The sequence below is a fragment of the Aythya fuligula genome, chromosome 10, assembly GCF_009819795.1.
Source record: "Aythya fuligula isolate bAytFul2 chromosome 10, bAytFul2.pri, whole genome shotgun sequence".
In the NCBI taxonomy this organism is placed as follows: domain Eukaryota; kingdom Metazoa; phylum Chordata; class Aves; order Anseriformes; family Anatidae; genus Aythya; species Aythya fuligula.
The window spans coordinates 3,418,479-3,562,657 of NC_045568.1; the positions used below are offsets into that span (position 1 = coordinate 3,418,479).

The 144,179-nt window shown below is 42.5% G+C and overlaps 1 protein-coding gene across 5 annotated transcripts; it reads right to left on the minus strand.

Moving 5' to 3' along the window:
• Positions 1–8,858: 8,858 nt before the first annotated feature.
• Positions 8,859–114,404, minus strand: FBLN2 (fibulin 2). Of its 5 annotated transcripts, none has more exons than XM_032194087.1 (17): positions 114,275–114,404; positions 85,472–86,939; positions 46,059–46,170; positions 41,405–41,534; positions 37,468–37,654; positions 35,739–35,945; positions 32,681–32,797; positions 32,131–32,232; positions 24,581–24,715; positions 22,589–22,726; positions 22,128–22,271; positions 19,186–19,314; positions 18,542–18,667; positions 17,025–17,141; positions 16,050–16,178; positions 11,868–11,991; positions 8,859–10,811 (listed from the first exon to the last, which is right to left on the minus strand). In XM_032194087.1, exons 2-17 carry the CDS (start codon positions 86,850–86,852, stop codon positions 10,454–10,456), a joined length of 3,636 nt encoding a protein of 1,211 aa, XP_032049978.1. In that variant the 5' UTR covers positions 86,853–86,939; positions 114,275–114,404; the 3' UTR covers positions 8,859–10,453. The 5 variants fall into 5 exon arrangements, with proteins under 5 accessions (XP_032049978.1, XP_032049977.1, XP_032049975.1 ...); XM_032194086.1 differs by lacking the exon at positions 114,275–114,404 and adding an exon at positions 113,302–113,348; XM_032194084.1 differs by lacking the exon at positions 114,275–114,404 and adding an exon at positions 102,371–102,471.
• Positions 114,405–144,179: the final 29,775 nt, after the last annotated feature.

Sequence of the window (144,179 nt, forward strand, 5' to 3'; positions counted from 1 at the left end):
ACAAAGCCAAAATAGCTCTCTTGGGTAAAGTCCCACCACGATTTTACAAAGGGCAGGAGGGAGGAAAAGCCTTTGTCTAACAAAGCCTCATTTACACTCAAACCAGTTTGCATCATTTTGCCAGGGTAAAGTGGTCTTACAGTGAATACAGACACAATTTGTATCCACTGAAAGTAATTTACACACTGCTGAGATGCTGCATGGTGGCCTCAACATCAAAGAAAATGAAGCCCAAGAATTCAATTGTCACGTTCTGGGCTAGTCTCCATCTCAGCAGCATACAGGTAGTGCCACCATCCAAGTACAAGGGGACAAGGTCACAGGTAAGTTAAACTACTCCTGCGTCTCCAGGAAAGATCATTATCTTTCTCCTAGGTACAGATGGAAAATACACAGTCTCTTGGCCACAGCTGCTACCTGGGGCAGCCCAATCTTTAGCAGCCCACTTGCACTGTGCACTCATATTACAAATGCCAACCACGCTTACGTAGTTCAGAGCGCCAGCAAGAAATCCACCCACTCTTCTGGCTCCTTTCTTCAACATTATGTCAGTCTGCTATAAACCAGCAAAGCCAACTAGCTCCTCGCTCAAAGCCCTGCACTCATGATCTAAAATATTCCTCCCTTCTGTTCCTGCCAGCTTTCAGCAAGGGGGACTTTTGCTTTGCTGCATTTTTTTTAAGCCAGCCACATGCCACACTGTGATGACTTCATGGAAGTCTACACGCTAATCTTGCCAAGAACCCAGAACTGAACTGCATCCACTGAACCATGGCAAACCTCAGCACTTACAGTTTGATGGATGCAGTTCCCTGCAGTGATGTCCCCAAACGGTGCTTTCCAATTCTACATAGTGGAAAGTCTCCAAAAATGTGCCTGTCCCAGCTTTCAGTCTCCGATCTTCACACGGCAGCATGTTGAGCCAAGGCTCACCATGCAGGGGACAGATCAGCCATAGCTTTGTTATTGCGTGTTCCTCCTCTCCATAAGATGGCCACAGCAGAACAAATGGAACAGCCAGGAGGTGGGCTACTTCCCCAAATGTCTCTAATTAAAAGTAGGTTATGAACCATACAGTTTATTGTTTTGGGGTCCTTAAAATTTTACGCTGTTAAGGCTAGTTTTAAACATTTATTGTGCCTATTAGCTGATCATTAGCTAACAACATGACTGGGATAACTGCAACTAGCTCAGTCAGTGCTTTTACCAACTGTGCTTAAAAGAAAGACTTAATTTTGTGGAATTGTTTTATTTATTTATTTTTGTGGACAACCCTGTATTTGTTTTCTTTGTATGTGGCTTTTCAGTTTACTCCTTTACTATGGTTCTCTCTGGCAAGCTGATAAAGTGTCATCCTTAATCAGTAATATACTATTTCTATGCCACCTTCTTTTCCAGTGAATATATGCTACTCCTCTCGGACGTTCTATGCTTTTTGTTCCATGTTGAGTAGCTGTTCATTGTGTATAAGATGGCCCTTCAGAACAAGAAGGGAGGACAGTAGTTTCCCCAGGGAACTCAAAAATCCTCTTTTAGCCTGTCTTTTTAGGAACACAATTCCAAGAAACAATGAAGAAATCAGAGCATCTCCAACATTTCCAGGAGTCTTTACATGTATTTCACATCTTGAGATGCCATACAAGAAAACAGAGAGATTTCTACCAAAAAATTAAGCCTTGTTTGAGGTAGAAAATTATCTTTCATCACAACATCAAATTAAAATGTGAGGATTATCAAAGTTGCCAGCATTTCGGTGAAAATTGCTGTTTATGAACTGACAAGGAAGAAAATAATCCAAACTACATGTAAACTATCCAACACCTTCAGTCAGAGGCTATACTTCTGAACTAATCATCCCTGCCCAAATTTTCTCCGGGAACTTCAAACCTCCAAGTGATTGCGGTGAGCTCCTGGACCTTTGCCACACAACGCGGGATATTCTTGGCAAGAGCAGTAAGTGCACTTGTTCCAAATAAGGAGAAATCTAGAAACTGGTTTGTCTCGGCACTCTTGGAGCCAAGCAAACCCGCCAAAACTCACGAAGACAGACACAGGAGGGGAAGAAAGAAAAAACAAAAAAAACAACAACAAAAAAACACCAACAAAAACCACAAAGGCCCAAATGAAGCAAGAGTGAACTTATGACTGTCTGTCTAGCCAGTACCAGCAAATCTCATTATAGAGCTACAATGATGAAATACATGGAGAGCAAGTGTAACAGATTTGATGAAAGATCATGAAATGTTTATGCACAAAGTTTCAGTTTCATGTTCCATACAACATTTTCAAACAAGGACAGGGCCAGAAAACAAAGAAGAATGATCTTAAGCTTTAATCTTAAAGAAAAAGAATAAATAAATAAATAAAACCCAAACTCTGCTCCCAAGTATTTCATTACAATCTGAGTAGTTTGCAGGACAGGTTAGCTTTTTGATTTTACTACTCATTATTTATAATACAGTTGGAAGAAATGGTTCAACTTGTTTGCAAGGGAAACCTGAGTTAGAGCTACATGCTTTGTCAGATTGCAGCGAGGTCAAAACTTTGATTTAGATCTTGGAGAAACAGCACAGTCCATGGATTACTTGGTAGAAGGCAGCACAGCTGCACAAGCTGATGTGTCACAGCCTTGTTTTACACCATGGAGAAATACCCTACTACCTTCACAGTTACTACACAGGTATTTACCAACATGACAACCATGTACAGAGAATGAATAATCTAGCATTTTGAAAACAAACAACAACAAAACAAACTCTAGTGCAGTGTCTATTCCAGACATCTATTATTTAGTCTGACTGCCCCTAACCTAGTTCCTCCACTTTGATCACCTAATGGTCCAAGAAAAGCAATTACCAGCAGAATAAAAATATATTCCTGCTATTTTTGAACTGCTGTGGCAAGTCTAAATGCATTATTTTCTATGAGAACATAGAAAATATTTCTTCAGTGGCTAAGATGAGAAATGAGGAGAAAAAAGGTAGGAGGAGGTAGAGGGAAAAACTATTATTTTATTAATTAATTAGATCAGTGTTAGAATAAAATTAGCCTGGCTGCAAATCTTTACATTATTGATTTTGAAGAGAAAGCTGTAGTACAATGGAGATAATGAAGCATCTTGATTTGCATTTGAAAATGGCTAGCTCTACCTGGACAAGGAACTATAGCAATTCACAAGATATTCTAGTTAGTGCAATGAGAAAAATCATTGTCAACTGAAAGGTTTGGGAAAATTGTGATTTCAGGTAACAGCTGGTCTTGGACTTCATTTTTCAGTCTTTTTTTTACCATTGTCATACAGGGTAAAAACTGATGGAAGGAAAGTGGAGGTCTTGCATTGTCTGACTAGTAGTAGCTATCAGTTTCTTAGCACCCTTCTGAACTCAAGGTCTGGCCTTTCTCCTCTTCTGACCACTCAATTTACAAAGCAAAGGATATTACTTAAAGAATAGTAGAGGCACCTTTATAGAATAACCATATTCTTAAACAGACTTCATCACTGTATACGTCAGAATCATCCAGACGTGGTTCACGCAAAATGACTAGCGTGTCATATGAGTGTCTGTCTTCCTCTCCCCAGACAGAAAATTAAGTCATCATTAAAGCTGTGTCTTCACTTAACATAGCCCTTTTACTTCAGTGGAGCTCTGCATCAACAGCTGTTGAGAACCTAATTCACTGTAAATTTTTTTTTAAAGGATTTTTCTTAGGAAATTATTACTTTCAAGGTTGAGTTTGGTGGGTTTGATTTTTTTTTTTTTTTTTATTCATGATGGTGAATTAGCAGAAGATGCCTAGTGGTACATGGCACAGCCCACAACAACACTTTGCTTTCACTACCCAAGAACCCAATTGGTTTCACACCCTCTACCTACCAGCACCATCTCTGGCATCTAGTATGCAAGACAACTGTGGGATGAGGAACAAGCATTCAGCAGGATTTATTCCAGTCTCTAACCCTGTAACAACAGATATATGACCACAAAGCACCCATCTGATACTACTTTTATAGAATGAAAGAGAGTTTACTTTGTAACAACAAAATTACACATGTAACATCAAATGCAAAGACTTGAAAAGGTTGTAATGACATATATTGATTTGCACCCAGTTACCCATCTGGACAGAGCCCATAACAGACTCTAGGATTTCCAAGTCCCAGCTGAGTACTCAGTACTCATTAACTCCCAGTTAGTGGGATCATCAGTAACTTCTACTTTTGTACAAATGCAGACTCTTGCTCACGTAAGCTGTAGTTCATAAGAGCATTGTTTAATATATGGAAAAATAGAGGAGAGTGTCTGCTATGGAAAAGTTTACAAATATCTGCAAGTCCATTTATAGACTCCCCTGAACTGCAAATGCAATTCAAGTGTTATGCTGCCTGGCTCGTGACTAAGCTCCATGCTTGTGCCCTCCCAACTGCAGTGATACCAAGCATTGGTCATTACAAGACTACATTTCACTCTCAACCACACCACCATGAAGAACCTTCATATTCACTTGCGTTAAGTTAGGCGTTAAAATGTATTGGTAAAATATTGCATATTTGGCCTACATATAAACTATAAAAATATCTACAATGTATAGTTTATATGACATGTAGCCCATGATCATACAAATGGCTAGGCACAGTCCTCTCCCTGCTCCTACTAGGTATTCTAGACTAAACTATATGGTTACTCCACAATTATACACTTATGACAGTCAGACTTAAGCGCTGTCTGAAATATTCCTGGTCAGTGTGAAAGTTATTTCTCCAAGGTGCAACTGAAAGATAATAGGATTAATTATAATAGACCTCTGCAACAGCTTAAATTAACTGGGATTACTCTTTTATAACCCTACTGTGAATAATGTCTGTAAAAGAAAAAAAAAATAATGTTACACTTCAATGTCTGCAGCAGTACAACGCTCCATCTTAACTACAGGACACAAAGTTTCCCATACATCCAAGGAAAGACATATTCTCCTCTACCCTTAAATGAGTTTGAGAGTAGAGCTTGACTGTCCCAACACCATGAAGTCAGCAAGCACCTCCTTCACTTTCAAGGTGTAGCAAGCTGCATCCATTTGCTATTCCAGCCAGTCAGATGTGGCCTGCCCAGTCTCCAAGTCACAACAAGGACCTTTCAGTACTATGATCTTTATCCTTTGATTAGATCGTTTGCTCTGTTAGCACTAACAAAAGTAAACTTCTTGTCATGGTACATTGCCTTTAAAAGATGTGTTTGTCAACCCTGTATCGCTGTTTAATCATTCAAACTCCAAAAGCAGCAATGCTCCTCTTCAAACGTACCTCATTCTATGATTGTGTTTGTTCCATACTGAAAGTATTCCATGTTCTTCTTCCCTCTGACCCCAGCCGTTGATACTGGGGAGAGTCCACCTTCTTCTGTGGCATATCTGGCAGCAACTATTCCGTAATCACAATGAGCCAAAAGCCCTCTCTGGAATGTAGTCTGGTAAAACTTATGATAAGTCACCCTCATTAAGGCATAGAAAGGCATCTCCACACTCCCATTCTTCAAAGGTGTTTACATCTCTATTTTGGATGTATTTTCCTTAATTTAGGTGGAGTCAGTTATTGTTACTAACATGTTCCATAATTGCTTTCTAGAAATGGTGGCACATAGAAGAGTTTGTCACTCCACATGTCTTGCCATTAATCCAAAGTAAAATGATTTTTTTTTTAAACTCTTCCAGGCCTCCGTTATCATCACCCCACCCCAAGCTCCAAGCAGTTAAAACATCCTGCTGGGGATTTATGTGGTTGACAGTTCTTGGCTACCACTCAGAAGACTTGTTATACAAAGGATCTCCTCCTATCCCTCCCTTCCCAGGATATAGGGCACCACATTGGCATCTTATCCCTCCCCAGTCCCAGCTAAAAAAGGAAAATCCACAACACATGTTAACAGATTTTATATATATATATATATATATATTTAACACTCCTACAGCAGGAGCCTTGGCTTATGGGAAGCCAATGTCACCATCTTTCCAAGAAAGCCCCCTGGGTCAAGGAAGACCCTGCTCTGGAAGAAGCTGTTCTTCCCATACTGCAAACAGCAATGAGAAGAGCCCACAGAGCAGCTCCAGGATGAGGTCTGACACCAGGCTGGCCCGCTGCTGCCAACCAGCATCTCAGGCAGCACATGCCAGGGTACATTGAGCAGGACCCCTTGAAGGGTGAAGGCTATCTAAAGAGCTCCTAAGTTCTGGAATGGTCCTACCCATAAACTACAACTCAGAGAGCAAATGCAAAAAAAAAAAAATAAATAAATAAAAAATAAAAGAGTTTTAGAAGACAGAAAGCTCAAGTTTGTGACTTCAGTTTCACATCACTGGAACAGGATATAATTAAATCCTAGTTTTCAATAGCCACTTCAAAATGAATGTCTCCATCACGCAGAGAACACTGAAATTGGGAAGATATTTTTTATTTAACCTCAAAATCTATTTTTACCCCAGAATTCTAATTCTCCCCAGCTGGAACTTTCTCTTCCTCATAGCCTGGGTGGGAACAATGTAAAGATGAAAAAAATGAAAATAAAATTAGCTATAGAGAATAAAGGGGGAGACAAAGAATCTGCAACAGATTCCACAGATCCTCCAAGCTAGATGAAATCAAATTCTCACCCTGCAAAGTTCTGAGGGAAAAAAGAAAACTTACCCACACATAAAGGACATCAGTTTTAATCACATACACAAACCTTTACTTAGGACCACATAGAAAATGAACTTTATTACCCTTTTTATCACTGTACCAAAGAGCTGTAAAAACATACCTTTTTTTTAAAAAAAAAAAAAAAAAAAACTTGCTCCTTTTGCTTTTCCTCTTGTGCATGCAGTTTTCAGCTTTTTCTTAGTTCTGGCTGAATTGTGAAAAACATTTTTCAGAGCACTACAGCCCCTGATACCATACACCAGAAAAAGAATGCAAGCACAACCAGTGCCGCAGTGGGCACAGAATGGAAATGGCCCTCACCTGTGGCCATCTCCACCCAAAAGCCAATTGCTGGCAGATGGTCAGTATCAGCAAAAGCCTAACGGCTGTGACACAGGAGACAATTTGCTAGCTTCATAATGACACACAGGCTCCCAGAGCTGAGACAAGCATGCGGAGGCAGCCTATAGAAGAACAGAAGCACCATGTACTTCCCATCACTAGGAGGCTCTTGAACTTCTGTCCTGCCTCCTCCAGTGAAGTGTGTGCACAAAGGAGCTGCCTCCCTGACCAAATCCTCCTCACAGCAGAATAATCAGAAGGAAGCTCTGTTTTTTCCCCTGCTCTCTGGAATACCTACACTTGTGCTGCTACAGGTGTTTCAAAGGGACATTTGCGCAGGAGACTCTCATGCTCTGATGTTAAAACTTATTGCAGTTTATTCTCTTTTACAGCTTTAGCCTCAAAGAATGATCCAAACCATAAAATCCAAAAGTCTGAAATATGTTTCTGTCCTAAATCATTATTAAGGAATAACAGATATAAAGGAGGAGAGAAATAAAGGTGAATAAAGTTCTGTTTGTGGGATCTTAGAGCTAATCGTAGAAGCTTGGACCATTGAAGTCTACAGCTTGCTCTCCGTGATGGACAGCCATACTCCTGTCTTCCACTGCGAGGACAACAAGCAGGGCACAAGCTGAGCATTTTGTTGCCTCTTCTCTGTAACAGGCTCACAGAAGAAAGCTAGCCCCAACTAGTCAGCACCTATAGTAATCCACATATATGTATTTTTCACACACACAGAGATAGGAAAATAGTTCCTCCCTGGTGCAAAAAGGAAATAATTCCAAATACTAGCTACAAATATCTTTCTCACACATCTACTGCTATTTATAGCATTTCAACAACTTGTTAACTATATTCCAGTCAAAAGAAAACCTCATGTGTCAATCTGTAATTGACCCACTCAAGCCTCCAGGACACACACGGGTTTTCATTTCTTCTTCCTTCCAGTGGTACTTTTGAAATTCCACAGTCTCTGGAATCATTGGATCTCCCAAGATATACTAATGACAAGTACAAAGAGGTCAGATTTCAAAGAGATAGGGAATAAATAACCTGAAAAATTAAACAGAACGTGCATTGTTCAGAAAGGTCACATAAAGCACATTTCCAATTTTGGGAACACGTGCAATTATCTACCACAAGCCTTTCCTTTGCTTTGACCCATTGCACTAAGCAACCATTTATACCCATATTGAATGCCTGCTGCACACAGTGCTGATGAAGACTTTTTTTTTTTTTAAACAACATAGCATTTCTCTTATAATCGTATGCAAAGCCTTTCCTAAAACTTTCTTCATCAACTACCTGTCTAGAAAATGAAAAGTCTGTGCTACAAACTGCCAGATCTTTAATATGATTGACTATGGTTGTTTTTAGTCAGCAGAAGGTCTCCAAGTAACAAATGGCTTGTCCATTTGTTCTCTGAGAAGAAAGACTGTCAAGGCTTGAATATCATTTACAGTCTATCAAATACTAATGCTGATGGAAAACTCTGGGTTTCAGTGACTCTTGATGTGCCCCACTGGGGCATGGAGAAATGTTTCACCACTTAACATGTATACTGTGTAATGAATCTGGAAGGCTCTCCTACTCCTTCTTGCAGTCACCTTTTCATCTTGCCAGGCCTGTAGCTGTAAGATATGTATTAATTGAGATGACAAATTGCATAAATATGTTTCTCTGTTGGCACTTCCCTGCTAAAAGCTTATGAAACTGTTAAGTATGGAAAACAAAAGATAGATGGAAGAACACTATTACAAAATTATTTTTATAGGAAAAAAAAAAAGAGAAAAGCTTGATGTATGCAAACTTACAGACATCCCATATTTTACAACTGGTGAATAGGAATGATTTTTCTCTAGTAATGGGTTTTTGTGATGTTAGATACAGAAAGATTTCTGCTTTATTATTGATGAGGGAGGCCAAATTAAAGAAGTAACTTACTGGAAGTGCTAGAAGTTGGCCTTGGGATATAATGAATACAGTACATCTTTCCTCTCAGCCTACAGGTAGTGATCACAAGATTTTAAGATGCACTTCAAACAAATATTTTACAAAAATAATAAAAGTGTTGATCATGGCATAAAAAGCCAGAAGAATAGATTTTTTTTTTTAAATGGGCATGCTGCTCAAAACAAGATTGACTGTAGAAAATAATAGATTATTAAACCGCAGTGTAGTAAACATCATTATATTGTAGCTATGTTTTTCCGTTAAAACATTTTACAGAGTAATTATAGCTGGAACAAAGGAAGCTCAGTAAATTTTAACACTGGAGCTTTTTTTCTTCTTTGGAAAAAAAAGAGAAGGTCTGATGTTCATTTCTAAATTCTAACAAATACTTTGATTATACTAAGCTTTACCACATCTGGCCTTGAGAGCTTTGGACTTCATCCAGTTTCCTGTGGAACTAGAGGAAATCCAGCTCAAAACTTAAGTTGTGCTATTTCTAAATGGCATAATACATTCTGCCAATTTATCTACCATTTTCCTCTGTGTGATTTGGTAACACAACTGAAGTAATTTTCCTGAAGAACAGAAGCAACTCCCCTTTTGTTTATTTAAAACTGCAAATAATTCCTCAGTGGTACACCCAAGATTTAAAATAAGGGACAGTAGTTGATTATTTTATTATTTCTTTGTTTTCTCTTGGAAAACATTCCTTTAAGAATTACAGTGCATCTAATCTACACCTATAGTAACCTAAATAGAATGGGTTTGTGTGGAGAGGAATTCAAGAACCTATGACAACTACTAGCAATGGCAAAGCAAGCTTTTACCCTAAAGCATGATACACTCTGAAGGCCGTGGTCTTGCAAAAACTTAGCACATGAATAGTCCTACTAAAGCAAGGCTCAGTCATAGGCTTGTTCACTCGTGGAGTTTTCTTTTATTTATATATATTTTTAGGCAACATATTATAAAAGACGGAAGGAGGAAACAAACCTGTAATATGAGGTGAGCTAACCATCAATGTACGCACATAGCTCTTGACGCAGCATCTCAACACAGAGAAACCTCAGGGGCCAAACTAAGTTTGTGTAGCAAAGAGAAATTGCTCAAGGTTTTTCAACTTAATGGCAAACAGCAATGCTCCCAAGTGAACAACTTTCCTCTCTAGTGCAATACCTTGCCGATGTGACTAAACCTAAAAATAATTTCTAAGAAAAGGTTCCAGCATTTAACATAATGTATGTACTGCCTTTCTAACCCTTTTTTCACTCATTGTCAAATGAAGATGTGAAGAATTACATAACAAACAAAAAAAAAGAAAAAAATTAACTTAATTTACACAACCAGTAAAAAAAAAAAAGTTTAAAGCAATGATAGAAAAATAATATAAAGGCTAGATACATTAAATGCCAGTTCAACAGTACTAAGCTTTGGTAGAACAGGTAAAGAGCATAGCACCAATAAATTCCAATGTCAATACATGCTTCAGTATGCATGAGCTGTGATGAAAATGTAAATTTTGGCAAGAAAAGTAGTGTATGTTCCCTGACGCCACAGTTTCATTTCAACATCTAACAAAAAGTCTTTGGGCTCTTTCACTTGTCGTTGAAGATAGACAATGCCTGTGTATGAGTTCAGCCTTCGAGTGCTGAAGTAGTTTTCTTCATTTCCTTTGTTGATAGTGAGGATTATGTTGTCTCCGGCATAGGCAGGCGATGGTCCAATACGGAAAATATGAGCTGGGACCATGATATTAGTTTGGAAGTTCAGCTGGTAGTAGGTAATGCGCACTGGGGTATTTTGGCAGTCCAGATAATTAAAGCAACTGATTCGTTCACACCTCCTAAGAGAAGCAAGATGAAAAAAAAAAAATCAGTGTCCTTGTAATAGCAGGTAAAAATATATGCATTTCAGAGAAGTGCAAAGTCAACAAAGTCTTCATCCTGTGCTAAACAAAGAGGAGCACCAAACTTCAGCTGTGTAATTACTATTTGCTTGTTCTGCTTTTACAGTGCCCATAAAGCATTGGCAAATGATATAATTGTCAGAGTACAACAGTGGAAGACAATGATCATGGGCAGGAATAGATGTGTTGGGAAGCTCCACAGCAAGAGCCAAAGTCATGCTGCAAGCAGCACAGAGCTTGTCTGTGATACATCATTGACAGCACAAGCTTGGGACAGTGCTCCAAGAAAACCAAAACAAGGGAATGGAAAGCAAGCTCCTCAAGCAAAGCTTCTAATTCTATAAGGCAGGAAAAGTATGTTTTAAGTCATAAAGCAACTGTGATTTCCTACGGTGAATATGGCTTTGCACTTTTCAAGGAAGGAGATTCTCTCCATGCTCCTCCATATTTCTGTCTTTCCTCTGGCTTTCTAAAGTGCTGGCAGCCATTGAGACAGGAAGATTTTGGGGACCCGAGACCTCTCAGTGGTTTAGGAACCCTGTGCTACTAGTTACAATGTTTCTGGAACCTGTCAAGCTTCTTATCCTGCCCCCCTTCAACATTTCAACCACCCCTGAGGAAATGCAATTTTTATATTAAACAGGGAACCCTAAAACCACTATGAAAGTGGTGCACTGAGCAGCCTAGCAGTTACTGCAATAATATAAGCAACAGGGAGTATTTTCTTAAACTTAAATGCAAACAGAGTCCTTTTAGAGATGTGGCAAGCATGGGAAAGCATGACTGAAGCTCCAGTGACTGCTGTTACAGCAGCTGGAGAGCAGAGAGGCCCTAGAGTTTGGAAGAAGAGGGAAAAATGGACAGAAACTCTGTATTTGGAAAGTCTTGTTGCTCCAACTCTAACCATGTACAACCACCCCCAAGGTAAAGCACTACGTAACAGTCCACAGCCAGGGGACAAGGCTGCTCAGTTTGCTGCACCCCGGTACTTACATGTCAGACACTTTTCTGTAGTTGGAAGGGCACTCGAAGGACAGGCAGCGGAAGCTGCCCTGGATGTTATAGCAAGACTCTGCAGCTGAACAGTTATGGGTTCCTATTGCACATTCATCGATATCTAAGAAGAAATCCAAGGGAAAAGATAGGGTAAGTAATCACAACTTGGCTGCAATATGTCTTCCGTGGAAAAAAAAAATTCCTTCCTTGACATTATCAGTTAATAGAAGTTGACGGTACCATTCAGTGTTGTATGCAATAAACAAGGGAGCCCACTCTTCTTTGTGAGCAGCATGTGATCCTTTCCATGCTTTGGGACAGAGACCTTCCCTTGCGTAGCAGAGGCCGTGGCCAGCTGCAACCACCCATGGCATGGCCAGGGCTGGCCTTCTGCCACGGGGAGGTTTGCTTCTTTACAAGTGCTTTGCAAACATTTCCACACTCCTTACAATCTAGCTATTCTTATTCCAGACACTTCTGACGCAACACAGCGTTTAACTTTCAGTGGAGAATAAGCATCAGAAGGATAAAAGTTCTTAAAACTCAAGATCCTCCTGTCTTGCAGCTTCCTTCTGCAATAAAACAAAACATTGAAGGTTCAAAACAAACACGAACATCTAGACTGAACTGTCGAACTGTCTGTGTTGTTATTTTCTCTCTTGCTCCTGATGTGTCAGAGATCTGTCATTAGGAATATTATAAGCTAGGCTGAAAGGGAACAGAATAATAACCAGATAGAGGCAGTCTGAGACAGAGGAAACCCAAACTCAGACCACCCCGCAGCTGCTGTTCACCCCCCAGCTGCTGTGTAAGATTTCCTCAGCAGTTCCGAAGGAAGATAGTTTTTAAACAGTTTCCTGAAAGTGATGGGCCAACTTTACCAGCTTCACAGGTCAGTGGTAGTCCCTGAACCACAGTTCCTTGCCTAGGGCTATGCCTTGCAAGGTGTTTCTAAACAACGCTCATATGCTGTTCAGCATGAGCACAGTGCACGTGCAGTAAGTCAGTAGCTGGGAAAGCAGCTAAGTGGTCTCACATGGCAGAGCTCTGCATGGACCTGTGCACACTGCAGGCACTGTGTGTGAGCACCAAGGACAGTCCTCAATGAAAGGGCACTGCTATAAACCCCTCACACACTGCCTAGTGTGTGTGACTGTAATGGATCCTCCTTCATGGAGGAGGTTGTAAAACACCCGCACACCCCACTCCAATGAGCATCCCCCAGGTTACCCAGCCTGCAGGAGGGGACACCCCTCCCCAAAGGGATCCCATAAAACAGACTGGGGAGGGACACCCTATGCCTGCCTACACGTTTGTCATTCACATCCTATTGTTCGGCTAAGTTATAAGTAAAAAGTTATCCCTCAGGAATAAACAAATGCCATCAGGACATAACTGACTGCTGTTAAAAGCAAACTGGGGTTTCTCACTGCCTTTTGAGAGTTGATGAAGCTGGGCTATGTCAGCAGAAGGATTTATCCATGCACGGAGGTTGCTCTGGATTGAAGTAGGGGTCAAATACAAATCAAAGTAACCACTGCTGTACAGCTACGTAATCCAGGAGACCTAAGCTCCACCAGCCTGACTATTACAAAATATGGGAACTTAAGAACAACGTTAGAACAAGAGTCACATTTATATATATATATATATATATATATATATATATATATATATATATATGTTTGTGTATAGAAATATCTCCCCATTATAAGTAAAGTTGCAGAAGGCAACGGAGAACATTTAAAGCTCAAAGACACTTAATGGGGCCTGGAGCATAAGTGTGGTTACCTAAATAACACATATGTACAAGCCCAAGCCATGGACCTTAAAATGCTGAAAACCAGATGCAATAACAAGAATCCAGCTTGAGCAGAAAATATTGGCAAAGACCTCACAGTCACATTGTGTACTCCCAAATGTCTAGACTACGCACGGAGGCTTTAAAATGAAATAAATGCTAACAGACAAACCATGTGAACTGTGCAGGACTCCACAATTCTGCCAGTTGTCACAGAGGAGACAGACTCTTTGGAGGAAAACTATAACTTCCCTCTGCCTCCATTCCCCTGGGATGAGAACTGATCTCATTCACTGCACTGACTGGTTTGAAAGTCTTGCAAAGAAAAGTATACAATAGGAAGTAAGAGAGAATCAAAGTAAATTAAATCCCTTGCTGGTTCTCAGAAGTGCCCCTAGGTGAAAAGAAAATTTCTTCCATATTGCAGTCATTGTCATGAAAACACTCACTTCACCAGTTTGGCTCTGCTGCAAAATACCATACACAGTTTCTCCAAAAAGATCCATATGTTGAGATTGTTATATGAGATTCAGCTCGTTCATCTGAAAAAGGGTACAAAGAACATACCACCCGTAACTCCTCAGAACCGGTCAGATGATGAGCAAGTGAGGCCAAATCCTCACCTGGTGGAAACCAGTATAATCTTCTTGAGTTTAGTCCAGCTGACATCAGCTCACAGACTGTTTCTCTGAGCATGTGTTCAGAAGACCTCAGTGCATAAGCCTGCCCAAACCTGTAACTACACGCTTGTAGAGCTCACAAGTCTGCACTACTGTCTGTGAGCTCTAAAAGCTCACAAGTCATGCACTGGCTTTTTTGCATGACTGCATAAGAGAGAGAGAGAGAGAAAGAAAAAAAGAGGGGGGCCACATACCCAAGGGGTTACTTCCAAGGCCTGACCAAATGCCAGCTTACCCAGCCATCCACAGAGCTGCTACACATCTGCTAAGTTTTGCAAGTAAACTTCACCCTCTAAGAAGGGTGCATGTCCCGGATGGTATAGGATCTTTGAAAAGTTTTTGCAAGCATTAACATATAACTCTTAGCAGAGCTAGTCTATACAATAGAAGCCATTTGCACAAAGGATGAGCATGCAGTGAGGATTTCACATGACAGACAATGCAATTGCAATCCCTAGGTCCATATGGCAAACATTTTTCTTTCACCTCTAGCACTTGGAGCACCCTGGGTACCTCCAGCTCAGGAGAGCTGTGCTGGCAGATTAATGCAGTGACTCACACTGTTAACTCTGGAAGACATCCTCGTCTCAAATCTCAGTGCTGGCAGAAGTGGCAACTAACCTGCCAGCACTGAAAATTAACAGAAAAAAAAAAAAAAAAAACAAAACAGGAAAGTTATAGCTGCAGGTTTTCTAAAGGTGACTTTTACATAAGGATTTAAATGCACCTGGATACATCTGAAGTTGGGTTCTGAAGGCATACTCAAAAACATATTAAAAAAAAAAAAAGCTTGGAAAGATTCTCTTTGTCATTTAGTTTAATTCTCTGCTCCAAAGGCAGGATCAAGTATGCTTATGCCATTCATGATTTACACAGCGCAAATTCACTACAGTTACCACTAAGAAGAGAAATTAAGCACAGGAGAATAGGAGATACCTAACCAAAAGTTCTGTGAAGGGTTCCTGAAAAACTAAAAGCAGGAAATGCCTGGTAGTTAGTGTAACTGACTGCAGGAATGCATGTAGAGTACATAAAGGTAATCAGATCTTCAATCATCATTACACAGTCAGTGCATCCTCTGGAAATGGGGGATTTTTACTTCAAAACCAGACAGCTGCATACCAGATGAAAAACACGAGGCACCCAGAATATGTTTCTATAATCCTGAAGAAAAGGGGTGTGTGGGAGGAGGATACATGTCATTTACACTAACATCTCCAAATACCAACGTATTTAAGCCTATGTGGCAGACTCCTGAATGTTCCAATCCCCATTACAGCTCCTGCATTCTCTTTCCTAGTTTTCTGGGGCAGGAAACTGCAACTTTTAATGAAGCCACAGATTTGAACATCTGGCACCTCTAAATAAACAGATCTGATGAGCCAAGGTGCACATACTGCCTGTGCAAGCAATCAGATGCCCCTGTTTGGATGATGAAGGGAGCTCCCTTAGGAATGCACTTAACCAGCTCACATCTATAGCTGCCTCACTACTTGTTTATAGCACGGGAAAAAAAAAAAAAAAAAAAAAAAAAGACATTGTAGATACCAATATCTGTCAATTTTGTCAAATACTGGCTTTTTAACAATGACTAATATCCAAAATGGAGATTTGATTGAGTAATTGTAATGTCTTAGATCATTCCAAGGATTAAACCTTCATGACATAATGCTTTCAGTTCATCAAGCTCCTCATTACCTCGACAGGTTCTTCCATTTGCTGCCATGGTATATCCCTGCTCAGGACAAGCACACTGATAACTACCAGGAACATTCACACAGCGGAAAGTACAAAGAATGCCTGCACTTTGCGTGCACTCATCAATATCTGGAAAACAAACAAACAAACAACAACAACAAAAAACACCAAAATTACAAACACATTAAAAAAAAAAAAAAAAAAAAAAAAAAAGAAAGAACAGTCACCTCAAAAGTGTGGCTGTAGAACACCAGGAAGTTCTTATATGGCAAATTTATAAAATAAACTTAAACATTTATAAAATATTCTTAAAAAATGCAACCATGAAGGTTTGATATTGGTCTTGGACAGCTGATTGTGCTTTCTGAAATGTTGAACATGAGTGCTTCATGGACTCACGGAAGAGCACAGTAAGTCTTGGCACATCTGGGTATGAAAATCTCATCGCGGTACCTCTGAAATTCTTCCTGTAGGATTGCTTGGGGAGCTGCCTTGTGCTTGGAAGAACATGGGTTTCTTCAGCATTTCTTGAACAGAGACTCTCCAAAGCATGTGTCAGTATTGGTAGCTTTAAGAGGAAAAGGTGAAACCCTTCCTGCCTCCATTCTGATCACTCTGCAACCCACCACCAGCAGAGCAAGCCCTCACCCAGCCTCGGCAAAATGTTTTAGCCTGTGCAGTATAAATAAATATCTCTTCCCTCCTAACTTTTTCAGTCATTAGCTGTAGCCCATGAATCAGTAGTGTCACTGGTTATATGGTCACACAGACATCTTCCAGCCCCAAGTAGGCATGAAAATGAACTGAATTTTCCAATAGCTGGAGTTCTCTTTTGCTTTCTCTGCAGCGGGGTGTAACTCACAATCATCCTCAGGCATCACCTGTGCAGCACTAGATGTTGTGGAAATTTGGACAGCACTTGCTGTTAAAGAGTGTGCACGTACTTAATTTGGCCTGACCAAGCAGCAGCCTTACCTTTACAAGAATGACCATCTTCTGCTAGCTGGAAACCTTGCCTGCAGTAACACTGGTAGGAACCATAAACATTGGCACACTCCTGGCTGCAGGGACTTGCTTCGCATTCATTCACATCTGTATCCAAAAACAAAGGTACAGAAATTGCTACAACAGTTCAGAACAGAATCTTTCACTATTTCTTGCCCCTAAGATCAGCTATTAGATCCTTCTGGACGTTGTGGATAAGGATGTCCCCCAAATTTGAATTTGTCCCCCAAAGATGTGTCTGCTCCCTAGACAGGATGCCAAGAAGCATAAGGATGTGAATTCCACCTAAATTTCATTTCTATATATGCCAATGTAAACATATATATGCATATAAACATTTGTTTCAGACTTTATCCGTTAGAGTTAATTAAAAATCTGTAACCATTGCCTAAGAAATCATGGAAAGCTTCAGAAAATTCCATTCAATTCAAAATCTACTTTTTCTTTCAAGTTTTGTCACTACTAAGATTCATTTTTAATAAAATTTGAATGAAAAGTCTCCTATTTCAACTGTATTATATTCTTTTTCTCTCATCTGGAAGGAAAGGAAAAAGTATACGAGTGAAAGGAAGAAAGTGGAGAAGCAAAAGATGAAATAATGAAAGCTTCGTTCTAGATGAAATATTTTAAATTAAATCCAAAAGCTCCTAGAGAATTTTTGGGTGTTTAAATCACAGCAAAAGTGACTGCAGAAGAAAATATGTGCCACTATAATATTTTGATTGCTGCACACTCTATATATTTTAAAAACAATAATTTACATCAGCTTCAAAATTTTGATAAAAGAAAATAAAGTAAGACTAAGAGAGATTTTCATTGCAGTGAGAGCTGATTAATTTGTAAACATTGTAAACATCCAAACCACATATATTGGAAGGCTTCTCATAGGAGATGCTCTTTAACTCCAGAAGAGTGTCTCAGCATTCACTAAAACCACAATGCCTTCTGCTCTTTATACTTCAGTACTTTCCAAAGTCCAATTACCTAAACAAACCATCTGACATAGCTTCTAAATGGTGACTGTGCTGGGGAAGGCACAAAAGCAGAGGTCGAACATTAACAGCCAATCATTTAGCCATTTTATTGAGAAAACATGGAAGCTAGAGACTACTGCTATAAATAAGTCGACAGTAAAAAGAAAACAGGGAGAAAGAAACAGTGCCCAGAATGAATCTTTGTGTCTTAAACTTGTAATAATGTACCAACACTTAATCAGCTATGTGGACCCAGCAGCTTTGCCCACCACTTGGGGCACACACACTGCTTGCGTGGGAGCAATGGGGAAGCCTTTCAGGTGCATTGCTGACTGGGTGAGTGCAAGGCACTAGGATCTGACAACTCTTATCTAACAGTCTGAATGTTTAATTCAGCACCTACAAATTTCAGCACGCATACATCACAGGCTTACTTTATTTGCATTTCACCTCAACTTCTCTAGAGTTCCTTAGTTTACAGCACAAATACTTCATGGAAAACATGTCTTGTACCTTCACAGTGCTTCCCATCGTAAGACAGGCGGAAACCAGAAGAACAAGTGCAATGGTAGGACCCAGGGGTGTTCTCACATGTGTGCTGACACAGTCGTCCAGGGTAATTCCAGCACTCATTTATATCTGCCAGGATAACAAACGAATCACCTTATAAACAAAAGCATCAAAGGAGATGCAGGAGGGTGTTTTTAAAAAGTGTCAGAGATTGATTTGCAGAGCATGAAAAGCTGCAACCCCAGGTTTTATGCTGTCTGCCTTTGTGCTCTAATTGGTGTACAGTAGTGATAAAATACAAAATGCTGTATCATGGTCTCTTATGAAGAAAGTTGTTAAGACTTCAGAAAGATAAATTTACACAGCAGGAGAAACGTAACCTATAGGAAAATATTTTGCAGTCGACTTTAATCGATAACCTGCAGCCAAACTAAACCCAAGGACACTTGGTCCATACCCATAGCACAGAGTGGCAGAGCTCTAAGTGGCTGGTTGACTGAACAACAGCTTTTTGGAGGTGATTCCATTATCTTCTGAGACACTGCATTGCAGAACTAATAACTGCACACTACAATAGTGCTAAATACTGCCTTGAGGTCCAAGGCTCAATCAATCAGTTGTTTCATCTGGTCTTGTGCCTTACATACCAACGCAGGTTCTGCTGAATGCATCATACTGATAGCCCATCTTGCAGTCACAGCGATAAGCCCCAGGAAGATTATGACAAATCTGTCCTTCACCACAACGGTGCACACCAGTTTGACATTCGTCCACATCTGCAGAACCAGAGGGAGCAATTAGTTTAAATGCTGTTTTCAAAAATAAATAAATAACTCAGTAACAGGAACAGAAACTGTTAGGGTCGTCCATTGGACAAAGCAGACAGAATATCAGTTTTTCTCACTCTGCTATTCTGAGTCAGCTTTACATATCTCTGAGTTAAACTTCTGAAAAGCAATAAATTATTTTAAAGTCAAAATGACAACTTGAAATGCAGTGGAGCTTTCCAGCATATTCTGCATTTCAATGTAAACACATTTTGATTCTGATCAAACCATGACATTTAAACATCCTATTCTGATGTTCTGCCATTGTGTGAGTCACTTCAAGCCTTTTAAAGCAAAACAAGAACTAGCCAGAAATTCTGCTCATCCCTTGAACTAAAGCAATTGCTATTTTCATCTCCAGCTGCCCTTTCAATGCTGCTTCTGCTGTCTACCTTTTGCTCTTTCCCACTGTTGATCTTTTTTCTTTTCTCAATCAACTCACATTTTTATATTCCTCATGGTCTCTCATCTGAAATGCAATACAAACAAATTAGTTGCTCCTCCACTCACATGCACCACTTCCAACCTCATTTTACAAATCCTCAGATAAAGATGAGAGCTTTCAATACAGGCTGATTTACAGGACTTGCAATATGACTAAATAGCTCATCAGTATTTAACAAATCCCTGTTACCATCTGTGACAAGCATCAAAAAATCTGATTAACCCACAGAAACTGGTATTTCTTCGAGCCCTGAGTGCTGCCATTTCCTAAGCCACCAGATCCTGCTTCCTTCCAATTATAGACATCTTCAACTACTTTGACAATCCAAGCCCCTGTTCATGTCCAATTAATTAGGATGGCAGTCTAAAGCTGGGGGGTTCTCCTTTCAGCAGTGCTTTCAGTCGCTGCCCTGTTTGAAGCCATAAATTCAAATTCTATTTCATTTCAAAGGGTTCCTGGGTGGCTCCACATCAAGCAACAGCCTTGGAGAATGCTCAGGAAAGCAGTCATATGCTGAGTAAATGGCAGAGAAATGGAAACAAGTTACTTATCACAGACACTTGGATTTGGGGAAGTGAGGACTATCAACCCTGGTGAGAGGCGCAGACAAATATTTTCTTCCATACTTTGGCTGAAATTCCTACCAATGCGGTCCCTGCTGGCACTGGGGTTAGCGATGGCAGGGATACCACTCGCCCAGCAAGGGATTCCTGACAGGCTCACAGATTTCTGCTGACACACTGTCCTCTCATTTTTTTCTAAGAGCAAAGGTAGCATCGGACCAAGGAAGTTTTAAAATGCAAATAAACATCTGTAAATTGTTTTATTTGCAATTAATTCATACTGCAACCATTTCATGAGTTTGTCCAAAATTATGTATTCCATTGCTTTCAGCCTTTAATTAGTTCTCAGATATTATCTCATCAGGATTACACTAAATTACACTGGATGCTGGAATGGTGGTAACCCTAAAAACTTCAGGCTCACCAGGCTTAGTGGTGCAAATTTACCTTGTCCTTTTGATTTTGCTGAAACAGGCCTGATTAAAGTCAGCTTAAGAAATGTCTCTATACAACAGCTGAGACAGACACGTATTTTGGACCTTCCTTTTGTAACAGCCATAATATTTCAGGCTGCTATATAAGACAGCAAATGAGACTGCACTACTATGTCCTAAGTTTAGGAAACAACCCCCTGGAACTATATTAGGAAGGTTTCTCAATTTCTTCAGCTACATGCGAACTGTCCCTGTCTTCTGCTGCTTCCAAATCTTCCTCACTTTCTCACTGGCAAAGGATAGCCTGGAGAGCCCTGGGAGAAAAATCATGATGGGCAGCAAAGAGCAAAAAGCAGAAAGTGGAAGCTTTTTTGACTGGAGTCTTCTGTCTACACCACTAGTTTTGTCTGCAGGTCAATAGCTGTGATCAAATTAATAGACAGCCTCAAACATAGCTTCTTCCACCATCACAAAAGCATATTTTTTATTTTCTACCCTTCCTTTTATTCAATGGGAACTTAAATAAAAATCTTTAGGATATCATCACTAGCAGAAGTGCTGATTTGCCATGTCTTTATTTTTTCAGCTCTCACTTTATGATTTCCTACCCCATGTAACACAGGACATAGGGAATTCAAAAGTACATAGCCAGCCTTACCAAGAATCAAGCTTTCAGTTCCCTTGTGCCTACTGGGCTCGTTCATGGAACAAATGTTAATAAGACATGAAATCTGCTATTTTGAGTCAGTAACTCCATATATACATTGGAACAAATACAAACCAGTATTGAGACACATGCCAGCCTATGTGACTATTTCAAGATTCTTTTCAAAAACAAATGAGAATTTATCCTAAATGTGCACAACTGGATGTGAAAGGGAAACACCATTTATAGTGCTCCAAAGAACATTCATTTATTGCTACCCCTGTGAGTCCACAAATTCAGTGTTTCCAATTTGCTGCCTCCCACAGATTCAGATCATATTGCTTACAGTGAGATACTGTACAAAACAGCAAAGGATCATGATTTTGACTGACAGCATGAGATTAAAAAGTAACTAAATTATATTCACTCCAGAAGGGAAGCCAGTAAATCCCATATGCAGTCAAAAGCAATGTCACCCAGTGTACCCAGAGGAACTCCTTGCAGCAGTGAAGCATCCTGGAGTGCAAACAAATCATTGAACTGCTTGGACAGCAAATTCCCATTCCTCAACTAACTTTATGAAGCTGGAGGTAATTCAAAACAGTTATTTTAGAACTGAAATGTACTTTTTCCTCTAGGAAGACACCCTAGCAGAGACTGAAACCTGAGTTTACCGATGCATCGTGTTCCATCCTCATTGGAGTGGTAGCCTCTGCTGCATGTCAGTGTGTTCCTTTGGCAGGTGTAAGATCCAACAGTATTGATGCAGTTGAATCCTGGTTTACATGGCTCAGGGAGAGATGTGCATTCATTAATATCTAGTGAAAAGAAATGAATTAGAATAGTGAGAGAAGCTATTTAACCCTTCTGGTCTGTTTTCAGCTCTTGCTTCTTTTTCTTCATTTTAATCTATCATTAATCCAAAGATAAATGCTGATGAAGGTCTGCCATGGTACCAGTTTCAAATTCATTACACACATCTTTAAAAGAACAGCAATGTTTAAATTAAGTTTGCAGCAGGATTTAAGGAAAATTGCATGTGGTCAATGCAATTTTAGCCTTGGACTGTCTAAAAGAAACAGGTGTTGGCCAGTACTGCTGCACATATTACAAACATATTGCCGGTCACACTTACCAACACAGTTTCCCTCAGGGTCTTGTAAAAATCCATCCATGCAACGTTGCTTTGACTCACAGTAAAATGATCCTTCTGTATTCTGACAAACGAAGTTCACTTTACAACTGTGAGTTCCTCTCTCGCATTCATCAATATCTGTTAATCACATCAAAATACCAACTTGTGACTAGTTAAACTGTCACTGCCAGTAGCCATACTGACTAGTTTAGAACTTCTTTTCTCAGAAACAAGCATCACTTAAATGAGAACCCAAAATTGCCTTTAGGAAATCTGAGGTTTGGATGTATTTTCTCTTGAGCACCCACTTCAGCACAGGCTTCAGAACGTGGCAGGTTGTCCTGCCACAAGTCTGAGCCCTCCTGCTGTGCTCACAGCATCTCCTGCAACCACAGATCCTGAAACATCTGCGGTTTTAAAATCCTAAAGGCACAAATGGAAACAAGGAATAAAGGCGCACAAAATGTATACTAGACTATTTCAAAAGCAAAATAATCTCTTGTACCTTATGTACCACAAGAATTCTAGGTATAAACTGGCCTCCTTTAAAGTTGATAATAAAAGGGAACCTCGCTTGGGCGGGGCTGGGATTTCACTTTGTGCATAGCAATACATGTATACTATATGTACTTAAGTACACAGAACAAACACTATCCAATTCAGAAAAGTATTTTTGGGGAAAAAAAAAAAAAAAAAAAAAAAAAGAATGCAAGGTAGCACTATTAGTAACAAATTTCACTTTTCTTCCTTGCACTGCAGCCAGAGCTCAAGACAGCTTTCTCATTTTTGTTATGTATATGAACTTCTGCAATCATGGTCACCAACGTAATGGCTACTACCTAGGTACACTGAACACACTTCCTTTTTTACGGAAGAGGCTTCAAACTCATAAAGCTTCTAAGTTATAAATTTAGTTTCATACTTACAAATCTATACCCAACTGATCTGTCCCGAGTAACTGCGCAGATCAGCTGCTATTGAGGCTTTGCTTCAATTTCCCAATTGAAGAAGCCCCACCTAAGATCAGACATCAGCTATGAACATGTCCAATGATATCATGAACATTTAGTCTTGTATGCCATTAATTCTAAGGCTACTTAAAAAAATATGTGAATTTTATAATCTAACTTAACTCTAAGATTAGAAAGCCATTTAGATTGCTAATAAATGTTAGAAATGCCAGAGAATCAAGCAGAAGATGACTTTCACAGACAGCCTCTTTAAGTAACCCAAGGTTTACTCATGACAGAGTAATGAGTAAATATCTGTATGGAAAGCAAGATTTCAGGTTATTTCTATTTTATAACCTTATGCTACATGTCAAGAGCTCTTTCTTCGGCATCTCTTACTCCAGGAAGCTCTTTTTAGTATAAGATTTAGCAGCAAATAGCTCTGGCTTTTGCCCTGAAAGGCAGGGCACGCGTCTGTTGCATGCACACACACTGCAGAGCAGCGTCTGCTAAGCTGCCACTGCTGGGGCTCACTCCTCTACCAGAGCCCTACACAGACCAAGGAGGGGGAGGTGACGAATAGCTTCTTAACCCCGTGACCATTCCAAATGTAAATAAATGCAGACAGACATCCTAAACACAGGAAGGACCGGTCTGAGTCAGCCCCCTGATCCATGCAGGCTGTGTTTCAGTCTCCAGCAGCATACAGGATCAGCCCCTTCAGAGGAAAGCAGAGCTGCCCAGGCCAGCATAACAGGAATTCCTCCATCAGCAAGATCTTACCCTACCCCCTTAAAAACAGGGCATATCCTAATTCACAAGGTTTCATATGTTGTCTAAATTATTTATAGTTATTTTTGGAAATTATTTCAAATAAATGAATGTACTGAAGGGGCTTATGAAGCCAAATGTTTCCACAATGTTCAGTCTTTTTTAGTTCAATCCTCATTATCACAGACCAGCAAGAATAGAATGTTTTGTAATCCCTTTCCTTTCCTTCCTGATAACAGCAATTGCATCAGCCGAAAAACACTTGTCTTACCAACACATTCTCCATCCTTAAGTTCATAACCTGGCTGACAGCTCAATTCCTGGAGACATTTAAATGATCCCATCGTGTTGACGCAGTGTTCCCTCCGCTGGCAGGTGTGCGTATCTGTTACGCATTCATTAATGTCTACAAGAAACAGTTAAACAATTCAGTGCCTCATATTTATGAAGAAGTCTGCCTCTTCTTGCTCTCTTTTGGAAGGAGTCAAAAGCTCAATTGAAACCATTTCTTCCAAAAGATATTTGATACAGACTTTGCTAGTGTTCAGATGAAAGATGTTTTATTTCAGCACCTTTTGTTAATGCCAAGTGACTCGAGAGATACAAATCACAGAGAGATTTCCTCCTCCCCCCACCCCTCCCCAAATGTGCAGTGCATGGTGCAGGACAAGGGACGGACAGAACTGATGAAATGCAGCAGTGGGCAGAGGGATGATAATCGGCTTCCCATTTACCAGATAGAAACCTCCTGGATAACTGAGTGAGAAAATGATTCATGCTCATTGCTCGTTACCAGGTTTTCCTAGCTTGGGCTACGTATCAGTCCTGCTGCTTCGTGCCAGATAGACGGGAGCCGCCGGTGTGAAACTGCTGGAAGAGATAGGTACTGAAACTGCCTGCCTCACTGCAGGTGGAGCCACGGACTATACTTATTTCCTAAGGAATAACAGCATTACAACCGGGTACGCAAGAAAATAGGGAGAGAGAAACCTTGAAGGCTCAGTCAAGTTTGTAAATTTATATTTACATCTTTTAAGAGATCTAATTTCAGCAGGAAGAGCACTGAAAAAGTTATTTAAAAAAACACACTTTAATACCAGATCATGGAATGTAGGACACAATCTGGGGAAAAAAAAAAAAAAAAAGAAAAAAAGCCATACATAGGCTCAGATAAAATCATTTCAAATTCAGATTTTGCTTAATAATGAAAGCAAGGGATGACATGATAAGCAAGTACAAACAACAAAAATAAGTAGAGCTTGGGAAGAGAAACTTTCTTTCTATTCCACACAAAATCTGACACTTCCACAGATCTGGATAAAGCTGACATGTATTTCTTGAACAAACAAAAGCCACATGTGACCATAACCACTACCAATATCTGGCTTCTCTGCACATGAAGCTGTTTTCAGATCACACAATAAAGCAAGCGTTGTTTAAATAAGATTCTTGTTTTGGCCATAGAACATAATTCCCAGATAAGCACATCAGAGATATTACTTCCCCCTGCAGAGTATGAAAACAGGAAAAGCCCCTTTAAAAGCTTTTCTTCTTCAATAATGTGTCAGCTTTTTCTCTGCCAAACAGATGAAGAAGAGCACCAAGATATTTCTGTTCCTGCTGAAGTCATCTAACTGGTGACATTCAAGGAGTTTTGTAAGGCCAGCATGCCAACTTGGTGCCCATTCACTTTTTATTTGTTGGGTTGATTTTTGGTTTTGTGTCAATTCAGTTTTTGGTTTTGTTAGCTACTGCTATTCTTCATGTGCTGGGCACTTGGTTTCCAAAGTCACCTAATCGATCCATGGCAGGGTCACTGCTGTCAGCTGGATAGCTTTCCGCCTGTCCCACAGGGTGTTTGTACACTTCCACGGAGAGGCAGGTACTGCCCCCTTCTAAAGCTTTTGCAGGGTTATGTCTTCCTAATGCGCATCCAGCCTCCCAGTTGCTACACATTAGTGTGAAGCATGGACACCAGTACTCTTCTAACTAGCCTTGGGGGGAAAAAACAAAATCAAAAAACCTCACGTGCTGGGAGAAGAATATGAGCTGCTGGGAATCTCTCTCACCTAACCAGATCTAGTTCTTAAATAAAATTGAGATACTTAAAAAAAAAAAAAAAAAAGACAAAAAATGGCTGTGAATAGCCACTTAACAGGATACAAATTAGTGCAAGTCTTTCCAATGATTTAAGAGGCTATACAACAGATCTGCAATTATTATCTTTTCTTGCAAACCACAAAGGGCCTTCTCATATAAACAAATTGTCAGCACTACACTGCATCTTATGAACTTAAGTCACTTTACTATATCAAAAAAGCCACTAGGAGGAAAGTATATTTGTCTGCAATACTTAAGTACTTAAGTACTATAGGAAGTATTCCACCTGAATAGAAAGTGCAGAGAGGTAAAAAGAGGATTAAGACTTCGCAGGAAAAAAATACATGTAATTTAAGGGTTTTGGTTGTATTTTTTATTCAATTTTCAAAATTCTAAGTACTTGAAAAAATAAGTGCAGCTGGCCAGAAAGCATTTTAGGAAATTAAAGTTATAGAAACTAGAAGATTGCATACCAGATCTTTGCTTTCAATGAAAGGTTTGTGCACAAGTGATACACTGACAATCGCTAGCACCTAATGTTTGTGACACCGGCTGAGATGCAAGGCTTGGCCCTGCCCTGCCCAATGTTAGGGCATGAACCTCCATTTCTGATATTGGACTGATCACCAGCCCACCACTGCTTCATTTTCATTAAACATACATGCCGATTTTTGGTGTTCTCCCCCTCCTCCCCTTTTTTTGAGTAGCTTCCCAAATGGTTATGCCACAAAAGGGGATCTCAGAAGAACTGCAGCACCTTTCCCATGTGTTCCTGTCAGCCCACGCTGCTGCTGTTATCATCAATGCCTATCACAAAACTGCATCCCTCAGCATCACGGTAGGAAAAGGCATCCCTGGCGATTACAGCCACAGTTTGCGCTGGGGCAGGTACACGAGCACCTGAAGTGGCTCCATTCAGCCCAGGATGCTCCTAGTGTTATTTTGCTCTACCATCATGGCACAAGATAGAGGGGAGCAAGGACAGAATACATTTTCTTAAGGCCTTTTGTCCTTCCTACTGATTACTCATAAAATCAAGAGTGTCCATAACCTGTCTGCCTTCAGTACTGGAAACCAACTCAACAAGTCAATCAGATGATGGACAGAACACTACGGAAAACAAAAAGTTATATTTCCAGTTTAAAGCAAAGTTAATACTCAACCTTGGACCAACTGCTGTCTTCACCCAACACAGTTAAAACTGAGGTAGGGTGAGATTTTATTTATAAAAACAGGAAAGAAGGAAAAATAATTTAATAATATATTAAAAACAAGTCCAAAAGTTAATTTTGGAGAAATATGAGGGCTACTTTTGTAGCAACAACATTCCATACTTTGTGTCAGTAAAAACCAGAATGAAATTTAATCACATAACACTTCATTTTTCCTGGAATTGTTGTTGCAAACATATGCATGAACCCTGAGTATATCTGTTGTATGTAGGAAACTGACATTTCTGCAAAGCAATATCAACATCTACCTAGTGCCATTTTTTCAACACATACTTCTACATACAAGTAATAGTTTTGCAATTTTTTTCCTTTTTTTTTTTTTTTTTTTTTTTTACACAAATGTGAAATGCAGACCTTTTTTGGTTCTGCATCTGTAGTTTCTCATGAATTCTCTCTTTTCAAATCACTTCATGTCAATTTATTTTATGGAATACATCTGTTTTATTTAGACCTGTCGCTATTTTGCCACCATCTATCCTGTTTCTTAGTGGCTTTGCTGATGCACAGTCCCTATGGTTCAACAATAACATGACCAGTTACTGGTCACTCTGGCAGGAGGAAAAGTTTAGATGAGAACAGCAAAGAAAATAAAACCGTAGTCTCCCATCAGCATGCACGTGGGTGGTGGTAATGACTTTGCCTGAAAGTCACCAGGAAAAACAATCCAAGTTAAAAAAGACCCAACCTGGCTCTTATCTCTGGAGAACATGAAGCTTTCAGCCCTAAAGACATTTTAATATCTGTTCACAGTTACACAAAGCTAGAGTGTGCGAGCTGTTTAAACAGCTGGTGACTCTTCATTGTGCGTGGTTGGCTTTCAGGAATTCTGGATATCTGCTCTTGGATGCACCTGGAATTATAATCTTCCACAGTTTGACTAAAGGAAATTCAACAGATAAAAGGTTATCAGCTGTTTTGTTGCTGTGCAAGGGTTGTTCCTCCCATCCCTAAAATATGCAAATAGCAACATAATTAAAACAACAATAGTTAGCAAACAAATTACCAAAGCTTTCCTTATGGTGTTTGAGATAGAACACAAAAGCAGTTAAGCTGGAAAAGGATAACTTAGGCAAATATGGCTGCAAATGAGGCAGTTGCACAAATCAGAAACCACAGTATGCTTGTGGCTTTCCCCTTCGACTAGAAACATAGCAAAAATGTCAAATACAGCAAATGTTCTTCAGGCACCATGCACAGAGCAGGGCTGTATACAAGTAGGGAGAACACAGGATGTATTCTCCCTACTATTCTAACCAACAGAAGGAGAAATATCGAAGTATTCTAGACTGTTTAAAAAGGATACCTGTTTAAAAAAATATATTAGATAAATCTAGAGCTTTATTTTTTAGTGAGGAAGAAGAGGATCTTTTGGCTTTACAAATGAGAGTTGTATCTTCCATTTTATTAGCAATGCCTTAGGTGTATCTTTCATCAATCACAATAAATCACAATATAAAAATAATGTCATGGGGTAGAGGACAGGAGAGGTAGAAAGTGAATAAAAGGAAGCACTTGGAATCTTCTACTGCACCTTCTGCCAAAGTTGCTTACAAACATGCATTAACTTAGTTTCAAAACACTGCTGAGGGATGCAGATAAGGACAGATAAATCCCTACTGCATAGTGCAGAAAAAAACAGCAAGGGATTAATGGCAAGATTTTCCAGAAGAAGAAAGCAAGGTAAGGCAGCTCCTTCAGCTGCTCACTTGCCAGACGGTATGTTCAGAAGTGTGGTACGTGCTGGGGGCTCTGTGAAAGCCATGAAAGGCACCACCCAAACTGTGGCCAAGTGTAAATACTACAGTCCATCTCACAGTCTGGTATTTTAGCTGTAGAGGCTTCCTTCCTTCCAATGTTGTTCTCTCAGCCATTTCATTTAAACTAAATAACTTCATTATTTTGCACGCTCATCAGTATCTCTGATTAAAAAATAATAATCCAATTTTGACAATTTAGGGAACACCCGGAAGACAGTAAACCAAACTTCTGCTCTAAACTATGACATTCTACAGATTTCACTATGCCCCAATGCCATACATTCTCATCACTACAATGAGATCATAGGGCTTTCAAAGACAGGAATAAAACTAAAGCTCTAATACTGCGAGATTGTGACAGTGAGAAAAATAATGTTAAAAACACCAGGAGAAGTTCAGGAATGGAAGAAGGTAAATGTGTTCACCCATGACATTATAGCCCCAGCACCACTGCTTTCATTAGCAGCTGGAGGTCTTCAGGTGCTTGGTTTTTCCAAGCATTATCACACAACACTACTGCAGCTCAAGTGCCTTCCAGACTGGCCTGTAGAAAAGTACTCCAAATAGAAACTTTTTCATAAGCTCAGGCACTAGCTGCTTAAAGCAAATGAAATCCTCACAAATACGTTTGTAAAAATAGATTAGTTTCTTACAAGAAGTTAAACAGCAGGGATGATACAGTAAAATTATGATGCATCTTTGACTTTTATACAAAGAAATTTGTGCCAGAATCAAAGGACTGATCTGAATTTTAACATTTCATTATTTTTTTAACAGATCTTTTCCACTGCCTCGACATAGGCAGATTTCTTATGAACTTTGCTGTTTTGTGATGTCTGGGGATTTGGCAGCATTGACACTGTCCAGAGAGATCAACTGCTATAATAGTCAGTTCAGTTTAACAGTCATGAGAACTGCTGTGGTCATCATACATATGAACTTTTATGACTTTCAAGCAGTTATTTGTATCTTGAGAATGTATTGCTAGGGAAAAAGCCAAATAGCATACAACTCATGATGTTAAGTGGCTGAGCAAATGGTGAACATGTGTTTTTACTAACTTGTATTGAAATGTCATATGCAAGATGGCTAGAGAACCTTTTAGTACAAATGGTTTAAATGCATTGCAGAGCATGAAGAATTACGATGCTGTGGTGAATGGCTTATACCTATCATCTTACCAACACATTTTCTATGCCTGTTGAGTATAAAGCCCTCTGCACAGATCACTCTGTGGTTGACACAGTAGAATGATCCCAATGTGTTCACACATAATTGTCCTCTGGAACAAGCGTGAGCACCTGTGAGGCACTCATCCAAATCTATATCAACATGTTGCAACCAAAAGGGAAAAATAGAATGCTATTAGAACGATTTCTGAAATGAAACAACATTTCTTTCACGCTGGAGATCTCTAAATGAAGTGTCTTGGAGCTACCACATCAGCATGTGCTACAAAAAATAGTGTTACACTGAAAATATGGCTGGGATAAACCCTCAGAGATCATCTAGTCCTTGCTCACACCCCTGCACCGTTGTCATTCCAGAAGGAGCTATTCTTAAAAATGGGCAGTGATGCAGGTGCAACACACACTCTTCCCAGGAAACCTGTCCCAGTGCATAACCACCCTTACCATCAAATAACTATTTTAACACAGATTATAAATGTATCTTGCTACAATTTAAACTCATTACTTCCAGTGACACTTCTGAATTTCTTCACCTCCTGCAGTAAAGTGAATGCCTTGAAATGCCCCTTTTGATTCCAACATTAATCAAATTAGCATCCACCACACTTGAGTAAGCATTGCACAGCGAATATTTATCTGGTGATATTAAATTCCCATTTTCTTCACAGGCTATCTGGAATCCCATCAAAATGATTTGTTATTCAATAAGTTCTGAGATTAAGAGGGATGTGGATCACTTGTGAGCAATTCTGAGCATCAGGAACTTCTATTCGCATTTCACTGCTGGCTGCTGCTCCCATACCTACAAATTTCTAAAAAAAGGTATGTCACAAGGCATTGCTTCTCACCCCCAAAATCTTTGCTGTGCAAAGATATCCTTTGTGACCAACCAAACATGTCCATTTAAAATGTATAGAATGTGAAGGATCATAAATTCAGCTTTGAAATTCGCTGTTTGTCATGGTGCAGACCTGAACTTCAGTGTCAAGTGAAACACATGGAGCCGTACCCACCCACAGTGGCACATTCTTCATACCAGTGAAACCTCACATTTTCAAGGCAGCAGAAATAAAATAATAACCCACCACCAACAAAAAACAGGTCACTGGGCAGATCTGTAGCTCTGAGATGGCTCCCCAAGGCAGCAGACAGGTCCTGCCAGCTGCTTCCGTTCTCAGGAAGAGAGGCTGCAAGTCCATAGCTGAACAGTGAGACTCTGGGAGAAGCAGCAGTGGGAGCAGATACTTAGAGGGCCGAAGAAAAGTCTGGGACATCAGAGGAAATAAGCACAAAACCGGGCTTGCCCTCACCCAGGTAATAGGTAGAATGGATAGAAGTGCTGCAGGAGTCACCTATAAAGGAGACCTGCTATTCCTTCTGCCAAAAGGTCTCAGAGGCAGCAGTTTTGTCTCTGTACTGCCATTTGCAATGCACAATACTGAAAATAAAGAACCCTTAAGAAAACACCTTGGGGTCTGCAATCAGTGAGGTCTACGTAATAATGTTTTAGTCACATCTCTGTGGTGAACCATAACCACTTACCTTCACAAGAAATCCCATCAGCCATGATAGTATATCCAGACAAACACGAGCATACAACATTTTCTTCCACAACATTGCAGATGTGCTTGCAGGGACCATTATCTATACCAAGCAAAATTGCAAAATACGTTAGCATTCACAACACAGATTAGCTGAAGTTACAAAACTCTAGGTCATCCAAATACACTCCCATCTCAGGCAATGGGGAGCGCAGTTTGTAAACAATCTGTCCAGGCAGCCCTAATCACTGCTTGCAACCCTCCAATCACACAGAAACACACCTGTGCCAATCCCACCTCTATTGGGCACTTTACACTGCACAGCTGTGCTGGTTACCTTAAACTAAATAGCAGGTGTGTAATAACCCTGAAATCAGAGTACAGCCTCAAATTACCTCCTTGGTTTTCCCCTGACAACTTCTCAGGCTCATGCCAGCAGTAACAAGTTAAGGATATGCACTGCAATCACATCGGTGAAGGGATGTGGAATTTTATTCTGACACTAAACATTCCTCACCCATTTGCATCTGCAGTTTTCCCCTCTGACATACCTTTGCACTTATCCTGCTCTTCCTGTAAGGACACGATGAGAAGAGGCTGAGCAGGAGAGGCTGCTGGAGGGGCAGTGGGTTCTACTTCCAACCTTGTCACCTGTCCTCCATCAGGGTCTGTAAGGCAGGGTGGGCAGAGATGGATTAGGGGCAGCATCACACCCACCAGGCACCCCATGGTAAGAGCCCTGGTCATAATCGTCCCATTCCATCCGGGTCTGTAGTAAGGAACATTTTGGTCATGTGAACAACTGTCTGTGCATGGAGCCGAACAGTTGGTTTTGCAAGATGCCACGTGTTTTTTGGGCCCCTCGCTACAAGAAGGACATCGAGGTGCTTGAGCGGGTGCAGAGAAGGGCGACAAAGCTGGTGAGGGGCCTGGAGAACAAGTCCTACGAGGAGCGGCTGAGGGAGCTGGGCTTGTTCAGCCTGGAGAAGAGGAGGCTCAGGGGCGACCTTATCGCTCTTTTTAGGTACCTCAAGGGAGGCTGTAGCGAGGTGGGGGTTGGCCTGTTCTCCCACGTGCCTGGTGACAGGATGAGGGGGAATGGGCTTAAGTTGAGCCAGGGGAGTTTTAGGTTAGATGTTAGGAAGAACTTCTTCACTGAAAGGGTTGTGAGGCACTGGAACAGGCTGCCCAGGGAAGTGGTGGAGTTACCATCCCTGGAAGTCTTCAAAAGACGCTTAGATGTAGAGCTTAGGGATATGGTTTAGTGGAGGGCTGTTAGCGTTAGGTTGGAGGTTGGACTCGATGACCTTGAGGTCTCTTCCAACCTAGAAAATTCTGTGATTCTGTGTTTGATGAGAACAACTGTGACAGTATGCACGCATGTACACAGAGTGCTGCAAGTTAGTGGAGATGCTCACATGTGTCATGGATAGAGTAGGGAGCTGGGTTGGAAATAGCTTCCATAGAGTAAAATATGTCAACATCTAATAAGTCAAACCAAGTGTTAATTTAAATTTTTATAATGCTGTTATATTGTAAAGACAGTGGGTGTCTTTTTTTTTTTTGGTGCACGGGAGGGAAAAAAAGCAGAACTCTAAACAAGTTCAACAAACTCATTCTGTCTATCTTATCTCAACACAGATGAAAAGCAGACGCTCACCTTTACAAGCACAGGATACTCTGGAATGACTTTTACAAAGCCAAGAGGTAAACATGACAGCTGCTGTTAAGATTTCCAACAAACAGTAACTTTAAAGGTATGTGAATAGTGTTTTGTTTGTTTGTTTTTAAAGAGAAGCTCTATTATATCAATAAGAATAATCTAGTTTCTAAATATCATTAGAATGGAAATCTAAATCCATAAGGCTAAATTCTTTCATTTATTTGAGTTCAAGCATCACCTGGAGCAAAGCATGAGACACCAAACAATGGCAACAGTAAATGACTAACTGCAATTGCTATATAGGTTTGGAGTATAGGGAAGAGTGATTTCATTTTAAATAAAACAAACCACAGACATACAGTGGACTATAACACCGGAAAGGTCAATGCAAGACTCTTTATTGTGGCATATCTAAAATGATTTCCCCAAAGAGCAGAGAAGTGAGAAGCTGATGTTTCAGCAACGTACACATTCTCCTTGCCTCACAGAGCAGCTGCAACAACATCACTTCTAAGCCTTGTGGAAAAGTGTGACACCTTTTAGAATGCAAAAGTTAAATACAAAAACATTCAGGGTTCTGCACAGAGCAGGAAATGCTCTAGGACAGGTAGAAACATAAAGTATTATGTCTAATCATAGGAGTAAGAATTACCAGCAGTGTGAGATTTAAAACTGTCTGGTGTGGGCCTCCATGCACAGAACACAGGACAGAGACGTGCATGTACGCGGAGGAAAACCAAGGAACAACAGGCTAGAATGCCACACTGCTAGGCAGAGCAGTTAGCCATGAACAGTGAGGGAAGTGCCCTGCTCCACCATCTCTCTTGTCCAGCCCATAATGTGACCTAGGACTCCAGAATGACAGTAGCAGCCCTGCTTTGCCTCACTCTTCCTATGTGCCTCAGATGCCTCAATCCAGTCTCAACCCTTGCCTCAACCGAGCTTTGTAACCCCCAACACCTCTTGGCACAGCAGCCTTGCAGGACTGCCAAGAATACTGACTACTCAGATACAAGATGTATTAACCCAAATCTGCACTTCAACAGAGTTAGTAATGGGAGAAGCAAAGCAGAGGAAAACAAAAAACACTGCTATGCTCCAGGTGAGTGATCAAGCCAAACTTTGCAGACCTAAAATAAGAACCATTTTCTTTAACACTTTTGGATTAGGCTCTTTCCCCAGAATTTTAATATAAACAGAGCATCAGCTGCTGCAGAAACAGTCAAACACATTATTGTGTACTGTAATACCATGTTGAGAAAAGTGACATAATGAATATTCATTATTTGGCTTGGGCAGGAGGTATTTGAAGTCTGAGGAATTTTGTCATGGGATGGCAATGCTTCATGTGCTTGTTAAATGATTGAAAGCACTTGTAACTAATCTAAGGTTTCAACTTTTCAGATTATCTGATCTGAAATCTTGCCATTGGAGAACTACAGACATCGATACGACTATTACACAATAGACATTCTTTTCAAGACTTCCACAACACTATGTATTTGGATTTTACATCACTGAAAGATGTTAATGATTTTACATAAAAATTGAAGTTCAGGAAGCACTACTGTGTCTGAACTGAATAAAGTTTATCTAAAGGAAAGCTAACTGCAAAATAGAAAATGACTCTAAAAAGGAAAGGTATTCCATTAACAATTTTACAAATCCTCTTCTGAAAAGTTAAAATGGCCTTGATTTGAATAAATTTAATACCCACCGTGATATCATGCTATAGATATACAAAAATTAAGCATAATCTAAGTTTCCTGAGGGGTTGTTTTCCTTTACATTATTAACCTGTCCAATTTCCAGGGAAAACATCCATGCATCATTACCCACCAAAAAACTTCACAGAAACTACAGAAAAATTGAAGAAATGCTTGATAGATCAGTAAAGGTGGCAGAAAGACACCATCAGTCATGGATTTTCTCCCTGTTTTCCTCACCTGGAGAGCAGCTGGTCCCATCTTCTTGCAAAGTGAATTCCGGGAAACAAGAGCACTTGTAGGACCCCACAGTGTTTATACACAAATGCTGACAGAGTTCCCCACCGTAGAGAAGACATTCATCCAGGTCATCTCCAGGCAGGTTATTTGACAGCTCAGCTTCATTGCTGATGGACAAAGCTTCATTGTGATCTTCCGTCTCTGAAACTAACAGAGAACAAAACATGCTGGTTCTCTAACAGGCACTTTGGCATTAGCTCTGTAAGGATGGAGCATTTGCTCACACAAACTCCAGATACAGTAAAATCTACCCAAAACAGTTACTTCAAGGACAAGAGAAAATCCATCCATCCTGAAGATAAGACCACTGTGCTGGACACATCCACTACCTCTTTCTGTAAGGCTGGATGGACAGACATTTCACAGGAGCCATGGAGGAAAAGACCTTGAGAGGTCACAAGCTCAACTTTCATGCTCACTAACACCATTGCTGTTATTTGTACCAAGGTATCACACTGAAGTTTCATCTGAAACTGTCCCCACTGCAACACCACATTCAATTTTTAAATTTCAGAAGAAAAAGTTAACCAGTTAGTTTGAAGACTCTTCAACTAACCACTATTAACTGGTTAGCTACTTCTGCAGCTAACAATATAGCAAATATTAATAGCATAACAAATATTCCAGGACCCACTCCATACTGACATGGCTATCCCGTTTACTGCTTTTGAACACTGGCAAAAGCACTATCCTTCTTTTCAGTTCTTGACCAAGTTTGACAAGATTTTCTGTGATATTAAATGAATTGTTCGGTAAGTTTCTCAGTCAGCTTTTCTTAAACACATATATGTAAACTTCCTCGGTCAGTGTAGTCTCAGCTAGGTTGAAATAAATCCTTACTCTTTTTGGCAACAGAAAATACACATTTCATTCACGAGAGGAGAATGGACAAAATCTGAACCCTAGCATATCCAGGAGGTTACCGAGCAATTCATGCGTGACAGGTGGCTACAGAATGATGCTGGAAGGAGCGTGGCCTTGGGCTGAGGGAAGCATAGCTGTCCAAGCTCCAGATTTGTCATGCTCCCTTTGTCATGCCTCTTTTACAGCAGGGATTTGACCTAGCTCTTCAGCATCACCATGTTGGAGATATGTTGGAAGATATGTTCCAACTCATATGTTGGAAGAATAAAACCTAAATTGCAATGCTCTGGGGCTTCTCCAGTGTATACTGTGGGAAAGGTCCTGCAATGTTCAGGAGTACAATAGGAAATCTAATTCCTGGAGGTTTCATTGCTAACATAAAGCATGGGCCTACTTTGTCTGGAAAAAACTCATGGCTTGTTTCACACAAAATCTTTCAGGACTGCTAAAAGAAAATCAACAGCTTCAGCTTTGCTTCTTACAAAGGGTTGTGGCTTCGTGCCCACCAGTGGTCTAAAAAGGTCTTTAAGGTTTTTGTTTGTTTGTTTAAAAAAAAAAAAAAAAAAGAAGAAGAAACTGACAGGTAGGTCTCATCTCTCATCTAGCTGGTCTTCACGGCATACTCTGCATATCATCCAGAAGCAGCAGCACTTCTGTTTGTTATCTGGCAGGTCCCTGCACTATGCAATCAAGGGAGTGGAAGAGGGGTGGGGAATGCAAACACTACAGGAAAGGTATGTTCTGGGGATCAGTGTGAGACAGAGACTGTATCTGCAATGTCTTCAAATTAAAAATGGACACTAACCCTTCTCAGGTGTCACTGTTGGCAAAGGTTCGGGATGCTTTTTTATTTCTGGCTGAATGAAGTGATCTCCCCCTTCACAGCAGGACAGCATCACATGACTGCAGGGGTAGCCCAGATTTATGTTGGCCTCACAGGTTTTCCCCTCACTCCTCAATCGCAGGCCCAGATTACAGCAATCACAGCATTGCTGCAAAAGAAAGAGACCATTAGTAACAAGAATTTCATAAAGTCTGGTTCAAGGATGAGCCCACACACACACCTGGAACTGATCTCCACTTTCCTTAGCAGTGGAACATCTGGAAAAGTGCTTAAGGTTTAGACAGTTGCAAACATCAAAGCTTTACTTGTGCTAGTTTTTGCCATTCCTGCACAAATGGGTCGATCACAATGAGGATAAGCAAAAGTCTCACTGTGACACCAACTTCAGTGGCTTCACATGGAGGGATGCAGTAGTGCTGCAGATCACCTCCCTCCAGCTCTTGCACCCAGCCACTACATTGTTTTTCGTATAAGCAAAAACAACACAGATCTGCATGTTGCTGTGTTACACAGAGCTTGAAAAAGAGCTAGTTGCTTGAAGCAACGTGAAAGGAATTGCAAATACCTTGCATATAAACAAGGATCGGCAGCAGCCCCTGAGCTGTCAGTATGCCAGTAAAGACCATTTCCTCTACGCACCACTGCCCTGCAAACCTACTGTGACCTTTAATTACCTGACTGTCCTGGACACCTGCCTAGACAGTGCCTAGAGAAAGGCCAGCTTGTATTTTGTGAGCTTTTTGCCTTCCTTTTCTTTCCTGAGTGAATCTAAGGCATCAGCTTCACTGTTAAGTCGATGCAATGGGGCAACCCTTAAAGGCAGTCTCTCATGCAGTTTCCTCTGCTGCAGGCTGCAGACAAAAACAGTCTTGTGCTTTACTCAGTCACATAAAATCTATTGCACACTTAGGCCACAAAGGTATTAGGTAAGTTATATCAAACCCCAAACACACTTCAAAAAGTCCATACTGTGTATGGACAGTGGATATCTAATCAAGCAAGGCAGCCGAGGAGTTGTGTCTACTTCAGAGACACACAGAGGTCATATGTAAATTGACAATGCCTGTCTGGATTTAAATACGAGTGTCCTGGCATCCTTAATACATACATTTAAGATGCCTTCCCTCTGACTGAAGAGTTATAAAATGCAGTCCCTTCCCCTCTGCAAGTCCTGTGCTAATCAAGACTTCCAGCTCAGCAGCACCCACTTACAGCTTGCAGAGCCTCACAGAGCCTCTCTGAACCCAGAAAAGCGATTTCAACCCATTCAGATCTTCAGTCTGTGAATGGACAGGCGTCGGATGCATAAAATGCAGGTCATAATTCAACCTGGCACCAGTTAGCTATGTCAACACAAAGTCCAAGGACCGAACAGAAGTAACATGAACTAGGCTCTCACTTCCCGAGAGAACTCTGACTTGAGGAGAGCAAACAAGAGCAGAGGTGTTGTAAGGGCTGGACGCGGTATGGAACTGTGAAAGAATCATGTTTCATAAGTAGCAATCCTAGATTGGTATTCACATTAAAACAAAGCCTGTCTCCACTAGGGAGATACGAAAACTTGTTTGCTAGCAGCCCAGGCTGCAGAAACGCTTTCGCTGAGTCACTTCCAGAGACAAACACTGTAGGTTTAGGGTTTCTTGGGCTTTTCACACATGTCCTTTGATAATAGCTCATTTTCTGTCTGTAATTTCTAATCTGAAAGGTCCCCAAACATCACAGATAGAAGTTATGCACTGTTCACATTTGCAAATATGCACGCACAAAGATTTAGCTTTTTTCCCCCCAAAACAGCCTGACATCAGCACCCAAATATGTTTGTGACCAGTCTAGAATACAGCTCCTGAAGATGCTGAATTATTTTTGATATTAAAGGGACAAAGCCATATGTTCAAACTAATTATTAAAAAAAAAAATAAAAATCTAATTATAATAAACTATGGTCATGCTAGAAATAAGAAAAATCCTGTTGTCATCCTCCCAAATCCAGAATTCCCTAATTCAATTTCATCAACTGAAAATTCTACTTTCTGTAAATATTTTTTAGTTCTGGTACAATTTTTTTCAGTTTCAATATTCAAAAAATGTTAAATATAATATGTTTTTACCAAAGTGCTGTAAAATGTTGGAATTTTTGCCACCAGAAATATGGCTTTTTTCAGTCACGGTTTTGATTCATAGTTTATCCTTTGTGCAGGCATCACAGAGGGTATTAAATCAGTCACACACTTGGGTTCACATATTTTCCAGATTAATATAAGTGTCTCATTTTCCAGGAAAAAAAAATATTCACCAAAAACTTCTTTCTAAAATGCAAAAAAACTTGAGCGGTTCTGATCTTCTGCTAGCCACCTTTTGAATTTCACCAGAATTCCATAAATCATTTAACAACAAATATGACTATTTTTACATTGACATTGAGAATCATACCTTGAAAACCACTGTTTCATTCACTGTGTTCTATGCTCCTCTCGAAAGAAATCATTCCTAGAACCCTGTACAACTGGACAGCATTTTGGTGCCTCCATGCACAAGTAAAATGTTCCTTAAGCATGTGCTTTTTGTGTTAAATAGCAGGTACAATCAGCCTAAGATTAATTTGCATTGATCACAAGATGAATACCTGGATTTTAAGAACTGGCACTGCTACGTTTACCTTGAAGCAAAAGTAAGGACCCCACCGCTGAAATGCCTGCAGAGGACATATGCACATTTGTTACCAGCAAGTAAATCCTCTGGAAAGGAAAACGTTACACTGGGACCAGCACAAGGAACCACTCCATCAGAATATTTTGCAACTTGTTTCAGCTAAGACAAGAATGATGAAGTTTTCTTTCTCCACTTCCAAGGAATGGCATGTATGACAAGATTTACTCTATGTCTCATGCTCTACGTGGCATGCCAAAGACCCTTGGTGAAAATTTAAGAACAATAATTGTGTCATACTTCAGAAATATTTTGCATTTCCAAACACAGATTCTCTTTGTATGCTAGTGGTAGACTCTAGACCCAAGTAGACAGCAGTTCTGAAAATGACAAATTGGCATAGCTAATTAAAATTTAAACTCCAGAGTAGACATCCACACACTTTGCTTTTCCAGCGAACAGTTATCCACAAGAATCGCCAATGTATAAGAACAGACAGAACTAATGAGTTTCCTGCTGAGACAACAGAAGCTGCAGTTAAGCTTAGATATAGCTATGTAAATTATTATCAGAGTGAAATGAATTCTGAAATGCACTCTTCTGGTAAAAACAATACAACAAGCAAGATGCTGAATCTTCAAACTAGTTTAAATTGGTTTGGCTCCACTGATTCTCATAAAGCAAATTTCATTTACACGAGCTGAGGCTGTGCCTTGTGATTTGTACCGCTGGTTAATGGTCTGCCGTTACTTATGAACAAAAGCTTCCATCATCATCTAAAACACTTGTTCCTCTAGTCCATCGTTTTGTTTAACTGAGGAATGAGGCTGCAATTCAATACTGTATCCAAGCAAACTGTTTGGTAGTAAATTTTCCCATTATGTCTTTGATTGAGTTTTGCCCTAGCATTTCCTAAAGTCTTCTACTGCACAGATACAAAAACTAAAATGGTCTTTTCAGCTACTTCCAAAGTGAGAAGGCAAAAGTAATACAGTGAGTTAAATCTTACAAATGGAGATGGAAATCATTCAAATCATCATTACTGTGAAGTTCTAAGAGGGGCTGCACCTCCAGGCAATTTAAACCTAAACACTAAAAGCAAAAATCTGTAACTGTGTAATTTCCTGGCCTCACTCCTGCAGCTTTATAATTTACCAAGCTCCGTAATAATGCACGAAGAAATGACTGCTAAATGCATGAAATGAAGACAACTCATATTCAGAACAAAGACTACAGAAGCATCCCAATTTACCTTATATGATGATCCTCCACAGGTATCGCTTTCCTCTGGGCCACACACATCTCCCTCCTTTGCTGCAATCATGCCAGCCAGGCAGCTGTTCTCCTTGATGGTGGAGATGCAACACTGCTTCTGAGCAATTCTGCAAAGGATCAAGGAGGTCAAGTGTTCACTGACATTCAGAGGACATCAGGATGCAATACAAAAAACCCCAAGGCTGCTGTATGTACATCCCATACATTTGAGCTCTCTTTAACGTGTCCCAATACTAATATAATACAGTTTGTACCAATGCCATTTGCAGGATAATTATTTTTTTTTTCTCATTTTTCATGAAAAGATGCACTGATAAAGGCTCAGGAAATCAAGTGTTGGGGTCACTGTCTCTCAAAGTCTGGTCAGCAATATCCCTTACAGCTCATCTATACTTGCATTAAAGTCCTTCATCCCTACACTTTGCTTCTCAGAAGCCATCAGAAGGTTTCAGAAATAGACAAACCTTTTCCCTAAAACTTGAGGAAATGAAAATGCTCTCATACACAACTTACTTCTTCCCCAGCCAAAGGCCTGATGCTCCGGACAGTACTTAAGGACAGCGTCACATCACAAAACACCTTTAAACTCTTTATAACCCCTGCAGATTGTAACCTGGAATTTAAGCTTTCATCTGACTTCGGAGAAAGGTTGACCTGATCACTATATGGAGTACTTTTGGAACATCCATTTCTTATAAATGGCTTTTTAATCAAGCATTTTAATGAGATTCACTGAAGGTTGAAATGAAACATTCAAATCATAAACAGCAAGTTCCCAAATGATATGTAATAGAAGTTTGTTGCCTACTGACTATTTTAAATTGTACAGTGGATTTTCCAACCCCCTTCAAAGAGATATCTGCTTCTTTCATTCATATACAAAAGGGAAGGCAAAATGATCTGCCAATCCCTTTGGCTTTGCTCCATGAACCTGTGCACAGATGCATGCAGCACGGAGACTAGCAACACCTTGGGGTGGGGGGACGTACATCTGGTCCCACGATAGCAAAGGACCTATGGTGGGGAAGGGTGAGGACTGAGGGTTGCATGCCACAGGGAGCCTTCTGGATGGATTATATTGAGTAGGTGAACTAGGGTTCACCTACTAAGTAGGGAATACTTCTACACTGAGGAACTTGTCAAACCTCAGCTGAAATATGTATTATGATCACAAGTAAAGACAAACTTCTGTTTGGGGAAGATTTGGTGGTGTGAAGGAATTGGGCAAAGTTGTTCTTTTCCCTAGAATAGCCTTGATGTCTAACAATCTTTTGCCGATGCAGTGTCGCAAAGCACACTGCCTTATGGGGTGCCCTCATAGTGATGAATGAAAGGTTGACGCATTTTAACAGCCAGTGCCTCATAGCAAAGCAACTCCCCTGCAAGAGAAATATTAGAAAGCACACAATTTTTGTCTATCAAATACTATTATTAATCCTACCAAACACAGTTGTCCTGGGAAACAAAAGCTTTTTATTTTCTGAAAATAAAGTATTTCCAAGTTTTCATTCTAATGTCTCAATTAAAAAAGAAAAAAAAAAAAAGAAAAAAAAGATGTCTTTTATTCTAGTAGGAAACAGCTAGTGACAGCTACCTGGCCACTTTCACAATGCAAGTGACCTGTTTCATCAGCTGTAAATTAATATTTTTATTCTGGACAGCATGAGAGAAGCCTAACCAGTAAGTGGTAGTTTGAATTTGATTACAGGAAGCGGATTACCACCATCATGTCCTTTGTTTCAAGAAAGTTACCTTTCTAATCCAGTATGAATTGCCAACTACAGAAATATATATATATATTTTTGAGCTATGAATGGTTATTACCCAAATATATTCAAGAACCAGTAACTGTTGTTGATTACATAAGACATGGAAACTTTTGTAAAAAAAAAAAAAAAAGTGATTATCATTTCTAGAATTGGGAAAATGCTGCTAGAAGTGTTTTTATATGTGCAAAGTTATTAATAAACTGAAATCTCTATACATTCACATTTTTCTGAAATGTGACATTTGTCCATGAGAAATTCCATTCCAGTATGAAATGCATAATAGAAACAGTATTACTTGGAGTATCACTGGCCGTTTTATATTTTAGTATTTTTTTAAATTGTATCAGCACAACTCAGTTTTAGCTACTGTATTACTGGTAAATGAATTGGAAATAGCATTTCTTTTTCACAAACCTATTGACAGCAGGCCATACAAACAAGTTGTATGTTCAGAGAAGATGCAGAATATTTCTGCATTAGGAAAGGGTTCATGAGTTAAGAGCAGAGCAGTGATGTCAATTTACTAAACTGATACGAGTCTCTAACTGGGATGAAGAGGCTCAGCAAAAAGCAGGATTCATACTTGTACAGCTGATGTAAGTGCCACCCAGATAAACACTGCTCTGTTTGATAAAACACATTTCAAGAGATAAAAACAACTAAACTGGGTCTGATGACATTTCACCCAGCCTAACATCCTGTCTTTGAAACAGCCAGTGGTGCATGCTCTGGGAATATTTTTACATCTGGCTATCAGTTGACTATCTAAGGATTTCCTGTAACTATCTTTATTTTAAGTTCATTCATCTAGTTGCTACAGATGAGCTCTTTCTGGTAGTCCCAGTTACAGCAAACTTCTCTGGTGTAGAAGTCATTCTGAAGTAATTTCTTCCAGCTGTACAACAGCACCGATGTGTCTGTACCGACCATGGAAATAGACAAATCACATCTAAAAAGAGGACTTCAGATAAGAAACATTTGTTTTACTGCATGGCATCTTAAGAGTCCTAGGGAAATGGGAAAGATCAGAAAATTCATACCACTGTGTGATGGGGTTTTGCATAAAACCCTTCTGCAGATCAAAAGATCATCAGTATGTCCATGGCTGAGGAAGAAATTACATTCTTCTGCTCAAAGTGGGGCATCAGATTTTACACATCACATTTTACACTGCCTGCCTGCCTGCCTCCAAGCTCTATGCTAACCTCAACCTGTATAACTATAGGCTCACCCAGACCTTGATCATTCCAATTAATACATTTCCCATCTTGTAGTTAGTGTTTTACAGAGATAGGCTAATTCAGCACATAAATAGAAAATGTCCAGAGACATCAAACTACCTCAAAAAGTAGCTTTAACATTTTTTTGCCACTTGAAGACTCAAAAATGGCAACAACAGATCCCTTAATCTGCAGCCTCTATAAGAAACCTACAGCCTCTACAAAAACAGTGGGAGCTTCAATCCTTTGCCTCAGCAGAAAAATTGATCCTTCAGGGCACTGAGGTTACCTATAAAGCCCAGGTATTGACAGTCAACTATCCTGGCAGAACAGTGACTAATTCGTGCAATTAGTATCTATCTTCTGCTTTTTAAAATCTTCAGATCCCGAGTCAAATTAGCAGCAGGTTCTCAGGAGCTTGCAGTACTTGTGGGCATTCTGGCTCACGAAATAGCGCAGTCAGCACATAGATATGTGCATGGTGACAAGCTCTGCACACTGGCACATCTCCTAATGAGAGCAGTAAGTTTTTGTCCATCCTTTCAAGTTTTTCCAAACATTTCTCAACAAGAAATGTAGCTTTACACAGAATATTTACAGGTGTTTCTTAAATCTTTAAACTGGGGACACAACTGAAATTTTGAAAGTAAAACAAGTGAACTCCAAATCTCATATTCTGTTAAATCCCAAGGGGATTCACGGGGACTGGAACATACTGGATCTGAATTTTTCATCTAAACCCAGCCTCAGATGTGCAGGTGCAACTCATTAATGTATTGGATTTGCACCTACTTAGGGTATGGCTGGAATTTTTTAATCTGTCTTTATTTCATGGACAGTTGGTATGGGTCAGCAATGTCACACCAGTTCTCAGTGGGGGATCTTAATCACCCAGTAACTTCGCAAAGGTGCAACAATACAAACTTGAATAAAGCTGATTATGTCAAGCTTCTTTAATGCTGAAAGCTTTGGAATCACTCTACTTCTGTTGCATCTTTGGAGTCTTGGATAACTTTGCCATCAGCCCTCCCTAAGGCCTGTATCAGACTCGGTGGGAGGACAGAGAGATGGGATGAATTGCAGCTAGAGCGATACATCATCCATGTCACTTTGCACCCATCCTCCTTTTCTTGATGAGTTCGAACCTGGCATCCTTGCTCAGACCAGATGCTACTGATACCAGCAGCATTATCAAGGCGTATGGTACCCTCCAGCTGAACACAGACATCAGAACCAGCAGCCATTCACATAGGACAATAAACACATCATTTAATGATACAGATAATTGCTGCATTTAGCACTTGCCAAATGGAATACAAACACACTTAGCTACTCTGCCCTTCTATTTATCTGCAACTCCACAGATGCGCATAAAACTGGGAAACAAAAATTCATGTTCTGCTCATGTGAGAGGAAGAAGAAATCTTAAAAGGCTTCTGCTTAGACTGGATTTTGAGGCAAGGGAGGGGGAGATCTTTCTTCCTATTTTGTCACGGCATATTGCCAGTCTACCAATAATTTACACAGCAAAATGAAAGAGTTCCCAGTCTCCTGGACATTCCAAAAATAGAATGATTATCTGATACATTCTAAAGGACTGTTCTCTGTGTTAATGCTAGATGCTTGGTTTTGATATACGTACCTGCAAATATCACCATCCACTCCACTTACAGGAATTTCTGTACACTCCCCATTATCGATAGCCCACTGCTGTCCAGCTCCACAGCAGCTCTCAATCAATTCCTTTGTAGAACCTGTATAAAACATACACAGCAATTATTTTGTGTAAAATCTGTTATGTGTGACTTTGTTTTCTTAATTGAAAAGATATTTAAAATAATGATAGTTCGGGATTTTTACATATTTTATTTCATTACATGCAAAATAATTTAATTTTCCAACATCAAAGAATGATACGATGTTACTGGGGGAAGGAAAGGGAGAGGGTTCTCAACAAGTGGCCCTTGGTTCATTGATTCCATTAGAATCAATAGAATTTCAGTCTTCAAGTATCAAAGCTCATATCAGACTGTACTCAGCTATGTCCTTAGATGGCCAAAATCCAGGTTATTTAAAACAGAAAAAAATTGAATACAATTTACATGGAAATGCATCTTTAACACTATTTACATTTAAATTCACTGGACAGGATTTTAATCTCTCAGTTTTACAATGGTGTGAATTTTCTAACTGCAGAAGAATAATATAGCACAGAAAAATCATTTAGCAAAGTGTCAGTACAATGACATAATTCTTAACATGCCAGAATGACTTCTATACTACTACAAGTGATATTTTAGTAGTATGCTCTGTACTTACTTATGTATCATACTTTGTAACCTCATTCTACTAGTGACATGTAGAACCACCAGTTCTCAGCTCCAGGTTACAGAAACAAAACAAATGACTGACAGAGGCAGCATTGATACCTGCAGTACCTTGACTTACATGACCACCTGGTAATGTCTTTTAGTGAGGCATTGCAGAAATAAGTTAGAGTTTTAAATAGAAAAAAAAAAAAAAAGGTATAACTGGTTTGAAAACAACCCTGTCTTTGACACCTCAGAAAAAAAAAATAAACTGAAAAATCACGTCTGGCCAGTCGATGCAGGTTAATTTAGTAAATCACTAGACTGCTGTGGCAAGGCCTTCATTATCATTAGCTCACAGTTCACAATAAATGAATTACAGCACACGGAGCATGCACAAATAGGCATATAGCATACACAAGCCTCCGCAGCTCTCTTATACTCAGTTATAATTATGGAGATCCACATACGAGTGACAACAAATGGAAACACATTCCTTATCACAGTCCCTTAAAGTTCTCAGTACTTAGCAAGCATATTTTTAGTAGGTTTGGTACATGTAGTGTTAAGAAATTGTTTCCATCAGTTAGATTAAGAAATTTCACTCCTAGGAATTGCCTAGAGAACAACATACACCTAGAGTGTCCTAGGGCTGAATTTGAGGCTTCATCTGGTTTAAACCATCAGAGAAAGGGCTTGAGAGACATAGGCCTGATTCTAACACGCTCACATACATGTGCAGGCACTAAGATGGAGTAAAAGAGATGGGCATATGAAGTCCTACACTGTTTTGTACGTTTTTCCCCATGACTATCAATTTTAGATGTAAACGTTCAGGTTGCAGTGAAAGAGTACAAACTAGAGGATTTGCAGTACACTGGGTACCTGCTGTATAGAACTGAGCCAAGCCACATCAGACTTGTCAGAAACAGTATTTTTTGGAATCTTTACAGATGTTTAACTTGTGATGGGACATCTGCCACGCTACTGGGGCGCAAACACCAACCAAACACTATCATAAGCCAACTGAACTGATGCTGAAGTGCAAGGAGTCTTCCCTACGGCCGCAGCTGGCAAGGACAGCACCATGTTGCCAGCAAGATCTCTCCCCTGACCTCTCTTGCAGCTGCTGGGCTCTGTTGCACAAAGCAGACGGCCTCCCCCTCACCAGCTAACAGGGTACAAATATGATGAAGTGATGCTTTTTAGAAGGACAGAAGATAAGTTATAAATGCTTTGGGGCTGTGATTTCACAGTAGTGCTATACATGTCAGTACACATAATAAAGACATTTCAGACTCAGAGGCAGTGGCACAGCAGTGAGGAGTTGGAGCAGTGCCTGCTCTCTTCCATTTGAAGTGCTCCACTTCCTTTTAAATTCATTTATATGGAGATAAGGAGCATTTTGTGCATTTTATTAATCCTTCCAGGCCTGTCTCTGGCATGGTTTGTTGTTACCATTATGAGAAAACCAGACAAAAGCACCTCAAAGCTTAACCTAAGGCTGAGATGTAGATGTGTGGGTGCAATGGACCTTGAGTAGCTCCACATCTGAGCACTCCCTGACCAACATCCAGCAACCCACTCTGAGTATTTTCAAGGTCATCCCTCCATGTACTTGCAAGGTTATCGCTCAGCCAGGTTTTAGGTAAATTCCTCCTATATCAGTCCTGCCTATAGTGGGAGGGGAAGACCTCTTTCTCTACAAGAGTTTTAGGAAAAATGCCACTGCTGCAGAATGGCATTGCTGAAGATGCACGGCCCTCCGATTAACTCAGCAACAAAACTAAATATGTGGAAAAACAGTCTCTACCAGACCATAGGAACGCCTTTGCAGCCATCCACTTTAAATGAGGACCCCTTCCTCCAGCACATTGACAACAGTGTTAAATGGCAGCCCCTCCAATAAGCCAGATTTCTTGAAAAAGTTAGCAGAATCCTTTCATCTGCATTTGGTATATGGTGCAAATTCATAGAATTTTTCTGTTGTTATTGTTTTGTTTTCAAAACTCTAACACTTACAGTTAAGTGAGACATTTGCAGAAATGACTACAATTCAAAACATCTGGGTATCCATGGTGCACAATTCACTAGGAACGGAGACAGCCTACATTACCAGAACATTTCTACGGTCACATACTTATAGCAGTTATTCTGTTTCAAACAATAGTAGAACCTTATATATAACCTTATCGAGCTCAGTAGTCATTAGATAGCAAGATTAAGATGTTTAAATGAAATGTAGTGCTATTTTCAATGTTAAAAAAAAAAAAAAGGCACTTTTGCAAATAATAGAAACCTCCTCAATGGAAGACTATTCCTTTGTACTTGCTGCAGTTAATTTAGGAGATAATACTACATTTTGGAAACTGTATATTCTCCTCACCAGCATGACTTGCTTTAGAAAAGCAAATAAGAAAACTAAATGCACATTCAAAATACAGTGCTCGCTATCACGACACGTCTGCTCATGAGAAAACCACACCTTAAGAAACGTTATTTAACAGAAGGAAAAAATGGGGAGAAAGAAAGAATACACATTGCATTACTGAGATCTCATGGGAGGAAAACAACCACATTTCCTTTCCTTCGTTGTGCTTTGACCCCCCCGTAGGGCTCATTTCACACATGGTATGGCTGTGCCTTAGCAGACCTGAGCGTGACAGGGCTGAGCAGCATCGTGCACTCTGGCTGCCTGTAGTAACACAGCTTGGGGATGGTCTCGCCACATGGCTGAGCCACGGTACCAAGGATGGGGAGGACAGCCCCACTTTGACCTTGGGGCTGAGCCTGAGCTGCTCGTGGAGGCGAGGGCCTTGTGCCCTGCTATCAGCAGAAATGCAGAGCTTTGCTTCCAACACTTCTGAGAGGTGTTATGGTGAGCGAATGCCTCAGAAAGATCCCATGCAAGATATGGCCAGCTGACTGTGTCCCACTACAGACAGCTTCATTTCAGCCCTCAGCCCTGAGGGGAAAAAGGGGCTGCCCTTCATGTTTCTGTAAATTTTCCTTTGTTTTTCTGAAGGCTTAGGAGAAAGACAACCCAAAACAGTTCCAATGCCATCCTCATGGCACCCTCACCCAGTGGAGCACCGCTGGGGAGGGGTTTTGATGCCTGGAACCATTTCTAACCTCCCACATCGCCATGCTCAGGCCCCCATGCAGGAGCACACAGCACCTTAACAAACTGCAACCGGACTTCAGTCTGTGCAATGGTTTCCTTTTATGCACCATATTAACATGCTGGAAAGTCTTGAAAGCTGTATTATGTGCAAGAGTTGCTTTATGACATGGAAGGGATGATATCTGCAGTTAAACTAGGCAGGAAATACAGCTGGTACCAGATAATTGCAAAATATTACTATAAAAGAGTTTTTCAACACAGTTTTAATTCAGTCTCTGGTGGAAATTCCATTCATTTTACCTAGTGCTGAAACACATCCATAGCTCTGGTATTACTAATTTTAAAACACAAGAATATGGCAGAATTTACAAATCTATATTGCAGTAATCTACATGATTTATTGTTCAAATAAAAATGAGCTACTCATTCCTCACTAAAGATTCAGTATCAGATTGCTTTACTGAAGTGCCATACTATTAAGCACTCATATTTACAAAATACACTGTCTTTTGTTACGATCTTATGAATAATTAAAGCTAGAATGCAGTTATAATAAAATGAACAAACTATTACATTTTATCTTAATCAGGAATTAGAAAAACTGAATAATTAATAACAGGTCTTGCAGTCATTAGTGTGGATTTATGAGATTTTGATTAAACATTAGCAAGAACAAATATATACAACTAGATACATGGCCAAGACTGAAGAACACATAGTTTCCATGCTGGTTGGAAACTATAAGCTCTGTGTATAACGGACTTTGAAATACTTAAGCATTCAAGCAGAGCTTTGTTCATTTGAGGCTTTCACAATATTAGCAGATTTAGATTTGCATCTCTCATGGAATGCAAAACCATTTCATTTGAGAAAAGCATAATCCTGAATATTTGCTGTAATGTGTGCATCTTTAATACTTCATAGAGCCATTTAAAAAGACACCTATTAACAGATAAATTACTCTTTATGAATTTCCTCTCTGGAAGAAAAAAGTAATTTATTTCAGACTGTACTATAATATGGCATCATGTCTCCTCACTTGTTTTCAATTTACTAACTTATCTCCTACAGTTATCATTCTACATCACTCTGAAGATATGAACTAAAGCACATTTTGGCCTAATCTCAAAACTTTGTGTATTGTTTTTTAGTGACATTTCAAATTTAATGCAAATATTTAAAGAAACATTTCTCCCTCCAGAGAATTTTAACTCATCCTTCACAGTGCCTGAAAATGTCATGCTGTCCCAGAGCACGATCCAAGCCTGATTAGCAGTGGGAAGGCCTCCTATTGACTTGGGGTCACACATCCATATACACACAGCATTTATGTGCTGCAACCCAGGACATCCATCTTTCCTCTAGAAAAATTTGGCAAGTGTGTGGTTTTTAGAAAGTTTCACTGAACCTCAAACATTACACTGAGGAAAACAAAATTAAAGGTTCCTAGATTATTTTTATCCCACACCATGAACAATAAGCTTGTAAGAACAGTAAAGTAGACAAAAGGGATTTTTGAAGGACCCTGCCTACCATCTTTTCATTCCCCAGTGTGTTTCAAGAATGGTAAAACATCAGCCAGCTGTATGACTGGTCAAGGAGGGATAGAATATTTCAGGTCTTTTTTTTTTTTTTTTGGCCAGATTTTTTTTTTTTTACATAAAATTAAAGTTTCACTGATTTAAGTTGCACCTAAATTGTCACTCAGAAAATTAATGCTGTTTAACACCTCTGATTCCATTACTTCCATTCTCACTTTAATTTTGCAGAACACTTGCAACAATGGACTAACCCCCTGTCGTGCAAACATCCATTCTTTGAGGTAACGCAAATACTAACTGGTTAAGCTTTTAGAACATTCTTATCCACCATTCTCCTCTTCATTTTTTTTTTTTTTTTTTTTTTTTTTTTGTCTACCCAGAACACAGGCAGATGAACCTCGGGACTTCAGCATTTCATCACGTGATGTGAGCAGTGACCAGTCACACTAATTCATCCAACCTTTCCACCCAAGAGCAGCAACTGACGGGTTAAATCTTGGCTATTAACTGTACTAATATCAAGATTTCATTTAGTTAAAATAAACAATGATTTCTCTTCCTACTAAAAATAACTATGTGAGCAATAACACATTAAAGAGTCTTAGGCATTTTCATCCACAGAGAGGCACAGCAGACAGTGCAAGAGGCTTCAGTATATCCATTTGATCCAAGACACATATAAATTTTAATACTAACATCATTCACAAATAAAATTACCTATTAGCCAGGGAAAACCACTGTACCACGTTCCAGCTGAAGCACAAATCAGTGGGATGAGCAGCATTTCAGAGGCAGAGTAATGTGCTGAGCCCTGACCCAAGGCTGTTTCTCCGCTACTGGCTTTAATTTATGCTGTTAATTGCTGGATTGTCACTCAGGCACTCAACATGTGAAAGAGGAAATGTTCATAGCTCCCATAACTGAGCTGAGCTCATGTTCTTATGATGAAGCACGTTATTCAGTTGCTATACCTGAGGAAAATTATCTTCCCTACAATTATAGTACTTACTCTTTTGAGGGGAAAGACAACAACAACAACAACCCTATCATAAACAATAACAGAAACAAAACAACACAGGATCTTGTAAGGAAAACAGTTTGTTCACTAAGATTAATTCTGATGCAGACCCTTCTAGAATTATGGCACTCCATTAAAACATGTCTCCATTTTGAAGGATCTCATTGCTCATCCACACAAGAAGCTGAGAGACGTGACTCTCAAGCTGTAATGTTATTTTGAAAAAGCATCTTCACAAACTGCCCAAATCCTGGGAGGATATAAATCAGCCACCCTCCAGAGCTTGGTGGAGCAGTGTCATGGCTCAACATAACCTGTACAGCAGCCTGCAACACACCAGGCTAATGAACCAGCCTCTGAGAGCAGTTAATGAGTCTTCCCACTGACACTCATGGCAGATAAAGAGTTCCTAAGTAGCAAAGCATGAAGGCTGACTCCTGAGTCACTGGAATAAGCTAGCTTTTTTTCACATTCTAAAAGAAAGCTATTATTTGGTGTAACAGCTCATCTGGTTGGATAGATTGGCATAACTTGATGCAATCATCTTCATCCACCAGAAAAGACTGAAGAAAGAACAGAAATACTACCAGAGCAGAACAGGAACAGTTTCCATCACCCTTCCATGAGCACACATGGTCAAGGAAGGGATCGAAGCAGAGCGCTGTCTAACCAATGCTCATGACTTGTTTCCCGCTCCCTTATTAAAAAAAAAAATAAATAATAAAAAAGTTAAAAAATTATATATATATACACCTTCTCTTTTAAAGGAAAGGATATCTTTAGACCTGCTGTAGACCTAGCACATACATTTCACAAGAATTATTTTCTTGCAATATAGAAATAAGGTATTGCACTTCCTTATCAAATAGCTGTCTGAGAACACAAAACCACACATTATGGCAAAGAGTGAAGAAGAACTTCAGATAATGATTAACTTGAAGTAGTTCTTCAAATAGTGAAAAATACCTGTTTCTAGTGGTATTTTATCTGCCCAATCTCTTCCTCATTCAAAGCTTTAATAAATAATGATAATAAAAATGTACTGGAGCTTTACCCCTTAGCAGGTTTTCATTTCTTATAAATAGTTTGAGAGTCTTTATTAAATTCCCTCATTGAATTTCACCCTTTGGTTATGCAGTGTAACCTGTTCTTAACTTGATTTACCTGAGACAGCTAGGAAGATGTTTTAATGACTAAAGGTAAAGTGGACAAGAACATTTACCTTGGCAAAAACAGTGGAGGGGAGGTAAGGGAGAGTGACAACAGAGCCCTGAAACCAGCTGCTTTCACTTGAAACTGAGCTATCACTTACGTCATGAGGACTGGTTAAGCTTTCCTCAGGACCTGTTCCCAGATAAATTAGTGCATGGTTTATCCTGTGCAGGTTACTGCAGGCTCCTCAAAGTGGCTCAGTGTTCAAGAGCATATTTGACCCTAAATCTTACTGAAATGAAAGTTGTGCTTGAGTGTTTCCATGATCAAATCCTCAGTTAGCTCGTTGCTGGGGAAGAGGTTTAACCCACCTGCGCTCATTAGACTTTTAGGTTCCTTTATTGGAAATAACGAATAAAGCAGATTGCAGGAGAAATATAGGCTGAGCCCAGAGTTCAACACACATCTCATGGCTTCAGTCCAGTACCTAATCTTTCTATCTTCTTTTCCATTATACTCTTCCATCGATACTGGAGTCAATTTGCCATGCCATCACCACAGTAATGTAAGTGAAGTCCATCACACTTGCAGCAACCTGCCTTCATTTTAAACTTCATACAGCAAATTGTTTTTCTGCTCTCTCCTACTTCCTCTAAAGTCACCTGTGTCTCTTTAGAAATCCATCCCACTATCCACCCATGTTCCTGTTATATTGCCTTCACTCCTTGGGAGGCATCTGCTTTCCATTTCAACCTGAAAACGCTCTGTTTCCTACATTATTCTTTTTTTCATAAATTCCTTATGCTGGCTCGCTTGGCAAAATATAAAGTGTTGTGTCTGCCCAAAGGCACAATGAAAAACTGGATAAAACAAACTGAATGTTCTCATTTTACTATGCACTGTACAATAGAGACATACATCAACATAACCTCAGCCAGGATTGTTTGGCAGAATTTGTTCGAAGTGTGAATGAATAGCAACCTTATATTCCCTCTGGCGTTAGTTCTGGATAATCCTTGTAAGTCAAAACTTGTATTACCTGTGCCAGAGGTCAGATAATTTAGACTATGTTTGGTCTTTAAAGTTTCCATGACAGCACCCTTTATTAGCTCCAGGTTGAAAAAGGGGAGGGGGACCAAAAAAACAACTAAATACATTCTTTAACCTTTTTCACCAGCTAAGAACCAAAACAATTTCTCTTTCTGCCTTTTAAACATTTGGCTCATTTGGATCAACCCTTCTGTCACTGAGTTTAAGCTGAAACAGTTCATACACAATTGTCTTTCTATTAGCTGCTATAATAACTCAACGTAGGCATAATGTTTCTTGCCCTTCAGCATAGTCTTGGCTGTATTTATCTCCTCAACTTTCCTTGCCCAGATATTGCACAGAGTATATTTATACTGTCTATTAACTTTCAAAAGAGCTGGAGCTTTGGAAAGCCTGGTTCTGATTACCCTCGCAGTTCCTGTCTAAAGAATTTTATCTTGGGGTACAGCATGCTCTTTGCATGCTGCTTTTTGTGGCTAGGTAGGCTCCTTTCTTCAAAACCCACATTTCCACCAGCCCTGTTTATACTTAAAGTTAAAATTAAGAGGTGTAGCATTGATCAGGGGATGTAGTCAGGGACTGACTGTCAAAGCACTTGAGAAGTTTAGCTAGGGTCACTGAATCTGCTGCAACTCAAGCATTTAGTAACAAAAGCACTTTCAAATGTGTTCTCAGTTACATATCAAGCTAAGGTTGTAATGGTAAATGAGTTACAGAAAAAATGTTCCTTTTAATAATAATAAAAAAAAGCAAATAAAAATAAAGCACCAAATAGATGTTTGTCTTAGGCTTTAATTTCAGTTTATGTACTCCCACTACTTGTGTGTTTATCTACACCAAAAAAAAAAAATATATATATATATACATATACAGACACAAAAAAAGTCATTTGTTTCACCACATAACTATTCAGTGTTAGCTGAATAGTTACACTGAGCTATTGCAATGTCTGCAATACTAGGGACAGCCATCCATCAAAACATGTCGCTGCTTGAAATTTTAGGAGTGAAGCAGTGAAAAAAGTCTTTGTTTTGGACTGGGAGTTGACAAGTCAAGCCATCATGCCATTTTGGAGTTCAATTACTTAACAATGCCAGGCACACCTTAATAATGAAACCCATAAAAAGACATAATTTAATCTAATACCAATCACTGCAGAAAATGTACTTTTGTTGAAAGTAACAATGGAGATTTTACATTTGTATCTGAGTTGCATCTTCACCGGGGCACAGTTACAGGCCCAGATGTCGCACGCATGCTGCCAGAGCTAACACACCACAAACTGGTTAGGAATAGCCACATGAAGCCAACAACACATTCACTATTCTTTTGGGTTGCAGGTGTAAGCTGTTAGGTATTTGAGTTTTGAAACTCCGATAGTTGGAAAAAAAAAAAACAAACAAACCAAACCAAACCAAAACAAAACACCAACAACCAAAAAAACCCACAACTAGATAGCTTTGATCTGCTTTGATCAGTACAACTGCACGCAGCACCGACTAGGAATACGCACCAAGCTGCCCTGCAGGAGAGGCTCATGAAGAAATCGCTCACAAAAAAAAATCCCTCTTGGATCATTTTGGGGAAAAGATGGCCAAGGCCAAGATTTTCTTTCTCTTCATGACCAATTCATACACAGAAGAAAAAAAAAGTGAAATTCATCAGAGAAGTCATTCACTGCAAAGTGAATGCTCATCTCTATTAAGGACATTACTGAAACAAACTGGGAAGATTGACTCACTGACTCATTCCCCAGCTGCTGGTGTCAGCTCATTTTCTCTGCTACATTTTTCAATACAGATTTCAAAATAGCTTAATAAAGTATGTTAACAGAAGTGGCAGGCCCAGCCAAGCAGTCTTGCACACCTTGAAAAGGTAAGAAAGGTGAGATTGCATGCTCCATGAGCCTGCCAGGCTGTGTTCAAATACACACCCTCCAGCTCTGCTTGGGCAAGACTGAGTGCTGCTGACCAAAACATTCTGAACATAAAAGGAAGGAAACCATTGAGTTTCTAATTAGTGTGTAGGGATGCTTAAACTGAGCAGAAGAGCTGTTGTAGGACTCCAGCCTTCCTTCTTTAGGCATTCTATACTCCTTCCTAGTCCTTGTCAGGTCTATAATTATAAATTGCATTGTTTATTTATTTTATGGTGTTCTGAAGAGCTCTCTCATTTCCTCTGGCTTTTCTTTATGAAGTTCTGCTATCAGTGTTTGTGCAAGAATTTCAGTAATAATGATTGCTGCCCAGGGCATTTCCTGGATTAATGATAGGCTGGAAGAGTTGATGGCCCATGGTTCTGCCTTGATCCATTAACCCCAAGGAGGTTTCAATTCTCCAGGAAGCACCCAGTGCCAGAGCGGTTATTGCGATGGAAATTCAGTGGGATACTTCAGTCAACAAGAACAAAACAAACTTCATTTTATCCCTCATTAATGTAGGAGGAAATATTAACTTGGATGGGAGGATAATGACGTTTGGAGTGTTTCAGGGAAATTCAGCAGCTGCTAACAGGAAGCGCAGCTGGAAATTTGTCTTTTGCCATGTAGTCTGCATCAGAACCAGATCTGGTTAGAAAAAAGATTTTAAAATTCCCTAAGTAGTAAATGATTTGGGATGAAAATGAAGAAAACTGTGTTTTCAACTACTAAATGAAGCACCTCATTTGATACTGTTACTGTGGTTTCAAGCAGAACGTACTGAGCAACTCATTTTGCTCATCTTGACCTCAGACTTTATCTCCAGCTCAAGCTACCTGCTCTCCCATGGTGTAGCTCAGTGCACCTCCACTGGAGCCTTTGGCCATCATATACCAAGAGAAATACAATGACATGAAGGGTTTAATTCCTTAATTCCTCCCTGTCAAAGATCAGCACCACTCATATCGCACAACCAAGTTGTATGTTTTGTTTCACCTCCATGTTCCTAATTAAAATGAGGAAGTTGCACTTCCACATGTTCATCAAGACAAAAGATACTATTGAATACTTGCAAGCACTGTTACTGAAATCACCTTCAGAACTGGTCACTGTTATTGCAAACTATGTCAGAAGTGCATATTTTCTTTTAACTCTCTGGATTTTGAACCTGTACGCATGATAGCCTACATGTCCAATCTGCTCCTTTACTAAAAGGAGAGCACAAAGCCCTTGGACATGTAGAATGACCACAAGCATACTTTTATTAGAGCAAGTTCATAGTTCAGTGGCATTGATGAAACTTACCCACATGCTGAAGCCCTTTGCTGACTCAAGTCCTTCATGAGGCACAGTGGGAACAAGTATGACAGTGCTTCCTACAGGAAACATTCAACAAGTAACATCTGTCTCCTACAAAGTATGAAATAATCATAAGAATGTTGTGACTTGATTAGCATTTCATTAGCTGACAGCTTGTATCTGTCTCTCCAGAAACTATTTCTTCAGCAGTCTCAGCGTTTTCTAAGCTGGAGAGATAGTCACAATACTTTTCAAGATTCTATATGTACGCTGCTTGAAATAAGCACAAACACAACTGGAAAGGAAGAGCTTGGGCATCCACTCAATATAGCACCAAGGAAATTTCTCTTTCTGATGCCAAGCAGCCGGAGGAGGACTGTGTGCCACAGCGGCACTGGGGAGGGCTCCAGCACCCCACATGCAGCACCTGAGAGAGTCGCAAGTTAAATCTCAGCTGGAATTCAATCTGCTGCAATGGGCTCTGGCTACACTTCCTACTTGGAAACTACAGACTGCAGCCAATTTTAAAGGAATTTACATTCCTGAACATATTTTACTTTGGAACCAGAGATGAAGAGAGAGAAAAGAGACTGACTTGTGAAAAGCTCTGACTGTGATTTAAATGTGTTTTGGAGCATTTGGGATAAGATGGCAAATTCTAACGAAGGGTGGAGGAGTCTTCATCTCTCCCACAAAGGCTCTTTACAGTTACTGTGAGAGACATCCGAAACAGAGAAAAGAATTCTAAAAAAGTCGGAACTTTATATATTGCTTCGGCAATACTTTTCCAAAATACAGGTTTTATTACTTGTACACAAATAAGTAAAGCTAGATAAGGGAGGAGATGATGAAGAACAGAAGTAACTGAAACCAGGGCAGGAAAGTGGGTTTTGTGCTCTGCTTAAAGATCAAATTACTGTTGAATGATCAAAGCATCAGGATGGTTCAATTTTGAAATTTCTTATCCATGTTTCTAGTTCAATTCAGCCTGTCAGTAGCTAGCAACAGGTATACAGACTTAGTACTATGCCAGAGGCTGTTAATTTAATGATCTGTACAAAGCACTTCATGGTGATAGAAACCTCTTGGGGGAGCACATAGGAAAGGAACTAAGCGTCTGTATACTAAAAGCCAGAAAAATCTGGCCATAGCTGCAAACGGAAAATAACTTGCTGAGTCATAACCGAGATGTTGGGATCCAAGTGGTTGAAACACCAGGCTTTTGGTGACTGAGAGGTTTTGGAGCACCACCAAATTGTACAGGCCCACAAAGACAAACGCAATGCTGAAAAAGGCCTGGGTCTTTTACAATGTTCTCTGGATTTTAGATTTTAGCTTAACAACTGTGCTCCATTAGCTGAGTTGGTCAATAGCTTCAAATGAGACATTGTTTATAGTCTTGGGCTGCAAGATGTTGATGCAGAGTCAACCTTTTCAATGTTTGCATGTGTTTAAAATAAATTTTTTTCTCTCACCTCTATAGAGTTCTCAGTGGCCAATTAATTTCCAAGGAAAATGAGCACAATCCTCACAACTTCACTTAGAAGGGATCTGCCCATTTTTTTTTTCTGAAGGAAGGAAAAATTACACTCACAGCCCAGTAAAGCATAAATTATATCTTCGTGTAGTCCCAGTAATTACTTCATACAGAGCTCCTTGTATGCTGAGGAGCTACAAACACAAGCACAATCCTGGTAACTACTGACATCATTAAAAGCATGGTTACATACTTTGCGTTCAGCCTGAACTCAGTCTGAAGTGTGTGGTTACCACCTTGACTGTGTTTCAATAACCCAGCTGCACTACCAGCCCTGAAATCAGAGGGATGTATTTATATCCTGCACGGAGACCAAAATCACTAGGCAAGTATTTTTGTCACTGCTTTTTTCTTTCTGCATCAATGCACCTCATGAAAAACAGATTCCTTAAATAAGGTCAGAGCATTGAGAAGACCAGTGATGGTAAGCTCACCCCCTCCTATTTTTTTAATAGATTCAGGTCAAGAAGAGAAACATCTTAGTGCTGAGTTGTCATATGCTGTCTAGGCATATTGGCTGTACTATTTATACACACTGACATCGTTCTGTATAAGGGCCTATAATGTAGATTTCTAATTTTGTAGCTGACAACCTAATTTATTTTGTTAGTTACGTACATGAAGGTGATCAGCACAAAATAGCTCTTTTATAAACTATCCCCCAGAAGCAGGACTTTACACATAATAGCTGGCTTGTCCAGCACTTTTACAATGATGGCTTCTCTCTAAGGACTAATCTGCTTTTACTTGCATTTGCCAATTACACCTTTCTATGCCGTATCGGCAATCTAAAATGGATGTGAAATCAATCTTAAAAGCAGAATACAGCACTAGAGAATATCCAAAGGAAATCCATAGTCCTCAGTAAGGTACCAGCAGCATCCCCTTGTGTTCTCCCCCTCATTTTCCTAAACAGATGCAACTTCCCATTAACTTCCAAAGAATCTTCTCTTCCTCAGAAAGGCCTCTGACAAACCAAGTAGCACACCCTGCACATCCCAAAAGGGATCCCTGGAGGCAGGAAAGGAAGAAAGTTCCTGTGGCAAGGACACCCCTCACCTCCAGCAGGCCCAGGCCACATTTAACCCTCATAAACCAGTAACACCAATAACTGCCTGACTTGTGTACGCAGAAATCATCTCTAACACAGAGCTAAATCTCAAGTGTTCTAAGACTTCAGAGATGACATCTGAAGACACAAACTCCAGAATATGCTGCTTTCTGCCTGACAACAGCTATGAGACGAGAACTCCTCATCTTGCACCAGCCACATTTCCACAAGGTCCAGAAGCTGCTGCTGCACCTCGTGCCCCACATTGCACCCACCACTGCCAAGCTGGTGCAGGCCTCAGTGGGAAGGAGACAGGGAAAAACATGCGGCATGGCACAGGACGGTACAGCACGTTCTTGGCAGTGCCTGGGCACCAGCCGGATCCCTCCCCCAGTAAGGAATGCATCTTTCTTCATCAAGGGAGAGGTTCAACTTTGAACTTGCTGCTTCTCCCAGCCGACAAGCGCTCTTTGTTAGCTGCCAGCTGTTTCCTAATCACTGTGAGACATCATCTTTCACACAGTACAAGGGCCAAGCAGGGGTGAGAGGTGGTGAATTGCTCCCCTCTTCCATATAGTTGGAAATATGGGGTCAAAATCTGACTTCTGGTGGGGGCTTCACCAACGTCTGTAAGCCTGCCATGAAAAGGAAGAGGTGTGGAGGGAAGATGAAGTATACATGTATATGACTGTGTCTGAGTATAAGCACACATCTCCACAGTGTCTGCAAACTAGAATGAAAGCCAGAAATCATTATTGCCTCAGACAGGTGAGTCTTAGAAAAACTGAAGACAAATGTACCTGTTTCCAAAAGAGTGCACCGGGAGGTCACCTAGCCAACTAGCCCAAGCTGCAGGTACCTGCTCTGAGGGATTTTCTGGTCCTTGCTGCAGATGAGACAGAAACCTTTTGAGGTGTAACACCATGCCTAGTACTCTGATGCTCGGTATGAGGGCACAGGAGAAGAATTTTCTGCAAGGGCAGCCCAACCAGAGGTTAAAGCTGCCATGCCAGGAGGAGCTCCAAAGCCGCTGGGAGAAGCACCCGCCCCGAGCCGCACGCCCTTCAGCAAGTGTTAGGACCACCAACAGAGTTTATTGGCAAGGCTGCTTTTAGGGAGGCGTTGTTTGTTTTTAAATTCAAGTTAAATGCACTGCAACCACATTATAATGAAAGATTGGCTATCTGGCAAAAGGCAATAAGAAACCTCTTGGGATCACAAGCTTTCTAGGCAATTTGTTACAAAAGCTCTCATATAAAATGTGAATATTCAGCTTTTGAAACACAGAAGCACCATCCACGTTTCAGGTTTAGGACCGTTCTCTCCAACCTTTTTGTATGACCCAAATTACACCGGGCAAAGGCAGCTGTGACCATGACTCATGTCTGCTGTTCACGTGGCTCTGTACCACACTGAGGAAAGCATCAGTAGCCCAGCTGACAGGGGCAGACAGAAGTAACTACAGCAGCAACAGCTCCCTGCACCACTAAGTGATGCCATCTGAGCCCAGCTGGTTTCCTGCAGCTCTTACCCTGGCAAGTTTCTACATTTCACTTCTAGTTGTTGTCTCTGAGTTCCTTAGTCTTCTCCCTTTGCTACCTGTACACATTCCTCCCATTTTACTTCATACTTTTTCCTTATCTCCCTGAAAATGCTTTCATTTTTCCCATGTCTTTTTGGAAACTCTCCAACAGAAAATAAATAAATAAATAAATAAATAAATAAATAAATAAATAAATGAATAAATGAAAATAAAAACCCTTCCCCTCTACATCAGGACAGGAACCAAACAAGCATCCAGCTAGCCCACAATTACTGACATTACAGTTACTGGGCACTGCACCGCCTACCTGGTCCACATCCTCCCTCAGCCCTTTATCAGTCTTAAACTCACACCTTTTTGTGTATTTTCTCCCTGACTGAGCAAAGCTGCTGATTTCCATTAGGGCTCCTAGTGCTCAGAGTATTCCAAGTGCTCCTAAAAGTGCTGTTAGCCCTCCCCTCATGTTCAGCAGGTATTAATGGTCTGGAAGAGGAGATCCATCACACTGCTGGCAGCACCAGCACACCCTGTGTCTGCCCTGAACCACCCCCACTGCACAATTCCCATTTGCAACTGCCTCAAGCCAATGGATGAAACCAAAGTAATACAATGCTTGCATTGAATTCATGCAATTGGAAAAGATTTTATTCAGGTGCAGTGGTTCATTGATCTTCATATGACTTTTAATCTCCACTGTCTGCACACAAATGGACTAGCACTACAACTGAATGAATAGCATTTCAAGAAGTTGAAAGAACATAGAAAATTAAGTTAACAGTTTCATGTATTCATAGTAATATTGTGACTTACCTTTGCAACACATGAAGTACAAAGCAAAACTGCAGTAATAATTAGTGCAATTCTATTCACTTCACATCTGTAGATTACAGTGATCTACGGAGGAAGTAATATTAAATACCAACAGAAGTGAGGAGAAGCCTTCTGAATATAATTTTGCTTTCCATCCTCTCCTCCTCTCTAAAAACAAAAATCCCATGTTATAGTTGCTTAATTGCCTAGAGTCAGGAAACTGTTTTGTCTTGCAACGTTTCAACGTTTTGTGTCAACGTATATAAAAAGTCTAATAACATCACTGAGAATCAATGAGAAAAAAGTTTTCACAAACATCTTTAAACTGGGGTTAATATATAAAAAGCAATTGCAAGCAAGGAAAATGCATTGGCATTTAAACACAGAAGATTACATTAATTCCCAGGAGATGACATCTTACTTCAAACAACCTCAGTCCAAGATGAGCAAGAGCCCAAACTGCCCCGTTTTCTGCCAGCAACAGACAGATCCAACTTGAACGGAAAGAGCACTGACAGGTAAGATTTTCTAAATGCTATTTCCATGGAATAGTTCCAAAATGCTTCATATTTTTAAGAAATCAATTACATTTGATATTGGCTTGACATCCAGTGATACTTGCTGAAAAGAAAGACTTAACATTTTTAACCCTTGAGGTAATATTTTCACAATCCAGACCAGTATAAGAAAACAAGTTACGAGTTGAACTTACACACCATATACCCAGCACTATCCATTCAACTGTTGAAGGAATGTAAGTGAACTGAAATTTGACAAAGATATGCCTACAATCAGCAATTAAAAAAAATATGATTATTGATTATAACCACAGTCAGAGCCCAGCAAGTGCTTAACCTCTCTTGTGTGTCCATTTTCTGCTTTTGTTTCTTTAAATTCTAAGGACAGACTGACTGACACTAATTAGAATGACTTCAAGCAGAAGAGACTTTTCCTTCCCATAAATTTGAATCCCAGCAGTCTAACTCACTATAATCTCTCTTCATGCATATCTTGAAAATCTTCCCAACGCCTTAAGAACTGTTTTGGCTGCTAGAATAAGGTACTGTTCCCATTCATGAAGTTATATGCAGCATGGTTGATGTCATCTCCATTTCATACAGATCTTCTGGTCCTATGACTCTTTCCTTTGTCACCTCAGTGAAACAAGTGAAACATCACACATCATCTTTATGGACTGCTTTTTTAAAAGTAGGATCCAAGCTAACATGCAACTTTTTCTGTTGTTCTGTTTTTAACATATTAGCAAAGTATTTTTCCCTTAATAGTGGCAGTCTTGACTATCAGAGCTGGGGCAGTACAAATCCCCTCTCCATTCCTCCTTCCCTCATAAAAGAGATTATGTAAGTGTTCACAATTTATGAAAAAACATTCATTTTCTTTTTGTAACCAGCAGGATTTGTGGAAACTAAGTTATAGGGATAATGACAGAAGATAAAAATGTGGGGCTAACGTCCCCCCATTCTGACAGCAGCTTGGGAAAGACTTCCTCTAGACAAGGAGGCAAGGCTGAATTCCCACTCTCCATCACTCTCAAGAGAGGGCTGCTGACCCTCATGTCAAAGCTTGCACAGATGCCAGAGGGGAGGCCGCAGGATGGCTCCTGCATGGGAGGTGCCAGCAGACTCCTCGAGCTTCAGGGGCAGAGCAGCACCCCTGGGGCCCGGGATGTCCCCCTGACACCAAGCGGGAGCCCCACATGCTGTCCCTGAAGGCCAGGACCCCAGGCTGAGGGGGGATCCACGGGAGGCTCCAGGGCCACCGGCTGACTCTGCTCTAGAGCAGCCCTCACCTCTCCCTTCCACCAGGGAAGGAGCCAACAGATCAGCTGCTCAAGGCAAAAGTTATCCTTTGAGTGATCCCACCTCTGCTAACCCTGAGGGATTCACACAAACTGTGTGCATTGTTCTCTTGATTTACTACCACTATGCAAGGCATTCCCACCTCCCCCTAGGAGACTTGGCTTGACTAGCTCCAGCTCACAGGTATGAGAATTGTGTTAGCCATGATTTACTTCCACACAAAAGAAACATCTTGCATAGTTACAAGTTTATTTCAGCAGGAAAAAAAAAAGAAAAAGAAAAAGAAAAAAAGATAAAAAGCCATATGTCTCATTAGATCTAGAGTACTGCACTTTGCACAGCTTAATCTGACATCAAGAAAAATGAAAAGGGCATAGATCTGCCTTGTCTTTTAGTGCATGTCTTTTGAATGACATTGCCAAGGATTATAACTGTAAATAAGCCATAATTGGAGCAAACTGAAGGACACAGGATTAAAAAAAAAAAAAAAAAAAAAGTGCTTTCCAGGGTTTCCAGGACATAAGTCAATGCAAGAACTACATGTACTACTAAGTTCTTTCTGAATTCCTTAAAAATGGATAAAAACTTCAAAAACCTTCCACATTTTCCTTGCTATTTTATGTTTCTTTATAAATGCCCGAGAATTTTCAGTGCTAAATATACCAATGCCTGCAAAAATGGAGATGATGGAACAATTACTTACCTATTTCTGTTACCTTGACAAAATACACTTTTGTATTATTCTTTTTTTTTTTTTTTTTTTTCCATAGGATTTCACAAACTGCAAATGACATAAATGGGATCTTTACCTGGACGGACTGATGCTGCTTATCATAATACAGTGTGCAAGGTAAGTCACTTTTCTGTCCATTGATTATTAATAGGAAGACCAGCCTTAAACCTGTGATGAATAAATACCATGACAGACAAAGCAGGGATTATGAATACCTCTCCAGTCACCCCAATCTCTATTCTGCAAGCCTCATAGCAGCTTTAAGCCCTGTACTTTTGCTTTGTCAGAATGTTTGCTGTAAGCTGTTTGTTTTGCCAGACAGTAAGAAGACAAAGATAACTTTCTCCCTTTTCCTCCTGCCTGAAGAGCCTTGATGGATGATGACCTTACCTCTGGCTGTACTAACATGCAAGCAATCCAGATGGTCCTGTGCTGGCCTCCTTGTGACACTCACCACTGAGTTAATCTTAAATTCCTGATTAAAAAACAAGCAACACTAAATGCTGTTAGGGCCCCCACTGGAACAGCGTGCAGATTCTCCTCCGTTCTTTTGGCTTTTTCCCACTTTCATACCTCATGCCAAAAAGAAATGCCCCCCAGACTCCTCATTACATGGCTTCCTCACAGTTTCCAATCTTAGACATTTTCTAAGTTGTTAGGCAGATTTCTGGAGGAAGTTGGCAGAAAGACAGAGATAGCTGGGGCTCCAAGCTCCTGGCAATGCTAAGAGGGCAGAGGCAGTCAACCACAGTGCCCCTGGGAGGACCAGGGGATGCCAGGCACGGCCATGCTACAGACACACAAACCCTTCCCTGTAATACACATATGTATATTTTTGAAATATCTACCCTCTCATAACTCTGCCTGCACAGCCAGTATTTAGGACAATTAACACCCTTATTTAAGTGCAAAGTAGGTTTTGGTGTTTTTAAAACCAGTAGATCCACATCTTCACGCACACAAAGTTTTTTCAGTTCAGAGACTGGGAGAGGAAAAACAGATTTGCTAGACTTTGAGATACCCCTCTCTCCCTCCTTCTGAGCCCTGAAGGAAGGAGTGCTCGCCCTGAACTGGTTCATCTGAGATGGGCAGGCCGCTGTTCCCAGCCCTGCAGCACAACCTGCACATGGCTGGCACCAACCTGCTGCCGGGAGAGCCCAGGTGCTGAGCACCCACACACCGTCTCTTCCCCATGCAGCTCATTTCAGTTCCTGTCCTTCCTTTCAGAAAACTTCAGCTGCAAATATCAACCGTTTCCATAGCTGCAAATATGAACTGTTTGCACAACGAACCGTGTAAGTTCATTAGTTAACTAAAGCTATGTTCATTTTCCACACAGACACACAACATTGGTCACCCTGTTTCAATCACAGGAAATACCTGACCACATAGGAAATAACTCTGTCTGCCTTGGCCCTCCCAAAATCAGGCTTTACAATGCCAGGAGCCATCCTCTCACCCCCTCCCAGTGGGAGGATTTTGTATCAAACTTCCTTCAGCCTGGAAGCAGCCCTGGGCAGAGGGCTTCCCACCCTCCAGGTCCGCAGAGCTGAGCCCGTGCAAGCCCTTCTCTACCTGGGCACAGATGTGGCACAGGCACCAAGCTCTCACATCACGGGGTTTGCTTAATGAAGCAGCATTATGTTTACATACTTATGTATACATAACATATTTCTCTCTATTTATATACATATTTCTCTTGACACACCTTCAGGTGTTCTTTTTGATCACAGCACGGTGACATTTCACCAGTGATGACAAAGGACTGAGTGGATATGCACTGCACTGTGCTGTGCAGCAGGCTTTCTGTGGCCACTTTTTTTTGTGTGTGTGTGTGTTTCTTTTTGAACAAGTTCAAAACTGTTATCATAACGTAACTCCTTCAAAAATAAATATATTCTTGCATCTTCTTACATGACTGCTTCTGCAAACAGCCAAAACAATGACAAAAATAATGTATGGGTACTCATACAGCTGGGAATCATCTAACAGTTCCTTCTAGCTATTCCAGTTCCACCAAGTATCAAACATACAGTAAAAGTTTCTTACTCTTCTGTTATTTAACAAGGGTATTCAAGATCAAACTCCTTTAAAACCTGTGAAACTACCACAGCTAGCTATCCAAGAGATAACATCTTCATTACATTTGTAAAAACACAGACACAAAGTGACAAACTGAAGTTTTAAAGTGACAGAGAAACCTGCTTATCTGCTATTAAAAGGCACTTCAGAAATAAATTTCTCATCTTGTCGAACTGAATTTCTAGCAAACATAGTTTTTAAATGCCACTAAATAAATCTCACAAACCTCCGACTCTTAATTTCTTGATTGGATGTGTAATAAATACCATGGGCTTGAGGTAATACAATAAGCAATAGGGCTGAATCATTTTTTGGCCATACAAAGAGGAGATAATTTAAAAACTTTACGTAATTTTACCAGACTGACAGCTGAGGTAACCACCTCAAATGACAGATATATCTAAAGCCATGTATGAAGCATGGCACTATACCAAAACTCCTCTCTCTATCATTGTTCATTGAGAGTAACCTGTTATCAGTGTGCAACTTGTAATACTTGAACCTTTTGTCAGTATGGAAAGAAAACTTCTACCCAAATATGATCTAAGAAGCTTAAATAACTGCCAGTAACATAAGGAATAGGAAAGTCAATTAAAACCAAAGATCTTGTATCACATATCACATAAATATATACCCCGGGAGTCATCCTGGAGCGTAACTCCAAGGAGTACAACCAGAGTGCTGATTCGGAGTGCATCACTGAGGAAGCAAAGAGAGAGGTTGTGCTGCACACCCAGCATGGACAAATGCGTTGTGTTAGCAATGCCCACGTCAGTGAGACCTATCTGCAGCCCTGCCTCTGCCCCAAGGGCTCTGGATGCAGCCACACTGGGGCATCCTGCATGAAGGCACGTAACACACCTGGGAAGTGCAACCTTCAAACCCACGTAGTCAACAAGGAGCACTCTGAATCCTGTGGTTTTGTTCCTCAGTGCTTTGCCCACCAGTCAGCTTTCTCAAAACTTTCTATTTACCTATAAATGTCAGTAACAATCTCAGACATTGTTACAGAGGCAATAGCTGACACATGCAGGCTCCATACAGACCCACTCCCATCGCTTTTAACCCTTCAGAGTACAGTTGAATTGAAATAGGATGCACAGATCACTCTGGGAATTTATTACACTGGCCAACTGCTCACAGAAAATCTGGAAAGAAGAAAGTTTTGTTCCTATTACAGATGGAGATAAGGACTCAAAGAGTTTATGGTTTTGCAATCTGAGCTTCTGAGCTGCACATTCAAGATCTGAGACAACCTGAAAACATGAATTGTGAATTTTTAACTTACACCAACATGAAATATGAATTTTTAACCTACAACTTTCTTAAAACTTGATTTAAATTTAAAAGTGTAGCTAGCGCTGCCAGTCATTTTTACACTGAAGGGAGAATGAAGTCCTCAGCAAGGCATACATTTTCACAGCACAATAGCATCAAGAGAAGATGCTGATGATAAAGAAGCTGAGTCAGATCAGAAATAGACAGCTTGAGAGCATCTGCAAAGCAGAATGGACAAGATCTCTGCTGTGATGAGTCACCAGAGATATGCAGGAAATGAGGATCACTCAAAACAGGAACAATTATCACAGCAACATAATGTTGTTTAATGGGAAATTAATGTTTTATTCAAGTGATGTTTGCTAGATGTAATTCCTTGTATCCAAGCAAGTCTAGAACTCCAGCTCCACCTTTAAGACTTGGATCTGATTTTCGGCTCAGTTATGATCTCCCAGAGTTACCCAAGCCTCACAAACAACACACGCTGCTTCTTCACAGGCTGGGAAGCTGAACACTATAAATTGGATTTATCATACACAGTGTGATATAGACATGGAAGAGAGGCTTTTTTTGTAGATAGATAGATAAATAAAAGTTCTTTAGAAGCAAACATTAATCCCAATATATGGTATAAAAGATAAACAAGCACTATAAAGCCTTCCATAGAGTTTGAGAAAGACCAAACCACAAAGAACATTCAGCTCCAGCCTTATCCAGAAATGTAAACAGTTTAAGGGGGTTGGTTGTTGTCCGCAGCCTGCAAGTAATTAAGCACTAATTCTCTACCACCTACTGAGCAAGAAATTGGAGAGGAAACATGACACAATGCTAAGTATGCACTTTTCAGGCCAGGCTCAACTGATGTATTCTGTCCATCTCCACCGTCTTCGTTGGACCAGTACGGATTTGTCCTCCCCTGTAAAAATGAACAGATGAAAACAGGAATCTCCAAAGGCAAAAACCACAGATTTTTATCTCAAAGTAAAAAGATTCCCAGTGTCAACTGAAATTGTCCTGATACATCCAATGCCACCCACAAAGCAGAAGGATAGGGTGAAGCATTTCCAATTCCCTTAAGCGGGACTCATTTGCAATAGCCAAATCCTTGAAAAGACCTTCATCTCCTCTCACCAAAACATTTTCATGTTTCCACTTTATTTGCAGATTCTTTTTCACTGAAAGAAGATGAAAGGTTTAGCAGCCTTATCTATAATTAGACACACATTTGCCACACATTCCTGGGACAAATAAACTGAATTTACCTTAATAGAATGCTTTTATCCAGCTGAACTACTTTAAATTTGCTCCTGTTTTGTTGCACAGTAACATCTACAAAACAAAAATCAAGCTCAGTCCCAGGAAAGCAGCACTCTATGGCATTTTTTGAGCTTTATGGACCCCCTGGGACATAAAAGAGGAAAACTTATGAAGCTTGAAGGATTTTTTCCCTTCCCAGAGTCTCCAGGCCCGCATGAAGCCCTGCTGGAGCCGCCCAGTGACGACAAGCACACCCGCATCCTCTGCCTCTGCGGCGCGGCTGAATCACCGACCGCGGCAGCGCGAGCTTCGGCGTGACTCCTCAAACCCACTCAGGTTTCATCACTCAGGTCCAAGTTTTGCTTTGGCGGACAGACTGAAAGCTTGGTCCAGACCTCTATTTTCAATTTAGACAAGTATCCATGGCAACTCTGGTACTATTTTAAACCATTCCTATTTAGCCGCCTCCAGGTTGAAAGTGAAATAGAAAAAATACCAAGCCCACCCTATCACCCACTCCTCTAACAGCTCACAGCGTGTGACAAAGCAGGGCATACCTGTCAGCTGATTTACCTTCCCATACTAAAAATTTCAACAATACTCTGTTTTCCCTCTTCAGTGATTTCTGTGGGTCTGAACAAGATAAATGCCTTAATTTGTCTTTCACACTCCAAATTTGCCTTACTCCTCTTCAGGTGCTCTTTGCAACAGTGGCATTTTTGGGCAGCTATATGACTCCAGGGGATGAAATCTTTACAAATCACCTCCCATGTCAGATTATCTGAAATAAATTTTAACATCCGACATGCCTCCCTTCATTTTGTAGTTGACATCCAAGGCATACATGCCTATGCTGGAGTACAAGATGGTTTTAATTCGCCTCCTTTGCAAGCATGTGTGGCACAATGCTTGATGAGCAACTTTGCCACGCTGGATTTTCACTGTGTCCTTGTTCTGAACAATACTTGCTGCAAAAGGCAGAAATTTGTCAAATTAAACAGTTTGCATGACTGGTAGTTACAGAAGAAAAATGCAGGCAAGTCTGAGCTGTGAGAAATGTCACAGCTAAACGCGAAGCCAGGTGAAGCCTGTTTACACATTCACTCTCATTATCAAGCTGCAATTAAAAATGCAGAACCCCATGTGTTGTTGGTTTTGCAAACCAGGAGCTACTTTGCATTACTTTGAGGATTTTCTGAGTCTTTGGGCTCAATTCAGTTACCAAATCAAAGGCTTCCTGTGTCCCCAGGGATACCTTATGATACAGTGGACCTCCAACAGCCAAACCTATGGGGATCTCTGCAACCCTACACTTTCAAAGAACATGATTAAATTTTCCATCTTTTTATATCTTAAGTCTTTACACGGAGCTAGCAAGTCTAAACATTCCTGTGCACACTCCTGTGGCACTATGCAAATCTGAGGAGTAATTTTGCCAGTTAAAGACTCCTACTTATAAATCTATTTGCAGTTACGTAGATGGTGGCAGTGGCCATCACTGGTGCAGAGCCAAACGCCCCATTCTTGACAGACTGACTCAGAGAACACATTAGGAAGTATTTTAGTGTCAGACAGAGGGGTTTTGTTTGTTTGTTTGTGTTTTGTTATGCATATACAAGTAGCTGAAAGTTGCTCAGCAGTTTCAAAGTCAGAAACAAAGTCTTTCTACCAAGGAATATGAAACCAGGAGGGAACCAAGACAACAGCATTTTCCAGTCTGATCACAGCTCCCCAGCACACAGCTGGAAGTTACTTTGCACTTTTTAAAGGCATTTGACACCCAACAGAGGCACGCACAATCCATATACCAGTGTTAGCTGTATTTACACATTCATTCTGCATGCTCTCCATAATTCTGTAATTTAACAGAAATATAAAATAACACCAACTTCAAATTTCAGACTCTAGCTCAGCCCGCACACCTATGCATGCAGGTACAGCTGTTTCACCAGCTGCACACACAGAGCAGCCCTAAAACTGGTCTGCAGGAGCCTGCATGTGGTCTTTAACTAGATTAAGATAGGGCATAGATAATGCCTGAACATTACCCTTTCGGTCCCATGTGAAGTACTGCTGAACAATCCTGCTCTGTAGTACTGGCTCTAGCAGAGAAGGAGAGGCACGTTATGAAACCAGGTAACTTGGTTTCCATTCCTGGGAGAATGGCAACACAGCCCCACGGTACTGAGCGTGCTATGGCTATGATGACAGAGATATCGGTCCTCTTAACAGCATTGCTAAATTGTATTTTCTTTGCACTGCAGCAACTCTCACTGCACATTTGTCATCAGCTCTGGTAGTTTCCAGGTTCTGAAGTCTGGAGCAGATTCAAGCAGCAAAAGAAAATCTCAGCAAGGTGGCAGCAAACAGCCAGCCAAAACAAACAAGACAGGTTTAGAAAACCTCTCTAGTTCATCGCTGAGAATAGAACTGCTTCAGCAGTGTGACCCTCTGGCCTTCCAGGATATGGACTAATTCCTTCATCTTGCAGCATATACGTATTTTAGTTTCTCAGCATTAAAGAATATAAAATATGAAAGTGCTGTAAATATTTCTTCACTCGTATGAAGACCTACCTGCATTGCAATTGCACTAACATAAGGCAAGTTTTGCTCCTGGAACAACAGTATTCTGACCTAGGATGGTGGCAATACACAAGGACTAACGTATTTATGAGATAACGCAGTTACACTAGGCTTGCAGAATGGTGGAATCATTGATGGGTATCTCTCTACTATCTGAAAAAGTAGAGCTACAGTCATCTGAAAAACTGACCTCAATCCATATGCTTGTGGTCAGGCGCATGATCAACTCTGGGGACTTTTCTACCTGAGATTCAAAACACAGAAGTGTGAACATCAGTTCTGCTGTACTGGCAGGAATGGGAGAAGCATATTCATCGATCAACACCAGCTCTTTCTTTCCTAAAGAAACACAGCTTGGCTTGAAATGCTGGACTGGAAGGCATTGAGCCCTTCGTGCCTGTCACAGGAAGAGCTCATTCCTGGCTGTCAGTGCCACGTTGCACCATGTGCTCAGTCGGCGCTATCAACTGCATCCCCATAAACATCCAGTACCCAGACACCCAAGTGGTGGAATTTACAAACAAGAAGACAAATGGCTATAATAATATATTTGTATAGTGATCATACATTTTATGAGGTATTCACTTACTGTAAATTAACTGTAAAATCTGGGAGAGGAATTTGAGTCTGACAGGAAAACATAACAGACAGAAACAAGCTTTTTTATTTTTTTCTCTGCAAGGAAAACCTTGTGAAGTGAGACCAACTCACTTCATCAATACACACTGTAGAACATAAGGAGATCTTCTTTAAAGATAGCTTTTTATTTCTAGGATTTCTAATGGCTAACGGTTGCCCTTTACTATTGTACAGTAATATTCCTAAAAAGAGCGTATAGCTTACTGGAACTAATGGAGCTAATATCACAATTGACAGGACAGGATTTGACCTTGTAAGTCTTATTTCAAGAAATGTTACTGACTCCATTTAGAAGTTGAATAACAGTGAGTAAACTCTCTGAAATATCAGGGTCAGGTTTCAAGACCTAATAAAGGTCAGATCCCAGTCTGTAGGAGTGCAAACAACAGTGCTGGTGAAGCATTCCACCTTTGAGACCACTGCCATTACCTTACAGACCAGCTGCTTGCTCTGCCAGGCTGTTTGGGCATGCTGCAAGGTCAGCACTCACCAAGGAGAGAACAGGGTTTCAGGACTGAAGTTTAAAGGAAGGTTCGTTTCAGCACTGAAGTGTATAACTTATTTAACCTTAGTATACAAGTGAGAGAATAAATAGTAAACCTAAACTGGCTTCCCTTGCCATGTACCAGAATTTTTCAGGATAGCAGTTTATTCACACTGAGAGGTGAATATAAGTACTGGTTGACTCCAAAAGCTTCTATTCACTTGAACTGGTTGGTTAAATCCAACAAAAACAGTAAGGAAACCAACAGTATAACTTTTTTTTTTTTTTTTTTTTCCACCCAGAGTGATTAGCTTTCACCTGAAACCAAGGCAGTGAGAGTCTCCGCCTGTCCTGCAATGGATTTTTGGGCATGCCACAGTACAAACCAGCTCCTGTCCCTGGGGATGAGCACAAAGGGAAAGGAGAACATGCAACACTGAAATCATTGCTGCCCAGGGCCAAATGCTAGGAAAGGCAAAAGTCTGTGTTTCATGAACATATTTAAAGCACATTCACTAGTTTAATGCAACAATGCAAACTTACAAGACTTGTGTTTTGGAAAGTCTATGCATTTATATCCAATCTCACTAAAAGATACACACAGAAATGGAACTTGCTTGTGACTGCATTCAATCCAAACTGATTGAAATTAAACATTTATGTAACCCTCTAATGTAAAACTCAGACATCGCTGATGTTTACTATACTTCTCTTTTGATTTCAATGCCATGAGTTAAGACAATGCTTATCAGCTTTGATTCAGAACCAGTAAAAGTACAAGTTTTTATCATTAACACATGAGACATTACTTAAGTGTATGTTATCTTCAATAAAAACAGTTACTCAGAGTAAATATCTTACAAAATCAGTTGGCTAGAATACTGTAGTTTTGAATTTGGAACTGAAAATTACTGGTTTCATGCAAGGCAATTCCAACACAAGGAAAATTATTGCAAATTGCAGAGGAAAAAATCTTGGAAAAGAGGGAAAAATATACTAATCTTCAGGAGCTTATAGGCCATAAAAAAGAAGTTTTATAGAGGTATCTGTAGACTTGCAATTCCTGCTCGAACACAGGAGAGAAATAGCCATCAACTTGCTAGTTACTCATGCATTTGGCAGAGCTGCTCGGCAGGTGTAAGGCTTTCCATGCCACCAAACACAAAATGCATCGACTTAATGCTCTTATCTGAAAGTCCTCTTTCTAGTAATTTCTCAGAATTGTTATTAAAAAAAAAAAAAAAAAAAAAAAAAAGACCACTCTAAACTTCATTAAACAAACAGAGAGTTTCTCATTCTGCTTTTCAACACAAAACAGCACCTTAACCTTACGGAAAAACTTGTAAGAATTGTCTGTTTTATATCGTAATCACCATTTGATTAAAAAGACACATTTTCAGTAATGAACTTAATTTTTTTAATGACAAACAAGACAAGCCTGAACAGGAGTCTTCTAGAAAATCTGTCCAAACCAACATCTGTATCAGGCTCACGAGGCCATCCATTTTTGCCACCAAGCTCACTGGAGAAGATGTCATGCTCTTCATTTCAGTCTTTGCTTTTCAGGAAATTCTATTCCCAACTGAAGTGAGGTTTGTGTGTCTGGAATTTCTTTTGCATGTGTCATGTGCTATCATCTCACAGTAGGTTTGGTATTAAGTACAACAAATTCTGTTACAAACTACTGGCAGCAAAATAAAATAGTTTCCTGAGACCCTTTTGGGGTGCCTCAATCAGAAACTGATACTTCACTTCATACAAGATGTATAACCCTATAATGTTAATCAATTTAACTTGTGCTCAGAAAATGATTCCAGTGAGTACCGATATATATCAAAAGTCAAACAGAAGGTAACATACAAATAGTGAGAGGTAAGAAGAAAAGGAAACTGAAGTACACCCAGATGTTTTTTTTTTTTTGCAAGAACTCATTCATTTTCTTCTCAATTCTGTTCCCTGTGTATGAGCCAGTTCCAGTCAGACTCCCAGCTCCTCAGACCCAAACACTGCTGAAGTTGTTGCTCACAGTGAATATATGGAAAATGTGAGAGCTCCACATCAGACTGTAGACCTCAGACTGTGTTACTGAGCTTCTTACTCAAAAAAATAAAAATAAAAAATACACCGAAGGGGAAAGGGAAGGGGGCAACAGGCAGCACAGGTGGAGGGGGTAAATCCCTTACAGTGTTCTGTGACAGCCAAGAGCAGGGAAGGTAACACAAGGGAGAAGATGCAAATTCTTCTTTTTGAAATAAAATTTTTACATAGCAACCTCATACAGAATAAAGTTCATCCTAAACACATACCTTATGTACCCTTGAGACATATTCACCAACTACCTTAGTGGAAAGGCGTTTAGCACTGTATGCAAACCTATTTCTTGCACAGCACAGGTCACCGGAGGTGTAAGCAATAACTTGCACATGACTGATTACAGTAAAGGCTACAAGGTTTTGTGTGATGATTTTCTTTATTTTTAAGATTATATTATACACGCACAGAGCAACAGTTCACAAGAGCATCAACTTTCATAACATCTTTTAAAAGTTACTGAAGCAAGTCCTCCCCTTTCTTGCAACTGTTTATACTGTTAATAGGTTTTAAACCCAGAGTTGTTGGAGCCATAAACATTTATTTTAGTACTCGGTAATTCAAAACTACAATCAAATACCTCTGAGCACTTGTGAATACAATTGGCATCCCTATGGCTCACAAAACAGCAAGCACTCAATAACAAGGAGGGAGAAGGAATTATTGGTTCACATTTTTTCTAAATCGCTCCTTTTTTGGCGTATAAAGGGGTTGAATGAGTCTCAGTCAGAACTGTGCCCAGCATGACCAGGCTGCCAAGGGGCAGGCGAGGCAGCTGGGCACGCGTAGCCTCAGCACGCCACCCACACACCCCCGTGAGCCTGAGAGCCCTTGGTCCCCGAGCTGCCTGCATCAGGCAGCTGCCTCCCTGTAATGCCCCAGAGCACCCGCGTTAGCAACTGTCTACCACTTAATTAGGTACTCCATCATCATCAGCGGTCCCAGTGATGGAGTAAAACCCAGTCATTCCACCAGGCAGTGAACAATTGCAGACCCCAAGGCTCTGTAATGTCACTGCTTGCAAATTCGTTCGCCGCTATGTGCTTGTTGGAGTCACAGGCACAGAGTGGCACAGCAAACACAAGTGGCCCCAGCGGGAGCTCCCTGGTCCCCCAAGAAAAGGCAGAAAAGGAGACAGTGGAGGTTTGCTGAGCCTAACCATAGCACAATTACTCCCTGCCCCGTCCCTCACTCAGACTTTGGCTTGCTGTCAACAACACCAGTTCTTTGGGCTGGTGTTTTAGGATTTTTGGTGACTTTGGAAGAGAATTGGTCATCTCAGGCACAGCACGGATAGACTGGGAATAGTCAATAAAACATAAAACCTGCTTGCACATAAGGAGATCTTTATAAAATTCCAATTACTGCTGGCTTGTTACCTAAGAATCCCTGAGAGGTAAGAGATATTGCTTGCTGTGAGGCCCAGGGTAATGAAATTACAAATCCTTTCATGAGTAAGCATATGCTAGAAAGCTACATTTATTTGGCCTACATATTTGAAACTGTTCAAAAGGTTATTGTCTCAAAAAATCTGGATCAGAAATTACTAACTACTTCTATTTGCTTCTCTAACAAGGAGCTATACTCTGTGTCATTTTTAATTCCTTAGTGATCGATTATAACACTACAAACAGTACTGCAAAGAAGTCTCATTTAAATTCTGTTTTCTTAAGAAGTATCAAACATGCATACAGAAAATACTCTCAGGTATATACTATAAATAAACAACAAACATCACACCTCTGAGAAACCTGGTGAGCCCAACAACCTTGTCTTTTCAAGTGCTTAATTAATTTATATAAGAAGACCCCCATCTTACTTTTATAGTTTGTCTCCAGCATGTTTTAATTTCAGAATTGAGATTAAATGTTCTTCAAAACATGTATGAAACTAACATCACAAAAGATGGATGATGCTTAGCTCTACAAAATAGGTACACAGCATGGGTTTTCAAAAATATTTTGAAGTCTAGGGATTTTTAGGTTAGGTTATTACATGTCATCATAGGATAGATGATTTCATTAATTCAACATTCAGGATTTAAACTGTCTTTGTACCTAAATCCCATTAAGTTTTTATGTCTGAAAATCCTTAACTGTGTCCACTATCACCATGGAAGACCTGTCACAGGCAAACACTGCTTTTTGTGCTTGTGCCAGTAGTGCCAACATACACTCCCCAGCTGGGTGCGAAACCTTCATCCTGTTTCACTTTTCCTTGAAACACTCTGAGACTCCCCTTGGTGCCAACACTTACCACAGTGCATTTCCTTATAAAATGAATGCTCCAGCCAACTGAATGAATAATAGCTCTTGTGCTGCAGGGAAAACAACTTGGTGTAGAAGATGCGCTATTAGTGGATGAAAACTCTGAGTATACCACATCATTGCACCAGATGCTGTGAAATAGATCCTGCTCTTCAGGGTGTATCTAACGAAGGCAAGACTAGCAAGATCTGAAGGAACATGCGTGTTTGTCCCACCTTGTACTGCACATCATACCTGCCAGCCATCATCCATAGTAATTCACATCCTTATTCATAAGATCACACCAAAGTGAGAAGCTGCCATCTTCATTTTATGGGTAACACAAGAAGACAGAAAACCACCTTCACAAACATCTCTAGTTTCTAGATTGGCAGGTATTGGGGTTTAAAAAGAAAAGACCTGTGCCCTGAGCATTTCTGTAAGTTGCTTAGCTTCTTAAAAATTTGCATACATCTGACTACAACAAAGTATTTAGCAAAGCATAGAGCAGAACTTTGGTATTCTGCATACAATGATCATGCTTTCACCACTTCACAGGCCTTCACATCTTTAAGAAAAAAAATCTCTAAACTGTTTTCTCTAACTAAAGATCATGAGCTCCTGCACCATAAAAGACCATAAAAGCCTGCCACACAGAAGTGCTGTTCTCCAGGAGCTCACGTCCTTTGGTTAGTATCTCCACTTCAACAAGGGGACTCAGGGACATGACACAATGAATGGAACAAGGCGATGAGTGCTTGGGCTTGAGCTCACTAGGGGAATTCTTGCAAAAACAAGACAACAACAACAAAGAGTAATGCACCAGACTTTGAGAAGCACGCTGAAGCCTGGCCAGCTGGAAAGCTAGCAGTGGCTTGGCCTGTAGCAGTTCCCAAAACACAAACAAGCAGGCAGCAGTCATGCAGAAACTTGTCTAGAGAGATCATCTAGGCACAAGCACACACACACAAAAAATTAACACTGACCCAAAAAGTATGTCCCTAAGCAGGGCAAGTCTGGATACTCAATACTGAGCTGCTACCTACAAGCCTGGGCTGGCAGGTTGGATCAGCCCTCCAGATCCATGTTCAAATTCCTTAACAGAGACAATTCAAAACACTTCATATGGGCCTAATGTTGCATCCACTGAAAACAAGAGCTTTGGAAAAACCCAGGCCACATCTGGCAGTCCAGAGCCTGGAGATTTGATACCTTTGGCTACTGCTTATTTCAGAGTCTGCAAACAATTAGGCTGAATGCACTCCTTTATGTTGCTGGGGCAGGGCTTGGTTTACCCTTGCACCCCGTGTTCACAGGCTCATGCCACAAGCAGTGTTTAGCGCGCACACACTTGAAATTACTGGTCTCATTAAAATGCAAAGTGCCAAAGGGGCCTCAGCCCAGCACCAGTGGTTCCCTTCATCCTGCTCTCACAGGCAGGGCTATCCAGGCCTACTTGTGCTGTTAGATACGGGAAGGAAGACAAATAAAAGGAAAGGACAGGGAAAGACGACTGTGGTAAATACTGCACCTTGGACAGGTTTCCTTAAAACCTTGCAGGCAGTGGGGCAGCCCCAGCCACGTTTCATGCCCCTGTGCCCTGCCTGAGCACAATGTGGAGGTGCGAGGCCTCCCCAGATCTGCCGGCTGGGCTGTGCACGGTCCCCACACCACTCACGGCTCCCGCTGCCACCGGGCTGGCGAGGGTCAGGTGGCAGCGCTCGGCCGCAGGCACTGGGGTCACACCAACGACATAAGCGAGGGAAGGGGTCTGCAAAGCAGCACTAGAAGCCCCCACATACATGGTATTTTTTTTATTAGGGAAAGAAAATCCTGATTTTCTCTTTTTCCCACTAAACTGCGTCCAGATACTTAATAAGGTAAGAATGCTATCTTTGGCAGAACAACTAGATCTATTTTGCGGTTTTCTCTTAAAATGCTCCTCTATTTTACAGTATTTCAGCCCTCTTTCTGTAAGTATCTCATCCTGCCTTATACCCCGTTCATGCTATCTCACTCTATAATCTTACCATTTCAAAACAATGATTACCAAAGAGACAACTGAACACTGCTGCCCAGGGCTGTAGTTCATGCTGATTCATACTTGCTGGCCCAGAGGCTTTTTCTCCCCTCAGCCTACTCTCACGAGGTGTATTTTTACTCTTCAGTTATCCTAGTTTCAGGGCTCAAAGCTTATTTTTTCCTATTGCAGAAAGAACTGGGACTGAGCATATAATACAGGATTAAGTTTGAGGTAGTTCAAATAAACGTGAAAGAACACTTTACCTAATGTCAAAAAAAAAAAAAAAAAAAAAAAAAAAAAAAACAGAAATTAGACTTCATGTTTCCAAAGCTCCATCCACAGCATTCTCGCACCTCTGGTGCATTTTACAGCAGTGGTAGGAAGGACAAAGTGTTGGTGTGCTCTGGGAAAGCCTCAGAAACCCTCACTGCAGGCCTGCTTCACGGATCTCTTTTTCCTCATCTGTCCTTAGTTAGGAAAGTAAAAGACATCTTTCTTCATCAGCCTCAATACCTCAGCAAACATAGTAGATGAGACGGCTGAAATCACAGCTATATCCTGAGGAGTTACACGAAAGCCTCCCAGTACCTCCTACCTGATCAGGATTCACATGCAATGAATGCTATTTTCCAATCCACTGATCTCGTCTCACAAATATTTACTTGGTGCAATTTACTTCAGTTGGAGAGCAATTATCCTTATCTCTAAAAATGACCATGATAAACTCATCCAGAACTGGTGATTTCTTTAAGTGGAAAAATACCTCTATTCTGAAACACAATGGTTCTAGCTAGACGCAAATTGCTATTTGGCCTGCCAGAACCAGAATGCAAATCATAAAACATTCATAACGAGGCTGTTTGCTACCTGAGTTACATTTATCCAAGAAACAGCACTCTACTGGCAGTGCATAGCAAAATGGAAAGGAGTAGGAAAATAATAATAATTTTTTACAGTAAGATCTTTAAAGATGTTTTTATTCAACTCTCCCTTGTACAGGGAATTTTAAGGATGAGGAAATAGAGAAATTAAAACTCTCTCCGTTTGTTGCTCTTAGAGTAAATGACAGGATAAGATCAATGTTTGGAAAGAGACCGTATGAAGACAATAGTCTCCGTAAATCTCATCCCTTCCCTTGGTAACAGTATTTAATTTACACTTTCTCAGCTGAGTAATCACCTCTACTTTACAGTTACTGTTCCTTTAGGAATGGATTAATTAGCATTTGCCACAGAAACTTCCATAGGCCTGTACATTGCTGAATAATGTTGCTCTTTAGTCTACGAGCAGGATCTATGACAAGTGCACAGACGGAGAGCGGAAAGTTTCCTCAGCAGAGAGCAGTGCAGGCTGGCACAGAGCTGAGGGTGGCGGACCCCCCTGGGCAGCAGCAGCAGCCAACGTCACCCCGTCACAGGCTGGAAAGCGCCCGCTGGGCTCACACAGCCTTGCAGCGCTGCCTCCACCCCTCCTGCCTGGCACATGGAGAAGCCAGCTCCCCAGAGTCACCAGTTTACTTGTGGGCTTGCTGTGGGGTCTGTCACTGTGACTGTGGTGGTGCCCATGTCCTCCCTTGGGGCCATGAGCGCTGCTGCCCCAGAGAGCCATGGCGCAGGCCCGGCCTCACACAACACCCAGATAATCAGGCAAACTGCTGGCTCGGTAGTACACCTCATTGTATACACTTGCATCTGACAACAACGGCAGCCTTTGAACACAGTTATTCCCATCCCTGGCCAGGCACAGGCCGGCACAGGCCTCCCAGCAGCCCTGCCAGGGTCTGCCCCCCTCCCGGGTCCCAGCCTGTGCCTCAGCAAGGAGGGAAGGCACATGCCAGCCTCACAGCGAAACACAGACAGAAGTGAGGCACAAAAGGAGAAGGAGCATCAGAATGCAAAATTTACCTTTCCTGAGCACCAAAGGACTCCACATCGTTTCTACCATTAGATTACATATGAGGCAGCAGAGACTTGGGAGATGAAAGCTCAACTACATATAAAACCAAAGTGAGATATATAAAATATACGTAAAGAAGCCAAGACTTAAACCAAAGGCATCAGGGATCCAACCACAGCTGAATTCTGGTGCCAGGACACAGCTAATAGGAAGAACAAATGCAATAGCCATCTACCTCAGGATGAATTTTTAGTGGCAACAAATGTTTCTGTGGAGCCTCTTATACTTTTCTGAACTCCAGAGAAAAAGAAATACTAAAATAAATAATAAGATATGTAGAACATCCCTAGACCCAAAAAAATGTATCTCTCAGGGACTTGGGAACAAAAGAAATTTGTGTTTCGGGGAAGGGGGAGGGAAAGCATTTAAGATGAAATTTTAATAATGGTATTGATGGTTTGAAGGAATGAAAACCTAAAATAAAGTTCATCCCCCCAAATGCAGACTGATGAGAAAAGAAGGAAAATACAATTAAGTGCAAAAAGACCCCAAACAATCCCCTAAGCCAACCCTCCTCTCCAAGGCAGCCACTGCTGGACAGGCGCAGCCACTTCCAGCCCCTTGGGCTGCCTGCATCACCCCTGCACACTGCGGGCCCTCTGGAGTCATGCTCTGTTCACAGCGTCCTAAACACCCTCCCAGAGCTGGAAGCAATGGGGGCCAGCTCACGCTGCACCCCAGATAGCTGGGCAGGACCCAAACCCATCTTGGGGCTGCCTGCATGCAGCCTCTGAGGACAAGGACATGCCCAAGGGCCCCCAGAGGTGTGGTACAGCTTCATTGCGAGGTTGGCAGTCCTTGCAGAAAACAGCAATACAGCTGCATGGTTTTTAAAGATGAGAAAATAATGTATTTGGCAATTCTGGCAGATTATGCCACTATATAGTTAGAATACATACACAAAATTTATGCTTTCATTCTACACCTGCAGGCAAAATTAATTTTTCTTTCCAGTCCGACTAATATCATCATTCACCCTCTATCACCAGCCCAGGAGTCACCAAAGAGACAGAAGATGTATGTGTTTTATTACGTGAAACATATGGATCTACTCACATGAGTCACGGCCACATCAATTAAAACAACAACAACAAAACAAGTGAAAATACAGCAGTCCCTAGGCAGGAGTGTTGGAGCTAGCCATGTCAAAGGAGACTCCTGGTTTTGGGAAAGGTCCTGCAATTCCCTTACAATGCTTGGCAGACCTGCTCCCACCAGCTATTCCCTCAAGAAGGTTGGAGCTACCTGGCTGGGGTGGTCCAGAGCACCAGCACCCTTACAGCTGCACCACCTACAGCTAAACAGCATGCTGTGCCACTAAGAGCTATTTATTTATTTATTTATTTTTAATAATATTTAAGGAATATTGTTAAATATTCTTTATGTATGTATATATATATATATCAACTAAGGCAAAAATGACATCTGATGATTTTCAAACCTGTTTCTCTAGGCTAGATGATTCGCACCTGACAAAACATCCATCATATTTTATCACTGTCCAATAAGAATCACGACCTAATCTAGACCACAGCCAGTCCTCTATCAGCCAAGAAGTTCCTGTGGATGACAGACTGAGGAGACTCCAAAATGTATCAGCTAGCTCTTCAACCAAGCACTTTCACCCCAAAAAGGCTTTCTTAAACCCCCTTATTGAAAATTTAAGGACATTCCACCAATCCCTCATTTTTGAGAGGAAAGGGAGGGGGGAGGCAATTTAATTTTAAGTAGATTGGGTTTAAATTTCATTAGTCCCAACTCAGACCTAAGTATAATGCAAAGTCTTGATGCACAGCTCGGATCAGATATTGCCTTAGGCTGCAACAAATATAAGGAAAGAGCTTTAAACACAATCTGCTAGGTAATACTGACTGCGGCTGAACTCAGTGCACAATTTCGGCAGGTGCTTTTTGCCATTTACATTATCACAGACACAGGTGTTATAAACAGATCATTTTATTCAGGTTACACCAACTTGAAGGTTGGAATCAGCTCACTTCCCCCCTTGCATTATTAGCTAGCCAATCCTGTTAGGTTCATCACTCACAAAGTGAAAATATCTAAATGTGAAATAAAATGGGTATCCATGAAGAGAAGGTAGCCCAGAGGTAAGGCTTGGAACACATTAACTATTCATTGAATCACTTTCAGCAGTTTATATCTGCTAACAACATCCCTCTAGATGGTACGTGTGCTCACCTCATGTTTCTCATTTCAAGGCATTGGGTTCAAACCCTGCTTTCTGTGAGGCTGCCTGGCACACTGCTGTAATGCAGTGAGGTTCTTCAGGTAGGACTGATTTCTAGAGCTGAAGCTCTTTTCAAGCTGACTCGTGAAGTTGACGTTTACAATAAAAACACAACTGGAAGTAGAAGACAAAGAGGCTACCATCTCCTTTCATGGATCCTGTATATCTTTTATTTAATTTACACAGCGTGCTGTTTGTGTGGGGACCTAGAACCTCAGCTCCTTCTTCTCCAAATCTGCCCACCTCCTATCTCCCTTAAACTTCTCAAGTAGATAGACTAGGCAGCTCAAGATGTGTAAGGGCTACCTAGATAACACAAGAAGAAATATCCCTGTCTAGAGAGCAATCAGTATTCTTTATAGTTTGAATTCTTTACTCACAGTCTGAGTTCTCATGAGAACATTTTGTGCTATGTCTTGAAAAAGGAGATATTACTCTTGATTTGATGAAAAATGAATTGGAAATAGGAGCTGTATATGTGCTAATTTATAGCGATGAAGTTTGCATTCATTACAGTAATGAGCATTGCATAAAGCGTATAATCAGCATTCACTGCAGATGTCAAGAAGAATCCAGAGGCAGAGAGGAAATACATACACTTGCCACAGTTGATCATAAACATCATAAACTTCCAGCCCCCAAAAAAGACAAAGCAAGAGGCAGTCCTTTTTCTCCCTACTGGTCCCCAGTTGTGTTTGAATGTATCTATCAAATTCTTGCACCAACGAGCTTAGACAGTCTTTCAGCCATAGGATAAATATTGCAACAAATGCTGTAAATATTTTTGTAGCATGCACGTTGTCTCCTAGAAGCACAACTGTTTCACTCCTTCCCCCAGTAAAAGACAAAAGCTACAAATATGATTACATTCAGCTGGAAGCTGGAGGATCCAAGCAGATAACTAATTAAATCCAATTCCTTTTCTATACAGTAAAATGTTTACCTAACATCACATTGGAAATGAAGAAGAGCAAGCAATGAAAGGAAAAGGTCAGATTTTAACAATTCATCACCTGAAATAAAGCTAAAACATCAGAAAATACCCTCTAGTCTGTGAAATCAAAACAAAGCAGGCAATAGCTAAACAGTAGCTACGATGTCAGATGAAACACAAACCATCTTTGGAAAGAGAAAAAAGTAACTGGAGATTTGCTTGATTTCTTGTCCATGTGGAGCAGAAAGAAGAAAAGAATAATGAATATGCACCAACATTATTATGCATATATGTTATGTAGACATCTACACTAGAAGTAGTTCTTACCTTCTGGTAACCTAGGGTTGGCATGAATAGAGTTGGGGTCCCCATCTTCCTCGGGATGGTAACGATAAAGTGTCTGTGACTGCTTTTGGGATGACTGACTACGATCTTCCTTTAGAGCAACGGGGGGAGAGGTTGTGGCACTGAACTTTACCTTGGGGAAAGCATTTCCCTCTTGTGTTTCATGGAAAGATTTTGCTGGACTTGGCTCTGTTAAATTCACTTCTTTCAAGCCTAGATGAATACTATTCCCTGGTTCTTCTTTTCTGGCATGCTTTTTCATTTTAGAGTGTGGGGCTCTTTCTTGCTCGTTCCTCTCTTTGTCCCCTTGCTTCCCCTTGGGTCTCCTCTCTGGCTCCCCCAGGTGCTTAGGGGTCTCAGTGGTGGCTGTGGTGTGCTCTGGAGGAGTACTGGTGGTTGCTGGTGCTTCCTTATGCGTCACTTGCTGGGGGGATGCTGCAGTGGTGCGGGGCACTCTCTTTCGCTCAATTCTTTCTGTGGCACTGCGAAATTCAGAAGGCAGCTTAGGTGCTGGTGTGGTGAGTGGCACGGTCGTTTCCTCGGCATATCTATCAGCCAGAGCTGAAACTGAAGGAGCAATGCTGGCTGGTAAGTAGTCATAATCCTCGCTTTGCTCTTGGCTGATGCTCTCTTGCTCAAGATGGGAAGAGTAGCTCCTGTATTTTTTTGGAGATTCCACCTGGGTATTGTCTCCTTCTGGAGCCTCCTGGTCGTAGCTGTACGGATCATCGTAGTGCCTCTCTGGTTCGTTGTCTTCAGTGTCCATGGGACTCACAGTATTTAAGGCGAATGTGTTACAGTCTGGAAGCTGGTAGCACATCAGCTCACCGCCAGCATTTGGGCAATGGCAAACCTTGCACGGGGGCATGTGGAAGGTGTGCCCTGCTACGTACTTCTGGCCCTCGTGGAGGCAACCTATTCTTCCACACTGAGGGCATCCGTCCGCTGGCACCACTGCATCAATGCAGTTTGGAGGCAGCTCCGGGCACAGCATGAACTGGCAGCTGATCTTGCCTCCTCCCTTGGGGCACGAACACTCGGTGCTTCCAAAGTCCACAAAGTAAGACTGCCCTTCGGGTACTTTGCCGTTGATAAAGCCCACGTTGACACAGTCGTAGTACTGGTAGCCTTCGCACGTGCAGCCGTGCTGCAGGCACGTGGCACAGCACTCGCCGGGCTCCAGCACGTCCTCGATGCAGTTGTCCAGGGGCTGGCACTCGGCACCCGTGCAGTCCCTCTGTGCATGGGAAATGCTGCTGCACAGCAGCATGAGAAGGATGGCGTTCAAACAGCTCAGCTGCCAGCCCTGGTACCTACCCATAGTCTTCCCAAACGAATACAGCTGCAGCCCGAACTTGCACATTTCAGAGCTGTTCGTTTTCTTCCTAGAAGGCTGTAGACTCAGCTCCAAATCTGCAGTCTTTTCCCGAGTTACCTTTTCTCATAGATCCTAGAGTTATGAAAGAAAACTCTGTTAAAGACTATATTCAGCACATATCCTGTTAAACATTAGAGGTCTTTAAAAGTTGGGACGAAATCCAACATCTGGAAACCTAAGTATGAAATTAATCATAAAGCCTTCCAAGCATTGTAGGCACAAAGCTTGGAGTTGCATGCTCACCCCCACCCTCCCTTTTTAAAAAGAAAAGAAAAAAAAAGGCTGTTATTGTTCTATTTTTAATCTGCTCACAATACATATATATGTTAAAATAAAAAGAAGGCCTTTATACTTCAATGTCTTTTCATTAAATCATTCTTTCTAGCTTAAAAAAAAAAAAAAGAGATTTTTTTGCAGATAATAAACAAATGCCTACTTCCTCCTCTGTAGACGCAAATTTAAGATATTTAATCTTCATGTTATAGTTACAAAGACCCAAATCTTAAAGATCTTTCATGCCAAAATTTAGCCTTGAGACTTAAGAATTTGTCTCTACACATATTAACTCAAAATAAGAGTTTTCTTCTGCCTCCTTCCTTCATTTAGCAATCATTTGCACTTCAGCCTTCAGCATTAACAGTTATTTTTCTTGCCCCAACAGTGCTAAAATAGAACTTCTTTGTATGTTGCGGTTACTGTGTGGTTAAACGTCGTATTAGCTATCCTGTAATACATATTAGAGGCCGGATCCTCAGCTCACAGAAGTTGGCTCAGCTCCACAGCAGGCCTGTAGTGCACTGGGGAATCGGGTGAGCACACTGCAGTTACAGTAAATACACAACAGACATTTACACCAACTGAGGATACGCCACCGGTGGCAACCACTTCTTTTATTTCTCACAGCACAACTACAACTTTGCTTTACGGAGAATTGCTACGCTGTGAACAGAATATCTCCCTACAAAAATTAAATGAATTGGCATAACAAAAATTCATTAAATTGTGCTGAGGAAAAGAAAGCTGTTTGCTTTTTAATTACTAAATCCTTTGACCATAGAAAAGTTTAACAGTTAAAGGAAATCAGCTGTCGTACTTTACATCAAAAGCATGCTCAAAAACATATACAAATAACAAGGAAAAGTAGATAATACAGAAAAAAAAAGTTTGTGTATAGAATTTTATAGAATTTGTGACCTGATTATTTTTCCAGAACCCCTCCCATCATTAAAAAAAATACAAATAAAGGCCCTACATCTTTTATCTAGGGGGTTAAACGTAGACATATCACCAAGAACAATAAGCCACACACGCAACAGGAATCTTGCCAGAAAATCCATTCAGAAAGATTACTTCTCCCATTCAAACTGGGCTTCCAGCAAGTCTGCTTAGGCACTGCTGGAAAGCGGCCAGGCCGTGGGAAAAGCGTGCCTGTTCTGATAAGATACGGACAAACTGTGCTAAGAATTTCCACAGTTCTGTCCTGGAATTTGAATTGCTTCAGTACGTTGTACAAAGATACAAGCCTTATAAACTTAGGGTGTTTTTTTTTTTTTTTTTTACTACTAATTTGAGTATATTAGTTCAGTATGCTGAAGAATACTGCCTGAATGAAAAATAAAAGTACCAGAAAGTATGCGAATGGCTTGGAAGAATCTCACTTTTTCAGAACTGCTCCCCAAACTAGGATATTCTGTACAAAGGTGAATTTTTCAATATGTGGTGCTGAAATTAATTCTTCAGAGTCCAGCCTGGGAATTAATAATTTATCCTACTTTCAGCAGCTTTTCCAGGTAATCCAAATTTGTAATTATTACATCTTGGTAGCAGGGGAATAATGAACAGAAGGACAATTAAAGATAAGCTCCATCTGTAAGGATCCCAGAGCGGCGTGCTGTCACCATCCACTCCCAGCGGTGCCTTATGGATGCAGCGCTTCAGCACATTAAGTCCTTTGGTCAAACTCTGCTTGCCGGAGCGCTGCTGGGGCAGCTGGGCACAGCTCTTCTCCCCTGGGATGCTCCCCAGGCTCCCCCAGCCCCAGGACACTGATGGAGGCAGTTTAGGCATCGTAGCCCCATGCATGGCCAGCCTCTGTGTGCACGAAGGTAGGGCACAGCACCGCCTCATGTAAGGGACAAGCACCTCATTCACTTCATATCCTGACAGCACCTGCTCACAGCCAACTATGCTGTCCTGGCGCAGAGCAGCCCTTCAGGTAAATGGAGCAGGATGCTCCTGTGGGTGGTGTTTGCCCGCCCTGCTTGTATATTCAGGATTCCCAAAACAAACACCTTCTTCTCAGGCAGAAACTTGAACTCCAAACAAGAAGCCCCCAAACTAGCTCCTGTTCTGAGCCACCGACAGTTATATCCAGCTGCAGGTTTACCACAGGACCCGGCCGCAGCAGGGCTCCTTCCTCTTCTGCATTCCTCCTAGCACCTCACAAGCACAGCCCTGTCTTCCTGGAGGGTGCTACTTGACCATCCTCCCTGGCATAGTTACTGCCGCCTCCTTTCTGCCCAAGGGTTTGCATGCTTGTCCCACGTGCCTCCAGTTTTCCTCCCTTCTTCTCCTTGCTCCCTTTCCTCTTGCCCACAGGGAGGCCCAGAGATTTCGGGGCCCTGTCCCGCAGTGAGCCCTGTCCCTGCTCCTCCTGTCACGCCTGCTGCTTGATGCCTCAGTCAGCCTCCTGTATCCTTCCTTGTTTGAATGTTTCCACATCCCTGAACATCCAGCTTTCATGCTGCCGACCCCAAACTGATAAGGCCAAAATCCTTATAAACCCTTTTTCCATTGATAACACCACAGTTTTGCCTATCCTCAGGCTTGCTTTCTTCCATCAGAGGCTCCTTGTTTCTGGTGTAATGATCCCAACAAAACTATCTCTTCTTATTCCTTTAAAGCACCGCATTTTCCCTCTGCTTTCTCCATCTGCTCCCCACACCCATGGCTCCCCCCCGCCACCAACCCATAAACTTGCATATCAAAGAAAGATTCCCTACTCCAGGCACAGAGAAAGGCAGCTTTGAGCAGAGCTCGCAGACATTGAGCCCCACTGAGAACAAGCTCCGAGTGGAGCATGCGTGCCCTGCCCAGCCCACGCAGTGATGTGGGACTGCCTCTGGATCTGCGCCCGTCCTGCTGCTGCGAGCGGGCCCTGGGGAGAGCAGCTAATTACTTGGTAATGGCAGCAAGAGCTGGAGCTGCGAAATGAAGGTGTCTGTTCCAAGAGGGAAAAAAATGCACCATCTCTAGAGGATAGAGGAGTTTTAATACCAGGAGATATTAATGCAGAAATTTCTTTCCGTTAACTATTTTAATGCTTTTTTCAATGTCCTTTTACGTAACTGGGACGATAAGAAAGGGCTTCATCTGAACAACAGGCTGGTCTTTTTATTCCCAGCTCTGTCCTCCACCCACTCTTAGTAATTTCACTGGCTTTTGCTGCTGCTGTGTTGGTGGGATGTCACAACAAATGAAACCCCACACACCAAACACAAAGGTTTTCCCAAAGTCTGTGTTGGCAGTTTTACAGAGCACTAAAGCAAGATAACCCAATGTCACCTGAGTCCTCACGCATTGCTTCATGATCCAGCAGGCTTCGATTTGTGTCCTTCATGGAATTTCCTAACCTGCTGGGCTGCAAATCCTGCTCTGCTTTGGTTCAAGTGCTACCCCTGTTGGCTTTGGTGTTGGCTTTAGCTACCCCTCGGCCCCTGTTAAAGCAGCTGTTACCAGCCCCCTGCACACAGAGCATCCCGAGAAAGCACGTGTGCCCACACAACAGAGGGCCAATGCTCTGGATAGCATTAAGATCCTCAAAGCCAACAGAGGTAAAACTGCGAGCTTGAAGAGGATGGTCAGACCACAACGGCATTCCTTCCTCGTCAGTCCCTTCTTTAAAATCAATTCCTAGGAGAAACAAGACAAATACACTTCATAGCGAACCAGCTCAAAAAAAAAAAGTAAGACATGAAGCATAGACACATGTCTTCATGGAAAAGGAAATGAGAATGCTTCACATTGCAGATGAAACCAGTATCTGTGTGACAGGGCATCAAAGGCTAATGACAGCAACCATCAATTCCTTTCTCCTGAGGGGGGGAAGTGGGTAGAACAAAATAAGATTTCAAAATGCTTACTTTGATTCAATTTGGGGACAGAAAGTTATAAATTCAGAGATTTTTGCAAAACAATATACTCAGAAAGTGATTTACTTGAATCAAAGTCTTAACATAAAGTCAAAATGAAGAATGTTGACTTGATTAAAACAGTTCAGTATTACTTGAAAATGCTGATGAAACCAGTGTGTTCCCACAAAAGATCCAGACATTTTAAATGCGCCACATCTTTAAATTATGAGGAGTATTTTATTGGGAGATTTTTTTTTTCCAGATGGTTTCATTTCAACACTAAACCAGAAAGCTTATTCTAGGTAAGGAGAGGTGACAAGAGGTGCTTTCCTTCAAAGACTTCAGATGAACATCACCTTTCCTTGGGAAGGCTGTCCCAGAGATGGCAGAACTGCAGAAGGCGTGCATGTGTGAAAGAGATACTGCAGGATCAAATGTTCAGTGAAGAAAGAGAGGCAGACGTTTCTAAGCAAAAACCAATAAACAGAATAAATTCAGCCCACTGCAGAGAACATCCCACTGCATGAGATCCCACTGATGTCCAACTTTGAAGAAGTATCTGTGATTTAACCAGTTGTAGATCCTTGCTAACAGGCTTCGGTGGAACTATTCTTCGCAATTCCCCACTAAATTGCCCTTTGCTACAATAGTAAAAACAGAAAGGCTGTTCTGATATCCATCTCCTTTTGAACAATGTGCAGGGCCAGATGCAAGCCTGCTGTGAAAGCAGAAGGTGGCAGACAGCTGCACCATCCCTCCTGAGCCCCATGCAGGGTGGAGCTGGGGGGTTTGGCCACTCCATTTGGCCACTCACCTACACCCAGGTTTCATGCACTTAGAGAAAGAAGCCTGCCCGTGCACTAGCATGGCTGGCAGCAAACGAGGAATGCAGTAGTGGCACTCGCCACCAGTGCACAAAGCACCAGCACACAGAGATGCCAACCCTCCCAGTCTCCCAGTGCTACCCAGTCCAAACTGGCTCCCAGGTGCAACCTGAGGGACCAACCACAGCCCTGGTCTGTGATGTTGAATCTCTTCTCTATCACGTCAGTAAAAGCATTCCAAAAAGCACAGTGGGAAGCTGAAGCGCATGTGCACAGGCACACTGTACAGGGCTAACGCGTTTCGTCTGTCCGTGTATTTTAGCACCTCTCCCCAGCCAGACCTCTCTGGTCTGCTGCAGCTGCCAGCAGCTCTTAAATGGCTGCGGTCATAGCTGAGACTCAGGGAGGAAGGAGGGAGGGGACGGAAGGAAACATCAATTTTAAAACAATCCCTTTTAAATGCAAGAGAAAAATGGAAATTTGTGAGAGACTGTTCTTGTATGAAAAACAGAAGAAAAAAAACCCAAAAAACAAAAAACAAAAAACTAAGCTCAGTAACTCCTGGCTCGGCTGTGCCAGCCAGTGGATTAGCTCTTCCTTTCACACCCTCTCAATCCGGAAACTTGTGATCTCACCAAGCACTGGAATGGATTGCTGCTGGCTGCTCCCAGCCCATCTCGCTAGCAGAGGTAACTGAAGTGCTATTCACCAGACGGATGAATGAAAAGCGGAGAGATTTCCTTTGCTGCTCTTATGCAATATGCAGTGCGCAGAGCCAGACCTTTCTGCCTGCTAATTAATGAAACTTGAGATGAGCTGAAGCCAGCCTTCTCGCTCGGGGCACCTGGGTTGGGGGGAAGGAAAAGAGGGGTAGGATAAACCCCAGTGCAAATCCAAATCCAATAAGCTGCCTTTTCTTATCGAAAGTAGAGCACAAGATGCTTAGTCACTTCAGTGTTGTCAACGCTCCAGTTCTTGGCAAAATCAGCCAATTTTCAGAAGTCATAGCTTTTGCAGACGGTTTCCCTCAGCTTTATTTTCAATAAGAAATCAGTTACCGTAAACCCCCTTTTCATGGAAAAGCTTAAAAATGGACATTTGGGAGCCTGGAGGATCATTACTTAATTCAACAGAGAACTCAAGAGCGGGACAGACCAGGAGCAAGCAGAAGAGATCAAAACTCACGCAGTTTCCCAAGAGCAGCTCCGACAAGACCTCCCTTCCCCGCACACGCACCCCAGGCAGAGATGCTCCCGACACTCTCCAGGACGTTCCCCACATCAAATCCGAACAGGAACCCGGCACGCCGCAGTAATGGAAAAGCATCACCCAAGGCATTTCAGCTGCAGTAGCCAAGCATTAGCAACAGTGACTGGGCAGCTCTGGGACACGGTCCTCCAGAAAGTGCAGCTTTTTTAATCCATCTTTGAAGAACTGGGGAGTAAAGGCAGCCTTGTTCCAAGCGAATGGCGGGGCAAAGAAAGCTGCGGAGGGGAGAGTTGTGTCTTGGGTGTACTGTCAGTGCTCCCCCTCGCCCCAGCCCAGCCCAAAATACCAGGGCAGGTATTTGGCTCACTGAGCAGCGAAATTCTGTGTCATTGGGAGGCGCCACTGCAGCAGATCCAAAGTGACTCAGTGGGAGGATGGCAGCTGCAGGGAGCGAGGGAGAAACGACTCACATGGGGGAAAGGAGGGGAACAGGAACACCATCCCGCCCCATGCACGTGGAGGAGCTGGTCCCCATCCCAGCTCTGACATGCTGATGGCTCAGCAAAGGGGCTGTGCGTGGTCAGGGACTGGAGCAGCTGGAACAAGCACAAGAGACCTGAGACTGTCAGAGCAGGGAAGATGTGGCTTCCCTCAGGATGATGCAAATGCAGCATCCACGCACAGGAGGCTCAGCACACAGTTGCAGCCAGGCCAGGGTCATGCAGCTCTGCAGCAACAGAAACCTAAGTATTTCTTTTTAGTGAAAAAATAATAAATATATATATACACACGTTTTTAACATCACCAAGTTTCAGGTGACTGTATATGCACCTCCAAAACACAATAAACTAATCCAGCTATTTCCACGACAGCCAAAAAAATCTGGGAAAAGATTAAAGCAAAGTCAGCGACAGCCATTCAAAAACATTTCCCAAGGCGCAGCCAACAAAAACTTGTCAAAGCACATAAGTTATGAACTAATTTGCAAAGAGAGAGCTCTTTTGGCAGCATACAGGCAAAGCGTGTCCCTGGGTCCCACGGCACCTCAAGCAGCCGCACACATGCGGAGACAGCCCCAGGGGAGGTGGCAGCACAGCTCCAGCACAGCCGTGCCCCTGGGGATGACACCAGCACAGTTCAGTGCTCCAGGCTCAGGTGAACGTTGTAAATACTCTGCACTGATGAGCGAAGGAAATAAATTGTTCTCATTTGCCTTAAGAGTTGCACTCCTCACTTCCCACTCAGGATAAATAAATCCCTGCTTCCCATAGTACTCCCTCTTATTTAGTACTTTTTGGTGAACACCGTAAGCAACCAAAGCAGAACCTGCTCCTGCATTTGGTCTCATAACCCTGCTCCTCAAAAAGTATCCTTTCAGGTCCTGGATTACACTTCTCTCTCCCCTGTCTTTCCCTAACTTCCTCCCGGATAATCCAGTTTCTGTCCCCCAGAGCTCACGTATCTGCAGGGTTGCTGCTCCTCTCACCAAGGCACAAAATAGCTGCAGTCTCAAGGACAGCAGCATGCAAGATCTGAGCATCTTGTTTCCAGTCACTCCCCAACCCCCTTTCACCATTTCTTCTTTCTTCAGTGAAGTGCCTACGATGCTGCTTACAACTTTCTTTAAGTAACAGATTCAAGCTTCGCATTTATTTGTTTGTTTTCTCAATCCAGTTGTTTTCTTTATCTTCCACTGCACAGGGGACCAGCCAGCACTCTGCACCTCACAACACATTGTTTCCCTAACCCTAGGATACAAAAAAAGGTTTCCCCCACCCTAAAATAGAAATTAGGCAAAAGAAAGCCCACTTTTTAACTGACAGCTTAGCAAGTGGCAGTTTCTGACCTGCCTACTGCCATGTGCCACCTCGGAAATAACTAACAGCTGCTTTCATTGAGGGAAGACTGACGGAACTGCAACACTGTTTTCTGCAGTATACCTGCAAGGCAAAACTGCTCCCCCGCCGGGATGGCAGCTCTTCTACTGCCTGAACTTCAGCCTCAGAACTGAGGACCTTGACTGGAAACTCTCCGGAGTAGCTCAGGGGGGTTGCTTCAGTCCACCAATTAATTTCAAATGACAGTCACAACAAAACGTCAATGCAGTAATTTTGTAGTAAATAATTTTTCAGTGAACGTGTCTTGGCCTTGACATTGTCATGATGAATAGTGGATCTCTATCTGCCATGGTGAAAATAACCCTTACTGTGCGGTGACCATTTTATAGTCTCTTACTATTTTTGGTTCACAGTTCCTCCACAACATTTATACAGCACTCTGTCAACGTAGCTCTTTAGGTCCATCACACACATAGCTGCTGTCTCCAGTCAGGATTTCCCTAGGAGTAGGCTGTGACTTGTGACATTTTCGCCTCAAAATGCACAATGGTTTTTCACATTGTAGTGAAATCCCCCAGAAGGGTCTGAGATCAAACTCCTTTCTTTTATGACTCAACAGGATCCAAATCTGTCCCTCAAGAGAGCAAACATGCTCTCAGTAACCAACTGTAGCAACAAACCAACTCCTTTCATGAGCTATGCTCCGCTCCACAGCTGAGAAAATATATCTTCTGCTCCCCCAGCTGCAGAGCGCACCTAGCTGAGACTTGCGTGCCAGTAGGTGAACTTCAGCACACCCTGTGCTGCCTGTGCTCCAGCTTTCAAATAACACTTCAAGGCAGCACACAAGGCCATCGCTGCCTTTGTTCCATACACAGAGGGCATTATCCTGCCCTATTCCTCTGGATAAAGGCTGGGGAGGGGAGGGGGAACTGGAATAAGGAGCAGATGAAATGCTAGCTCAAATTTACCCATAGCAAGTATGCTGTAGCTTGTGATCCTTTTCAGGTTTTGGAAGCATTACTCCTGTGAGTATCCTGTGAGTTTTCTGTGCTCTAATGTGAGCAGAGAGTCTTTCTGTCAGAAAGAAGGGACAAGAATCAGTATCACAAGAAGAAACACCTGCCCTGACCACCACTTCTGTCTCAAAGGCTTGTCAGGAGTTATCTGGTATGAACCAAGATCTTCAATGCAGGGCAGGGTGCACAGGACCTCTGCTGCCAGATGCCAGTCTGTGCCCAGACCAGCACGCAAGGACCATGGATACAGGATGAAATGGAGACATAAAAGACAAGGTGGACGCATCTCCCAACAGAAACTGGTACCAGTATCGCTAAACAGTCATCTCCTTTTTCCTGCCTCTGCTCAGCCCCATTTTGTGATTTCCCTGTCCTTTGGGTTTCTACAAGCCATGAAGGAGGACACAGAGTTTAGCAATCAACCCCAAAGACAGGCTGGGCTAAGGACTTATAACTTTCCACTGAAAACTGTTCAGCTATTGAATCTGGTAGAGCATGTGCCCAGACATCTTTTGGTAGGAAGACGAATTTGGGTTTATTTCGGCACTCACATACATGCCCTCTCCCCACCCATGCCACGAGACACCGGACAGCAGACAGAGCACATCTGTACCGAGTGGACTAGACGCACCACGAGGCACACTGCCAACCAGAAAGTAATAAAGTCCAGAAAAAGAAACAACGATCAATCCTACAGGAACAGATTCCTCATATGGTGACAAAAGAAATCCCAAATAAGAGTCATTATATATACCAATTAAATTCTTTAGCTAGAGCAAAAAAAAAAATATATTATTTTAATGGAGAAAAAACTAGAACATTTGGTTAAAATGTTCTCACAGAAATGTTAATTACCACAGGCATTAAGCAAACGGAAATCAAAGCCTACCATTTGTTGAGCACTTTGAAAAGTTTTAATGCAAAAAACGTGCTTGAAAGAAACCTTCAATTTTTCCTCATGAATGAAAGCAAATCCCTGTAAATGAAGCCTACATCTATCATGCTGCTAATCAGTCAGCAGCCACAGATGTAATCCATCAATCAAAATCGTTCCTGTGCAAACTTTCCATAAAAGATAATGGAATTAATTTGGTTTGCTGGATACTGAAACGTGAAAAGATGCCTGCTCTGTTATTTCATCTTGGAGCCCCCCATTCAGAGACAACAATAATGCCAGATGTAACTAATAGAAGTTACCCTCACAATACCTCCCATCTTCCACCCTGTGTTATTCTTCACTGATCCTCCAAGATTGAAGAGTTGTGTAAAAGAAGCTGGGAGTTGCTGCCTGACTCCTGCTTTTGGGCAGCAACCTGTCCCCTAATCCCCTGCCTCAGCACGAGGGCAGGGAAAGCTTTGCTCCTGTGGGGCCGGGGAGCCCTTGAGGCAATGTGACAAGCAACCCATGTCACAGGCACCCAGAACACATGTGCAGCTGCCTGAGAGCTTTTATCATACCTGCTGTAGCACTCAGCCATAGGAACTGAACTTGATGCTGACCAGGAACATGTCTTACAGGCAGACCTGCCAGAGAGCATCTGGATGGAAACTGCCCTGGGCCCTGCTTACCCTCCAAGAGATGCTAAGGCCAGTAATAAATACTACCTCATTTACTGAAGGCTAAACCTAGAGAAGCATTCTGGGTGAGGCAGCCTCATTAGAATTCATTTATAACCAACCCCAAACAGATTTAAAGCTATTTAGGGTTCATCATAAAAAGAAAGCACTGACTCGTACTCTGAAACTCATGAAAGCAAAGTATCTAGTATTATTTCATGCTCAACATACACACATACATATGAACATATAAAGGCATGTATTTCTTGTACTACTGTGGCACATGAGGATAATTTCCTGAAGCTAAGAGCACTGTTTTGGGGTCTATTTTTGGTAGTCTGTACAGAATCTCACACTGACACACTCAGATGACAAACAGTTTGCTCTGCATCTAAATACGTTTACTCAACTTCTGCTCTCAGATGCACGTATGCAGTTCTTCTTGTGGTCATAATGATTTGTGGTTCTGTACAATATTTACCCTACGAACCAGAATGATATTAGAAGAGCAAGTTTTGTTTACTTTGTAAGTTATACATTACATTTTCTATTACCAGAGGAAGCTAGTATGGTTTCCTGTGTAAGTATGCAACCCATACTCCAGAATATTTCAAGTTATTGATGATCAACAAATACAAGTTAGCCTATAACAACTTGCAAATAAAGGCAGAACATAAAAACTAAAAATTTCAGCAATCCAGAAATGCTGATACTACAAAATTTGGGTTTGTTCTAGTAGGAAACATGCTATGTTTTTATAAGATATTTAGCAAAAATGAAATTTTATTTTAACTGCTGCCCTGAAGAAAACAAGTCTCATCACTTGATGGAACAAACATCCTTTGAAGGAACAAACCAGACTTTCTCCAGTATTTAAGAGAAAAAGTCAGATCCTTTCAAGTATATGAAAAGGTAACCTATCTCCATCTCCTCGTATAGGATTCTGAGGAAATGATGTAAACATTGATGTAAACTTTGCTTTTCATGCCAGGTGACATCCAGGTATTTCTCCTATGCTGGAGAGAGAATCCAGAGCAATCTACTGCTTAGAGGTCTACTTTTGCATTAAATTATGTGCGTACAGCTGCTCCCACTAACATAAAATACAGTCTGAATAATTTTCTGTATGTTACCTTGTAGAGGTGCATATCATTTAAGTAACAAGAATATTTCATTCCCTTTGACAACATATTTGTTGTTGTTGCTGTTCTTGGTACATTAAAATTTATATATGTACTCTGGTCAGTGTTTCTCCTGTAAGGGAAGGAAGCTATTTTATTTTCCAGCTAAAGAAAATCTACAACTCTAAGATGATTTATGCATGGGGAAAGAAACCATTAACACAAAGGATGAAGAATGAGCTGATAATCACTCCCTTCTCCACAGTCCAGCACAAGGCTGGCAAGAAAAATTAAGATGACGAAGTCACTAATATGCAAAAGATAAAACAAAGTCTCCTAAAAATCACATGACATTTGGTTAAAAAGAAGAAAAAAAAAAGTAAACACAAGTGATTAGGACTACAACATATTCTTCACAGTGAGAGCAGAGCTATTCCAGCTGTCCAGCCTTCCCTCAGACTCCTCTGCTAGTGCTGCCACAAACACAGCCTCTGAGCCTGCAGTAACAAGCAGCCATCCAGCAGAAAAAGGCACCTGCAGAGAGCCTTCCTGTGGCACGACCTCACCTCTCCCCAGGATGATTTTAAACACTCTGGCAGCCCAGTCAGACGTTCACAACCATCTGACTGATTTGGGAGACTGGGAGAGGGAGGATTTTCATCAGATACCCAATCGTTATAAGGGTACTAGAACTTTTGCAGAATCATTTCTAAATGGAAGCTGCTGGTACAGTGATCTTAGCTACTCAAAGTGCAAAGAACAAGAACAGAGGGGTCCATGAATCTAAATTCTCTAAAGAACAAGGCTTTAGTTTAAATTCAGTTTTCTAGAAGTTACCTCAACTGATGAAGCTTCTTCTACAGTCAGTGAAGAGGTGGGTAAAACTTTGGAGGGCAATTAGTATTACTAATAGTCCATTTTAAGATGTGTGGATTGCCCCTTAGAAATGTGCTTGTCTTTATTCACTTTATGAGGACCTTAGACAATTAATTACCTTATTTTTGAGTAGATAAAGCTGAGGAGCCTGTGATTTTTCAATCTGCAAAGGAAAACTTTACAAGGAACAAGACCAAAGTTTATAGAATTGAGAGAGAGACATAAAGGGAAAGTGAAATTCATTCACCAGACCTGGGCCACCGAAGTGCATAGGCCAGTGAGAAGAAAGCCATCATTCCCCAAAATGCTAGCTGCCAGAATCTCAGTAGAGCTCTGAAAAATGATGGAGGTTCATCATCCTAAGAGATCCTGTCATTTAGAAGAATGGAGAATGAAATTGGTGCAACTTCTGGCAATTCTCACAATCCACTGTTTGACCTGTATGACTAGCTTTTATGGGGGTTGCAAGATGTGGATCATGATGGAGATGTTCTGCTCAGTTCTGTAAGTTTAGCTATATTACACACTGGTGTGATGACTGTCATGATTTGAGTCTTCATCACTTCCACACTATTCTCAGAGAGCCAAAGCTCTACAAATCAGATAAGGCAGAATTGCATTGCATGGAGACAAGATGAAGACATTGCCCATCTATCTGATTATAAATGTAACATGTTCTTTTTATGCAGAGACTGCTGTCAGTATATATTGACCATGTTATATACTCACCACTGCCTTCCAAATCCTCAGAAACATGACTTTCCCTTTGGGATATTTAAGTAAAGTAAAAGTTCACCTTTAAAGCAATGTTAAGCAATAGCTTTCCATGTTACCTTCCGATGCATACTACCACTTCAGCCTACAGACGCTGTTTTTCCTTCAGCAGAGGATTTCAAGTTGTTTGACTATACCCTGTTTATTTTACACAAATGCTATTCCTTTCTTACAGATGGATATGATCCATTGAAGACCTGGAACATTTTATCCCATAGCAAAACTCATTCAGAGTACCATCTGTTCTTCCTACAGGGGCACAGTAACGCCAAAAACTGTTTAACATTCCATAAATTAAGACCATATAATGGATAGCTCATTGTTAAAGGGAAGCAAGGAATAATTTGGAACCTGATGACATATATTTTGCTGGGATTTTGCCTTATAAATAGTATCCAATGTATTATTTTTGGTTTGCTTCCTTAAAAACATCACATACTACATTAAGCAGCAAAGGCATGTCACAACCAGGACCATCCTAATGCTTGACTTTATCCCCACTTCCATCAGGGTCAGCAGGATCCTTTCTAATGACCTCAGGGGGGTTGCACTGGTCCAATGGGTTAGAACAGATTCACTGAAAAAACAGATTCTGTTCTCATTTACCCTGGTTTGCATTTGTTGCATCTGCATGATAAACTTCCTAAGAGAATAGAATTCAAGCTTTAAGTTTAAGAGCCATTAAAATATTAATGCAACATCTATAAAATATGACATATGTTGCACTTACACACACACACACCACTTCACTTATTGGTAAGAAACCCTAGCCAGAAATGAACTGTTACTTGTTACTCCTTTCTACTTCAAAATGCAGAAGTTTAATCAATAAAAGGGTTGGGCATAAAATCCTACTATGGCTATGTATCATTTAACATGAAAACAGCCTTATTTTGCCATCCATACAGAGAAACCGCAATTAAATAGAAGTCTACAAAAAAAAAAAAAAAAAATGGAGCACGCAAAAGAAATCAATAGTGCTTAATTGGAAAAAAATGGCACTGCAAAATCCTCCGCCCAAGAGAGGGGCTGAGTGGCACCATGCCCGGTGCTCCGGGCTGCCTGGGGACAAGCAGTCCTCCCTAACATGCAACTCTCGTCACACACGCTGGGAGCTGCGTGTGAGCTGTGCTTCTCCGTCCCAGTGCACAAGTTGCACTTCTTAAATCAGAAAAGTGCTATATGGCAGCGTGCTTCAGGACTTGTTGGGGAACCGGAGAAACCACCGACCCTGAAACTCTAAAAGTGGTAAGAATTAGCGTCTAAAGCTTGAGCTGTGTCTGTGGAGTTGTTACTTAAGACTACATCCGTAAGCTTATACAATTACTACCATCTCTTTGTGAAGCTCTCACATTGCTACAATGAAATTTGCAGAAGCAGCGCACTTCCAGCCCAAGCATTACAGTTCCCAGAGACAATGCAGAGACATTTCCATCCCATCAGGTCCTTGGCGGTGGGGGAAGGGCAGGAGTGGCGGGGAGGGGGAAATGCAACCTGAGAAGTGGTAAGTGTGTCAAAATCCAAATTACTTGGAGATATTTTGCAGCACAATCATCCTTTATGCTTGTGCAGCTCAGCTCATATGGCTCACATTCAGCCTGTCACACCGAATCATTGCTACTTCTTGACTTGCATTAACAAAAACAAACCTAACTTTTGCTTCAGTATGTGAGGTAAAATGCTCCCCGAATCCACAGTCAAAAGGCCAGAAGCGGCATTAAAAATAATTGCTTTTGTAAGAAGCTCACTTCTGACGAGAAGTAAAAAAAAGCTCGGTGAAGTTCTGCCTAACAGCACTAGCACACATGTGTTGCTTATGGAGTATTTCGCAGAAAACCGTACTGCAAAAAGCTTTGTCCATACGCAGAGCAGATGCAGTCTTACCTAACAAAGCAAACCCGCCTCTACCTACTTAAGTCTTTAAATTGAATTAAACCGAAGATATTTAGCAAAAGTTTCAGAGTATCACAAAGAGTTAGAAAGTAAATCTGGAAAACAGAGTACAAAATCAAAGAGTAAACACAGCCAGATAAAATCTTTGCAACTAGCAGAAAATAAGGCACAAAGCAAAGCCAGCACTCAAACAAAGTTATTTTACACTTCTCCCAACAAATTTGCAACAAATGTCCAGTTAGGAAAGATTTCTGCTGACCTGTGGATGTGCAGCACTGTAGATGCAGTGAGTTTTCCTATCACCTTTTGTTCCCAGCCATGTCAGCTGTGCTCTGCTCCAAGTGCTGCTCACACTCCCAAATCCCCTTTTCCAGCTCTATCTTAGGAACTGCCCAGATTTTGTAGTGTAATCTGAGCAGGGAAGTACCATGTGCCTATGATATGGTTAATTCACTTTTTACCCCCCGCGATGCCTAAGGAAGCTGCCTCGCATTTCAAAGCTCTGCCTGCGACCGTCTGACCCAGGTATGGCCGGGGCAGCACCGGGGCTGCCTCCTGCACATGCACGGGGCTGTTAAAGAGCTCATTCCCAAATTGCAAATCCCAGGACAGGGGCTGCACCCAGCCACTGATGACCATGGTTCCCCTTCCTGGGGTGCTTGGCACACAGTGGGGCACAATGCCCCACATTGAAGGGAGCCAGTCCCATTGCCCAGGGCCACCACCACTGTGCTGGGGGCACCGCTGTCCCCGGGACCAATACAGGGCCCTTCATAGAGACAACTCTGGCAAGGCCCAGTGAGCCCCAGTGAAGCTCGGGCATCTGGTCTGGGACCTCTGGCAATGAAGACGTTAAATGGGGCATGCTGCAAGACTCCCAACCACTCCTCTCCAGTGCTGCCATCAGCTCAGTGAGAAACCCTCTCAGCTTCTTCTGTTAACAAAAGAAAGCTCTCCACACACAGCCGCAAAACTTCTTTCTGTTAATTATTCTGTTAAGATTCTTCTATTTTCACCGGTCTACTTTTGTTTGGTATTTGCAGTCATATCACAGAATCACAGTGACTGAGGTTGGAAGGGACCTCTGGGGACCACCCAGTTCAATATACACTGATAAGATCCCTGCCCAGCCGTCTCTTCTCCAGGCTAACCAGGCCCAGCTCTCTCAGCCTCTCCTCATAGGATATGCCCCTGTCCCCTCATCATCTTCATAGCCTTCTGCTGGACTCGCTTCAGGAGCTCCATGTCCATCTTGTAGAGAAGAGCCCAGAAATGGGCACTCCATGCTTAATGATGAGAAGTCTGCACTGCAGAGGGGGAGGAAATGCCTCTCCTTCCCAAAGTCTGCACTGGGAAGAGTTAAACCAGCAGTGAAGCTGCCAAACACACATAGAGCAGCATGGTCACAGAAGACAGAGCAGTCTTTGAGCCCTGTCACTCCCGCTCATCCAGTCCCAACCACACCATCAGGTCCTGAGTACAGCACACCAAAACCCGAGTGATTTACAACCAGTACTGACCTGGCGCAACTTTCTCCTCAATTTTTAGGCCTTGGAAAGGGAAAAGCCCAAGCAGTCAATGGTTGTGTTATTTCCCAACTTCCTTGAATGCAATCTACATGTAATCCCAGTGTCAATACTGTCAGTGTTTCAAATGCTCCTAAATCAAATTACACAGGAAGGCTGAAGGGGCATCCAGCCCCACTTGGCAAGGGCTCACTAAAGAAATGGGTGATTTCTATTTACGGTCTTGGACAAGCCTGGGCAGCGGGAGGGAACAGCTAGAGCTGCTTTCAAAAGGCTGAGAAGGAGCCCTTAGGAGAGATTAAAGGGGAGCAACAGTCAGGGATCTTGGAAAAGGAAGAATCTAAGACACAAAGATGGCCAATAACAGGAAAGTTCTGGGGGAGCTTTAATTCTTGTCCAGAAGAATGCAAAGCAATTTCTTGTAAGGAACCTGCTTTTTATAGGCTTGGCTTTGTAATACCTGCAAATACCTTGTGTGGGATTTTAATGATCCCATGATGCTTCTGAAATTTTCCTTTCTTCAAACTCTAGGCCATTGGATAAGCAAGTTTATTCTAAACCAAAGGTGCCAGTTCCATCTTCCCTGGTGAATAATTAACTAAAATCAGTTATGTTTGAAATCAGAATGCATGTGAGATAAAACAAGAAATAACATACCCTATAGGACTACTTTAAAGAAAACTATAGTCTTCGATTATGCATTCAAGATCTCAATCAGCTTGGAAGTTTGATCTTGATCAGTTACAATGGATATTGCTTACAAAAAAAGTAAGCAAAAGGAAGTGATCCCAAAGGTTAGGAATGGTGGCCACCAGACATCTCTCTTGCTGGCTGGCTGGGCGTGCACTCAGAGCACGGCCCTCTGCCAAGCACTGGCACCATCTCCGCTGTGTCACAGGCAGTGCTCCATGGTCCTCACCCCATTCACACATGAATCCATGCCCCCCAGGTGGTGACCGATTTCCATGGACCTCAAGCCCTCTGGGTCAGTGACAGGCAGCGAGGGCTGCGCAGCCGGGGCAGGTCACAGCTCGCTGCAGGAAGCCAGCCCTTCAGTGCTTAATTTCAGTAGCCTGCAGAACAGGCTATAATTTGCTGAAATGATGATTAATCAGATCTTATTTTTGTCTAAGGCAGTTAATGAACAGCTAATTAAGTACCTCAGTAATTCTGAAATAACAAAAGGATGCTGCCTGAGTGATAACTAATAGCTACTTAACGGCTCCGACTAGCGTCATGGTAAAATCAAGTCTGACTGAAAGGGCAGAAGATGCGACCAGGAGGTCCCTTCACCCACATTGTCACCAAGCCACCATTTTTCTCCTGCCTCAGAGAGCCCCTTAGGGCTACAAAACCCTGTTCTGAGCACTGTGCAGACATGGAGCGTACCAGGCATAGGGGCAGCCCCTGCAGCCCTGCCACTGCTGGCACCCAGGGCTTCACTCTTTTTCACTGCACACTGGGGCTGCAGACATCCCCATCCCAGCTGCAGCTCTGAAGAGGGCTCCAGCTGCTGCCTCCAGCCTGTCCCTGTGCCCATCGCTGCTCCTCAGGCCTGCAAGTGGCAAGGAGGAGCTGGGAGCGCTTGCAGTGCTGCATGGCCAGGGGTCAGCGTGTCCCCAGGCAGCCACTGCCCGCCGGCTCCGTGGGACTGTGACTGTCTTGTGCTTCAGTTCATATCTTCTCCAGACTCCAAACAAATCCATAAAAGCTTAATTCTGATCATATAAATCAGGATAAGATTAAGCTATATAAACACAACTTAATGCGGTACCAAAGAAGCAAGGAATGATGGTTTTTAAAGAATACATTTTTTTTTTTCTTATTTTTTTTCTTTATTTTTTAAAGCATTTCTTCAGTGGGAATAGTGCTGGAGCAAAGAATGCAAAACCATAGAAGCTTCCAAGAGGGAGGTCATGTGAAATTACTGTATTTCAAGATTTTTCCAAATCACTAACATTTTGATTCTGAATGCATTTGTAAGAATCTGCCAACGAACAATCTTTCATTGTCAAATCAGACAATTTTTTTTTTCATCTTTTCTAACTGTCCTTCCTTGTTTCAGGTATTTAAAAAAAAATAAAAGAAAAATAAGATGTGGAGAACTGATACCATTTCTGTAGAAACTTCAGCAACCTACAATGACACTGCAGATTTTTTCAAATAAAAAAACAACCCCCCGAAAAAGAACAAAGAACATCCTTTGTTTCAGACAAAGAATTTCAGGAGAAACCACAAAATGTTCAAGCAAAACATTAAACATTTGATTTTCCACCCATTTTGCCAGCAGTCTAAGTTTTCCCATAGTTCTAATATCAGTGTCAATAAGGAGGGGAGGGGAAGCAGGTCAGATGGACTGCAGTCAGGCTGCAACCCCAAATCTGTGCTAATTGAAGGATAGAAACAGGATGTGATTTGCAGAGAGCATTTCTCTCCTTTAACTTAGTTTTTCTTTTCGTGAGGAAACAAGACCTACTTAACTTGCCCATCAGGAAAAATGCCATTGAACAACAGCTCGAAGAAGTTACTGGCCTTGTTGCACAATTACGGGCTCTACTGCTGCCCGAATGCTTGCCTGCGAACACCTAACCATGTGTCCCATCCCAGTGACTGATACAAATGGGCTTGGTGCTCGCAGGGCTAGAGCCCAAACATAAGGATGTCACTGATGGCAGATGTTATTGAGTCTCTTTAAATGAGTTTTAGAAAAGCAGGCTTAAAAAGAAATGGAAACATTTCATTTTAAACCCAGTGGAGACTGCTTTATTTAAAACACACACATGCTTGCCTGACATACACTTCGCTGCCTATTAAAATCCTTTTTCCAGTGCAGAGACGTACCTCACCCACGGCAGCACCTGGAGCCTAGCTGCACAGCGGGTATCTCAGTGCCCAGCCCTGCACAGTCACGTAACAAAAAGGCATTTCTGGCCTCAGAGACAGACAGACAGGGACTAGAGCAGTGTAACCAAGAATTATAATCAAATGTGACACTGTCTAGTCTAGAGGTATGCTTCAGCTTCAGGATTATCATCATAAAGTGCTCATTTATTTTTTCCACTGTTAACAGGATAGATGTTAATAAAGTAAGTATATACCAGTGAGTTTCCTTTTTGCTTACTAGCATCTTAGTTCATTTTGTTTAAGTTTAAGAACAAAAGTGAAGCACTCAAATGAACCTGTTTGCCCAGACTGAAGAGATGTTACTGCATGATCATGGTCTTTTACACATCCTAAATATTCAGACACTTGCAACACCCCAGGGCATAGTGTACTATGTCAACACTTTGAAAAGAATGCAAAAGTCTTAATAAAAAGAGAGAGAGAGAGAGAGAGAGAGAGAGAGAGAGAGAGATTGCTTATTCACACTCTTGCTGTTAACGTCTGCATTTTACCAAGGCCCACGAATGATTTCAGACACTTTCCACAGGGCATACCCTTCTGGCTCAAAGCAAGCAGCTGTGCCAGAAACCAAACAGCACGTCAGGGAGCAGGCTGCAGCTCTGGTTTGCTCTGAAGGCACGCTGTGATGTTTCAGGGCACGCAGCAGTTCCTCTTAGCGAGTGGCTCCATTTATGCTATTTACCCATTCAGGGCTGAGAGGTAATCCCCCAAATCAATCTGCTCTCTGCAGTATCAGGTTATATCTTTTCCAAGTGGCCGTCCAAGGTTTATGCACTAATCATACCCAGTCTTTCAAGATAATCGGATGTTAGATTACATTGATTATTTGATGGAGCTTCACACTTGAGGCGGATTAGTTTAGAATTGGAAAAACGTGACCAAACGTAAATGTTCTGGCAACAAAAACTGAGTAAGGGGGTTAAAAAAAACAAAACAAAACAAAAAAACTCAACGGGCCTGGAAGAGTCCCTGGCAAGCCTCAGCAGCTCAACAAGAAAGATCTCTTCTGATGAATGACTTCATCAAGCCACTAGCAAACCTGCCGTGCCTCTCCTGCCTCCCAGCTGTGCTGCAGAGCAGACCCCTGCCAGCAGCCTTGCACCCCACAGCAGTTCCTCCTGTCCTCCCTAACTCACCTCAAGAAGGAAAAAGACAAAGCCCAAAGCCAGTAGGATTATCTTCAATAGTCTAAGCAGTGGCTTGAGATAATCCACTCGATTTTGCCCAAAGCAATTTAGGAAGTGCTCAGAGTATGCAGGCAGCAGATAGGAGAGCTGCCACCTCCTGCTGGAGGCCACAACCACTGCCAGGGGAGATCTGGCGGCAGTCAGAGGGGACAGGTAATTGCCCATGCCTGACCTCATCCTCGGGGCTTTCAGAAGGTGCAAACAAGGCCCCAAAGCTCAGCCCGACCATTGCTGCTAGCATCGTCCCAGCCAGCAGTATGTTCTGCAAAGCAAAACTGTATCAAAAGTAAAACAAAATTGGTATCAAAATTAAAATCTGGCAGCCCGTTCTCATGCAAAATCCATCACGGGTGATACATTTGTGGAGGACAGCTGGAAAAAATCCACGATGTTTAATGACATGGTAAAAGCAAACCTTGAGCAAACAACTTTAAATCATTTGAAATACTACTGCGAACGGACGGAACGTTACAGTGCTCACATGTTACAATAATTAATCATTTCCAAACAGTTGTTTTTAATTCCTTAAGAAAACACATCGTTTGCAGAAGTTGTGCGTTTGTTTTTTTGTTGATTTTTTTTTCTTTTTTCTTTTTTTTCTCCAGACATATATTTAAAGTAGCATTCTCCCATGAAAAGGTTTCAGGCTCTGCAACACTGCAGAGTTTTGAAAGTATTCTGTCTCCTTTGTATCTAGAGTATTTATGACACCAACAAAACAGTATTTTTCCAGCTCCCATCTCTTCTTCTGGTAAGTAATCTGGTCTCCAAAGTCCAGTGCATAGTAAAGAAAAGCAAAAGTCCTGGAAGTTGTTTCTATAAAACACTTAGGATGGGACTGTCACAGAAACATGGACAACAAATTGCATTTTAATTTAAAAGGGAATAAAAATCTCATAGGCATCGTCAAAATCTCTTCCTATGCATGCATATCCAGTATCATCTTAAACGGTTCACAAACCCTCAGGTAACTAAGCAGGCCTGTCCTTTCATGGGTAAAATAGCAAATTAAAGTCTGAGCTATTCTGTCTGCACCACAGAGACACCCTTAAGGAGCCCAGCTGGTCCCAGACCTGGTGGCTGCTGCAGGGCACCGGTGACTTGTGAAATTTCCCAGAAGGAACTGTTAACAGGACCCGAACCAGGAGCAGGGGGAATAGGAGTCAAGCTGAAATTAAGGACAGCACAAACACAAGTGTGTGGGGCACATCTTAAACCGATCCCGTCTGACAAACACGTTTAAATTGATGCTGGACAAAGGGCTCGGCTCTCGTTTCAGAGAAGCCCAGGGGACGCCCAGACAGCCTCTCCTGGAGAGGCTGCAGCAGGAGCTGGCTGAGGACCAGCAGCCAGCTGGTAGTCCCCCGCCGCACGTCTGGCAGGAGGGACAGAGCGAACATTCACTGCCGTACTGCAGACTCAGCTAATTTAAGTCAAAACAAAGGTGGTTTGAGCTAACCTGGCTGGCTTTGCAGTGAGGTAGATTAAGAACACCCACAAGACCCCTTCTGCAGCTCTGTTGGGGATACAGCCTTTGCTGGTTACAGTTTCTGTTTCCAAAAAGTCATGTATCTGAGCCCCAGGAATTGCTTTCTCTCTCTCTCTCTGCATCGCCAGTCTAGACAAAACCAGGTTAGGACCCTTCTTTGACTAGCCATGTACAGGTGTAAGGGGTTAGCAGTCACTAAAACATTTTGCTGATACAGGAAGAAATGAGCTCCTTGTCTCCAAGGTTTGTTCACCAAACAGAGGCAAGTAAAAAAAAGAACTGAACCAAAGTTTAATTCTAACAAAGAAACTCCCACCGAAACTGGCAGGACAGAAGCCTCTGGAGTGAGGAGGGACAACTTTTAAAGCTTCACTTTGATGAGGAGCATGGCTTACCCTCCTTCATGACTTGCCCTCAAGCACCAGCTCGGCCAGCCCGGCTGTCACTGCCTGCCTTCATTCACAGAAAGGAGACCGTGCTGATGAGAGCCACAGGATCTAGAGCACCCAGCAGTGAATGTCAGCAGCATCTCCCGGTCTAACATTTGTTTCTGCAGCTGCCCCTGGGCTGGGGGTCACATCTGGACAACTAAGCCCGGGCGAGCTGCGTACTCAGATCATTGACGGTGCTTTAGATTCTCCCCGAGTTTGGATTCGATCCACAGAGTTCATTAGCAAGCAAGTCAGACAGGAATGTATGACTCTTAAAGCAGACCAGGAGATGTAATTAGCACAACTTAATTTTCATGAACAATATATTAGGTTTGTAACATGCCAGAATGAAAGGGTAACACAAAGGGTCTGATCTTGCTCTAATCATGTTCAGAAGAAGGAGCTGATCCAGGCCACAAATAAGCTGCAATTTCTTCATATCTAGGTGGGATATGTGTTTGTTTCAACTGTTTTATTTCTTAAGAGAAGACCACAGCAATGTAACCAGGAGAAAACAAACCAGCCTTTGGAAAGCCCCTTTCAGAAGACTCTTTCTTTTAGCTCCTGAACTACACGAACATAGAACTGAGAAAGACCTCCTGGGATATTAAACCCAAGCCCCTGTTATTAAAGGCAACATGTCACATCCAGCAAAGAAAGGTTAATATTATGCCAATGAGCTGGCAGGAAATCCAAATTTCTAATGCAAGTGAATAAGGGGAAAAGCCACACAAAAGTGAATGCATGGGACCGTATCACTATATCAGAGCCTTATCCTAAACACAGGGGCTGTCGGTGCCTCTAAGAAGAGATAAGAGGCAGAGTCATTAAGGGTCAAGGTTCTTTGTGCCACTTGGGATCTGCATACAGACCAGTAACACATCAATGGAGCCCAGCCTCAGGACAGAGGAGGAAGGGGAGCCCCAGCAGGCACGGCACTGCCATCTCCTGGGGCAGCTTACAGCCCTGAAACAAGGGCTGCCTCCAGAACAAACACAGCACGGCCAGGGACTGAGGGCTGCTGACTCAGGAAGGAGGAAAGCAGCCCCAAGGCACTGATGGGCCAGCTAGTGGCACCCTGGTTTCTTCAGGGTATGACACTGGAAAGCCTGAAGGCAGCTGTAGGAAAGCACATACCCATTCAAGCCTTTCACCAACCACAAAAGTCTCTGAATATTTTAAGGGACACTTCTGGTTTTGCCAGGAGCAGATAAATGCCAGCTCTTACCCACAGACCAGGTGAAGAAACTCCAAGGCATGAGAAAATTCCCAAAGAGCACTTTTAAAGAGACTGACATGGTAAATATTTGTCACCTCCCAGAATAAAGGAGAGAAGGCAGCTGTGAAAAGAAAGCTTGGTTTGCTTCACAAGGGATGTAAAACAAGGGCTTGGGCAGTTCTGGCCACATGGAAATGCCCCAGTGGGGCCCTTCTCTTGTTGGGGAACTGTCCAGCAAAACTAAATGTGCTCTTCCATGCTGCACAGCTGAGTGGGACAGAGGGTATTGATGACACTGAAATGTCCGTCCCACTGCCCACCATCACCCTTGGAAGGCTACCTACCACTCAGTGCACAAATCCAAGTAAAGGGAGCTTCTTCCAGCTGCACGTAGGTCAGATGAATTTAGAAGTCTATAATGCCACACAATGACCTGATGCAACTGAAAATGTTTTAAAGTGGACAGAGAGGTCAATGGACAGAAGGAAGGAGAAGAGTAAAGGATCTTTACAATCATGGAAACTGATTTGAATTAAAAGATTAATTTAAAGCAAGCATTTACCTCCTCCTTGTCCCAGCATAGCCTGCGAAGCAGCTTACTGCAGTGGGCCCACAGACAAGGAATCACAGAGGTGGCACCAGGACTGAAAGCCTCAACTGCTTTGCCACTGGTTTCTCGTCTTCACTGGAGAAGGTAAAAGGTTAGCACTAGATGGTCTTTAAGGTCCCCCAACCCAAGCCATTCTGTGATTCCAGCCGCCGCACTGAATTCAACAAATCCTGCTCTGAGTTTTTGCCACGAGACAAAATACATGAAACGGTTACAATAATATGGCTGTTGAAAGACAAAGCAGCACTGGAAAAGGTTTGCCAACACACTAATGCCAATTAAGGGTGTGATTTTTGGATGACATTTTTATGCCAACACCAGCCCCTATTAATGCTGGTTTAGCTGTGTCTTCAAAGCGATTCCACAGGTCTAGCTGATACACCTTGGGAACCTAAGCAGTTTTTTTTTTTTGTTTGTTTGTTTGTTTTTTTTTTTTTTAAATTAAAAAAAAAATAATTTTTTGGCCTCTATCCTCTATAGGCCCCATTCTGCCACTCGTGGAAAAATCTTTCATTTTAAAAATAATTTCATCCACTCCACTACTGTAGTTAGTATTTTCTAACTACAGAGCTGCATCTTTCTCAAATAAAAATAACTGGATACCTATTAGCCATGTACCAGTTGTTGTTGTCATTAAAACACAGCCTGACCAAGCTACCCGTAAAGCTGTGTGTGGCTGCACGTGGGCTGTGCCCACAGCCTGTGCTGCCAGCAGAAGGGCAAGGATGCCCAAAACACAGACTTCTATGCGGAAGAGCAGTGAAGGGGAGGATGTGGCTGCGGGGGTCCATTAGACAGTCAGAGGACCAGACACACTCCCAAGCACCACCTCTCCGCTCATCACCTCTGGGTGCAAAGCAACAGCGAGGCTCAGCACTGCTACAGCTCTGAAATGACAGCACCTTTTCCTGTGGTACCAAAAGTCCCAAGAGAAATCCAGCGCTGCATGACACCCGTAAGCCCCCAGGGCCTTGTGGAGGGGCACAGACCGTGTGCCCAACCCAGCCACCTCCGGGCTCGCTCCCGCGGGTGCCTGGGCTCCGGAGACCGACGGGCTTGGATTGATGAGAGAAAGCGATGCGGTGAGGGGAGGCACAGGGGCACGGATCAGGCTGGGGCTCACTCAAGCCCTGACCATGCCATGAGCAATTCTGCTGCTGGGGGCTGCATTGCTGTGCCCACCTCCCAGCCTGGTCCCCCGAATGTCCCCGTCACGGACCCTGCCCCGCTGTCCCAAGGGGGCAGCCAGTTCATGCCCAGCACCGCTCTTTCCAGGAACCCAAGCACGCCGGCAGAAGCAGGCAGCAAGCACTTTCCTTTGCTTTCCCATCCATCTTCTCCCTTTCCTTTCAAACTTCCCGTTGGTTTTCGTTAAGCTCACATGAGGCCAGCGAGCCTGCACGACTTGGAGAAGGCTCTTACGGAATGGTTCTGCCAGATTTCCCCCACCTCCAAGTGACATTTGATTTGCAAACACTCCCACCGAACCGCAGGCTTCTCTCGCCTCCACCCAGGGAGTTGTTTTCAATAAAGCAACAGCCCCGAAACATCTACAGCAACTTTTTTCTTGCTTTTTTTTTTTTTTCCTTGACAATTTGCCACTTTCAGAACAACAACAACAACAAAGAGAGGCAGAGAGAAGAGAAGCAGTGGAAGGAAATATTTGCCTATTTATCCCGGTAGCCTGGAAACGGCTCCGGAGCGCGTCCCCCGCTCCGAGGGGCTGGGGGACTCCCCGCCGCCCGGCACCGCCGGGCGCCCCGCGAGCTGTCGCCGCGCTGCTCTGTCGCGACAGGGACTCCGCGCCCGGGGCTCCGCACTTACCGCACGGCTCCGCTCCGCTCGGGAAGGGGCGAGGGGACCCCGGGAGGCAGAGGGAGGGGCCGGAAAGCTGCGGCGGGGCTGCCCGGGGGGGCCGCCGAGCACCGGCACCGGCCCGGGCCGGGCCGGGAGGCGGGCAGCGCCCCGTGCGCGGCGCTCACCTGCGGGGGCAGGCTCGGCGCCCAGCTGAAACGGTGAGCAAAGAGCGGGGGTACAGCCCCCGCTGCTAACCCAGCCCCCCCGGTTTGCCCCGGTGAAGCTCGCTCAGGCCAGCCGAAGGGGCTTCGACGGCGGGCGAAGGAGGGTTTGGGATTCCCTTTGTCCCGCGGCTGCTTGCCGGGTGGAAGCTGCCCCACGCTTACCTGGCGGCAGCCCCGGGGGCTGCAGTCCCACTCTTTACATCAGCAGGGCCCAGCTGGCGTATTTACGTGACCACACGGACTGTTTACTGACACCCGTCCTGGTATAAATCGGAGACTTTGGGAAGTCTCTGATTTGGGAAGAAGTCTTTGGGAAGAACACATTCCCCACAGCACTGTGTCATCGGGAAAACACCCCTCAGAGGGCTGTAAGAATAACCCCAGGTGCCTTCCCCCTCGGCAGGCTCTCAGGCACAGCTGTCTCCCACACCTTGGCACCCATCCCACCCTGATGGGGACACTGGGCCCAGCTGCCCCCGGGGTGGCACAAACCATGCCCAGGCACAGGCAGTGGGGACAGCCACCCAGCGCAGAGGGCTGAGCATCCACCGCCTGGCTGCTGGCTTCGCCTTCCCAGGGACCAGGAGACGGAGCAGCAGCTACTGCGTGCTCAGAGCTGGTGGCTCCCAGCAGCACCTGGTCACCTCCTCCCATCGCTGCCATGGCAGGGGAGAGGTCCCTCTGCGCCCTCCTTCTCCTCCTCCTGCCCTCTCCTCTCCTCCTCCCAGCAGTCGCCGCCCAGCCCGCAGCCTGTGAGAGGAAGAACGCAGCATTACCTGGCACCCGCAGAAACTGCGCGCTGCCTCCGGCCCTCAGCAGCTCCCATTCACAGGCAAGTTTGAAATCTGCACAGGCAAAATGTGTGCACAATTACGGAAAAGTAGCAGTGTAAGAATTTCCATTTCTGAATAATGTGGTATCCTGTCTCTGACACGGCCAAAGCTTGGGAAAGTGGGACTGTCTTATTGTGCAATGTGGCAACGTGCGTGGGGATGGGGGCGCTGCCAGTCGCTGCTGGACACCCTCAAGCGATTGCAACTATGCAAAATTATTGTGTAACTCTAGCCAAAGAGGAAAAAATGCTATTTACTTTGTGAGGAAACAATCAACCCTCCAAAAATGATCTTACACAGTCCTGAATTTCATCCCAAGGAGAAACGAAAGCACAGAAAGAATAGGGGAATAACAGGCCGGGGGACTTGGATCTCTCTCCACCTCAGCAAAGATGTGATGTGAGCACTGCTGCTCTGATGGTGGCATTTACTGCCCCCTTAAATCATCTGGTGACAGTCCATGAGTGCCACTTGCTGCCACCCAGCTGCGCCACGAGCAGATGGGAAGCAGCAGAGCCAGCAGCAGCGTTTCATCGGGGCTTTACACATTCAGTTTGCGGCTGAGCTGGGCGCAAGCGCCCATTTGCTGGCTCTGCGCCCCAGGCCCTGCATCGCACTGCTTTGGGAAACACCAGGAGAGTCCGCTGGAGTCCACCCTACGGCTGGGATAATTTGAAACAGGAGGTACAGGGGACTCCCGAAATCACAGCAGCAGTTTTTGCTGTTAACAGCTGTGATAGCTTCAGCAGGTCTGTAGGGCTAATGTCTTCCATCAGAGTGATTCACGCCCATGGAGGACACTCAACAAGCAGCCAGGAGCAGAGATCCTCTGTCACGTCTAAGAGGGGCACCCCTGGCTCTGTCAAATCTTTCAGATTTCCCCTCCCCAAAATACCCAAGGACCATTACCTCCACTTGTGCTCTGCCAACACAGGCAGCAGCACCAGGAGATCCCAATGGCCAAACCCATTTAGATGGAAGCTAAATGTCTTCCTTAACACCTGTACAACAGCATTCCCAGTGCCCTCACTGTGTCCAGAGATGAGTGAGTAGCTGCAGGGGTTGCACGGACACAGCGTTCACTGGTGCACCTTCAGGCAAGGAAGGGTGCACGGAAGCTGTGCACAAGGTCTCAGGCTTGTAGCCAGAAGTTTACACCCACTGTCAGGGCAGAGAACCACGACAGAAGGACCAGATTCTGTCAGGAAATCACAGGCAGAGCAGGGCATAGTTCTGGGTCAAGTCACTTCATCCCTGTACACATGGGTGTAAACCAGCAATAACAGATGCCCCGTAGGCCCAGAGGGAGGGCAGAATCTCCTCAGCAGAGCAGAGCGAAATGGTCACTATGAACCCATCAGCTCAGCTCTGCTATGCCTTGCCACAACACCACTCACCTGGATAAAGGTGGGAAGTCTTAAGCCCAAACTGAAAGATGGAGTCCTATGTTGGTGGCCTGTCCTCAGGCAGTGCCTTCACTTTGTCTTCCCAAGTCGTGGCTCAGAAACAGAGCAATTTTTTTTTCTAATGTTGTAAGATCACTTAAAATGTTTTGCTTTGACTCCAAGTGACAGTGAAGAAATAATGCATCCAGGAGTTTATAAAGTGAAGCTAAAAGGAAATATCCATCATTTCTGAATGAAACAAAGCTGACAAAAAATATTGTTAGGGGACTGAAAGGGTAAGGCAGGCCGTGTGAATCCACACAGGATACAGAGCGGCCCTCATTGGGGGGATTTGCACATACCCACCCAGGGACTAGCTTTGGAAAGCTAAACTCACGCTTTGGAAGTCTGACTCAGGGCGGAAAAATGTCCTTTTGGACTGGCATTCACCCATTTTTCACATCTTCAGCAATCCTCTAACTCTGAGCCCTGCACGGGGCACCGCAGGGCAGAGAGCTGGTGTTGCAGTCTCTCCTCCACGAGACGGGCAGGAAACCCAGGCCCCCAGGGAAGTCTCTCTGTATGCTGTCGCTGAGCCTACAGAGCTTGACCCGCTAACAAGCAGCGGGAACTTTCCCAAATGAAAGCCCCAGAGAAGAGGAATCAAATCAGGGGAAAGAAGGTGTGGCATTACCGAATCCCAGACAAAAAAAAAAAAAAGGCCTAAGCAATGATTTCCTAATTACAGACCGGTGGGAACCACATCACCAGCATCCTCTGCCCCTTTCTTCCTGCCACTGCAGATTGTAGGAACTGTTTTCCCCACATCTGCTCCGTGACTATCTCTTCCACGTGGCTGTAGCATTCCCACTTTAAAGCATTACTACTTTGGCTGAATAACCACAGAACAGAGCTGAACAATTGTCAAGTGTGGGCAGACCCAGACTGAAATATTTTCTCACATGTTCTCATCCAACCACTTTTTTTTTCAGAATTTGGGAAGATGTCACAAAGCAACAGAAAACAATGCCTTCTTGACCAAAGTCAGGCCATCCAGCAGCATGCCTGTTATTGCAGTGTACAGCTGGGAAGCACACGAAACATGCAGGTCACATAGAAATAGCTTTTAATGGACGTGGCTGCTTTGAAATACCAGAGTGTCAATATTCTAACACATTTCAAAGGAGAGGAAAATTGCACAATTTAAAACCATCACAATCCAAACAAATCAATTACAATGTGCGTCTGCTCTACCATCCCAGAGGAGAAAAGCTCATGCTGTTCTGGGGATTTCTGATCGCCAGGGCTCACAAAGATTCTCCATGGTTGTATGGTTGAACTCCTAGCAGGGGAATGCTGAAGAAACAGTTTACTAGAAGATGTGATGTGAGCATAAGCTACCCAAAGAGGAAAACAGCATCCCCCTTTCTTTATCATCAGCCAGTTTTTCTGCAGGTATTTGGCCAAATTCACTACTCTGCTATACCCATTCAGTGCCCTTGGAGGAAATAAAGTTGCACATGTGAAACTGTAGAGCATAATTCTTCAAGTGAAGAGCAACTGTGCCCTACAGTGACTTGCTGTTAATTTAATGTACTGACAAACCACGAGCACTTATAAGCAGCATTCAATGAGGCATTCTTTCAGATTAATGCAAGTATCTGAGAGTTGTACCCAAACCAAATAAAAAAAGGCTCTTCAAGACAAATGGTAGGAAAACAATCTTTATCTTGGAACCTGTCTTGAAACTACTCTTTGTTCTCAGACTTCACCATCAATAAATAAATAAAAGAAAGCATGGATCTCATGGCAGACATGACTGCTTGTCCTGCTAGCACCCTTTCAGAAGAAAGCATGTCTGCAGTTACTGCTCCGCAGGGTGCAGAGCCCCTGTCCAAAGTCAGCACTCTGACACCAGCAAATGTCACCTAATTAATTAGCTTTTGGACCACGGATGCTACCGGGACAAATCCTCTGCCAAGGTCAGCCTCTTCCTTCATTCCATAGGCAGGAATGGCATGGCCCCTTCCAGGGGTTGTTACCTTCATTGTCATCACGTGTGATAAAGTTCCTGAGAAGCCCCAGCTCAGCATGTCCAACACAGGTCAGTTTGGACTGATTTCTGATTATGCAGTACTGGCTCAAATCTGACACTCATACATGTGTGCAGAGAGCAGGCAGAGTTTCATTTTCCCTGCTCACTCATGCTGGCCTCTCCCATTTCCTTCTGGCAATCCCAGTTCCTCTCATAGGGTTTTCTGTACCTGAACATTTTGACAGTGAGGAAGTCGAGGATGCAATTGAAACAATAAACTCCTCTTTGCTGTTTTCTTTTTTGAAAGTGTGTCAGTAATGACCTTGAAAGTTTGTGGAAAACAGATGCAGCTTTATCTCTTTTGGTGGTGGATGAACTGACTAATGCAGACTGTTAAGATCTACTTCGGATTTGCTACAGCAAATTACATGCAGGCTGTAAACTAAACAAAACCCATGATAAGAATGACCACCAGCATGTTGCATTGTGTGATGTTACCCTCCGAGTGGTGCTTCGTATTTGGATTCTGCAGCATGCTCTTAATTTAGAAGGGATAACAGCACTGAAATGTCAGCAGAACATTACAAATATTGAAGGTTGCCAACTAGGACCCAGAGCCTGTGGGCTCTTTCTGTGTGGGCTCCTTTTATGTGGGTTTCTGCACCCACATCCAACTCTGCTAGCGTCAGCGGGTCTCTCCGTGGGTGCAGAGATCTGTCAGCACTGCACCCAGCCTTGCTGGATATAGCACTAGGTAGGATGCAGGAGGGCAGCCAGTGTGAAAGCCCGGGTGGCTACAGGTTGGAAGAAGAAAGCAACTGTGGAGAAGTCCAGCAGCTGAATAGTGAGCAGGGCCAAAATACCCTCTGAGGCTGTACATGCTCTGAATTGCTTTTCTTGTAGAGCCACTTCGTTTTTCAAAGCCAGGAGTTCCCTTATAGTTTTGTCCCATGTTGGTGTGCGGAACAAATTAGTATTGCAAGATGGTCATTTACTTGGGAGCACTTACTAACAGGGCAAATAGGCGGCACAGTCAAGAGCAATTCAGAGCACAGGAGGAATTAAACATCAGGTAACTTCCAAAAAGCACCAAATGAGCAACTGGCAGGCAGTAACCCCAGATGAGGGACTGAGGGCAAAGGAAACACAGGCAGCAAAGTGCCCGTTGGGCTGCCTGGGACCATCGCCTCTCGTGGTCCAGCCAAGACCTGAGCTCAGGGCAGAGCTCTCCTGAGGGAGGAGTCTGCCCCATCTCCGTGCCCTCAGCAGCCACTGTGAAGCCAGGAGGAAGGGCAACAGCCCGAGCTGGGGGGATGCACCCCCACCTTCCAGCGGAGGAGAAGGGATGAAATTGGAGAGGCTGCAGGGGCACGCAGTCAGCCCCAGGCAGACAGCGCAGCTAGCTTTTAGCTCTCCCTCAACACTGTGTGAGCTTTTTTCCAATCCCCTGCCCTTTAGTGCAAGTGAGGACTTGCCAGGCTTTTAGTAAATTGCATCTTCTGTCATTCCTTTACTTACATGTTTAGTTTACTTACTTCCCAATTGTTGAATTTTACCTGTTCATCTTCTACTACCAGGAGCTTTTCCCTTCACACTAATATTTCTGCTCCCAGCAGCTTGCTGACTGACATTTGCACAACCACCTTCAAATTAACAGTTCTTCCATTTGCCAAAGTGGGCACATATCTATCTCCTGCCACCATCAGAAGGAGCTGCTGCTGCTGGAGTCAAGTGTCTTTGCCCATATGTACAATGCCCACAAGACAAAATTTTTCCAAAACCAGCATATGCTATGGCACACACAGCCCTGCAGGCATGTTCTCATACATTCGTATTTCTGCTCTTGTAAAATTTGGGGTTCACTCCCATCTCCACAACATTAGTTATCTGTATGGTTTTTATATGCACCAGCCTATGCAGGATCCCCTTCTTTCCTTTCCAAATTATAAATGAAATTTGTTGATATTTAATTGTATGCCTGAACATTGCCAGCTAGGTCCCAATCACTCTCTCCATTAACAACCATGGGAAGATTGTGTCCTCATCCCTGAGACAAGGCAGTACTTCCATCTGATATTTCTGTGTTTCACTGCACGTGAAGTACCATTTTATTGTTTCACAACTTTCTGCTTTGCTATTTGGAGTTGCCCCCCAACTTTTTCCTCGCCCTGAGCTATCAGAAAACTTTCAGAAACACACAGGCCTTCAAAACCAGGCAGAATCACAGACAAAAGTACCTCTGTCTCATCTTTAGCGCTCACAAATAAAGAAGGAAATGCTGTTCAAGCCTCCATTACGATCTCAAATCCCAGCAGCACTTTGCGTCACTTCACATTGTTAACTGGAGCTGTTGCTTTGTCTCAGCTGCTCCACACAGCAGGCCTTGCTCAGCCCTCCCATACGAGTTGCACACAGGAGCCTGTCCTAACCAGCACCCGAGTTTTTGTGAGGATTTTGGCATAACCCCAGTTACAGAGGCCCACCAGGACAAGGCAGAGACCCCACACCTCACAGGGACCGCAGCTCAGCCCACACAGGCCAAGGCTACTGCCTGTGTGAGCAGGAGGAGCCTCTGCGATTGTAAGAGACTCCATGGTCCTCTCTGATAAAGAAGCATGTAAATCCTTCTAAGTTCACAAAGATCATGGTTTTCCTCTGGTGTCTAAGTCCAATACAAACATTTGTATGCTGATGAAGAAACCAGGCTCTTCACGTTAATACCATCCTGGATTCCTAAGGACTTGTATACTTGATATACAAATAAACTGCCCAGATGGCTGTTCCCTCAGCATTACCCTGGGCACCACTTGCTGTTTGCACTGCTATCCTGAAGGAACATGATAGACAATTCCTTGCTATAACACGTTTCAGTGGCTATTTCAAGCCATTACCATTAAAGCAGCTGAGAGACCGCCCTAGCTCAGGTGTGAGTACAGCCATGACGCTGGCAGAGCCGTGCCACAGCGCCTGGCTCTGCCCGCCGGCAGCACACAAATACAGCAGCAGATGTGGCACAGCCTGCTGGTTTTACTGCTGCCTCATGATCCCGCCAGGCTGCTGTAGGCATCACCAGAGTACTCGTCTGTTTTTTTTTTTCCGTTTTTTTTTTTTTTTTTTTTTTTTTTTTACCCAAAGCTATTGTCTAGAAAAACCATCAGCCTCTGGTTTTCGACACCTTCTCCTCAGAAAATTAGTGTTATATTAAAATCAACTATTTGGGTTAGGAACTAACCTGCTGTTATTTAAGCATACAATTGTAACTTCTGGTTTTCTCCCTTGTTTTAATATGCAAATGATCCAAAGCAACAAGTAAAATCATGTTGTGACTTCTGTGTGGACACAGGCAACTGTCACCGAGTGCTGGCAGACCACGCTCCTCCTCCAGCCAGGAACAAGGCCTTGTATTAGAGGCTTCCCAAATTGGATAAGGTGTGGAGCTAATAAAAACTTGAATCAGCCTAGAGACCCGATGATTAAATCTTGGAAAGCTGAGGGCCATGTGAGCCGGTTAGTACTGACTTCTACCATGATGGATCTCTAACAACATGTGAAAGTTATCATCTACTGAGGCAAAACATCCCTGTTGTTGGGCAGCGCAGACACACAGCTAGCCAAGTTCTTAGCAAAACGATCTCATGAGACCCATGGGGACTATTTGGAGATGTCATCCTGCACAAATACACCTAGTTCAAACAAAATCATCTCAGTTAAAAGTTAAAAAGTAGTCCCAATGTTACCTGCTCTGGAAAATCCAGCTGAGATCTTTCCTTTTTTTTTTTTTTCCACCTTAGCTGAAACTGCAGCTTTGGAGCTGGGTCCATACAACATGCATTCCTTTTACAGAACATATTTCTTTCCTGAATTTATGAATACTGTTGGGTAGGGAAGTAACAAGGCCCTAATACTATGAGGCCCTGGTTAATTTGTACCCAAAGACCAACTCATGATTGCTCTGGACATGGTTCTTCTGTTACCACGGAAGGGAATAGATGACCCCATAAAACAGACAGCAGCAACGCCCCCTTCACAGCTGTCTCCAGTTTTTCTCCTGAAATTTGGCTGTGTGCTTTCTTCAGGATTCAGAACACAGATGTAAACTATTTAGGGATATCCCTGTTTCTCCTTAACAATGCCAGAGAGAATGAAATGCGGCCCGTTAGTTTTACAGCCACTGGAAAAAAAAAAAAAAAAAAAAAAAAAACCTACGGTGATGTTGTGACCTGCAGCAGACGGGTCTGTCTCCTCAGCATACTGTGGTTTCTGGGAAGTGCTGCTCTGAAGAAGTTTTCAGGCAGCAGCGGGCAGATCCCCAGCTGTCCGCAGAACCTGCTCCGGTGGTCTCCAGAGTAAGCCATGCACCTTCACAGGAATGGGAAAAGATCACGGAGGGAATATATGCATATGTATACACTCATATGTGTGTATATGTAAGTTTAAGATGAGATCTGTCAATTGGAGAGGCGAGCGAAAAACCTGGAGTCCACCTCAGAGCCCAGCCTGTGTCAGCTTCTGCCACCAGAGCAAGGAGAAGGATCTGGTTCTCCCCCAGTTTCAATGCTGTGGATGAGGAGACGTGACCCTGGGTGGCTGCCCCAGGCAAAGATGGGAACCTGAGATTCACTCAGGTTTCTGTGGGGTGACGGGAGCGAGGTGCCCACTGTGAAGTACCTCAGGTTGGAGTAGGAGAACAGGGAACTAATTAATGAAAAGAAAATGAAGGAAGGGAAGGCATCGTAGGGCTGCCTGAGGAGAGGAGCATCTGCCAGAAGCTGCCAGCCTCCAGGTACGGGGGGAAGTTTCAGACTGGGAAGATGACTGGGAAGATGATGTCTCCCAAGAGAAATGAGCTGCACTTACAGCTCCAGCTCTGTAAAATAACCGGAGCAGCGGGAGCACGGCCTGCTGCGAGGCAGCCATGAGCCTCCAGCCACAGGCGCTTGCAGCTTGCCTCTCAGCACACTGCTGTTGAATTTCACCCCGAGGTGATGATCCCTTCTGCTTCTCACAGGGAGCTGCGATGTTTCACTAGGGCCTGGGAACCGCTTGGAGACCCTTCAGCACCAGGCCCTGTGGTGCAGGAGGTCACGCTTCTGTCCCTGCACCGAGGTGCTGCCTCGCAATTAGAAGTTTTCCAGCAGAACTTCAACTGTCTCCGCAAGCAGCTTGGCAGGGCTAAATTTAAGCTTGCAAGATGTTATTTACTTTTTTTTTATTATTTATTTTAATGCAAGAGATCTGTGCGCAAAGCACTCTGTGCAAAGTGCGTGTGGGTTTGAGAAGTGGGAGAAAACTGTGAATAGATTCAAGTTCTTCACTGGTTACCGAAAGTCTGCCTGAGATGTAAATTCATGTTTAGACCTTAATACAGATATCTTAAAAATGCATGGAGACCTGAGTTTATGTTGTCTTTTTTTTTTAATTTAAGTAGACCTCTACCTTCAAGAAATAAACCAGTGCTTTTTCTTTGTGAGGCACTGCTATAAAAAGAATGTCTTATCTCCTGCATTTGTTGTTATGTGGCGTCAACACAGCGTTACTGAAAAGCATCTTGATATAATAGTAGTTTAGAGTTTGTTTTCTAAACAGAGCTGTTGTTTGCCCATAATAATGTAAATTTGCAATTCTCCTTTACACTTCACATATGACGAGAGAAAGAGATTTTTTAGATCTCCCTGCAGGAAAGACTTAATTGTAAAGCAAAGCACTAAGTAGGACATTTATCTGAGATCGTAAAGGCTACAGTAATTAAAAAAGACTAAAGCATATGGTACACCTCATGAGGATGGCTAGTGTGATCTCCCAAACTGAACCTTTTTGGTTACTGCAAAGAAACAGGAAAATACAGATATTCTCCTTGAGGTTGAATCATAAAATAAGGCTTTGCTTTAGTCATGGTGAATCAGGAATGGCATTCCCATTTTAACTCCGTCAATCTGGAGGAGAATGACTTCCTTTCATCTGGTGAGCAAGACAAGAGCTAGAGTTTGGATCTACTGATGCATTTACAGTCAGGTATAAGGGAAGTTGTCATTAGTGGCTTGTAACAGTCTGGCAGCTGATGTCAGCACATGACAGTGCCATGCTTCAGCTAGAGGAGGAGTGTCATGTAATCAGCCCTTGCGTTACACTCAGGGCACTCTCCCCCGTCACAAATGCTAGGTTATGTTTCAGTGATGTTATAGGTGTAACGTGGACCACAACCAAACCTTTGTCAGCAGGCTCTGACAGGCTTCTAGTTGAAGATGTTGCCATGCAGTTTCATCCTGTAACAAATGTTAAGAAACAAACAAACAAAAATAACCCAGACCAGCTATAAAACAACAACCACTTGTGTAAGCAGATAATACATAGAAGCTGAAAGCCAAATCCTCAGCTGGCATTAACTAGTCTAGCTCAGTACATCACCACTCACTATCTCTTTTCTGGGCTTAGTTCTTGTTATTTCATAGTTCAATGTTCATAGTTCAAAGGTCTACGTTCATACTTCAAGGTACAGAAAAAAAAGACTGAAAATTTTGAGCTACAAGTTTAAAACTGTGTTTTGTGAAAATCTATCCTTGGTTAGAACCCTCAAGTGTCATCTTTTACCTCTGTGCATCAAATATGGACACACTGCTTGGACTGGTATAGTGTACGTTTCTGATGGGAAGGCACCTGCTGGTTATTTAAGCCTTCCACTTCAGGGTTCAATATTAATTAAAGTAAAAGTGATGAACATACATAGCTTTCTGGCTTTTGGGAAGACAGTTTAAAAGGAAGTCAGCCTAATGAGAATTACCATGACAGTGATAAGGAAAGTGAAGTTCTTGCGACAGAACATTTTCCAAGGCAATTCTTAGGCATTTTTAAGTGCCTTACATGAAACTGCATGGGCAGTTTCAACATATTGACTCAGTGCTGCAGCTCAATGCTTTGCTGCAGCTGGGTAAAGAATATTTGTGCTAACCCAGACATGCAAAACAGAGCATTATCCTGATTAGTTATTGAAATCCATACTATCCAAGGATGGGAAAATCAGAGAAGGCAGGTAAACACAGGAAATGTGTATTTTTTCTTTCTCTTCCCTAAAAGAGATGTCAGAATAATAAGAGTATCAGAAAAAGGCAAGAAATATATATGAAAAGAAAAGCAGATAAGAAAGTACATCTGACAGTCATTCAGCCAAGAATTATTTAGTGTCACATACTTGTGTGTATGACCCAGGCATGCGATACGTGCCTGGTGCATTACATGTCCATCATGGTATCTGTGGGTGTCACAAGAAAACTATCTGACACTAGATTAATGCTAATTCCCAGACCAATCAGCAATATCACTAGGGAAGATGACATCCATTACACAAGTCCATGACTATCTCATTCACCAAGAGCCCTTTCCCTCAGCCCACACAGCCACCACCACACAGAGCTTCTTCCCCTGTCTCCTTTTGGAATGGACCCAAATTCACCATTCAGTCATTTTGCTCCAAATAGTAACCACTGTCACGCAGGAGCACAGGCTATAATAACCAAACTCAGCATAACCACGAGCTCTGTCCTCACATCTCAGCCAGAACAGCCTGTTGTGGTAAGGTGAGAAGTCTGATCTGGGGTAAGAGGCAGGAAGGCTGGTCTATCCCTCACAAATCAAGTTGGTATCTTCATTGATTCAAAGCGGCACCTTCAAAAGGGAGGAGAGGAATTTGGGCACCATTTTCCCTGGAGAGAAGCCTGAAACACATAGCCTTCAGCCAGCAGTATTTATAAGATGTAACGTGCCCAATTAAATGACATCACTGATGGAGAAAGATGTGCTAATCTGTCAGACCTGCAAAGCAATAACTGCTGGTGACAGCAGCAGCTAGACCAGCAACAGTGCAGCAGTAAGCAGCCCAAACCTTTAGCAAGGGAACCACAATTTTCCCTGGAGATACAGCTTTTCAGTAGAAGTAACATCAAGCTCATAAAACTGGGGTTTGACTTCTCTTTTCTTTTATTTTTTCTTCTTCTGTGTAAGTGCCTGGAAACAAAAGAAAAGGAAGAGGATAATTTCTCTGGTGTTAAAGTGCTTTCTGACTAAAACTATTTCTGGATTCCTCAAACCCTTCATTTGCAGTTTCATACCAGGAAAAAAAAAAAAAAAAACAACACACAAACATACAGTATGTGGTTTGCATTTTTAAGGAAAAGATTCTCAGATGAATTTGTGTAGATTTGGATATAAATTACTTTCAGGCTCAGCTTCCAACAAGATGGCAAATCCCATTTGTGACTCCCAACTGTCTGCAGTCTTCAGTAACTGTAGCAGCCTGTAGGTATTCTCTCAAGTTGAGCTTGCTGCATTCATTCAAGTACGAGCTCAAAGGCAAAAATATGTTTTCTTCTATCAGATGCCTTATTTAGGTGTGATTTACATAAACGAAAGAAGTGTGTGAGAAATATCAATATTTGCATTTTAAATATGATTTTAGGATGTCTGTTGTGGTTCATTCATCTGCTTCTTGGCTCTTCAGTACATTTAGCTCATTTTTATTTGACTATAAAAGCATATGGGTCTCATTAGCTTAATGGTGAGCTTATTTATTCCTCATCCACTTGCTGGCACTTTTTTAGCTTTTAACTGCAGCAGGGGGCTAGGTGAACTATGTTTATATTCAAAATTTTCCATGTCATGGCTAACCTGATTACTAATTCCCTGATCCTAGCTAAATACCTTCATGAATGACATTCACCTTGACTTTTCCCTTTTCAGGTAAGGTGTGGTGGTATCTTTCTGCTAAGCAGAGGCTTTGGAGAGGGAAGGCCAACAGGGACAGCTGGAAATATTTCATGAGACTGACTGAGGAACTCGTAGTCTCCAAGCATCTGTGGTTCACGTGGGCTGTCTTGGGTCCATACAGACCCACACAGTTACAAGCATATGAAGAATTCTTTCTGCAACCGGACAGTGAGACCATGTGCCCTGCTTGAGTGACCAGGCAAAATGCCAGAGGGGAGAAGCACCCACCATCAGTGCTGGGAGTCCTTAGCCTGACAGCTGGGGCAGTTGTTACGTAGGACCGATGGCCACCTCTAGCTTGCATTTCAGATCCCTCACAATTTTCCTTAGAAATCTGTGCAAGTCTCTTAATCCCCTGGCTGAGTTCATTGGGAACTTCCCTCTAACCCTGTACAGTGTCAAAATATGACATCTTTTACCTTTTCTCATCTCTGAAGGAAAAAAATATATATATATATAATTTATATATATTTATTTAAAATTATTAAAGAACTGAGGCCCAACTCCTGGGACACTGAAAAGAAACATGTGCTTGGAGATGTTCAACAGCCTCTGAGCCCCTCAGAGAGAAGGTGGGAAATGGAGCGCTGCATGGAAAAGCTACCTAGAAAAAGGGAGTAGCTGTCTGTGCTAAGGAAATAGTACAGCAGCTAGTTAACACTCCTAGCTGAGATCACACGTCTAGGAAATTTATCACTTTCCATGTATTAGTGCAGTATCAAGCCCAGCAGTTCACAACCTCAGACCTGCTAGATTCTTGCAAAAACACCCTGAGTACATCTTATTTTTCACTCCCATCTAATTGATAAAAATAACGAAGCAGTTTTTTACCTCCCTTGTAAAACACTTACATTAGTGCTTCCCGTGCTGTTCGTGTTTCTCTTCCCTGTGTTCTCCCACCAGGGGTGACTGACTGACATGCGCTGGTGTGGGACCACGGGATCCCTGCCAGCCAGGGTCCTGCACCGCACGGTGCCTGCAGTCCCTCACACCTGCGGGCTGCTGGCAGAGCCCGACGCCATGCTGAGGTTTTTCTTCATCCCGACTCCCAGTGGTGGTAGCAACATGAAAGTATTAACACCCACCTGGCATGCCAGAGATGAGAAAATTGTTGAAAAAGACCGCAATTGAATTTCCAGCTTGTCAAGCGTTATGGAACAGCGTTCCCCTCTTCAAATTTCATTTAAAAGTCCCTCGCTTTATCTTTCCATTGCTCCATCAACATTGACAAGCCTTAAAGACCGAGGAGGTTGTGGGGACAGGGGGCTTGTTCTGAAGCTCCCGTAAGGCCCCTGATGTTAGGGCTTGCTGAACATCAGCCACCCTCTTCACCTGCGCTCATTGTGCTTCCCAACACATCCCACAGCTCGCCTTACCAAATTCCATCTCATGGCCACGCAAAAAATATATTCTTATTTAAAATCTACCTTTTGCATTGTACACAAGAGCCTAATTTCTGTGCAGAACTATTTTGCATGCTGCAGAAAGAGAAATAATATGAGAAGGATTAAATAGGAAAATGTTTTTGTTTCAAGAAGTCAGTTCCGTGACAAAGAATAATCAGCTTCCAAAAGCAAATACGTCTCATTTCAAATCTCTGGGTATAGCCAGCACGAATATTTATAATAATTCCACCCAAAAATAAATAAATAAATAAATAAATAAATAAAAACAACCTTTCCAAGATAAACCCCTCTGTATGCAAGAGAAAGTGAAGCTGATAAACTCTTAGAGGGAAATTCACTCTGCAGCAGAATGAATGTCCCTGGGTCCCAGGGATTGCCTGGTTTATCCATCCTGCTCCGTGCTCCCTCCTGCTTCTGCCTCTTCCAACGCAGAGGCCCCATCAGAGCTCAGGGAGTTTGCGTTAGAAGTTTGTGTCCGACCCCTGCTGAGCAGTCCCATGGAAATTAGGGGGATGCTGAGAGAGCAATTTCTATTTAGCTCTGGAAGATAAAGCAGAAATCTGAGCATTTCTTTAGAGGGCTTTGGGGTTTGCATAAATCAGTGGTCACATCCAAAGGGGCAGAAGCGACCCACCCTTCACAGGGGTGCAGCAGGACACACACCGGAGGTCTCCTCCATCCTGGGCATTGCGTTGTTCGGCACCATCCGTATCCTCTAGCTGGATATAGCCCTTGCCATTCTTGTAGCCTTCCGCGTACATCTTGAGCTGTAGTTTCAAATGGGGTCTCACTACCCACAAACCATCCGTAAGAGTCATTCCTGGAGAAAGCCATGAACAGTACACTGCTCATACACAGAAATGCTGTGGGAGCTAGCTGCAGTAAGTCAGTTTGTGGCACAAGTGTCACCCTGACAGCCAAGTCACCCCGTGGAGCTCAGGAGTAGCAGAATGGAGGTTTGGAAAGCACTAGAAGGGAAGCTGCAGCCTCCAGTTGGTATTCCCACAGCTTGGACTGTGCTGAAACACCAAGAGCTGCTGGGCACGGGGTGCTGCCGCCTCGGCAGCCTCACTGAGCTCAGAGCAGCCGCTGCCTGCACCCATCATCTTTCCTGCCACCTGCATGCTCCATCTCAACAGGTGACCTTAAAGCATGGGGGATAGTGTCAGGCAGCAGGTACGGCAATTGTATGCCAGCGGAGAGCAGAGGGGAAACAAGGCTCGCTCAAAACGTTGTTTGTGCTGCTGGCACGGCGGTAATGAATGCAGAGAAAATGCCAGGGCAGCTTTAAGCCTGGAAAAGAGGAGGATCTGCTGGAATGGCAGAAACTAAAAAATGGAGCTAATGAATGCAGCTGCAGTCCCAATACCATGAGCACTGAGGCTGCATTCTCTTCAAACTCAGACTCGCAGGCAAAGTTAGCAGTGGTTTTAGTTATTCAAGGAATGCCGAACAGAGCTGAAATGGGTCTGCTGTGACAACAGAAAAGCCTACATAAAAGTTAAGCAATACGAGCATTAACAATGAGATCTTGCAGTCCTGGACTAATAAAACATGTACACGCCACAGCGCATACCAGAAAACCCAAAGCTCTCCCTGAGTTCAAGTCCAACAAGTCTTGCCTACCCCGGCCTTGGTTTCCTACCTGCCCTCCTGTGGGCACACGCGGCATCATGGCTTAGCCCAAGCTGCTTGGTGTCTCTTTAACGGACTAGGGCCCAATACTAAGAAATGTTCCCTTAATATTTTGAGAATTAATGATGCATGAGTAATGCAGCAGGCCGATCCAAGAAATGTTCCAGTATACTTTCATATTATCGAGTTTTTCCAAGCACCTAATTTCCCTAACTACCCACAGAGTGCTGGAAGCGACTGGTAGCCCTCGGAGGCAGCTGCCCGCCTGGAAGCAGCGGCCACCCCCAGCCCTCCCGGCCTCTCCGGAGGTGCAGGGGAGGCAACGTGGAGGACGCATCCATAACAGGCACCTTGCTAGAGGTTGTGGGGTTTCTGAAACACACTTGAACAAGCCCTTTGCATTAATTCTGAATTTGCAGAGGAGCTTTTCCCCACACAGCCCAACGGGAAGGTGCGCGCCAGCCTGCTCGCACCACTTCTGTAGCGGTGCCTCCAGGCTCTCCCCGCGCTGCCTGACAGCTTGCAGCCCTGCTTTTTTGTCTTGTCAGCCACAGGATTTCTTTTAACTAACAGCCTCCTCCTAATCTGCACTTTTTTGGAGTTGGAGAGCTTTTGGAACTCAGACGATCATATGGTGTTACTTAATGAATTGCATGTTTTGTCTTGCTTCTGCTGGTTGATTTTTTTAAGATAATTTTCATTAGGCTGCCTCACTCAATAGAGTTTGTCAGCTGTGCAGTGCCTCTCACCAGAACATTAATGTGGTTGTGGTAACAACACATGCAAATTCTGTAAAACCTGAAGTCTCTTACCAAGAAAACAGCAGAAGATGCTTCAGAAGCCTTTCTTTGTTGTAGAAACCAGGAAAAAAAGAGAAATATTACTTAGCACAATTTACCGCAGAGACAGCCACTAACCGATCACCCTCCAGTTCAGCTGCAAGCCTCTTTCCCCTCACAGCCATCACTGACAGTTGCTAAATTTTGCGGTGAGGACAGCAGCAGTGTCTGCATGAACTTGCACGCATATTTTCAAGAAGAATGGACAGATTTGGGCCTTTTGAAAGGTATTAGCAATGTTCTGTGTATTTTTTTTTCTTGCAGTTCTTTAGGCTGGTCTATCTGACACTGCTCAGTGGCAGAACTGGTGGTGATGGCCACACAAGCTGGCTGAGGAGCCCCAGGTTGGGGCAGGACCAGCCACCAGCCCTCGGTGCTGCTCCGCAGTGCGGTGCTCGCCTGCCCAACCTCATTTTTCCAGTGTAATTCCACTCTGCAGCTTGATGGTGGGAGGCTGGCCTGGTGGGGTTTCATAATGATCTGGAAATCCATGGGAAATGATAATGTGTGCACAGTTCACAGGGTGATTTTTTTTTTTCTTTTAAATTTATTGCTAAGACTACAAAACCAAATCTGGGATCTGAAAGGCAAGCTGGACTCCTTCCTTGTCAAACTCTAGCAGTAAAAATTGCAGAAAAAACTCACTTAACCCTTCTGCCTAATGAAAACCATGCAGAGCTCTGCCTCCTGAAGCTCTTTATGCTCAGCAGCTCGGAGGGACGAGAGGAGAGGGCAGGGCAAGCAGCACTGACTGAACCTGGGCCTTCGCTCAATTTCCACCTTTGAAAACTAGGCAGCGTTTTAAGTAATCCTAAATATTTTTTAACACGGGTTTTTCAGCAAGGAAGAACTATCAACTGTTTCTAGGCACAGTTCAGATGATATTAGTAGATTTGCCGAGTCACTGTTAGATTCTCCGCTGTTATTTGAACTGGGTAAAAGGGAGAAGTTTTAACAGAGCAAAACCAGAGGCTTCATTCAGTTCCCTTGTGTCCCTGCTTTGGTCCCAGCCATACAGCCTTTGCCCCACTCCCCTGGGATTGTATCTGTGGCATGCTGACCTGCATTTTGATTTTTCCTTTCTCTATTACTAACCAAGTTAACTGCAGCAAGTCTCTTGGCCATTTACTGCCCTGATCTTCATCCCTCTCTTCTCGACCCTCTGGTCTGCCTCCACCTGACTGCAAGACATTTTGTACATGCAATCCTGTGCCAAACCCTTTACCCTTTACAAAGGTAAATGCTGCAGCTCTGCTAGCACCTACTCTGCTCCAACTGCCAGGCTGTCAGAGCAGTACATCAGCAAATATTTTGCTTGGCAGTGCTGGCTGAAGTAGGAAGAGTTTTGTAAACTGAATTTAAAGTCCAGAGCAATAAGTTCCTTTCTGTAACACAATAGAAAGTATACAGGAAAGTAAGTTCAGGTTTTTTGTACCTTGTACAGAATAAAAATTACTATAAAAAACATAAAAATATGAATTCAGTATATCAGCTGATGATATTGCTCCCATAAGATGATGACCACTTGATATGATGGTGGTTTTGAGTATATATGTATGAAAATCATACCTCAGTGTATTCATAAACGGGGAGATTAGTTGCATAGATTCCTGATGTAGGAAACAAAATTACCCATCCCTTGTGCTAAGGCAAAAATGACAAATCAGTAAACAGTTGTATTTTAAGTTGGTGTGTCCAAAAAATGCTGAAGCTGCTGTTGTAATCTTGACAGACAGACATAACCACATCAACATTTCACATAAAACCTTATGTGATGTGAAAAATATATGTTGCTTATTCTGCTCCTAGAGAGCTAAATGAAAAATTGCTCCATCTCTATCCCAGTGCAGCTCACCATACTACTGTGCAATAGAAAGAAATTTCAGTCAACCGTAAACCTAGAATTGGATATATATATATATATTTTTTTTTTTCTTTAGGCTTCATGGTTAATGCCAACCTTATTAAAAAAAAAAAAAAAAAAAAAAAAAAAGTCTTTGCTGGTACCCAAAACCCTGATGGCTTGACAGGCTAAAGACCTTTGCATAGGAAAGATGAGAGATGTGGTACTTGTTGCATCACCCAAGACGCACACTCCTCCTGTGTACCTTTCGCTTGGACACCAGGAGATTTGTTAAGCAGGAACTCAGCATGGAGACACGGGTGGCTGTGCTACAAAGCTGCTCTCCATAGGCAAAAATTTTAGCCATGGGTGCTCCACTTTGCAGTTAAGCCCATCCAGCCATTCACATCTTCTTCTGGTGTCAGTGTGGAAATCTCCTGCACCTGCAGGGCTGTGCAGCTCCTGCTGGGGTGAGGTTCAAAGGCACAACCCCCCTCTCACCCACACTACTGTAAGAATATTTTCTACGTTACTGTAAATACCAATGTTATTTTCCCAAGTGGCAGCAGTGGCTCTCTTGTCAACCCTTTTGTCCAGCCAGTCACAGAGCGTCAAAAGACCAATTTAGCATTGAAGTTGGTTTAGCAAATAACAACTCAGATTAAAAAAAAAGACATTTGCCATTCCTCCTTATTAAAGGTATTTATTAGCAGTTGCATTTGACCAGAATACTCACAGCTTCAGAAAAGGCCAGGGCCAGCAGATCTAGCTCCCATTTCGAAGCAACCAGCTCTCTGCAGCACAGCCGGTCCCTTTGAGCTCCTTCTTTTGCCTTCAGGCTTCCATCCCGCGTGGGGTGCTGGGACCTCATCAGATCTGCAGCCTCATGAGCTGTGCTTTGCACTTCCCTTTCCTCACCGCTCTCTTGGGACCAGACCTTCCCTGGCACGCCATGGGACAGTGCTCAGCTGCCAGCAGTGCTCCTGGCTTTCTGAGGGGCCCCCATCAGAAATACTGCGAGCAAGCCCCTCTCAGACATGCTTTGGGCACACGTGGCGCTTGGCCCTACACCTCCTGGCAAATCTCAGGCACCTTCTTGTGTTTTTCTTGTTGCAGGTTGATTGCTTGAGGGCCATCCTTGCAAGCCAGCCTCCATCCTGGGCAGCACTAGGAGGACACACTCGCCACTGTCACTGCTGGTGGTGAAGCCACCAGCCCAGCCATACAAATTACAAGTGTCCCCTTGGGGTTCAGGCAGCCAGAGGAAATGTTTTGTGGCTGCAAAAGGTTTAACACAACTTGACTGAGGTCTTTGGGTTTGTTTCTGCTTATTTTTTCATGTGGTATATTGGAAAGAGGATCTAGGAGGAGGGTGACGTCTGGGGGAACGAGGTGGCTACAAAAAGATTTTACCATACAGCTGGTTCTGGAGCCACATCGGCTTCTGGAGGCAGGAGACAGCTGAGGCTTTGCATTCAGCATGCTCTGAAATTCTCCCTCACATTCCCATTCCCCACTAACAACAGAGGCATTTCTGACACAGCAGTGGCCAACTGGCAGGAGCACACAGAGATCAAAGGCTTTCCTGCGGCTCTGTGGCTCTCAAGTGGATGGTGCTCTGCAGGTCAGGCTGATGCTGTGCGCTGTGAATTGCGTGACCCCCGTGAACCTACTGAATCAGGACCAAAAAAATGTTTGTCCCATCCCCGCATCTGTGAAGTCTACAAAGAGCAAAGCTATTTTTCATTAATTGCCAACTATTCCTCTTGGCAAGCCAGTTTTCCTCCCACTTTTATTCACTCTGAAAAAATTATCAAGAGTCCATTTAATGCAACACTACAATGGGGCTGAGGGTATATCTCTAGCTTCTCTTCCAAGTTCCCATACTAGCAGCTATCAAATGTTGGCACGTAACAACTAATCCAGCATATCATCTACTTGAAATCTGAGACAGCTATATTTTTAAGATGCTGTTTCAACAAAGCTTAGCCGTCAGTCAAAACCAGCAGCAAGCCTCAAAGAGAGCTGCACACCCAGGTGTGACAAAGTTTGGTGAGGAAAAGCCATCAAACCCATCTTCTTCCTGCAGGAAAGCAGCTCTTGGTGCTCAGCCACGTGGGCAATTCAAATAGCCAGCTTCCTGAAGTCCCCTCAGAGCAGGGCTCAGTGAAAGGCGTACGCCTCTGCCTCTGAAGGATTGCTGCAGTATCTCGGTATGAGTCCACAGTTCTCTCCTCAGTCAGCACGCTCCCTGTGCTGCTGATCTGAACCCTCAGCCTCCCCTGTTGTCTTCAGCAGGACCATGGGCAAGGACCTGACAGAGATTCCCCAACAAATTCTTTATCTCGTTTTTCTTTTTTAGTCCAAAAGTGACTTCTCTGTCCAAACCAATCCACTTTGTAAAAAAATTACCTGTCTGGATAAACTGCAGCCAGAAATCCATTCTGCCATCAATTCACCTATGAAGCTGGGTGGGAGGGACCTCAGGCTTTTCTCGCTCCTCAAGACAGCTTTGCTACACAGACGCATTTGCATCTGTGACTTCCCAGCTCCCTGGGCTGTGGGGCAGCCGTGTGTTATGGACTGATCCTGAGCTGTGGCTGCTGCAGCCTCCTGCACCGCCAGCTTCAGTCCTCCATCACTTCTGAGCCCTAATTCCCACGGACAGGTCAGGGCAAGCAGGAACCCTCGACTGAGAAGCATCAGTACTGTATTTCAATGAGAGCTCTGTCCTGGTCCCAACAAGTACTGTCTTCCTTCACAGTTTTCAAAATGGAATGTTTTGGGTGTCTCTGGTATTTTCCTGCCTATGCAGAAATAGAAAAAAAAACTGTTAATTGCGCTAAAAAAGAATTTCGAGCTGTGCTGCCTCCCCTGCAGTGGAAGTGCTGACTTTTGATCAGTTTTAGTCACAGCCCAATATGTCAGTCTGTGAATATGTTTCTGATACGAAATGTAAATTTCCTCTTTCCTTAATTTTATGCTAATTTGCCTTTTTACTTTACATAATTATTTTCTTCTCGGTGGTATTTACGAATTTAAAATATTTGTTCGGTTTTAGTCATCCATTAAATATCTGGTTTGTCTTCAGTGACTGGAAATCAGCACAACCATATCCTTGTTGCCTGGGAAACTCGTCTAAGAGTTTTCATCAAATTAACATGTCAGCAAGGTCCTTTTTTAGGCATTACCCAAAAAAGAAGACTGCAGCAGACCGACAGCACTTGTCTGAAATTCAGCCTCCCAGCTTCTAAGGAGCAGAGGTCATGCCGAGTCCACAAGGGAACGGATGTGTTCACTTGCAGAGGAGGGAAGCAGGAGTGGTGGTGAAGGTCTGTGTCACACTATTGTTACAGCAGTTCTCAGGACAGCATAACCCACAGTATCTTGCAGACTTCTTTCTTTTCCTCCCACATCTTCTTCTAGAAGACACAAATCGAAGCATGCTGTACTGTTTGGATGCCGCAGAAGCGATGCCTCCTAAACCTCCCTACCCTCAAAAAGTGAGGGCAATGCAGTTTCACTGCATTCTATACAACTGAAGGGCTTTGATTTTAATTGATTTCTTTTTATTCAGCAGATACTTTTTTCTTAACATCTTCCAGTCCTCAAAGAAATTTCATGCCAGCCAACTACATATTCATAGTTGGGTGGTTGCTTTCTCTCCCACATTCACAAGTTGTCCCTGGATTACAGCGCTCTTTGCACAGCGAACACCTTCAGAGATGACAGAATGGGGTTTCCTTCCTTTCTCCCAGCATCAAAATTTTGATTCTGATTTGTTAAACTTGGGAGAAACACTCCCCTTTTCACTTATAAAAAACTGAGTGAAGAAAATAATAATCACATATCCTAAGCTCCTCATGAAGCACCTAATAACTGTGTCCTCTCTAAGGTAGGCAGGTAAAGAGAACTATCAGCTCTTTCAGCATGGCTGATTGCTCTTTCCACTGATATGTCAATTCAAATAAAGGTCACAAAACAGCAGTGATAAACATAAGATAAACACATAAATAAAACTGTCTGTTTATGAAGCGTTATTTGATATTCCTGAGACACAGATGCAACATAGAGTTTTTTCTTTTTTTTTTTAATAAAAAAAAATAGTCCCGTTGATTTTGTTACTGATCAGTAACAGTGACATAATGATGGGATTCATGTCTCTCATATGTAATGTTATGTTAGGATCCACTAGAAAGTGTAGTCTCCCTAAATTTTTAAGGGCATTATAAATAGAATTTCCTCAGTATGTTCATTGAATGATTACAGCAATCCAAATGAGAGATAACAAAAATACTTCATAGAATGTAATTGTGTAGAAAGTACATTAAAAATTTAACGCACGGCTAGTGATACTTCATGTTCCAATACCACAGCAGGACAGTTTGTAAGAGCCTATTGTGTACACGTGTACCAGCCTAACCTCCAAATCCCTGGGGACAAAAAGACACCTGCCAGAGCACAGGACCGTGGTCATCACTAACTACCACCTTTGGGCAACACTCCATGTTCCTGTCTAGTTTTATATTAAACATATTGTACCTAGGGGATGAGAAACATATAAGGGAAAAACCTTGATGATTAAAAAAAGTTATACACTTCCGTTTGAGTTAGTAGCTCATGAAATGCCCTCAAGGCCTCTACTTCAATTTTGTGCTACAAAGCTGGAAGTCCATGCAGCCAGCATCCTGTATAGCTGTGAGTGGTGTTAGAGATCCCAAGACAGCTTTTCATAGACAAGAGTCGTTTGGGCCTTTCTTTACTTTTAATTTCTTTTACCTCCTCCAGCCACACAACCCTGCACCCTCCAGAGACCTGACTGCTGGGTGCTGCTCCTCAGCTGCAGCAGCACTCCCTACTTTTGCAAGGGAGCACAAGGGAAAGCGTTTAGAGCCTGAACAACCACCCGTCTTAAAAAACTAATCCACAGCCAGATTGTTTCTAACTGTCAGTTAGGCTTATGAAGACAGACTGGAAGGCAAGGTTCATTCCCAGCAGCTCCCACGGAAACAGGGGGCATCAGCAAGAACTTATTTTGCCAGTGCCCAGGGAGCTGTAGCAGCGTTTTAATGAACATTAGAAGACCAAGACAGGATTCCCTGTTTTGGCTGCAGGGACACTCGGAGCTGCCAGGGAACTGCTGCAGCAACCAGTCAGTGCACACAGAAACACAACTCAGGGACGAAGCTCAACTCATCCCCACCCCTGCTAATTAAGGGGCCATCCTAGGTATAAGATACAAGGTTTTGTTCTTTAGTTAGGCTATTACTTCTTTTCAATCACTTCTGCCTAAGTTACCTAACTGAACTGAATGTAGATTGCAGTAAACCAAAAGCATTTGCCTTCATGAATGGTATCTGTCCCTTTTCTTACCTGACCTCATCACCACATCCTGCCTACACTGCTGGTGAGCCCTGGTGCTCTCCCGTGGTGTATTGCAGCAGCTCAGGGCAGTAAGTCCTGCTCACCCTTTGCATACCTTTGAAGTGATCATGGTGCTGTCTGGAACGGGGACATTCCCATCTCTTGAAACATTGCACCAAGGAATTTTGTCTACCAGATGGACTGCAAAGTGAAGAATCAACAGATGTGACACAATTCATAGTTTCCATTAATTCCTCCCACCAACCACACTAACTGGCATTTATTAACAAAAAATGGATGAACAATTAGTCACAGGAATAAAAATGAAGGAACAGATTCTTGAAATGAAAAGAGAATTACTACAGTTAAAAAAATGACATTGACTTCTTTTTAAGAGGTTAGGTGCAAAATTTAGAGGAGACTGTGAAATATTCAAATGTGAACCTGCTTAACTGTGGGGAAAAAAAATTACAATGCGTCTCAGTCCTTGGCAGATACTGTCAACCTACTGCTAATACGAGTCATTCTTCCAAGATTTTAAGCAATGAGGGGGAATTGCTTTTGACCCTTATTGCTAAATAGTCACTAATTTGTACAGTTACTATCAGGAATTTGAAATATAAGAGGAAGATGAAATCTAGCCCCAGGATGGACAAGGACACAGCATCAGCCCTCCCATATTTCTGAATAGCCCAAGTTCCCACGATCCTCCCACAGAAAAGGATGTGTCCAAGTTCTGTTGCTCTTGAAGGCACTTTAAAATGTCCCCGTAGAGCAAAGCGCTTATTTTAGACCACTAAGCCAATGCAAAGCCCTGGCTGGTGTCAACATCCCTCACCTCCCTCCCACTGGGGACGAGACCCAGCGCGCTGCAGTGCTGGGCTCCAGACACACACACTTGTTCATCCCCAGAGCCCTGCTGGTTTCCACAAACTGCACTCATAGTGCAGGGCTTCCAGGTTGAAAGACATCTATTAAAAAAAATAATAATAATAATTATAATAAAAAAAAAACCACTTTGATATAGAGAAGCCTTCCCTGTGGATTAAAAAAAAAATAAAAACAATAAATAGAGTCTTTCCCTGAACATATCTTCTTTCTTGTTCATATCTTTTTCTTAATAGAATGCAGCTGGCTTAATGAATAGCAATATTTAAGAACAATTAATTCCGTGACTGATGGAGGGAAAGATCCCAAATAATTTATTTTCTACAAAACTGATTTATTAATGAAGGCATTTATTCATAAGAAACATATTCAATGATGATGGTGAAAATTAATCAAACACCCTATTAGCAATTACTATTCTACCAATTCTAATTGAGAGATAAAATGTCCTTTAGTTATAGTTTCTATATAAATTGCAGTGAAACAATTTCTCAGGTACCTGCACCAGGAATTGTTCAGAAGATTTCAGGGGCAATGGATGCATCAAACAATATCAATTAAACCCATTCTGGCTTAAAATAATGCAATGTTCTCCTCGGGGTTTCTGCTACTTTCTAGTTATTTTGCATTATTAATTTGGAGTAATGCTTACACAGAATACCAAGAGGAATTTGACAGGAAATTAACATAGAGACTCCCCCCAGAGATCTGAAATGTTTATAAGCCCATTTTTCCTTACCCATAGTTAATGAATAATCATCTCCTTGGCAATGGTTCCCAGAGTAAAGGCTTGTACTTTGGTTCCTGTTAAATATAGAAAAATAAAAAGTGTCAGATAACGTAGGCATCAGAGGGATTTATCTAAAGAAACTTAGTGAGTAAATACCCTCCAATGCAGTGAGTCATTTACTTGCTTCAAACCGTTGGGGATATTAATATATCTAATTTCAGTATAAAGAAAGTTTTTCATAGAAGTAACATTTATTCCCGGTCATTCTAAAGATACCTTGATGTCTCCTCCACTTGCATGCACATCCTCCACATCCATCCACACGTCTCCTCCTTCAGCCCTACAACCAATTAATAAGTTCAGGAATTTGTTTCAGCATTTCTTTCTCAAAGTGCAGGACAACATCTTTTATAGGTGCTTTTCTTGGATTTCATCACTTAATTTATCATAACCATAGAAGGTGAACACTGGAAGTCATTTTCCTATTACTCTTTGTGCTAACAGGAAGCTGACCTCAGGGTCACTCTCACAGGGAGAGAGATTTCCTTGAAAAAACCTGAAACTCTGAGCTAAAGCTTAATGCCCCTCAGAAAACTGATTAAATTACCCCCTCGTTGATGGCTGCAGAGGGGGGCTGCTGTGGCTCTGGGAGCACGCTCAACTCTTCCCTCCTGGAGCTGCAACATTCCCTGTATTGCATTTCCCTGCTGCTACTCCAACAAGTCGCTTTCCCCTTGGCTAAGCCCTAGAGGAGACCTGGAAAAGGCAGAGGAGGATGCTCAGGACCTTGTGTGGTGGGAGACCAAGACAACTCTATCAACATGAAGCATAAGAAATGCTACCTATGTAACACAAACAAAGCCAGTTCCCCGGGAACAGGGGGCTGTGCCTGCAGCAAAGGGGCTGTACCAGCATGGCTCGTCTCCGCGTGTCCAACATGGATGTATTTACCACAAACAAATGATGTTCAATGTGGTTTCCAGAAGCAGTACGATACAAAAATGCCTGCTACCTAGATCAAATTGTGATGTGATGTGCTAAAACCCTTTAAATCCTTGCATTTTTAATGCACACCACAGACAACTTTTTTTTTTTTTTTAAATAAACATTTAAAACGATTGCCCTGCCGTACAGAAAATTCTATTTACAAGTCCCATATCCATACCCATCATGCGTCCTACTCAAAATTATCAGTTTGAGCAAGGTCTGCAGCATCAGGTCTCAGAAAACACCACAGAAAGCAAAATTCAAGCCAGGAATACAAAAGTAAAATATGTACACAGCTCAACATGTAGGTGCTGAGCTGAAAAAGAGTCTCGCACATACAGAATTGTACCTAGATCATCATCACCACAAGGAGATAGTTTACAGGCACTGATTCCTACCACAAGCACATGCAGGCAAGGGGCACACACAAGCCCCAGGATCAGGCATGAAGCCCTGTCCCAGTAGCTGCATGGCAGTGAGTGCACAGCTCTGCTGGAAGCCACATGCGGGGGTTTGGAGCTTTTCAGTTGCAAGACCAGATGGAAACATCAGAAGACATCTTCCAGCATTTCTCTTGCATGGATTGTAACTAAATGCTTCCACCTTGAGGGTTTGTTGGTGGATTGTTGTTTTGTTTTTCTTATCAAACCCACAACCTCCTATTTTTTTCTTCTTTTCTCTTTTTTTTTAAAAAAACTGTTTCTCTGCAGTTGCATTTGATTCATTTTTCTAACTAATAAAGGTACTAGTAAAGCCCTTTTGATCTGGTCTATGACTCCATTTTAAGTAATCCGTTCAAGAACCACTCATATTAGAACCGCTCCTTGAACCAATTTGAGGTAAAATTATATAAAACAAAAACAAACAAACAAACAAACAAACAAAAAAGGCAAAAAAAAAGTAGAAGTCTCCATTCCACAAAGCCTCCAGATGAACTTTATCTTCTTTCTGCACTGTGCAGGTCTCTGTCACCTGAGACTGCGAGAGTAGCCTGCAGGATTATCCCACAGGGGCGAGCAACACAGTGCAGGTGTTGGGGGACATGGGGACATGCCGCCCATGGCAGCCCCAGCAGCAGGGCTCCTCCATGACCCCCAGGAGGAGGCTGAGATCTCTGTCTTCTTCTCTAGTGTCCAGCCCTAGCCTGCCCTCACCTCCCCACATCGGCCTACTAACATGAGGCCCAGCTGAGGCCAGGCCAGGCTGGGCGTGAGGCAAAGAAATAACGAAGGGACACAGGGCCCAGTGACTGCTCTTGCCCAAACACACACCACCCTTTGTAGGACACAAGCAACAAACGTGTTTCTGAATTTCAGCCATTCCTCAAAGACAAGCATATCTGTAAATTCAGTCCCTTAATCATGAATAACAACAGCAAAAGAAATCAATCCAGGAGGGACAAATAATCAGCTGCGGGCATTACCCTGTATTTGATAAACTCTTATGACGTCATTAAGCCCACGTTTCTGTTTGAATAGTTCAGTCTTCTCCTCGGATAAAAGCCAAAACCAAACAGAAAAGGTAAATGTACACAAGGATCTAGCTTATCCTGAGGCCTCAGGTGGGCACTGAAGAGCTGTGAATAATTCAGAGGGCAGCTCTCCTCTGCTGCCTGTGCTCGCTTTCCTCTTCCTGGGCACAGGCTAGGGATTCATCATCTTCACAACAGCTAAGATAATACCTTGAATGTGGGCAATGTTTCCATCATATCTCAGATTCTCTCAATTATTAGCAAGTTCAGAGCCAAAACAGCAATTTTTGCAAGGACTGAAAGAAGAGGTTGGCAGAGATCGCTGAGATGAGGGAGATAAGATCCAAATTAAAATGACTCCTTTGAGGTAGCTTCAGCAGACTTGTACTTGGAGGTGGTGTTTAACCAAAGCCTATCTATCCTCCCTACAAGAGACATTTATCATCAAAAAAAAGCAAGTTTGTTTCACAACTGAATTGGGAAGAGAGTGGCCATTAAGCATCAGGATTTTGGCTTGAGGATGTCAGCAAGCTGTGTTGAGAAGGTCTGGGATTTGACCACACCTGGACACATGCTCTGCCCATGCCTGGCTGGTGCTGCTGGCAGCACAGGCTGGTGACAGAGCCATCCCCAGAGACTCACAGCACAGGCTGAAGAACTGGTGCCAGAACATCAGAGACAGCCTGGGCCGTAGGTCTAGCACCAGGAGAGCAGAAAACCCCTGGTGCATGCAGGGCCCTGTACGAGTTAATTGCCATGACTGCCATCAGCAATCACTCCAGAATTCAATGAGACACCGCGATTGCTGGGAGCTTAATAAGAGAGAGGCTCACGTGCTGTAATACACCGATAGCTTCATTTGGGCCTTTCTTTCTGTTATCACCATCTCTTTGCGAAAGCAGTCTGGGGAATTAGAACACGCTGAAAGCACAGAAAGTGCTTTCAAGTAGGCGCGTGTCTGTCTGAATGTTGATCATTCCTCTCTGATTCAGGTGAAAACAAAGCTGTTTTAAATACTATTTGCATCCCGTAAAGGCTCCCTCTCTCCATACTTACGCACACCAGGGCAGCAAATGGAGACTGAAAATAGCAGTAATTGCATAAAAGTGGTGTTAGGAATGGGGGAGGTAGAAAAGCACAGGAGAAAGCAGAGTGTATGTGATGTAAAATTATTGTATTTTTAGTTGATATACTACAGGATATTGTTCAAATGGTATGAGGAAAAGAAATAATGATCAGTTAACTCATTATTAATGTTCATTTTCTTTTCCAGAATTGCCAGCGGGTCAAGTCAATTATTAAGCATGACAGTAGGGCTTTAATATATCAGCTATAGATTCCAGTCACAGCAGTCTAGTTCAATAATTGGGTTTCTTTCTGCTTCATGTTGACTAATGGCATACTTACAGCAATTATTAAAATTCATCTTAGCACAAAAGCACACCATTTGAAACCTCATGAAAAAAAATGGCAGCACAGCAGACCTCTCATTATTTAGCACTGAATTCAAAACAGCTACTGAGAAAGCATCGAGCAGCTTCTCCAAAAACTTTTCAACAGTCACAACATGAACGTGGACATTCGGTCAATGCCAAGAGTGCCTCCAGTGAGCTGAGGCCCCATCAAACAAACAGGCTGCTGTTGCCAATAAAGCACAGACTTCACAGGAAAGTAAGCCTCAGTCTGAAAATATAAATTCATATGTGGTTCTTTACCTACAGACAGCTCAGCTGAGCCATGGAAATCACCAACCTTTGTGGAAAAGCTGACGTTTTAACACCGTGTCAGCAGCTTGTTCATTGAAACTTGATATTCACCCCTCAGATGGCTGTAGATGCCAAACAGATGCAGGTTCTGCCATGGGGAGCTTCAAATCCTTGCTGCTGATCTTGCTGACTCAAGAAAAAATTTACATTCCAGCACAAGCATGGCTCTGCACAAGCCCCCCAAATTTAAGACGTACAGGTATCAAGCACCCAGCAGAAATCCTCCACATTCCCACCATGCCAGAGACAGGGCTGGGGCTTACAGCAGGACCGACAATCAGGCACGACCAGGAAATGTTTTTTAAGAGGTGAAAGAAGGTAAACTTTTCATCTTGGTGTAAGTAATTCTAAAAATACAGACTGAAAATGTAAAACTGTAGAGAAGGTTGGTGTCTATAGCCACTGGAGAAATGACCAAGGAGGGCAAGTTGTGTACTCGCTGTCCCCTTTCCACCCACAATGTAGGGAACCATCAGAAGCTCTTGCTGCACATCGCTAGGCCTCCTCACAGGTGCCAGCCCCTGGAAGCAGCCTCGCCACCGCTCCTGCTGCCCAGGCAGGCTGGCAGCGGGCACCACGTCCTCACCGCACCAGCTACCTCGTGGGAAGGGACTCACAGGTCCAGCCGTGACACCACAGACAAATAGGAAGAGCAGGGAGAAAGATTCTGTTTGCACCTTGAGGCCAAGAAGGGGCCATTTTTGAGTCCAAATAGCATTTTTTTTATCCCTAAGCTTTCCAA

Excerpts from the sequence above, each read along its gene's own strand:
- FBLN2 (XM_032194087.1), bottom strand. The coding sequence starts at position 86,852 with ATGTGCAAGTTCGGGCTGCAGCTGTATTCGTTTGGGAAGACTATGGGT. Across the intron at positions 41,535-46,058 it reads GTGGATGGTGATATTTGCAG|AATTGCTCAGAAGCAGTGTT; the intron begins GTACGTATATCA and ends GATCCTTTGCAG. Across the intron at positions 18,668-19,185 it reads ATTCAGCAGAACCTGCGTTG|ATATAAATGAGTGCTGGAAT; the intron begins GTATGTAAGGCA and ends TTATCCTGGCAG.